The sequence below is a fragment of the Oncorhynchus tshawytscha genome, linkage group LG03, assembly GCF_018296145.1.
Source record: "Oncorhynchus tshawytscha isolate Ot180627B linkage group LG03, Otsh_v2.0, whole genome shotgun sequence".
In the NCBI taxonomy this organism is placed as follows: Eukaryota; Metazoa; Chordata; class Actinopteri; order Salmoniformes; family Salmonidae; genus Oncorhynchus; species Oncorhynchus tshawytscha.
This window is the reverse complement of record NC_056431.1, coordinates 69,847,359-69,982,358: the sequence shown is the minus strand read 5'-3', so window position 1 is coordinate 69,982,358 and position 135,000 is coordinate 69,847,359. Positions and strand designations below refer to the sequence as shown.

General features: G+C 44.2%; 2 protein-coding genes across 2 annotated transcripts; both read left to right on the top strand.

Moving 5' to 3' along the window:
• Positions 1-22,664: 22,664 nt before the first annotated feature.
• LOC112242729 (norrin) lies at positions 22,665-33,604 on the top strand. The gene is made up of 4 exons (XM_024410594.2): positions 22,665-22,838; positions 22,980-23,132; positions 24,585-24,809; positions 32,128-33,604. Exons 3-4 carry the CDS (start codon positions 24,606-24,608, stop codon positions 32,350-32,352), a joined length of 429 nt encoding a protein of 142 aa, XP_024266362.1. The 5' UTR covers positions 22,665-22,838; positions 22,980-23,132; positions 24,585-24,605; the 3' UTR covers positions 32,353-33,604.
• A 22,872-nt stretch (positions 33,605-56,476) lies between these two features.
• On the top strand, positions 56,477-128,251 carry LOC112242720 (monoamine oxidase). Its single transcript, XM_042319945.1, has 15 exons — positions 56,477-56,653; positions 91,005-91,099; positions 91,271-91,408; positions 105,654-105,758; positions 106,852-106,943; positions 107,088-107,229; positions 113,224-113,373; positions 115,056-115,215; positions 120,456-120,552; positions 120,669-120,722; positions 120,879-120,936; positions 123,244-123,341; positions 125,981-126,092; positions 126,196-126,258; positions 126,414-128,251. Exons 1-15 carry the CDS (start codon positions 56,602-56,604, stop codon positions 126,567-126,569), a joined length of 1,572 nt encoding a protein of 523 aa, XP_042175879.1. The 5' UTR covers positions 56,477-56,601; the 3' UTR covers positions 126,570-128,251.
• The last annotated feature ends 6,749 nt before the right edge of the window (positions 128,252-135,000 follow it).

Sequence of the window (135,000 nt, the reverse complement as noted above, 5' to 3'; positions counted from 1 at the left end):
GTGTTTGTGTGTTGTGTGTCTGTGTTTGTGTGTGTGTTTGTGTTTGTATTTGTGTCTGTGTGTGTGTGTGTGTGTGTGTCTGTGTGTCTGTGTGTGTGTGTGTGTTCGCGTGTTTGTGCATGTGTCAGCTAGGCATCCACCATAGCATGGGAAAACACTACAAACTAATCTCTCCCGTTCTTTCTCATTGCCTTTAAAACCCTCTAGACTCTAAGCCCTGTCTAAGACAGGGGAGGGGGAGGGGCAGGTCAGTGTTTTCCCATGCTATGGTGGATGCCTAGCTGACACATGATACCAAGGATCATTTAACTATTTGATTTTTAATAGGTATCAAAAAAATATATGAAAAAAATGATTGGATGAAACATTGAATTTGGCATTACATGGAACAACAGACAATCCGATAGAGAATCTACATTTTCTAAATCATTTTTGTAAGAAGATGAATGTTTGGGATGTCTCATGGTCCGACAAACACGATCTAGCTTTGCCACCTTTCAAATCCAATCCAAATGTATTGGTCACACCGCTCCGACAATGCAGTAATATCTAACAAGTAATATCTAACAATTACACAACATATACCCAAATACACACAAATCTAGTAAAGGAATGGAATTAAGAATATAAAATATATGGACGAGCAATGTCATAGTGGCATAGAATAAGATACAGTAGAATGTTATACAGGTGTGTGCCTTTCCAAATCATGTCCAATCAATTGAATTTACCACCCTGTGGAGATACAGTATACACATATGAGATGGGTAATGCAAGATATGTAGACATTATTAAAGTGACTAGTGTTCCATTTATTGTTCTTGTGGTGGCTATTTAACAGTCTGATGGCCTTGAGATAGAAGCTGTTTTTCAGTCTCTCGGTCCCAGCTTTGATGCACCTGTACTGACCTTGTCTTCTGGATGATAACGGGGTGAACAGGCAGTGGCTCGGGTGGTTGATGTCCTTGATGATCTTTTTGGCCTTCCTGTGACATCGGGTGCTGTAGGTGTCCTGGAGGGCAGGTAGTTTGCCCCCGGTGATGTGTTGGGCAGACCACACCACCCTTCTGGAGAGCCCTGCGGTTGCTGGCGGTGCAGTTGCCGTATCAAACGGTGATACACCCCGACAGGATTCTCTCGATTGTGCATCTGTAAAAGTTTTAGGATTTTAGGTGACAAGCCAAATGTCTTCAGCCTCCTGAGGTTGAAGAGGAGCTGTTGTGCCTTTTTCACCACACTTCACCACACTGTCGGTGTAGGCTCCTGAGTGGCGCAGCGGTCTAAGGCACTGTATCTCAGTGCTAGAGGTGTCACTACAGAAACCCTGGTTTGAATCCAGGCTGGTAGAGGAAGATGTGGATGCAGTGGATACGCAGCTCTAGCTTAAACATTTCCCGCGGGAGCGTGGAAATTGTAGGCTAAGGGTTTAATAAATAAGATCCTCAGCTATTGGAGATTCTACTAAGCTAACATATGGAATTGTTTTAGGATGGTCATACCATGGATCATTTAGCTGTTTGATTTAGAATTTTAGGACCCCTGTAGGTATCCCCCCAAAATATTTTTAAATTGTTTGATAAAATATTGAATTAGGCCTTCTACTTTAGCCCATTGAAACGCATTGAAAAACACGTTCATAAATGGCAAAACAGACAGTAAAAATAAATCATATGGGATAAGGTTTTGAGGTGTGTGTCCTATACAGTATATTTGGAAAGTATTCAGACCCCTTGACTTTTTCCACATTTTGTTAAGTTACAGCCTTATTCTATAATGTATTAAATTGTTTACCTTCCTCACCAATCTACACACAATACCCCATAATGACAAAGCAAAAATGTATTTTAAATAAAAAACTGAAATATCACATTCAGACCCTTTACTCAGTACTTTGTTGAAGCACATTTTCCTCATCAATCTACACACAATAACCCATAATGACAAAGTGAAACAGGTTTTTAGAAAAGTTTGCAAATGTATTAAAAACAGAAATACCTTGCTTACATAAATATTCAAACCCTTTGCTTTGAGACTCAAAATTGAGCTCAGGAACACCCTGTTTCCATTGATCATACTTGAGATGTTTTTACATCTTGATTGGAGTCCAGCTGTGGTAAATTCAATTGATTGGACATGATTTGGAAAGGCACACACCTGTCCGATATTTGACAGTGCATGTCAGAGCAAAAAACCAAGCAATGAGGTCGAAGGAATCGTCTGTAGAGCTCCAAGACAGGATTGTGTCGAGGAACAAATCTGGGGAAAGGTATCAAAACATTTCTGCAGCATTGAAGGTCACCAAGAAACACAGTGACCTCCATCATTCTTAAATGGAAGAAGTTTGGAACCACCAAGACTCTTCTTAGAGCTGGCCACTTGGCCAAACTGAGAAATCGGGTCAGGGAGGTGACCAAGAACCCGATGGTCACTCTGACAGAACTCCAGAGTTCCCCTGTGGAGATGGGAGAACCTTCCAGAAGGACAACCATCTCTGCGGCACTCCACCAATCAGGCTATAGTAGAGTGGCCAGATGAAAGCCACTCCTCATTAAAAGGCACATGACAGCCCGGCTTGGAGTTTGCCAAAAGTCACATAAAGGACTCTCAGACCATGAAAAACAAGATTCTCTGGTCAGATGAAACCAAGATTGAACTCTTTGGCCTGAATGCCAAACGTTACGTCTGGAGGAAACCTGGCACCATCCCTACCGGGAAGCATATTGGTGGCTGCATCATGCTGTGGGGATGTTTTTCAGCAGCAGGGATTGGGAAACTTTTTAAATGTATTTTTTATTTTACCTTTATTTAACTAGGAAAGTCATTTAAGAACAAATTCTTATTTCCAATGCTCTAACCACTAGGCTACCTGCCGCGATTAGTCAAGATTGAGGGCAAGATGAATGTAGTAAAATAGATTATTGTTGAAAACCTGCTCCAGAGTGCTCAGGACCTCAGACTGGGGCAAAGGTTTACCTTCCAACATGACAATGACCCTAAGCACACAGCCAAGACAATGCGTGAATGACTTCGGGACAAGTCTCTGAATGTCCTTGAGTGGCTCAGCCAGAGCCTGGACTTGAACCCGATCGAACATCTCTGGAGAGACCTGAAAATAGCTGTGCAGTGACACTCCCCATCCAACCTGACAGAGCTTGACAGGATCTGCAGAGAGGAATGGGAGAAACTCCCCAAATACAGGTGTGCCAAGCTTGTTGCGTCATACCCAAGAAGACTCAAGGCTGTAATCACTGCCAAAGGTGCTTCAACAAAGTTCAGAGTAAAGTGTCTGAATAGTTATGTAAATGTTTTTTAATTAGATTTTTAAAATAAATGTTTGCTTTGTCATTATGGGTTATTGTGTGTGGATTGATAAGGATAAAAAATATATATATTTTAGAATAAGGCTGTAACGTAACAAAATGTGGAAAAAGTCAAGGGGTCTGAACACTTTCCGAATGCCCTGTATCCAGAGATATAAACGAAATGTATCAGTTTTCTGGACACAGACTTTACCAAATTTTTTGTTGCCACAAAACTACCTCCATACTTTCATTCATTTTTTAAACCGGTACCAGGTTACCTTCAGACAGTCCCATGACACTTGTGGGGAATGTTGAGCAAAACGGAGAACACAATCGTATTGGTGAGAGTCTGACAAACACTACTGTACTGTAACTCGGCCACCTTCCACCGCAGATTCGGAAGGCTGACATAGGCAGATGTGCAGCAGAGTATTTTTAGTTTAAACTGACGGATTTTGATGGGGATTTTTATATATTTTTATTATGCTACTTAGATTGACGTACGGGTGCATCAATACACTCTTAAGGGTTGCCTTAATAAGCTCCTCATTCCCCCCAAAAGTCCCAAAGCCAAAAATAAAGATATGTTTCTGGTGGTTAAGCACTGAGTATACAAAACATTAAGAACACCTGCTCTTTCCATGAAATAGACTGACTAGGTGAATCCAGGTTAACGCTATGATCCCTTATTGATGTCACTTGTTAATTCCACTTCAATCAGTGTAGATAAAGAGGAGGAGACAGGTTAAACAAAGATGTTTTAGCCTTGAGACAATTTACAAATGGATTGTGCATGTGTGCCATTCAGAGGGAGAATGGGCGAGATAAAATATTGAATTGCCTTTGAACGGGGTATGGTTGGGTAAATTACAAACGAGTAAATAGTTTTGCTGTCGGTAGCTAGCTAGCAATATAATCTCTCTTTTAACCGAGGCAGTGTTGTTCAGTACAATTTGGTGATTGATTTGGCCATAACTGGGCTTGCTAGAACCACTACAAGCCAAGCTAGCTGTGTTGTTCGCTATACGTAAAATGTACTGTAGTCTAACATTATAGCTAGCTAACTAGCCTTGCTAGCCTCAGTGTCTCCGTATAAATGTTTTGATGATGATGACGGAGAGTAAAGGAATGACTTTGGCTTGATGACTCAAAGTTAGTCTGAGTCTAGCTAGCTACCGTGTGTCTGTGACGTTTCTCCTATTCTACACCCTGCTGCTACGGTAAGAACACAGACAGTACTCAACCATCTCCCATGAATGTCTTATAGTATTTTTCATCTTTCTCTCACAGACAATATCTCTTGGATACAAATACGTTGATGACTCTCAATAAGAGATGTGAAAGGTCCCATAACAACAAACTCCCCTTGTATTAAAGTGACTCTGAACCCCTCACTGCACCACCCAAACACACCATATGCCAGTATTCCCTTTGTATAACTGTAGTATTTTTTATAAGCATTAGTAGTATATGTTTCTTCTACTGTATATATATCATAAAATGCCATAACTGTTCCTGCATACTGCTGTGTAAACTCACCTCGGTCTCCAGAGCAAATAAACTTTGTCTTGAATACAAGTCATGTCTACTCATTTGCTGTATTGACAGACTAATCTACTGTTTTATTATTAAGATATGTTTACTCGCCAACAAATTCGTTTAAATGATACACCAACTCCCTGCATCGTTTGTATTAGCAGTAAGACTGAAGCTAGTTGATCCAAATACATTTCATGAATATCACAATGAATTGATCATTAAGTTAAAATGAACACTTTCTGATGCATCTGGAATCATTTAGTCACTTGTTGTAGTATAATACAGAATGCCTAATATACTCACCACTGCATTGTGGTAAAGAAATTGCTAACTGTTGTACATACAATATGTATAAAATTGTGTTATCATATTTTTTTACATCAGTCTAACTGAATATGGATGTGTTGGTTGAATGTTTCAGGCAGGTTCCAGAATGTTCTTTAGCTGGTGTGTTGGGGAATGGCAACTGGTTTAGAATAGAATTTAATAAAACTTTATTGTCCATCCAGGATGGACATTTTTCTTTGGCATCACCTTCCATTAAAAGGATCACATACGTACGTACATTCTCACATCATACATATTTAAACACATTTAAAATATCCAAGATGGCGTAGCAGTCAGGCATCTTTGTCTTTGTCTTGTCTCGTCCCATGTGTATATATCTTTTTCTTCGCTGTCTTTTTGATATTTTTCCTAAACTTCAACTTCAAAATACTCTCCTCCAACCCGCCTCACCCAATGTGGTGTGAATCTGTTTATTTTTTACTAAAGTATTTCTATTTACCTCCGAACTGGAATACCTCAACTGAAGCTAGCTAGCTACCAGCTATCAATCAGCTAACCACTGCTAGCGGTCATCAGCTAACCTTTAGCTCAGAAAACTCTCACCAGTTTGTACAACAGCATTTCAAACCAGAGCATACCGGACCTGTTTTTCTCTCCACATCCCCAAATTCCTACCACAAACTCTGAACCTTTTCATCTGGATCATCACAGCTAGCTAACCACAACCCGGGTTGACTACTCCTGGCTATCGTTTCCGTCCCGGAGCTAGCACCAACTAGCCTGGGGCTAGCCCATGCTAGACCCATCTCCTGGCTCACTCCTGGGCTACAATATCCGGACCCCTTCTACTGCCGGTACGGGGCACGGAACCCCACCGATCCTCTATGAATGGAATACCGACATAATCTGCCCGAGGATTCCAACAGGCCCCTCAGGCGCGACGCCCGCTGAAGGCCCATTCCGCTAACCAGCTAGGCCTGCTATCTACCTAGAGCTACTTGGAACACTACTAACTCCACGACTGGTCTATCAACGTCACTGCACGAAGAGGCAAAAACAGACTTACCCCCATCGCGACATCCCCCAAAGGCTAACTTGCTAGCCCCGGTCTACTAACCGCTAGCTTGCCTGCCCCTGTCTGCTAACTGCTAGCTCCTGCTAACTGCTTGCTTGCTAACCCGGTCTGCTAACTGCTAGCTTTTTTAGCCCCGCCCTACTAACTGTTAGCGTGTTAGCATCGGCCTGCTAACTGTCTGAATCGCCGTGTCCCCCAGTCAGCCTAACCACTCACTGGACACATATGTTCACTTGGCTACGCATGCCTCTCTCTAATATTAATATGCCTCGTCCATTACTGTCCAGGTTAGTGACTACTGTCTTATTTCACTGTAGAGCCTCTAGCCCTGCTTAATATGCCTTAACCAACCATGTTGTCCCAACTCCTACATATGCGATGACATCACCTTGTTTAAACGTCTCTAGAGACCAGATCTCTCTCATCATTACTCAATGCCTAGGTTTACCTCCAATGTACTCACATCCTACCTTACCTTTGTCTGTACACTATGCCTTGAAACTATGCTATCGTGCCCAGAAACCTGCTCCTTTTACTCTCTGTTACGAACGTGCTAGACGGCCAGTTCTTATAGCATTTAGCCGTACCCTTATCCTACTTCTCCTCTGTTCCTCAGGTGATGTAGAGGTTAATCCAGGTCCTGCATCCAGGTCCTGCAGTGCCTAGCTCCACTCCCCGGGTGCTCTCATTTGTTGACTTCTGTAACCGTAAAAGCCTTGGTTTCATGCATGTTAACATTAGAAGCCTACTCCCTAAGTTTGTCTTACTCACTGCTTTAGCACACTCTGCTAACCCGTATGTTTTAGCTGTGTCCGAATCCTGGATTAGGAAAACCACCAAAAACCCTGAAATCTCCATCGCTATCTATAACATTTTCCGCCAAGATAGAACTGCCAAAGGGGGCGGTGTTGCAATCTACTGCAAAGATAGTAATACAGAACTCTGCAGGCTATCTAAGTCTGTACCCAAACATTTCGAGCTTCTACTTCTAAAAATTCACCTTTCCAGAAACAAGTCTCTCACTGTTGCTGTTTGATATAGAACTCCTTCTGCCCCCAGCTGTGCCCTCTATACCATATGTGAATTGATTGCCCCCCATCTATCTTCTGAGTTTGTGCTACTAGGTGACCTACTGGGACATGCTTAACAACCCGGCCATCCTACAATCCAAGCTTGATGCCCTCAATCTCACACAACTTATCAATGAACCTACCAGGTACAACTCCAAATCCGTAAACACGGGCACCCTCATAACTCAAAAAAGTTCTGGGACACTGTAAAGTCCATGGAGAGTAAGAGCACCTCCTCCCAGCTGCCCACTGCTCTGAGGCTAGGAAACACTGTCACCACTAATAAATCCACTAAAATTGCAAAAAGCATTTCTCTACGGCTGGCCATGCTTTCCACCTGGCTACCCCTATCCCTGTTAACTGCCCGGCACCCCCTGCAGCAACTTACCCAAGCCCCCACCAATTCTACTTCACCCAAATCCAGATAGCTGATGTTCTGAAAGAGCTGCAAAATCTGGACCCCTACAAATCAGCCGGGCTAGACAATCTGGACCTTCTCTTTCTAAAATTATCTGCCGAAAATTGTTGCAACCCCTATTACTAGCCTGTTCAACCTCTATTTTGTATCATCTGAGACTCCCCAAAGATTGAAAGCTGCCGCGGTCATCTCCCTCTTCAAGGGGGGAGAAACTCTAGCCCCAAACTGCTACAGACCTATATCTATCCTACCCTGTCTTTCAAAAGTCTTTGAAAGTCAAGTTAAAACCTTTTGGGGCTAGGGGGGCACAAGGAGTTCCCTAAAGGGAACACGTCCTCCCATTCAGCTGAAAGAAATATTCTTTAGAAACATTTAACTTTCACACATTAAAACCTCTTAGGGATAGTGAGACGCTAGCATCTCAAGTGGCCAATAGCCTCGGGAAATGCATAGCGCCAAATTCAAATAAAACGCGATAAAACTCAAACTTTCATTAAATCACACATGCAGGGTACTCAATTAAAGCTACACTCGTTGTGAATCCAACATGTCAGATTTTAAACATGCTTTTCGGCGAAAGCATGAGAAGCTATTATCTGATAGCATGCACCCCCCCCCCCCTGAACCACCTGAACGAGTTGTAAACAAAATAATTAGCGTAGTCGGCGCTACACAAAACGCTGAAATAAAATATAAAACATGCATTACTTTTGACGAGCTTCTTTGTTGGCACTCCAATATGTTCCATAAACATCACAATTGGTCCTTTTTTTTCGATTAATTCCGTCCATGTATACCCAAAATGTCCATTTATAAAGCAGGTTTGATCCGGAAAAAAACAGCTTTCCAAAACACAATGTGACTACAAAACATTTCAAAAGTTGCCTATAAACTTTGCCAAAATATTTCAAACTACTTTTGTAATACAACTTTAGGTATTTTTAAATGTTAATAATTGATCAAATTGTAGATGGGGCAAACTGTATTCGATAGAGAAAGTAAACAAAACATGAACCTTTTTCCCTCTTGCGTAACTATCAACAGTGTAACGTTGTTCCAGGAAGTGCCTCTTCTTCGTTTCACCAATGATTAACTTCAACCTAATTCCAAAGACTGGTGACATCCTGTGGAAGTCGTAGGAACTGTAAAATGGGCGCTATCTAATTTCCCTTGGCAAAGACAACTGAGGGAACTCTCAGAGGAAAAAAAAAAGTTTTATTCTGAACAGTTTTTCCTTGGGGTTTTGCCTGCTACATAAGTTCTGTTATAGTCACAGACATGATTGAACCAGTTTTAGAAACTTCAGAGTGTTTTCTATCCACACCTACTAATCATATGAATATAATATATTGCTGGCATGAGTAGCAGGAAGTTGAAATTGTGCACGCTATTTGTCAAAAAGTGGAAATGCTGCCCCCTATCTCTAAGAAGTTTTAACAAGTCCAATACAGCAAATGAAAGATAAACATCTTGTTAATCTATCCATCATGTCCAATTTTTAAAATGTTTTACAGCGAAAACACCACATATATTTATGTTAGATGACCACCAAATTCAAAAACACACAGAGCGATATTTCACAGTCACAAAAGCATAAATATATAGATAAAATGAATCACTAACCTTTGATTATCTCCATCAGATGACACTCATAGGACATCATGTTATACATGTATTGTGTGTTTTGTTCGATAATGTGCATATATATATATATATATATAAAACAATTCAGTTTACATTGGCGCGTTACGTGCAGTAATGTTTTGATTCCAAAACATCTGATGATTTTGCAGAAATACTCACAATAAACATTGATAAAAGATGCAAGTGTTATTCACAGAATTCAAGATAAATGTATCCTTTATGCAACCGCTGTGTCAGATTTTTTTTAAACTTTACGGAAAAAGAATAATCTGAGAACGGTGCTCAGAACCCAAAGAAATAGCCGCCATTTTGGCGTCAACAGAAGCTACAAAAAACACTATAAATATTCACTTACCTTTGAATATCTTCATCAGAAGGCAGTTCCAGGAATCCCAGTTCGACAATAAATGACTGATTTGTTCCATAAAGTTCCAAAAAGCCCATAATTTAGCCACTTGTTGTTAGCTTGTTCAGCCCAGCATTCAATTCTCAAAAAGCACGAGCAATTCCTCCAGACAAAAACTCAAAAAGTTCTGTTACAGGTCGTAGAAACAAGTCAAATGATGTATGCAATCCATATTCAGGATGTTTTAAACATTAATCAGCAATAAGGTTCCAACCGGAGAATTTCATTGTCTGAAGAAAAGCATAGGAACGGTAGGACACTCACTCGTGACCGCGCGTAATGAGACCGAGGCTTTCTACCAGACCACCCACCCAAAGAGCTATTATGAGCCCCTCCTTCATAGTAGAATCATACAACCAGAATATAAAGACGGTGACATATTGTGGAAGCCCTAGGAAGTGCCTTCTCATCCATATCTAAGGTGGACATCCAATGGCACTGTTTTCTATATTGAGTTCTCACTTCCTGTTTGGATTTCTTCTCAGGTTTTTGTCTGCCATATGAGTTCTGTTATACTCACAGACATAATTCAAACAGTTTTAGAAACTTCAGAGTGTTTTCTATCCACCAGTAATAATACTCTGCATATATTCCCATCTGGGAAAGAGTAGGAGGCTGTTTAATCTGGGCACGCCTTTCATCCAAAAGTGAAAATGCTGCCCCCTATCCTCAACAGGTTTTAACAAACAGATTACCGACCATTTGAATCCCACCGTACCTTCTCCGCTATGCAATCTCGTTTCAGAGCTGGTCATGGGTGCACCTCAGCCACGCTCAAGGTCCTAAACGACATTATAACCGCCATCGATAAGAGACACTAGTGTGCAGCCGTATTCATCGACCTGGCCAAGGCTTTCGACTCTGTCAATCATTTTGGTTTCTCAAATGATTGCCTTGCCTGGTTTACCAACTACTTCTCTGATAGAGTTCAGTGTGTCAAATCGGAGGGCCTGTTGTCCGGACCTCTGGCAGTCTCTATGAGCGTGCCACAGGGTTCAATCCTCGGGCCGACTCTCTTCTCTGTATACATAAATGATGTTGCTCTTGCTGCTGGTGATTCTCTGATACACCTCTACGCAGACGACACCGTTCTGTATACTTCTGGCCACTCTTTGGACACTGTGTTAACCAACCTCCAGACGAGCTTCAATGCCATACAACTCTCCTTCCGTGGCCTCCAACTGCTCTAAAACGCAAGTAACACTAAATGCATGCTATTCAACCGATCACTGCCCGCACCTGCTCGCCCGTCCAGCATCACTACTCTGGACGGCTCTGACTTAGAATACGTGGACAACTACAAATACCTAGGTGTCTGGTTAGACTGTAAACTCTCCTTCCAGACTCACATTAAGCATCTCCAATTCAAAATTGAATCTAGAATTGGCTTCCTATATCGCAACAAAGCATCCTTCACTCATGCTGCCAAACATACCCTCGTAAAACTGACCATCCTACCGATCCTCGACTTCGGGTGATGTCGTCTATAAAATTGCCTCCAACACTCTACTCAACAAACTGGATGCAGTCTATTACAGTGCCATCCGTTTTGTCACCAAAGCCCCATACACTACCCACCGTTGTGACCTGTACGCTCTCGTTGGTTGGTCCTCGCTTCATACTCGTCGCCAAACCCACTGGCTACAGGTTATCTACAAGTCTCTGCTAGGTAAAGCCCCACATATCTCAGCTCACTGGTCACCATAGCAGCACCCACTCGTAGCACACGCTCCAGCAGGTATATCTCACTGGTCACCCCCAAAGCCAATTCCTCCTTTGTCCGTCTTTCCTTCCAGTTCTCTGCTGACAATGACTGGAACAAACTGCAAAAATCTCTGAAGCTGGAGACTCATATCTCCCTCACTAGCTTTAAGCACCAGCTGTCAGAGCAGCTCACAGATCACTGCACCTGTACATAGCCCATCTGTAAACAGCCCATCTACCTACCTCATCCCCATTATTTATTTGTCTTGCTCCTTTGCACCCCAGTATCTCTACTTGCACATTCATCTTCTGCACATCTACCATTCCAGTGTTTTAATTGCTATATTGTAATCACTTCGCCACCATGGCCTATTTATTGCCTTAACTCCCTTATCTTACCTCATTTGTACTCACTGTATATAATATTTTTGTTTTCTTTTGTTCTACTGTATTATTGACTATGCTTTGTTTATTCCATGTGTAACTCTGTGTTGTTGTATGTGTCGAACTGCTTTGCTTTATTTTGGCCAGGTCGCAGTTGTAAATGAGAACTTGGGTCTCCACCTGAGGGTGTAGAGGGTGGGAAGGGGGTGGGAAGGGTCTCCAACTGAGGGTGTAGAGGGTGAGAAGACTCTCCAACTGAGGGTATAGAGGGTGGGAAGGGTCTCCAACTGAGGGTGTAGAGGGTGGGAAGGGTCTCCAACAGCTGAGGGTGTAGAGGGTGGGAAGGGTCTCCAACTGAGGGTGTAGAGGGTGGGAAGGGTCTCCAACTGAGGGTGGGAAGGGTCTCCACCTGAGGGTGTAGAGGGTGGGAAGGGTCTCCAACTGAGGCTGTAGAGGGTGAGAAGGGTCTCCACCTGATGGTGTAGAGGGTGGGAAGGGTCTCCAACTGAGGGTGTAGAGGGTGGGAAGGGTCTCCAAATGAGGGTGTAGAGGGTGGGAAGGATCTCCAACGACAGCCAGTGTCTTCTTTTTGGTTGCCTTGTGGAATAGAATGCTCAAATGTGCCTGTGGTCGATCAATTACTTTGCTGGCTGTGTTTACTATTCTGGTCAGTTTACTTTTGCTCCTCATGCTCAGAATACCATACCAGACTGTCATATTGAATGTGAGGATGCTCTCCAACAAGCTGCTGTACACCCTCTCCAGAACATCCTTGCTGACCCCAAACCCCTTCAATTTCCTGATTAAGAACAGCTTAAAAAAATAGTCTGCATTCTATGTAAAACTCAGCTTGTTATCAATTTGTGTCCCTAGGTATGTGAAACACTCAACCACCTCCACTGCATGGTCTTCCAGAGAGCGTGGTTGGGACATTGGTAAGCCACCTTGGTCTATGTTATCTGGATAGGAGAGGATTTGGGGATGAACATGGTTTATTAAAATCAAATCAAATCAAATCAAATTTTATTTGTCACATACACATGGTTAGCAGATGTTAATGCGAGTGTAGCGAAATGCTTGTGCTTCTAGTTCCGACAATGCAGTAATAACGAGCAAGTAATCTAACTAACAATTCCAAAAAAAACTACTGTCATACACAGTGTAAGGGGATAAAGAATATGTACATAAGGATATATGAATGAGTGATGGTACAGAGCAGCATATTAGCAAGCTTTGGCGCTGTGGTGATGTTGCGTTTGGGAGGATGCGACTCTGGCTCCTCCTGGTTCTTTCTACACTCCACAGCCAGGTGGACAAGCCTCTCATGCACTTTATTCACCACCCACTGCTTTGACCTTTTGGAGAAGATTTGTTTGTACTGAAAGTCCCCCTGGAAAGACATGAAGACTGATCCTGAGGATGTGTAAAAAATTAAGACTGATCATGAGGATGTGTAAAACATGAAGACTGATCATCAGGATGTGTAAAACATGAAGACTGATCATGAAGATGTGTAAAACATGAAGACTAATCATGAGGATGTGTAAAACATGAAGACTAATCATGAGGATGTGTAAAACATGAAGACTAATCATGAGGAAGTGTAACCATATACTAAATCAAATCAAATTTTATTTGTCACATACACATGGTTAGCAGATGTTAATGCGAGTGTAGCGAAATGCTTACTAAACCATGTTCATCTGTAAACGAAATAGACTGATATGTGTTTTGTTACTCTCAGAGTCAATAATGGGGCACTGAGATTGGCTGTTAGCAAAGATGTGAAAGGTTTGAGGGGAGCTTGACTTGTAGACAGTCTAGTTGTGTATTGTTGTCTACGAGCGCCGACAGTCATGCTGTTGAGTAGACAAGCACTGCCAACAATAGAGTGAATATGCTAGAAGAGTACACTAACAGCCCCTCTCCTGCATGCCAAAGAACTGTCTGCAGGGGTGTGACAAGTGTGAGGAGCACTTGTCTTAATGACAGTGTAGTGTTTTGGTGATTTTGTTTTCTAAAGAGGGTATTGTGCTTTTATAAATACCTTTGGCTGTCCTGGCTTGTTTCATAGTCAGATGATGTTGAGCTTGAGCTTGTTGCAGGCTGAAATCTTTTATCCAATGTGTCTACAGGCTCTGTACTACAAAAGCTGGTGACACGATCAATGTCATCAGCAACAGGATGTCTGTAGGACTCACAGTAGTTAGTCAAATCAAGTCAAAGTTTATATGTCACATGCACCAAATACAACAGGTGTAGACCTTACAGTGAAATGCTTACTTACTAAACAACAGTGTAATTTGTAAGTAAAAAATGGGTATTAGGTAGATAAGAGTAGACAATAGATAAGTAAAGAAATAAAAAAACAACAGTAAAAAGACAGTGAAAAATAACAGTAGCGAGGTTATATACAGTAGGGAGGCTATAACAGTAGCAAGGCTATATACAGGCACCGGTTAGTCGGGCTAATTAAGATAGTATGTACATGTAGGTATGGTTAAAGTGACTATGCACATATGATAAACAGGGAGTAGCAGCAGGGTAAAAGAGGGAGGGTGGGGCACAATGCAAATAGTGATTACCTGTTCAGGAGTCTTATGGCTTGGTGGTAAAAACTGTTGAGAAGCCTATTGGTCCTAGACTTGGAACTCTGGTACTGCTTGCCATGCGGTAGTAGAGAGAACAGTCTATGACTGGTGTGGCTGGGGTCTTTGACCATTTTTAGGGCCTTCCTCTGACACCGCCTGGTGTAGAGGTCCTGGATGGCAGACAGCTTGGCCCCAGTGATGTACTGGGCCGTACGCACTACCATCTGTAGTGCCAAATCTTTTCAGTTTCCTGAGGGGGAATAGGCTTTGTCGTGCCCTCTTCACAACTGCCTTGGTGTGTTTGGACCATTCTAGTTTGTTGGTGATGTGGACATCGTGGAACTTGAAGCTCTCAACCTGCTCCACTACAGCCCCGTTGATGAGAATGGGGATGTGCTCGGCCCTCTTTTTCTTATAGACCACAATCATCTCCACGTTGAGGGAGAGGTTGTTATCCTGGCACCACACGGCCATGTCTCTGACCTCCTCCCTATATGCTCATCGTTGAAAATGTCAGTGTAGACACTTGCCAGTTGGTCAGCACATGCTCGGAGTACACATCCTGGTAATCAGCCAGAGCATTTAGAAATGGAACTGAAGTTTCAACTGATTGGGTTGCCATGTTGTCGAATGTTGAAAAGTGATACCATTCTATCAGTTTTCCCATTCACATCAAATAGGGAGCTATCCGATCAGCCAACATCAGCATTGCAGAAAACAAGTCAAGCTGAGATAATGTAGCTAACTTTACCTAGATAACTAGCTAGCTAACGAACAACATTTGTTTATCTAAACCAATATCTAGCTAGCTAGCTTTCATAATACGCTGGCTAGAAATTCCAAAGCATATCAATGTAAATAGGCGGCTGCTATCTGGCGATGTGATTTGCAACTTTGCAAGCTAACCTTAGTTTCGTTAGGTTACGCTAGCCAACATTAGCTAGCTAGCAAACTAGTTTACATACACCATAGCCAAATACATTGAAACTCAGTTTTTCACAATTCCTGACATTTAATCCTAGTAAAAATTCCCAATCTTAGGTCAGTTAGGATCACCACTTTATTTTAAGAATGTGAAAAGTCAGAATAATAGTAGAGAGAATTATTTATTTCAGCTTTTTTTTATTTCATCATTCCCAGTGGGTCAGAAGTTTACACACTCAATTAGTATTTGGTAGCATTGCCTTTAAATTGTTTAACTTGTGTCAAACATTTCGGGTAGCCTTCCACAAGCTTCCCACAATAAGTTGGGTGAATTTTGGCCCATTCCTCCTGACAGAGCTGGTGTAACTGAGTCAGGTTTGTAGGCCTCCTTAATCACACAGACTTTTTCCAGTTCTGCCCACAAATTTTCTATGGGATTGAGGTCAGGGCTTTGTGATGGCCACTCCAATACCTTGACTTTGTTGTCCTTAAGCCAGTTTGCCACAACTTTAGAAGTATGCTTGGGGTCAATGCCCATTTGGAAGACCCATTTGCGACCAAGCTTTAACTTCCTGACTGATGTCTTGAGATGTTGCTTCAATATATCCACATCATTTTCCGCCCTCATGAAGCCATCTATTTTGTGATGTACACCAGTCCCTCCTGCAGCAAAGCACCCCCACAACATGATGCTGCCACCCCCGTGCTTCACGGTTGGGATGGTGTTCTTCGGCTTGCAAGCCTCCCCCTTTTCCTCCAAACATTACGTTGGTCATTATGGCCAAACAGTTCTATTTTTCTTTCATCAGACCAAGTACGATCTTTGTCCCCATGTGCAGTTGCAAACTGTAGTCTGGCTTTTTTTGTGGTGGTTTTGGAGCAGTGGCTTCTTCCTTGCTGAGCAGCCTTTCCGTTTATGTCGATTTAGGACTTGTTTTACTGTGGATATAGATACTTTTGTATCTGTTTCCTCCAGCATCTTCACAAGGTCCTTTGTTGTTGTTCATGTATTGATTTGCACTTTTCGCACCAAAGTACGTTCATCTCTAGGAGACAGTACGCGTCTCCTTCCTGAGTGGTATGATGCCTGCGTGGTCCCATGGTGTTTATACTTGCGTACTATTGTTTGTACAGATGAACGTGGTACCTTCAGGCATTTGGAAATTGCTCCCAAGGATGAACCAGACTTGTGGAGGTCTACATTGGTTTTCTGAGGTCTTGGTTTATTTCTTTTGATTGTCCCATGATGTCAAGCAAAGAGGCACTGAGTTTGAAGGTAGGCCTTGAAATACATCCACAGGTACACCTCAAATGAAGTCAATTAGCCTATCAGAAGCTTCTAAAGCCATGACATAATTTTCTGAAATTTTCCAAGCTGTTTAAAGGCACAGTCAACTTAGTGTATGTAAACTTCTGACCCACTGGAATTGTGATACAGTGAATTATAAGTGAAATAATCTGTCTGTAAACAATTGTTGGAAAAATGTCATGCACAAAGTAGATGTCCAAACCGACTTGCCAAAACTATAGTTTGTTAACAAGAAGTTTATGGAGAGGTTGAAAAGCGATTTTTAATGTCTCCAACCTAATTGTATGTAAACTTCCTACTTCAACTGTATCTATATATATTTTTTTACTTATATATTTTTTACTTAACACTTATTTTTCTTAAAACTGTTTTGTTGGTTAAGGACTTGTAGGTAAGTATGACTGACTGACTGACTGACTGACTGACTGACTGACTGACTGACTGACTGACTGACTGACGTTTTTGGTGTACAGTACTTTCCCACAGCTAAAACAAGAGACATGTCTAACTGCTTCTCCTAATCAAATGTTTCTCTAAATGAAAAGTCGCACAGCATAATGACAGCGGTCAGGAAAACGGATCAATCTTGGCAATGCTTAGCAACTCTCTGTGATGGAAATAAAACCCAAGTAGATTCCTTTAATAATTTCAAATGTAAAGTTTAATTCAACATGAATGAGTCAATTGTATCGTATGGGATTGGACTGCCAGTGTAGCTGTTTGGTGTAATATGAAGGGACTGTTACAGTCCAACAGCCAACCATAACACAGATAAATAGCAAGGCCGAAATCCTCAAACTGCCTTGGATTTCAGACCTCCGCAGAAAAATGGAGTGGTAGAAAAGTTCAAACTTGATATCCACCAGAGTTGACATGGGTGATGAAGGGAGACAGGGAGAGAGGGAGACAGGGAGAGAGGGAGTGGGACTGGGAGGCGCTGGATAGAATGGGTGTGTGTGTGTGCCTGTGTGTCTGTGTGTGAGAAGGAGAGCAAGAGAGAGAGCAAAAGGAGAGAGTGTGAGAGAGAAAGTTAGACAGAGAGGGAGAATGGTTTATTACAACAATTGGAGCCATTACAAAGTATCAATAGCAGCGTAGAGGAGATCGGAGGCTCCAGCTGCTCTTTGTGTACCACCAGGGTTCTATGAATCTGAGTCCAGGGCAGGTGTAGGGGAGCTTGGGGAGAGGACCGCAGTTTGCCCCCTACTCCTCTCCGGCCCTCTGCCCTCCTCTCCCCCTCTCCCCAATTAAGGGGGACTCAAACTGACCACACACACACACACACACACACTCTCTCAGACACAAGTGTCCCTCGCTCTAACCACTACTCTCAGTGATTGAGGGTTCCCCTTACACGGGCACACACACAAGACTAATAAAACTAGAAACCTGAAACACGCAACGTACGCTCACACACCAGCCCTTCATACCAGCCCGTCATTGTCCTCATGTTGTTCTGGATGCCTCCAGTCTTCTCTGCTCTAGCTGCCCTGCGAGACCATGTGTTGGTGCCACCAGATCACTGAGCTCATATGAGTGGCAATCACAGACAGACTAAGTAGCATCTGTAGTCACCTTGCACACAGGGATGTCCCCGACTTGAATAGCATAGAGCTGAAGCATAGCAAACAGCTACCCAGTTACAGCAGAGCAGCCTGGCTGGCTGGCTGGCTGGCTGGCTGGCTGGCTGGATGGCTGGCTGGCGGCTTGTCAATGTCATTTATGGTGAATGGCTGTCTGTTAATTGCTTGTGAATTAGTTTTGTCTATAGAGTGGAGTATTGGCTGCTAACAGGTAATGACGCAAACTATTTTATTTAGCTGCATTTCTGTAAAAGGGTGGAGTGAACAAGAGCTGGAAAGCAGATGAAAGCTAGAAAGAGAGAGGTAGAGAAAGAGAGGTAGAGAAAGAGAGGTAGAGAGAGAGAGGTAGAGAAAGAGAGGTAGAGAAAGAGAGGTAGAGAAAGAGAGGTAGAGAAAGAGAGCTAGAGAAAGAGAGGTAGAGAAAGAGAGGTAGAGAAAGAGAGGTAGAGAAAGAGAGGTAGAGAAAGAGAGAGGTAGAGAGGGAGAGAGGTAGAGAAAGAGAGACAGAGAGACAGAGAGACAGAGAGAGAGAGAGAGAGAGAGAGACACAGATACAGATACAGATACAGACGACCTAGTACTAAGGGTTGACACAATGTGAACTTAGGGACATATGTCCATCTGTCCCTTCATTTGTCCGTCTGCCTGTATGTCTCTCTGTCTGTCTGCCTGTATGTCCCTGTGTCTGTCTGTCTGCTTGCATGTCCCTCTGTCTGTCTGCCTGTATGTCCCTCTGCCTGTATGTCTCTCTGTCTGTCTGCCTGTATGTCCCTCTGTCTGTCTGCCTGTATGTCCCTCTGTCTGTCTGCTTGCATGTCCCTCTGTCTGTCTGCCTGTATGTCCCTGTGTCTGTCTGCCTGTATGTCCCTCTGTCTGTTTGCCTGTCTGTCCGTCTGCCTGTATGTCGCCTATGTCTGTCTGTTGGTCTTTCTCCACGTACAAATTAATCCATCTGTCTGTCTGTACTTTAGATTGTGTGTTTTATAGAGCGTGTGTCTTATAGTGTGGGTGTGTGTATATGTGTTAGTGTGTGTGTGTTATAGTGTGTGTGTTACAGTGTGTGTGTGTTATAGTGTGTGTGTATGTGTTAGTGTGTGTGTGTGTGTTATAGTGTGTGTGTTACATTGAGGGTGTGTTACATTGAGGGTGTGTTATAGTGTGTGTGTGTGTGTTATAGTGTGTGTGTATGTGTGTGTGTTATAGTGTGGGTGTGTTATATTGTGTGTGTGTGTTACAGTGTGTGTGTATGTTATAGTGTGTGTGTGTGTGTGTTATAGTATGTGTGTGTTACAGTGTGTGTGTGTTATAGTGTATGTGTGTGTGTTGTGTGTGTGTGTGTGTGTGTGTGTGTGTGTGTGTGTGTGTGTGTGTGTGTTACAGTGTGTGTGTGTTATAGTGTGTGTGTGTTACATTTTGTGCGTGTGTGTGTTATAGTGTGTGTGTGTGTGAGTTAGTGTGTTATAGTGTGTGTGTGTTACAGTGTAAGTGTGTGTGTTGTACTGTGTGTGGGTTATAGTGTGTGTGTGTGTTGTAGTGTGTGTGTGTTATAGTGTGTGTGTTATAGTGTGTGTGCCATTAAGTTGTTGACAGATCCTGTGTCTTATAGTGTGGGTCTGTGTGTATGTGTTAGTGTGTGTGTGAGTGTGAGTGTGAGTGGGAGAGCGGGAGTCAAGAGCACGTGGGTGTGTGATGCATGGGATGACCTGGCAGCCTCTCCAATGTTATTCCCACACTCCCTCTACACACACACACACACACACACAACACACAACGCCGCACACACACACACACACACACACACACACACACACACACACACACACACACACACACACACACACACACACACACACACAGAACTCAGTTATTTTATTACAAAGAGAAGAAACCCAATACAAGCACAAACAACCTCGAGCCAGACTCTTTCTTCTCCTCCAGGAATGACTTTTCATTAAAACAAATTGCTCTCCCAACAAGTTCTCTCATGACTGCTAAGCCACCGCCATCCATACTACATATTTTCATCAGTATTCATGATTTACTTTTTTTCCCTGAGATCTTTTGTTTTTTATTGTTGTCCTGACAAATGGTGTTAAGAGATTGTTGGGCAGTTAGGGGGGGTTGGGAAAGCAGTGTGTGTGTGCATCCGTTTGTGCGTGTCTGTGTGTGTGTGTGAAGGCCGTGGCTCACTGTCTCGAGACCCTCTCAGTGACAGGACTTCAGATCAGGGACCTCTCAGTAACAGGACTTCAGATCAGGGACTGACCCTCTCAGTAACAGGACTCCAGATCAGGGACTGACCCTCTCAGTAACAGGACTCCAGATCAGGGACTGACCCTCTCAGTAACAGGACTCCAGATCAGGGACTGACCCTCTCAGTAACAGGACTCCAGATCAGGGACCTCTCAGTAACAGGACTCCAGATCAGGGAGTTCCCTGTTCCTACAGAGGAAATTATCATTGTGGGACTTTTGACATAATAATGAAGAGTATTGTTGTTATTTTGACATAATGTAGGGTGTTGTTGTTGTTGTTGCTGCACCCTCGACAATCACTGTGATTATTATTATTTGACCCTGCTGGTCATCTATGAGCATTTGAACATCTTGGCCATGTTCTGTTATAATCTCCACCCGGCACAGCCGGAAGAGGACTGGCCACCCCTCATAGCCTGGTTCCTCTCTAGGTTTCTTCATAGGTTTTGGCCTTTCTAGGGAGTTTTTCCTAGCCACCGTGCTTCTACACCTGCATTGCTTGTTGTTGGGGTTTTAGGCTGGGTTTCTGTACGGCACTTCATGACATCAGCTGATGTAAGAAGGGCTTTATAAATACATTTGATTTGATTTAGACATAATGTAGAGTATTGTTGTTGTTTAGACATAATGTAGACTATTGTTTAGCATTTTTCTTCCTTTCCACTCAACTCTGCTAGGGTTTCCTCATTTGTAAAATCACAGAATTGTCACGCCCTGACCTTAGAGAACCATTTATTTCTCTATTTGGTTAGGTCAGGGTGTGACTAGGGTGGGTAGTCTAGTTTTTAATTTTCTATGTTGGCCTGGTATGGTTCCCAATCAGAGGCAGCTGTCTATCGTTGTCTCTGATTGGGGATCATATTTAGGCATCCTTTTCCCACCTGTTGTTTGTGGGATCTTGATTTTGTATTGTTGCTTTGTAGCCCTACAAAGCTGTATGTTTCGTTTGTTACTCTTTCTTGTTTTGTTGCAGTTATCATAAATAAAAATGATTAACCTACCCCACGCTGCATCTTGGTCCGAACATCCTTCCAACAACGAACGTTACAAGAATAAAATATTCATTTAAAACAACCCCCACCCCTCCCTCCTTCCTTCCATTCCTCCTTCCCTCCATCCCTCCCTCCATCCTAGTGTTTTTCTTCGTAATTCCTCCTGTTAGGAATAGAAGTATCAGTTGGCCTGTTAAAATAAATACTGTCTGAGATGTTTAGCTGGCCGGTAACCTGCTGCTACAGGGTTTAGACAGCACAGCAGACATCCCAGTCTATTCTTACTGAGGAGAACCTCTACCTCTCAGACTCCCAGCCTTCACAGGTGTGTTTATCCCACAGCTCCTTTCAATATCACACATACCTGGCTGGCATAGCAACTGGTTTTATCGTTGTCATCGTTTCCATAGTTATCATATTTGCCATAGTTATCATTGTAGTCATTGTTATCATTGTCATCATCATCATCATCCTCATGTCAGAGGAAGGCCCAAAGAATTGTCAAGACTCCAGCCACCCTGATCTCTCTGCTATCGCATGGCAGGCGGTGCCGGAGCACCAAATTTAGTTCCAGGAGGCTCCCAAACAGCTTCTACCCACAAGCCATAAGACTGCTGAACATCTAATCAAATGGCTACCCAGACTATTTACATTGTTCCCCCCTTTACACCGCTGCTACTCTCTGTTGTTACCATCTATACAGTCACTTTAATAACTCTACCTACATGTACATGACTAGAAAGGACGAGAAAGGACTAGAAAGGACTAGAAAGGACTAGAAATTATTAGAAAGGATTAGAAAGGACTAGAAATGACTAGAAAGAACTAGAAAGGACTAGAAAGGACTAGAAAGGACTAGAAATGATTAGAAAGGACTAGAAAGAACTAGAAAGGACTAGAAAGGACTAGAAAGGACTAGAAAGGACTAGAAAGTATTAGAAAGGATTAGAAAGGACTAGAAAGGACTAGAAAGGACTAGAAAGGACTAGAAAGGACTAGAAAGGACTAGAAAGGATTAGAAAGGACTAGAAAGGACTCGAAATGACTAGAAAGGACTAGAAAGGACTAGAAAGGACTAGAAAGTATTAGAAAGGATTAGAAAGGACTAGAAAGGACTAGAAAGGACTAGAACGGATTTGAAAACACAAATAGCTGTGGAATCAATTGAGATCCTACCATTTCCTGCTATGACTTCAATAGCTACTATAACAGTATAAATCACAAACGTTTGGAAACGATGTATCCCTTGTGTGTAGTCCATGAGGAGCCAGAGAAAAACACAAAGGAGCTCTTCTGTAAATGTATTCATTCATACCACTGATTGTCCAGGGATTCTACTCACCTAGTGTCCCAGGTCGGAATCATTCCCTGATTAGAGGGGAATAATATAAACCACACAGTACTTTTCACCTTAATATCTTAGTTTGAGAAAAGGGGCTTCAGAAAATAGAGATGACCCACCTCTCGCCCCGTCTTTCTCTCCCTCTCTTTCCAGATCCAGACCAATAGACAGGAGAGATGGAGAGGTCCAAGAAGAGGCCCAACAGAAGAGCTTACCTCCCCCGCAGCAGTACCCTTGGCCAAGGCTAGGAGCTCCACACCAACACCCACTGTAAACCCTACCGCATTTTCAACTCAAATACTTCTAGTAAGTGGAACTCAAAGTTGATGAAAAGTAATTATTACTTAAAATGTTTATGTGGATCTGACTCAAGCTCACATCAACTCTATTTTTTAAAGTTATGATAACATGGAAATGGAAAGGAAATGTTTTACCCAGCATGCTCTACTGCAGGTATATTTTCGGGGAATTGTTTAATATCTGTGTTTTTGCATGTACATTGAATGATTGATTCATCTTATGCTACACAAAGATAAATAACATACATTTTTGTAAACTAACTTTTTTGCACCCGTTACTGAAATGGTTGTTCCAGTTTAAATGGCTTAGGTCGTCTCCTCAAACAGTTCCTAACCCTGGCAGTCATTATGAATGCAGGTTGCGGGTGAATAACAATGCTAACTGTTTGATAGCAAAGCTCAGAATTCCAATAGGAATGGCACCTCACTTTGCCAGCCAGTATAATGTGACTTGCAGGTGGGGTTGAAAAGTCTGGTAAATGTCCCAGGTATTTCAGAAATCCTGGTTGGCTGATTCCTGAACATTTGTGGAAAGTTAGCAGAATTATGCAACCCTACTTGTAGGCCTGATTTGGCTTGTAAACCATAAGTTTCATATTAGGGTGATGATAGGCCTCAAAATAATGCCTTATAAGCTATGTAAATGTATTGTCATAAAGAGTTTAATGACAACATTGAAAAGGAACTGAAAATGAATGAATTCAACAACCATGTCTCTGTCACTAACAAATACAGTCATCGGGGGTAACCCTACAATTCACTCGAAAAGACAAGTCACACTGGGAAATTATATTGGAGGCTTAACTTAGCTAGGGCGTTTCTCAAAATGTTCAATCTGATACAACTCAAATCTGGACCCCTACAGCAAGGCTGTTGAACTCATTCCATGGGGGGCTTAGTGTCTGCATGGAATGAGTAGTTGTTCCTTTCAATTAAGCCCTAGACAACCAGGTGTGGGGAGTTCCTTTCTAATTAGTGATCTTAATTCATCAATCAGGTACAAGGGAGGAGCAAAAACCAGCAGACACTCGGGCCCAACGTGGAGTGAGTTTGACACGTGTTCTACAGGGTCACAGTGACTCTATCGGTTTGAGTAATGACTACAAAATAATTTTAAGTAACTGTAGGCTACTCAGACATATTAAGTGCAACAGGTTTCCTAAAAAAAATGGAGTGATGACAGCACAATGGGGTTTACACTGCCAATACAGAGAGAGAGGCAGGGAAAGCCTCACTCCATCACGTCAGTAAAGAGAACAAGAAAGAAACCGAAACAGAGAGAGAAAAGTCACTCCCAGTGAGAAGAGATGCAAACAGACAAATAGAGAGGCATAAAAAGGAGTGGACGGGGAGAAAGAAAGAGGGTGTCCCTCTCTCACCCTCTCTGTGTCTCCCTCTGAAATTCCTCCATGCCACTTTGACTTTACCCCCTATTCCCTACACCCATCCCACTTCCCAGTCAGCCCTCCCTGGCACCAGTATGCGGCCCCCAGCCCCCCTTTCTCCCCCCTCAGGGCTGCTGCTGTTGCTGGTCTTCTGCCCCCTAGTGGTGGTAGCGCAGGCCAGCAGCAGTAAGACGGAGAGCGGACACAGCACACACCATGGAGACACAGACCCAGACCGCTGTATGAGGCATCACTTCGTGGAGACCATCACACACTCCATCTACAAGTGCCACTCCAATGTAAGTCAGCTGAATGTGCACACACACACACACACACACACACACACACACACACACTAGAATGTACACACACGCTCTTTCACATGCAGACAATGATACACTAGCAGATACCTAATGATAAAGAAGGTCAGAACTTCCTGTAAATCAAAACAAACACGTATGCAAACACACAGACACACACACACACACACTCACACACACGTGCACGCGCACACACACATACACTGTAAGCCAACCCAGTCTTCCACCCCTAGTCTTCCTGCTAAGAAGCTGTTTAAGATAACAGGGCCAGTCCAGCTGACAAAGGAGCAGGAGTTTTACATGATAAATATCAGAAGAGATCTGCCCCAAACGTCCAAAGCAGACCCCTGGGACTACAGACAGGGAACTCTCTCTAATGAGTCTAGTGAGTAGGTATTTTTCACTCTATGTTTCTCTGTCTGTATGTCCCTCTCTTTCACTGTCTCTCTCTTTCACTCTCTCTGTCTCCGTTTCTCCCTCTCTCTGTCTCTCTCTGTCTCTCTCTCTCCGTTTCTCCCTCTGTCTCGCTCTCTGTCTCTCACGGTCTCTGTGAGTTCCTCAACCCAGCCCAAAATTAAACAAGCCCCCATAGAGAGAGCAGCAAATGTCTGCAGTGTGGCCCACATCCAACACCTCACTCAACAGCAGTGTGACTCACCTAGACCAGACAGAGAGAGAGAGTGAGAGAGATGGGGAAGGCAGAGATAAATAGAGGGGTAGAGATAGAGATGGAGAGAGGGAAGAGAGTGGAGAAAGAGAGAGACAGAAAGAGAGGTGAGAGAGAGAGGTCTAGTAGAAAGAGAGAAAGAAGAAGAGTGGAGAGACTGGAAACGATTGTGGCGAACAGGTGCTGAGTAACCCTAGTAACCCTGGTGTAAGGCACTGCACCTCAGTGCAAGAGGTGTCACTACAGTCCCTGGTTCAAATCCAGGCTGAATCACATCCAGCTGTGATTGGGTGTCCCATAGGTCGGCGCACAATTGGCCCAGCGTCGTCCGGGGTAGGCCGTCATTGTAAATAAGAATTTGTTCTTGACTGACTTACCTAGTTTTAAAAAATGAGGAGAGTTAGTTTCTCCCTCCCTGAGGTGTAATATACGACATGTAGACAGGACAGCACTGGGGATCTGTAGTGATGAGTGACACTGGAGATGTGTAGTCGTGAGTGACAGTTCCTGATGTAAACGAGTTTAAATGAGTGTAAGTGATCCCTCACAGGGGACAGTTAATGGAGGGGGGCTGTCATTCCGTCTTTCTATTCTTCCCTCTCTCTCCCACCATGAGTCCATTTCATACATGCAGGGCCGTAGTTGTGTGTGCGCATTCAAGTGCTTGCAACTGTGTATGTAGGTGTTTGTGTGTCTGTAAGTGGGTAGGTGAGTGCCCAGCTGTTGTCATCCTGCCATGCGGTTCCCAATCTCCAGACCCTTCTCCTCTCTTTCCCTCTCCTTATCTCCCCTCTTCTCTTCCCCCCCCAACACACACTGACACAAAGCCCTCAGCTCCCAACCTCTCTCTGTGAAAATACTAAAACACTTCCTAGCTGATAGCTCATCTTCTAGTCTTCTTAAGGAAGACACATGTTCCTAAAGTGGCTGCCAACTTCCTTGCAGTCATCGCCAACAAGTGTGTGTGTCATATTCCCTGGCCCGAGACAGGCTTTAGCCAAAGGTAGAGAGAGAGTCCGAGAGAGGGCCAGAGAGAGAGAGTCAGAGAGAGAGAGTCAGAGAGAGAGTCAGAGAGAGAGTCAGAGAGAGAGTTGGAAAGAGAGAGGCCAGAGAGAGTCAGAGAGTCAGAGAGAGAGAGTCAGAGAGGGAGTCAGAGAGAGGGTTGGAGAGAGAGAGTCAGAGAGAGAGTCAGAGAGAGAGTCAGAGAGAGAGAGTCAGAGAGAGGGTCAGAGAGAGAGTCAGAGTCAGGGAGAGAGTCAGAGAGAGAGGTCAGAGAGAGAGAGAGTCAGAGAGAGAGTCAGAGAGAGAGAGAGAGAGAGTCAGAGAGAGAGAGAGAGAGAGTCAGAGAGAGAGAGAGTCAGAGAGAGAGTTGGAAAGAGAGAGTCAGAGAGAGAGTCAGAGAGAGGGCCAGAGAGAGAGAGAGTCAGAGAGAGAGAGTCAGAGAGAGAGAGTCAGAGAGAGAGAGTCAGAGAGAGAGAGTCAGAGAGAGAGAGTCAGAGAGAGAGAGAGTCAGAGAGAGAGTTGGAAAGAGAGAGTCAGAGAGAGAGAGTCAGAGAGAGGGCCAGAGAGAGAGAGAGTCAGAGAGAGAGAGTCAGAGAGAGAGAGTCAGAGAGGGAGAGAGTCAGAGAGAGAGTCAGAGAGTCAGAGAGAGAGAGTCAGAGAGAGAGAGTCAGAGAGAGAGAGTCAGAGAGAGAGAGAGTCAGAGAGAGAGAGTCAGAGAGAGAGAGTCAGAGAGAGGGCCAGAGGAGAGAGAGTCAGAGAGAGAGAGAGTCAGAGAGAGAGAGAGTCAGAGAGAGAGAGTCAGAGAGGGAGAGAGTCAGAGAGGGAGAGAGTCAGAGAGGGAGAGAGTCAGAGAGGGAGAGAGTCAGAGAGGGAGAGAGTCAGAGAGAGAGAGTCAGAGAGAGAGAGAGACAGAGAGAGTGTCAAAGAGAGTCAAAGAGAGTCAGAGAGAGAGACAGAGAGGGTCAGGAAGGGAGTCAGTGAGAGAAAGAGTTAGAGAGAGAGAGAGATCTATTACATTGGCTTTGGCAATGTTAACAAATGTTTCCCATGCCAATAAAGCCCCTTGAATTGAATTGAATTGAGAGAGTCAGAGAGAGTCAGAGAGCACATACCTTGGTCTGAACTGTAGATACCTTGGCCTTAACATCAGCGCCACAGGTAACTTCCACAAAGCTGTGAACAATCTGAGAGACAAGGCAAGAAGGGAAAAAAACATCAAATTCAACATACGAATTAGGATCTGGCTATAAAATACTTGAATCAGTTATAGAACCCATTGCCTTTTATGGTTGTGAGGTCTGGGGTCCGCTCACCAACCAATAATTCACAAAATGGAATAAAACACCAAATTGAGACTGCATGCAGAATTCTGCAAAAATATCCTCCGTGTACAACGTAAAACACCAAATAATGCAGAGCAGAATTAGGCTGATACCCACTAATGATCAAAATCCAGAAAAGAGACGTTAAATTCTACAACCACCTAAAAGGAAACAATTCCCAAACCTTCCATAACAAAGCCATCACCTACACCACCTGCTCTGTTCACAAACACAAACACAAACACACCCCACAGAGCCCCAGGACAGCAACACAATTAGACCCAACCAAATCACAAGATAATTACTTGACAAATTGGAAAGAAGTGACAACAAAAAACTACGCAAACTAGAATGCTATTTGGCCCTAAACAGAGAGTACCCAGTGGCAGAATACCTGACCACTGTGACTGACCCTAAACAGAGAGTACCCAGTGGCAGAATATCTGACCACTGTGACTGACCCTAAACAGAGAGTACCCAGTGGCAGAATACCTGTCCACTTTGACTGACCCTAAACAGAGAGTACACAGTAGCAGAATACCTGACCACTGTGACTGACCCAAACTAAAGGAACTCTTTGACTATGTACAGACTCCGTGAGAATAGCCTTGCTATTGAGAGAGGCTGCCGTAGGCAGACATGGCTCTCAAGAGAAGACAGGCTATGTGCACACTGCCCACAAAATGAGGTGGAAACTGAGCTTCACTTCCTAACCTCCTGCCAAATGTATGACCATATTAGAGACACATATTATCCTCAGATTACACAGATCCACAAACAAATCCAATTTTGATAAACTTCCATATCTACTTGGGGAAATACCACAGTGTGTCATCACAGCAGCAAGATTTGTGACCTGTTGCCACAAACAAAGGGCAACCAGTGAAGAACAAACACCATTGTATATACAACCCATATTTATGTTTATTTATTTTCCCTTTTGTACTTTAACTATTTGCACATCGTTACAATCCTGTATATATATATATATATATAATGTGACATTTGAAATGTCTTTATTCTTTTGGAACTTCTGTGAGTCAAATGTTTACTGTATTTTTTTATTGCTTATTTAACTTTAGTTTATATCCCCTGGCCCTAGCTATTGTTAGAGAGGCTCACATCGGTGGCGACACGAGGCTGTTGACAGGGGACATGACACAGGAGTCCACTTACAGTGTGTGTGTGTGTGTGTGTGTGTGTGTGTGTGTGTGTGTGTGCGCGCGCAGTGGTCACATTGCAGGCAGACCATCACCTCTAGATGTGGATCCGCTAGGAACATAGTGAAATAGTCATCCATGTTCTATAGCTAGGAACACAGTGAAACAGGTCATCCATTATGTGTAGCTAGGAACACAGTGAAACAGGTCATCTATGTTTTGTAGCTAGGAACACAGTGAAACAGGTCATCCATGTTTGTGTAGCTAGGAACACAGTGAAATAGTCATCCATGTTCTATAGCTAGGAACACAGTGAAACAGGTCATCCATGTTGTGTAGCTAGGAACACAGTGAAACAGGTCATCCATGTTCTATAGCTAGGAACACAGTGAAACAGGTCATCCATTATGTGTAGCTAGGAACACAGTGAAACAGGTCATCTATGTTCTGTAGCTAGGAACACAGTGAAACAGGTCATCCATGTTTGTGTAGCTAGGAACACAGTGAAACAGGTCATCCATGTTCTGTAGCTAGGAACACAGTGAAACAGGTCATCCATGATGTGTAGCTAGGAACACAGTGAAACAGGTCATCCATGTTGTGTAGCTAGGAACACAGTGAAACAGGTCATCCATGTTTGTGTAGCTAGGAACACAGTGAAACAGGTCATCCATGTTCTGTAGCTAGGAACACAGTGAAACAGGTCATCCATGTTGTGTAGCTAGGAACACAGTGAAACAGGTCATCCATGTTCTGTAGCTAGGAACACAGTGAAACAGGTCATCCATGATGTGTAGCTAGGAACACAGTGACACAGGTCATCCATGTTGTGTAGCTAGGAACACAGTGAAACAGGTCATCCATGTTCTGTAGCTAGGAACAGAGTGAAACAGGTCATCCATGTTGTGTAGCTAGGAACACAGTGAAACAGGTCTTCCATGTTATGTAGCTAGGAACACAGTGAAACAGGTCATCCATGTTCTGTAGCTAGGAACACAGTGAAACAGGTCATCCATGTTGTGTAGCTAGGAACACAGTGAAACAGGTCATCCATGTTATGTAGCTAGGAACACAGTGAAACAGGTCATCCATGTTCTATAGCTAGGAACACAGTGACACAGGTCATCCATGTTGTGTAGCTAGGAACACAGTGAAACAGGTCATCCATGTTCCGTAGCTAGGAACACAGTGAAACAGGTCATCCATGTTGTGTAGCTAGGAACACAGTGAAACAGGTCATCCATGTTGTGTAGCTAGGAACACAGTGAAACAGGTCATCCATGTTGTGTAGCTAGGAACACAGTGAAACAGGTCTTCCATGTTATGTAGCTAGGAACACAGTGACACAGGTCATCCATGTTGTGTCCCTCTGACAGACACACAGTATGGAGCCTGAGCCATTAGAACAACCAACATCACTAATTAGGGCGATGATACCGGGTGTGTCACCGTTGTTATGCTGCAAACTCTAACGGAGCTAACACAAGTCTTCAGGTCTCAGGGGAGGTTACTCATGTGATTTACATGTGAGTGTGTGTGTGTGTGTGTGTGTGTGTGTGTGTGTGTGTGTGTGTGACTAACTCAGAGCTTTCAATGTCAACAATGAGACAGACTAGCCAAACTCCTATTACTGCACATGCCAGGAGACAGATTAAGTCAGACTGCAGGCTCTAGATTACACTAAATCGAATCAAATTAAATGTATTTGTCACATACACATGGTTAGCAGATGTTAATGCGAGTGTAGCGAAATGCTTGTGCTTCTAGTTCCGACAATGCAGTAATAACCAACGAGTAATCTAACCTAACAATTCCAAAACTACCTTATACACACAAGTGTAAGGGGATAAAGAATATGTACATAAAGATATATGAATGAGTGATGGTACAGAACGGCATAGGCAAGATGCAGTAGACGGTATAGAGTACAGTATATACATATGAGATGAGTAATGTAGGGGATGTAGACAAAGTGGCATAGTTTAAAGTGGCTAGTGATACATGTATTACATAAAGATGCAGTAGATGATAGAGTACAGTATATACATATGAGATGAATAATGTAGGGTATGTAAACATTATATTACGTAGCATTGTTTAAACTGGCTAGTGATATATTTTACATCAATATCCATCAATTCCCATTATTAAAGTGGCTGGAGTTGAGTCAGTGTGTTGGCAGCAGCCACTCAATGTTAGTGGTGGCTGTTTAACAGTCTGGTGGCCTTGAGATAGAAGCTGTTTTTCAGTCTCTCGGTCCCAGCTTTGATTCACCTGTACTGACCTCGCCTTCTGGATGATAGCGGGGTGAACAGGCAGTGGCTCGGGTGGTTGTTGTCCTTGTTGATCTTTATGGCCTTCCTGTAGCATCGGGTGGTGTAGGTGTCCTGGAGGGCAGGTAGTTTGCCCCCGGTGATGCGTTGTGCAGACCTCACTACCCTCTGGAGAGCCTTACGGTTGTGGGCGGACCAATTGCCGTACCAGGCGGTGATACAGCCCGACAGGATGCTCTCGATTGTGCATCTGTAGAAGTTTGTGAGTGTTTTTGGTGACAAGCCGAATTTCTTCAGCCTCCTGAGGTTGAAGAGGCGCTGCTGCGCCTTCTTCACGATGCCGTCTGTGTGGGTGGACCAATTCAGTTTGTCTGTATTGTGTACGCCGAGTAACTTAAAACTTACTACCCTCTCCACTACTGTCCCATCGATGTGGATAGGGGGACTAGAGAATGTGGACTAGAGAATACAAAGCCTGACTGGGACAGTGACTATATAGACCACAGCTCTTATATAGACTACAGTATATAGACTACAGCTCTTTGAACAGGTTAACATAACTTTGTTGTTTTCTAAACTCCCTTGAAGTGCTCATGTATGTTTTTTCTCCTCTCCTCTCCCTCTCTCTCTCTCTCTCTCCTCTCTCTCTCTCCTCCCTCTCCCTCTCCCTCTCCTCTCCTCTCCTCTCTCCTCTCCCTCCCTCTCTCTCCATCTCCCTCTCCTCCATCTCTCCCTCTTCTCCTCTCCTCCTCCCTCCCCTCTCCTCTCTCTCCTCTCCTCTTCTCCCTCCTCTCTCCCTCTCCTCTCTCTCTCTCTCCTCTGCTCCTCTCCCTCTGCCCCTCCCTCCTCCTCTCCTCCCTTCTTCCTCTCCAGATGGTGTTGCTAGCTCGGTGCGAGGGCCACTGCAGCCACACGTCCCGCTCCGACCCTCTCATCTCCTTCAGCTCGGTGTTGAAGCAGCCCTTCAAGAGTACCTGTTTCTGCTGCAAGCCCCACACCTCCAAGCTGAAGGCTGTGAGACTCCGCTGCGCCGGAGGGAGCCGCATCACAGCAACCTACCGCTACATCCTCGCCTGCAACTGTGAGGAGTGCAGCTGAGCTGGGAAAAATACTTTTTAAAACTCTAGAACTGTCTCCTTGAGAACGTTTCTGCACCTGCGAGTCGACAGCTGTGAAGAGTGGAATCCTAGAACATGTAAATTAGAAGAACCTGCACCTTTGTAGAACCTATAAGTCCAGGCCCTACCCATGGACCGAGCCAGTGTTTTTGTCCCTGCATGATGATTAAATTACGATGATTTAACTTCCCCTGGCCTTCATTTGCAAGTAGTGGAACCCTTAGTGCCCAATAGAACTCTAGAACCTGAGAGTATAGGCTAGACCCATGGACGAATCTAGAACCGTCATGCCTGTTTGTGATGAGGACTCCAGCGCCCCAACGACTATCTGCCTTTTAGAATGTTGTTCCTAGGGAAGGGAGGGCAGGAGATGTCTGAAACAATAATAATAATGGATTGGACTTATATAGGGCATTTCTACCAACTGAACTACTCCAAGCGCTTTACATAGTAACTCACCTCATACACCACCTGGAGGAATGTACCATTTCATGGTTCTACATGTGTTTCTAGACCTGACTGAGAAGTTAGTCATGAGATCCTTCATTCTTCTTGACTCTTTGTCAAATTGCTTTGTCAATCCTCTAAATATACCACGTATCAGTCTGGACCAAGACTCACCTGAACTCCTCATCCAGTAGCTCAATCCTCAAACTAAGACTCATTAGGAACCCTGTTCCCAAATTCTGTGTGTCTAGAACCAAGAGAACACTCGGCTCCTCAAGGCTCCCAGAAGGAGTTAGTTCTGCTAATCCATCGAGGGTAGATGACATTTCCCAGAATCCTATAGAACACTGTCTTCTCCCTCATGTGTTCAGACCCAGAAACAATTAACTGCTTTTTCGGTTTCAGCCAAACTCTCAACACTCATTACAAGCAACAACAACACATATGCATATGCATACGCTCGTATTCAATCACTCATCACCTCTCTAATTACACACACCGTCTTCCCACTCTCACCACTAATTACATCTATAAATGTATGGTGCCGACGTCATAAAACCCAACAGCACAACATGCATAATTAAAAGCAGAGCAGGCCGTGTATCCTATGAGATACATGTGTAATGTACATGTGTAATGACTGTGCTTAACTACACCTTCCCCCTGTCTCCTAGCCAGGCCATAAACATAACATACTCCACCAGATCTTCACCTACAGTTGAAGTTGGTAGTTTACATACACCTTAGCCAAATACATTTCAACTCAGTTTTTCACAATTCCTGACATTTAATCCTAGTAAAAATTCCCTGTCTTAGTTCAGTTAGGATCACCACTTTATTTTAAGAATGTGAAATGTCAGAATAATAGTAGAGAGAATTATTTATTTCAGCTTTAATTTCTTTCATCACATTCCCAGTGGGTCAGAAGTTTACACACTCAATTAGTATTTGGTAGCATTGTCTTTAAATTGTTTAACTTGGGTCAAATGTTTCAGGTAGCCTTCCACAAGCTTCCCACAATACGTTTGGTGAATTTTGGCCCATTCCTCCAGATAGAGCTGGTTAAACTGAGTCAGGTTTGTAGGCCTCCTTGCTCGCACACGCTTTTTCAGTTCTGCCCACAAATCTTCTATAGGATTGAGGTCAGGGCTTTGTGATGGCCACTCCAATACCTTGACTTTGTTGACCTTAAAGGCACAGTCAACTTAGTGTATGTAATCTTCTGACCAACTGGAATTGTGATACAGTGAATTATAAGTGAAATAATCTGTATGTAAACAATTGTTGGAACAATTACTTGTGTCATGCACAAAGTTGATGTCCAAACCGACTTGCCAAAACTATAGTTTGTTAACAAGAAATGTGTGGAGTGGTTGAAAAACAAGTTTTAATGACTGGAACCTAAGTGTTTGTAAACCTCCGACTTCAACTGTATCTGTGTGAAACATGATGAACCCTGGCAGGCCATATCACCAGCTGATGTACTCTCAGAGAACAGACTCTTACACCATGACTGCTTTGGCCATAGCCCGGAGGACTATAACGCAAAATGCATCAGAGTGCAAAAGTGGAGTTTCCAGAGGGACATTCTGTTGTTGGGGTAGCTACACGCTATGTTTGGGAGATACAGTGATGGGAAACCATTGTGCGCAGTGGCATATGGACTGAAAAATGGTCTGTCAATGCTCTGTGAAACTGATGATTTGGTGGTTGTTATTGTTGAAACTATTAATAGTATTATCGTGCCAGAGTTTATGATTACTGACACATGATTTGCTATCATTAAGTACTTCACTAATTATGTAATTTCAATATTTAGATACTTTGAGAATGGAATCTGTGTGTTACAGCTCGTGCTGCTCACAATTCAAATAATTTTTTTTTGACTTACTCTGGATTTGTGCATGTTACCACTTTAGTGCATTTAAGACAGTCCCAAACCATTGGATTTATCAGGAGTCAGGTACTGTGTCTATCTACCAGAGGAAGGTATGGGGAGAGGGTTCCATTTTAGAATCGAGCAGAATGGTGTTAAGATAATGATGGACTAAACAAAAGACCTCAGAGTCCCACAGAAGTGATGACTGAAGTGCTTCGAAATCCTGTTGAGAAAGAGATCACAAACACACACGCACACGCACACACACACACCTTTGTTCTTAGCTATGGCCTCTAACTGTGTCGTCCTCTAGGAAATCATACAAATTGCTGGTTTGATTTGTTAATGCAGATCATGGCTGACAGCGCGACTGGCTGCTTCACACGTCAACCTAATAAACAGTCCTTTTGTTTCTGCCTGTCTCCTCTCTGTGTGTGTCTTCCTCATCACACACACACACACACACACACACACACACACAGTATTCTAATAACAGAAACAACACCCTCAAATATCAGCTTTAGAATTCATTTCAGTTCCTGGGTCATGTCCAGGTGACACAATAAGGTGCATATAGTATTTTCATAACCTCTCAAATCATCCATATTATAACACAGACCTTTACTTTTCTCAAAAAGAGTGATAATAATACAAATCATCCAAAGGAAATGGTTTGATTACACACAGCCCTAGGTTTCTATATCAAATCAAATGCATTTATCAAATCTAAATTTTAAAAAATCGAATCAAATCTAATAAAATAAAATCTAATCTAATTGTATTTGTCGCACTCACCGAATACAAGAGGTCGAGCTAGATCTTACTGTGAAATTATGACTTACAAGCCCTTAAACAACAATGCAGTTAAGAAGTAATATTAAGAAAATATTTACTGAATAAACTAAAGTAAAAAATAAAAAAGAACACACTAAAATGACATATCAATAAAGAGGCTATATACGGGGGGGTACTGCTAGCAAGTCAATGTGCGGGGTACAGGTGGGTTGAGGTAGTTTGTACATGTAGGTAGGGGTAATAATAAACAGAGAGTAGCAGAAGTGCAAAAACAAAGAGGGGGGGGGCATTTGATTAGTCCAGGTGACCATTTGATTTGTCCAGATGGCCATTTGATTAATTGTTCAGCAGTCTTATGGGTTGCGGGTGGAAGCTGTTAATGAGCCTTTTGCACATAGACTTGGCGCTCCGGTACCACTTGCCGTGCAATAGCAGAAAGAATAGTTTATGACTAGGGTGGCTGGAGTCTTTGTAGCGCCTTAAGGTTGGATCCTAAGCAGTTGCCATAGCAGGCGGTGATGCAATCTGTCACAGCGCTCTCGAAGGTGCAGCTGTAGAACGTTTTGAGGATCTGGGGACCCATGCCAAATCCTTTCAGTCTCCTGAGGGGGAAAAGGTGTTGTCGTACCCTCTTCACGGCTATCTTGGTGTGTTTGGACCATGATAGTTTGTTGGTGATGCGGACACCAAGGAACTTGAAACTCTCGACCCGCTCCACCAGCCCCGTCGATGTTAATGTGGGGCTTGTTTGGCCCTCCTTTTCCTATAGTTCAATGATCAGCTCCTTAGTCTTGCTTACATTGAGAGAGTGGTTGTTGTCCTGGCACCACACTGCCAGGTCTTTGACCTCCTCCCTATAGGCTGTCTCATTGTTGTCGGTGATCAGGCCTGCCACTGTTGTGTCATCAGCAAATTTAATGATGGTGTTGGAGTCGTGCTTGTCCACACAGTCGTGGGTTAACAGGGAGTACGGGAGGGGACTAAGCACGAACCCCAGAGGGGCCCCTGTGTTGAGGATCAGCGTGGCAGATGTGTTGCTACCTACCCTTACCATCTGGGGGCAGCCCCTCAGGAAGTCCAGCATCCAGTTGCAGAGGGAGGTGTTTAGTTCCAGGAACCTTAGCTTAGTGATGAGATTTGTGGGCACTATGGTGTTGACCAATGAGCTATAAGGACGGATGATGACTTCACATCTTTCTGTTCACTGTCTGATGCTCTTTAGAACGGTACAAGACACAACATGATCAGTTTGACCTGTTGCTGCTGGGGAAAGTATGGTTGGAAGGAATATCCTACATTGTTTTAATCATATAGCGCATTTCAGGTCTTTATATTAGACATGAAGATTACCTGTACTAGTGGTGAACCATGCAAGGTAAAAAGTTGATGTGTCGAGAGTTGTGTGTGTATAGATACAGTACACTACACACACTGTTAATGTACACCAAGATTATGTACTGGATACCACACACTGTTAATATAGACCAATATTATGTACTGGACACTACACACTGTTAATATAGACCAACATTATGTACTGGACACTACACACACTGTTATTGTAGACCAACATTATGGACTGGACACCACACACTGTTAATATAGACCAATATTATGTACTGGACACCACATACTGTTAATATAGACCAACATTATGTACTGGACACTACACACACTGTTATTGTAGACCAATATTATGTACTGGACACTACACACTGTTAATATAGACCAATATTATGTACTGGACACTACACACTGTTAATATAGACCAACATTATGTACTGGACACTACACACTGTTAATATAGACCAACATTATGGACTGGACACCACACACTGTTAATATAGACCAATATTATGTATGTACTGTAGACCAACTACTGGACACAACACACTGTTAATATAGACCAACATTATGTACACCACACTGTTATTGTAGACCAATATTATGTACTGGACACTACACACTGTTAATATAGACCAATATTATGTACTGGACACTACACACTGTTAATATAGACCAACATTATGTACTGGACACTACACACTGTTAATATAGACCAACATTATGGACTGGACACCACACACTGTTAATATAGACCAATATTATGTACTGGACACTACACACTTATTGTAGACCAACATTATGTACTGGACACAACACACTGTTAATATAGACCAACATTATGTACTGGACACCACACACTGTTATTGTAGACCAACATTATGTACTGGACACTACACACACTGTTATTGTAGACCAACATTATGTACTGGACACTACACACACTGTTATTGTAGACCAATATTATGTACTGGACACTACACACACTGTTAATGTAGACCAATATTATGTACTGGACACTACACACACTGTTATTGTAGACCAATATTATGTACTGGACACTACACACACTGTTATTGTAGACCAATATTATGTACTGGACACTACACACACTGTTAATGTAGACCAATATTATGTACTGGACACTACACACACTGTTAATGTAGACCAATATTATGTACTGCGAAAGAAAATAAACAAAAACACAGGAACACACACAGTAATATTCAGTCAATAGGAAGATAACAGAGGCACTGCTGAACGTGAGAGAGAAAATGGAGTATGTTGATGTTATTAAACTTGAGCAAAATAACTTAGAGTTATTATTTTTCTCATTTTCTATTGCTCTCCAAAGTCACAGAAGTTAACGTACTATCCTCTTTATCACAGTAAAGCATCAATCCATCCATCACCATCCTTTGTAGTTACTGAAAACATACACTAATCTTAAATTGTATTTCCAGTACACAGTCAACAACAAAAATAAGTTACAATCTGCCTTCTAAAATCAAATTTAGTTATACAACCCAATCCAATCCCTCAGGTTTTTATTTAACTAGGCAAGTCAGTTAATTACAAATTCTTACTTAGAATTACAACCTACCCCAGCCAAACCCAGACGATGCAGGGCCAATTGTGCGCCACCCTATGGGACTCCCAATCACAGCCAGATGTGATAAGATTTTAACCAGGGACTGTAGTGGCAACTCTTACACTGAGATGCAGTGCCTTAGACCACTGCGCCACTTGGGAGCCCATTATAGTTATTATAGGTGTAAAGCTCCTCTAGATTCATTAGGAGGCTTAGATTAGCAATCACCAAACATAACATATTTCTTCCACTTATCTGGTCCTTTCAGATCTGGTAACCCCAAAGCTGTATAGGACTGTGGGTAATTTTTGGATTGGGTACATGAAATGAATCCTGTCCTCCAGAGCCAGGTTTCTCAAACTCGGTCCTGGGGCCACACCTGGGTGCACCTTTTGTTTTTTGCCCTAGCACTACACAGCTGATTAAAATCATCAAAGCTTCATGAGTTGGTTGTTTAAATCAGTGGTGTTGTACTATGGCAAAACCAAAATGTGCACCCAGGACCGAGTTTGGGGAACCCTGCTCCAGGGTAAAAGGTATTGTGTGACATTGTCGCCCTCTGTTGGGCCATTGGAATACACACACCCTGTTAAATAAACTCTACTCTCAATAATTGCCTGCAGTTTGGGCCAACTCCATCCATTCTAAATCCAGTTACTGATAGCTACATTCCATCTCCTCTCTTCTTGCCAATCCATGGCTTCTTTAACCAACATCAACATATACTACCATAGACTGTTCTCTCTGCTTGCTGTGCGGGAGCAGTACCAAGTCTGGAACCAACAGGACCGTGAAAAGCTTTTACCCCCAAGCAATAAGACTGCATAACAAGACCGCTAATTAGCTCATTGAATGGCTACCCGGACTACCTGCGTTGACTCTATGCATTGACTCTATGCACACACACTGGACTCTAACCACGCACTCACACATACTTACACTGACACCCCAACACACACTGCAACCATAGCACAGCACAGTTAAAGTGGCAAATGGACAGTTTCTCTCAGTTCTGGGGAGCTGGTCCACAGTCATGAACATTGACAGTTTGAATCTAACCTGGGATTTTGTAGTCGCTAGCGACGCAAACCAGGGTGCACCGATAGGGACAAACTTCCTAGTAAAATACGGGGTTGTACTTGATTTGAGAAAGAAAAACATGTTGTGTTTTGGGGAAGCAGATTCCGTTGATTTTCAGGGGAGGGGCAGGGGGAGTGTGTAAAGTGGTGATTAATGATGATTAATGACACGATTATTCCCTCCAGAAGTGAAATGTTTATAACTGGTTAAGTTGAGGGGACAGTAAAGAATGACAAAACTGAGGGTGTTGAAATATTTGACAAGAGCAACCTGTTGCTGGCATGTAGCGGTGGCATCTCAGTGAAGGAGAAACTGCCCGTTTGTGTGATGAATGTTACTCCGGAATCACAGTTACTGAGGGAGGGCACTGAACTGTGGGGTTTCTCTATCTGGGAGAAGGGTAATGAAGACACTATCATTGCTAGCCTACAGGATTCTAGCCAGCTGCTGTACTCTCCCATCACAGCAAAGTGGGACGAAGAACAGTTATTGCAAGAGATGGACATACAGTTGAAGTCAGAAGTTTACATACACTTAGATTCGAGTCATTAAAACTAGTTTTTCAACCACTCCACAAATTTCTTGTTAACAAACTATAGTTTTGGCAAGTCAGTTAGGACATCTACTTGTGCATTGACACAAGTAATTTTTCCAACAATTGTTTAGAGACAGATTATTTCACTTATAATTCACTGTATCACAATTCCAGTGGGGCAGAAGTTTACATACACTAAGTTGACAGTGCCTTTAAACAGCTTGGAAAATTCCAGAAAATGATGTCATGGCTTTAGAAGCTTCTGATTGGCTAAATGACATCATTTGAGTCAATTGGAGGTGTACCTGTGAATGTATTTCAAGGCCTACCTTCAGACTCAGCGCCTCTTTGCTTGATCATGGGAAAAATCAAAATAAATCAGCCAAGACCTCAGAAAAGAATTGTAGACCACCACAAGTCTGGTTCATCCTTGGGAGCAATTTCCAAACACCTGAAGGTACCACGTTCATCTGTACAAACAATAGTACACAAGTATAAACACCATGGGACCACACATGTAAAGGCTGTCTTCCTCCTCCTCCGATGAGGAGGAGTAATAAGGATCGGAGGACCAATGCGCAGCGTGGTACGTGTTCATGCTCTTTATTAAAACAAGCGAACACTGAAACAAAACAATAAATGACACGTGAAATAACTAACCGAAACAGTTCCGTGTGGAACACAGACACAGAAAATAAACACCCACCAAACACAAGTGGGAAAAGGTAAGTATGATTCTCAATCAGAGACAACTAACGACACCTGCCTCTGATTGAGAACCATACCAGGCCAAACACAAACACAACATAGAAAACGGAACATAGACAAACCCACCCAACTCACACCCTGACCATACTAAAACAAAGACATAACAAAGGAACTAAGGTCAGAACGTGACAACGCAGAAATCATACTGCTCAGAAAGGAGACGTGTTCTGTCTCCTAGAGATGAACGTACTTTGGTGCGAAAAGTGCAAATCAATCCCAGAACAACAGCAAAGGACCTTGTGAAGATGCTGGAGGAAACAGATACAAAAGTATCTATATCCACAATAAAACGAGTCCTATATCGACATAAACGGAAAGGCTGCTCAGCAAGGAAGAAGCCACTGCTCCAAAACTGCCATAAAAAAGCCAGGCTACGGTTTGAAAATGCACATGGGGACAAAGACCGTACTTTTTGGAGAAATGTCCTATGGTCTGAGGAAACAAAAATAGAACTGTTTGGCCATAATGACCATCGTTATGTTTGGAGGAAAAAGAGGGAGACTTGCAAGCTGAAGAACACCATCCCAACTGCAAAGCACGGGGGTGGCAGCATCGTTTGGTGGGGGTGCTTTGCTGCAGGAGGGACTGGTGCACTTCACAAAATAGATGGCATCATGAGGACGGAAAATGATGTGGATACATTGAAGCAATATCTCAAGACATCAGTCAGAAAGTTAAAGCTTGGTCACAAATGGACAATGACCCCAAGCATACTTCCAAAGTTGGGGCAAAATGGCTTAAGGACAACAAAGTCAAGGCATTGGAGTAGCCATCACAAAGCCCTGACCTCAATCCTATAGACACTTTGTGGGCAGAACTGGAAAAGCGTGTGCGAGCAAGGAGGCCTACAAACCTGACTCAGTTACACCAGCTCTGTCAGGAGGAATAGGCCAAAATTTACCCAACTTATTGTGGGAAGCTTGTGGAAGGCTACCGGAAATGTTTGACCCAAGTTAAACCCAAGTGAAACAATTTAAAGGCAATGCTTCCAAATACTAATTGAGTGTATGTAAACTTCTGACCAACTGGGAATGTGATGAAAGAAATAGAAGGTGAAATAAATCATTCTCTCTACTATTAATCGGACATTTCACATTCTTAAAGTAAAGTGGTGATCCTGACTGACCTAAGACATGGAATTTCTACTCAGATTAAATGTCAGGAATTGTGAAAAACTGAGTTTAAATGTAGTTGGCTAAGGTGTATGTAAACTTCCGACTTCAACTGTAGACTGCAGCTGAGAGCTGTAAAGGAAATGATGGGGAGGTATGTGAGAGTGTGGGTTGCACAAAACTAGTCCATCATAGGATTGACACAGGGGACACCAGGCCTATCAAACAGGCGTTGAGGAGGGTGCCTGTTCATTTGCAAGCAGAGTTTGACAAGCATTTGCAGGACATGTTAGAAAGGGGAGTAGTTAACCCATCCAGCAGTTCACCAGTGGTGTTAGTAAGGAAGAAGGACCGCTCAATAAGGTACTGTGCGGATTACAGAAGGTTAAGCGAGAACACTGTTAATGATGCTTATTCACTTCTTACGATCGACGAGATCTTGGAATTGCTTGCCGGTGCTCAGTGGGAACTGACAAATCAAGATGCACCCAGAGTATCATTGCAAAACTGCGACAAAGAGAGGGCATTTCAAATTCCAGGTCGTGGGGTTTGGTTTGAGAAATTCTCCAAGCAGCTTCCAGCGTCTCATGCACCTGGTTTTGGCTGATTTACAGTGGACAACATGTTTGGTGTATTTAGATGACATCATAGTGTTTGGTCATACATTCCAAGAGCATGTGAAGCGTTTAGACAAGGTTTTCAGCAGATTGGAGCATTTAATTAAGGTTAATTGAGGACTTAATTAAGGTGAAGCCATTTGTTCAGGTCACAGGTGAGCTACCACTGACCCCATGAAAACAGAGAAAGTCAGATCATGGCCTAGCCCCGAGTCACAGACAGAGGCTAGAAGCTTTTTATTCCTGGCGTCATACTACAGGATAGTAATACTAAACATTCATGAAAATACTAGTGTTATACAATGGTTAAAAGATTAACTTCTTGTTAATCCAGCCGCTTTGTCAGATTCAAAAAGGCTTTACAGCGAAAGCATAACATGTGATTATCTGAGGACAGCACCCCGCACACAAAAGCATACAAACATTTTCCAACCAAGCAGAGGAGTCACGAAAGTCAGAAATAGCAATAAAATAAATCACTTACCTTTCAAGATCTTCATCTGGTTGCAATCACAAGGGTCCCAGCTACATAATAAATGGTCCTTTTGTTCGATAAAGTCCTTCTTCATATCCCAAAACTCTGTTTTGTTGGCGCGTTTTGTTCAGTAATCCACTGGCTCAAAGATGGTCAAAACATGGTCAAAACATGCAGACGAATACATCCTAATAGTACTGGTAAAATTTGTCAAAACATGTCAAACGATGTTTATAACTAATCCTCAGGGTGTCAATTATCTAAATAATCAATAATATTTCGACCGGACAATAGCGTATTCAATAGAAAGGAAAAACAACGAAGAGCGCGCACACAGTCACGCGCACAAACCAGTACTGCATGATTCCCCAGTCCCCTGACCAAAAGGTCACATTCTTCTTAATTTTTCAGAAAACAAGCCTGAAACCATGTCTAAAGACTGTTGACATCTAGTAGAAGCCATAGGAACTTTAATCTAGGCCCTAACCATTACATAGTCAATAGGCATTCAATGGAAAACCACTCACATCAAAAAAATCCCACTTCCTGGATGGATTTTCCTCAGATTTTCACATGCCATATCAGTTCTGTTATACTCACAGACATTATTTTAACAGTTTTAGAAATTTCAGAGTGTTTCCTATCCAATACTACAAATATATGCATATCCTAGCTTCTGGGCCTGAGTAACAGGCAGTTTACTTTGGGCATGTCATTCATCCGAATTTCTGAATACTAGGGGCATCACTAAAAAGTTTAACATTTCCGATACTTTTTGCTGGGGAGGACATTTCTACATTCTGAACTGATCACATCTCACTGAGGTGGCTGAGTAACTACCTGAGGGACAGTTGGCTCGAAGGTTAGAGAAACTGGATCAGTTTGACTATGATATCGTCCACAGGCTAGGGACACTGCACAGTAATGCGGATGGTGTGTCACGCCAACACACACAGTCAGAGACACACACAGTCAGAGAGTGTGGACACAGCCGTCTCACAGGAGGCCGCTGTCAGTCTGAAAGCCATCGTAAACAAGCCTCAGGATGTCACTATTGAGCCTGTAGTTGGAGCTCAGACAAGCCAGACAGTACCCAAAAATGCAGCTTTCCTTTTGGAAGCACAGGATAGAGACCCAGTGGTCTCCCAGTTAAAAACATGGAAAAAAGAGGGTAGAGCAGAGCTCCCTGTGGAGTTGCAATTGGAGCCAAAGTTCACGCCTTTCAAACAAGTGTGGGGGGGCTCATAATGAATAATGGAGTGTTATTCCTTAAGAGTCAGAACTATGAGACAGATGACACCATCTGGACAGGGGCTGTATCAGATGAGCTACGAGATACTTACCTTTATCCACAATGATGGAACAGGAGGCCATTTAGTTGTTGAAAAACTCACCAGTAAAATTAGAGCAAGATTTTATTGGCCAGGCTGACAGAGAGCCATAATGCAGTGGTGTAATAGCTGCACTGCAAGTAAGTTACAGGGTCCAGCCCCCAGAGCACCCATGACAAGTTCTGTCACAAGCAGACCTTTTGAGAGGATAGCTGTAGGCTTAATGGGTCTGTTTACAGAGACGGAACGAGGTAATTATGGTAGTGCTAGATGGTAATGGTTATGGTAGTGTTAGTCTGACACTACATTATTACTGCATCATTCCTGGGAGACGAGGCCATACTCCAAACTATTTAATAAAATGATGTTTTTGCTTTCTGTCTCTATTGGATATTCAGTTAGAGAGCGCTTGTCAAGAAGGGTGGTTGGTGTGATGACATCTTTGCACAATCAGTTTCAGGGTTGATGGGAAAAGGCCACCAGTGGTTTGTCCAACATTTGGAAATCCCTGTAGGTCTCTTCCACCTTCAGCACAGACAGACCCGGCAACAGTCCAACCATTCCTTTGTACAACATAGAAACAGGAAGCACAACTGGCACACTGAGCTGAGAGAAGTATGCCATCTGGAAGAGCAATGCAACTGCATTATTGTAAGGAGCAGTGCCTGTTACACATGTGTAATCTACGATGGGGGGAGGACGACAGGGTCAGAATCTCAAAGAACAATCTAAACAGATCCCAGAGATAGAAAAGCATGTGATTAGAGATATTGTTAAAAACATTGATGACAGTATGAAATATGGCCTACTAAACCATCTGCCAAATACAGTATATTTAGGCCTACTAAACCAACTGCCAAATACAGTATATTTAGGCCTACTAAACCAACTGCCAAATACAGTATATTTAGGCCTACTAAACCAACTGCCAAATACAGTATATTTAGGCCTACTAAACCAACTGCCAAATACAGTATATTTAGGCCTACTTAACCAACTGCCAAATACAGTATATTTAGGCCTACTTAACCAACTGCCAAATACAGTATATTTAGGCCTACTTAACCAACTGCCAAATACAGTATATTTAGGCCTACTTAACCAACTGCCAAATACAGTATATTTAGGCCTACTTAACCAACTGCCAAATACAGTATATTTAGGCCTACTTAACCAACTGCCAAATACAGTATATTTAGGCCTACTAAACCAACTGCCAAATACAGTACATTGAGGCCTACTAAACCAACTGCCAAATACAGTACATTGAGGCCTACTAAACCAACTGCCAAATACAGTACATTGAGGCCTACTAAACCAACTGCCAAATACAGTATATTTAACCTACTAAACCAACTGCCAAATACAGTATATTTAGGCCTACTTAACCAACTGCCAAATACAGTATATTTAGGCCTACTTAACCAACTGCCAAATACAGTATATTTAGGCCTACTTAACCAACTGCCAAATACAGTATATTTAGGCCTACTAAACCAACTGCCAAGTACAGTATATTTAGGCCTACTAAACCAACTGCCAAATACAGTATATTTAAGCCTACTAAACCAACTGCCAAATACAGTATATTTAAGCCTACTAAACCAACTGCCAAATACAGTATATTTAGGCCTACTAAACCAACTGCCAAATACAGTATATTTAAGCCTACTAAACCAACTGCCAAATACAGTATATTTAGGCCTACTAAACCAACTGCCAAATACAGTATATTTAAGCCTACTAAACCATCTGCCAAATACAGTATATTTAGGCCTACTTAACCAACTGCCAAATACAGTATATTTAAGTCTACTGTATGTGTTGGTATTTAAGCCTACTGTATGTGTTGGTATTTAAGCCTACTGTATGTGTTGGTATTTAAGCCTACTGTATGTGTTGGTATTTAAGGCTACTGTATGTGTTGGTATTTAAGGCTACTGTATGTGTTGGTATTTAAGCCTACTGTATGTGTTGGTATTTAAGCCTACTGTATGTGTTGGTATTTAAGTCTACTGTATGTGTTGGTATCTAAGCCTACTGTATGTGTTGGTATTTAAGCCTACTGTATGTGTTGGTATTTAAGCCTACTGTATGTGTTGGTATTTAAGCCTACTGTATGTGTTGGTATTTAAGCCTACTGTATGTGTTGGTATTTAAGCCTACTGTATGTGTTGGTATTTAAGACTACAGTATCTGTTCGTATTTAAGCCTACTGTATGTGTTGGTATTTAAGCCTACTGTATGTGTTCGTATTTAAGCCTACTGTATGTGTTCGTATTTAAGCCTACTGTATGTGTTGGTATTTAAGCCTACTGTATGTGTTGGTATTTAAGCCTACTGTATGTGTTGGTATTTAAGCCTACAGTATGTGTTGGTATTTAAGCCTACAGTATGTGTTGGTATTTAAGCCTACAGTATGTGTTCGTATTTAAGCCTACTGTATGTGTTGGTATTTAAGCCTACTGTATGTGTTCGTATTTAAGCCTACTGTATGTGTTCGTATTTAAGCCTACTGTATGTGTTCGTATTTAAGCCTACTGTATGTGTCGGTGTTAAAACATTAAGGGCACAGCATACAAAACATTTTAGACAGTGTATATCTTGTACAGCCAGCAGTTTTTGTAACCTGATGTCTAATTCTAACACTTACCCTCCCTGGCCAATTAGACCCCTAACCTTTGGATCTGCCGGCTGATTGTGCACATCCAACATTTAAACTTTACACTTAAACATCTGAACATAGACTTGTTGCAAAATTTGAACAATCCTATGCTAGCTTTCTCCCTACTCTCAGACTGTGTCGCTTCTTGTTCTTATTTAGTAACCTTGTCCTCGAGAGATTTACACAGTTGTCTAAACGTCACGCCAGAGTAAGCCTACGCGAAACACAGCCCTTATTTTAAGTGTTTCAAAAAATCCTCTATTGGAAAAATGAATGGTAGAAAAAACGAAAGACACTAACTCGTGAAAAATGGTGGTAAAGAATGTAGTGTCATTTTGGAGTCACTTTTACTGTAAATAAGAATAGAATATGTTTCTAATCACTTCTAGATGAATGTGGATGCTACCATGATTACGAATAATCCGAATGAATCATGAATAATGATGAGTGAGAAGTTACATAAATACCCCCCCCCCCAAAAAAAATATGATGTAATTGTAATGGTGAGAGGTTTGTGAGTCTTGGGGGAATGATAGTTGTGCATCTGTAACAAGTCAACCACTGTGACATATCAGAGGTGCTGGTACTCAACTCCTGCCCAAGTCAACCACTGTGACATATCAGAGGTGCTGGTACTCAGCACCTGCCCAAGTCAACCACTGTGACATATCAGAGGTGCTGGTACTCAGCTCCTGCCCAAGTCAACCACTGTGACATATCAAACACAGATATGGGAATGGCATTGGTTAACTATTTGTGTCTGGGTAAACCACCACAAATATACACACACATACACACAAGCTGTTATGGGATTTTTATGAATAATGACTAAATTATGTATACATTTAACTTAGAACTATAAAACTAAACAGAATACTAATCTGTTACTGTATGAATGTATGAATCTTATTATAATCATAATACTGAATATAATGTGTGTAGTTTTAGTCAAGAATTAGAACAAGGACTTTCTGTTCCTTGTTAGAAACGAATGGAGCTATTGTCAGACCGGCCCGAATACTGTGTTCCTTACAGGACATTCTGTCCCTACCCAGGGAGGGGAGAGACCTTGGGCTTGTAGTAGATTATTTAACAGGTGGCAGACAATGTGAGAAGGCTTGTGAACTATATTGCCATTGTATCTGAGAGGAGGAGGGACATTTATGATGAAATGTGAGGTATATAAAACCAATGTAAAAGGTATTATGACCAGAGCTCTTGAGAATAAACACTATTGGCTCATTTTGGTGGCTGGTCTCTATCCATTTTATTTATTTTTTATTTTTTATTTAACCTTTATTTAACCAGGTAGGCAAGTTGAGAACAAGTTCTCATTTACAATTGCGACCTGGCCAAGATAAAGCAAAGCAGTTCGACACATACAACAACACAGAGTTACACATGGAGTAAAACAAACATACAGTCAATAATACAGTAGAAACAAGTTTACAGTGCCTTGCGAAAGTATTCGGCCCCCTTGAACTTTGCGACCTTTTGCCACATTTCAGGCTTCAAACATAAAGATATAAAACTGTATTTTTTTGTGAAGAATCAACAACAAGTGGGACACAATCATGAAGTGGAACGACATTTATTGGATATTTCAAACTTTTTTAACAAATCAAAAACTGAAAAATTGGGCGTGCAAAATTATTCAGCCCCTTTACTTTCAATGCAGCAAACCTTCTCCCGAAGTTCAGTGAGGATCTCTGAATGATCCAATGTTGACCTAAATGACTAATGATGATAAATACAATCCACCTGTGTGTAATCAAGTCTCCGTATAAATGCACCTGCACTGTGATAGTCTCAGAGGTCTGTTAAAAGCGCAGAGAGCATCATGAAGAACAAGGAACACACCAGGCAGGTCCGAGATACTGTTGTGAAGAAGTTTAAAGCCGGATTTGGATACAAAAATATTTCCCAAGCTTTAAACATCCCAAGGAGCACTGTGCAAGCGATAATATTGAAATGGAAGGAGTATCAGACCACTGCAAATCTACCAAGACCTGGCCGTCCCTCTAAACTTTCAGCTCATACAAGGAGAAGACTGATCAGAGATGCAGCCAAGAGGCCCATGATCACTCTGGATGAACTGCAGAGATCTACAGCTGAGGTGGGAGACTCTGTCCATAGGACAACAATCAGTCGTATATTGCACAAATCTGGCCTTTATGGAAGAGTGGCAAGAAGAAAGCCATTTCTTAAAGATATCCATAAAAAGTGTCGTTTAAAGTTTGCCACAAGCCACCTGGGAGACTCACCAAACATGTGGAAGAAGGTGCTCTGGTCAGATGAAACCAAAATTGAACTTTTTGGCAACAATGCAAAACGTTATGTTTGGCGTAAAAGCAACACAGCTCATCACCCTGAACACACCATCCCCACTGTCAAACATGGTGGTGGCAGCATCATGGTTTGGGCCTGCTTTTCTTCAGCAGGGACAGGGAAGATGGTTAAAATTGATGGGAAGATGGATGGAGCCAAATACAGGACCATTCTGGAAGAAAACCTGATGGAGTCTGCAAAAGACCTGAGACTGGGACGGAGATTTGTCTTCCAACAAGACAATGATCCAAAACATAAAGCAAAATCTACAATGGAATGGTTCAAAAATAAACATATCCAGGTGTTAGAATGGCCAAGTCAAAGTCCAGACCTGAATCCAATCGAGAATCTGTGGAAAGAACTGAAAACTGCTGTTCACAAATGCTCTCCATCCAACCTCACTGAGCTCGAGCTGTTTTGCAAGGAGGAATGGGAAAAAAATTTCAGTCTCTCGATGTGCAAAACTGATAGAGACATACCCCAAGCGACTTACAGCTGTAATCGGAGCAAAAGGTGGCGCTACAAAGTATTAACTTAAGGGGGCTGAATAATTTTGCACGCCCAATTTTTCAGTTTTTGATTTGTTAAAAAAGTTTGAAATATCCAATAAATGTCGTTCCACTTCATGATTGTGTCCCATTTGTTGTTGATTCTTCACAAAAAACTACAGTTTTATATCTTTATGTTTGAAGCCTGAAATGTGGCAAAAGGTCGCAAAGTTCAAGGGGGCCGAATACTTTCGCAAGGCACTGTATATACGATGTGAGCAAATGGGAGGTAAAGGCAAAAAAAAGGCCATGGTGGCAAAGTAAATACAATACAGCAAGTAAAACACTAGAATGGTAGATTTGCAGTGGAATAATGTGCAAAGTAGAAATAAAAATAATGGGGTGCAAAGGAGCAAAATAAATAAAATAAAATAAATACAGTAGGGAAAGAGGTAGTTGTTTGGGCTAAATTATAGGTGGGCTATGTACAGGTGCAGTAATCTGTGAGCTGCTCTGACAGCTGGTGCTTAAAGCTAGTGAGGGAGATAAGTGTTTCCAGTTTCAGAGATTTTTGTAGTTCGTTCCAGTCATTGGCAGCAGAGAACTGGAAGGAGAGGCGGCCAAAGAAATAATTGGTTTTGGGGGTGACCAGAGAGATATACCTGCTGGAGCGCGTGCTACAGGTGGGTGATGCTATGGTGACCAGCGAGCTGAGATAAGGGGGGACTTTACCTAGCAGGGTCTTGTAGATGACCTGGAGCCAGTGGGTTTGGCAACGAGTTTAAAACGAGGGCCAGCCAACGAGAGCGTACTGGTCGCAATGGTGGGTAGTATATGGGGCTTTGGTGACAAAATGGATGGCACTGTAATAGACTGCATCCAATTTGTTGAGTAGGGTATTGGAGGCTATTTTGTAAATGACATTGGCGAAGTCGCGGATTGGTAGGATGGTCAGTTTTACAAGGGTATGTTTGGCAGCATGAGTGAAGGATGCTTTGTTGCGAAATAGGAAGCCAATTATAGATTGAACTTTGGATTGGAGATGTTTGATGTGGGTCTGGAAGGAGAGTTTACAGTCTAACCAGACACCAAGGTATTTGTAGTTGTCCACGTATTCTAAGTCAGAGCCGTCCAGAGTAGTGATGTTGGACAGGCGGGCAGGTGCATGCATTTAGTTTTACTTGTATTTAAGAGCAGTTGGAGGCCACGGAAGGAGAGTTGTATGGCATTGAAGCTTGCCTGGAGGGTTGTTTAAAACAGTGTCCAAAGAAGGGCCAGAAGTATACAGAATGGTGTCGTCTGCGTAGAGGTGGATCAGAGACTCACGAGCAGCAAGAGCGACATCATTGATGTATACAGAGAAGAGAGTGGGTCCAAGAATTGAACCCTGTGGCATCCCCATAGAGACTGCCAGAGATTGGACACACTGAACTCTATCAGAGAAGTAGTTGGTGAACCAGGCGAGGCAATCATTTGAGAAACCAAGGCTGTCGAGTCTGCCGATGAGGATGTGGTGATTGACAGAGTCGAAAGCCTTGGCCAGATTAATAAATACGGCTGCACAGTAATGTTTCTTATCGATGGCGGTTAAGATATCGTTTAGGCCCTTGAGCGTGGCTGAAGTGCACCCATGACCAGCTCTGAAACCAGATTGCATAGCAGAGAGGGTATGGTGAGATTCGAAATGGTCGGTAATCTGTTTGTTGACTTGGCTTTCGAAGACCTTAGAAAGGCAGGGTAGGATATATATAGGTCTGTAGCAGTTTGGGTCAAGAGTGTCCCCCCCTTTGAAGAGGGGGATGACCGCAGCTGCTTTCCAATCTTTGGGAATCTCAGACGACACGAAAGAGAGGTTGAATAGGCTAGTAATGAGGGTGGCAACAATTTCGGCAGATCATTTTAGAAAGAAAGGGTCCAGATTGTCTAGCCCGGCTGATTTGTAGAGGTCCAGATTTTGCAGCTCTTTCAGAACATCAGCTGACTGGATTTGGGAGAAGGAGAAATTATGCAAATAAGAACCTTACAAATCCTTAGAAATGGACAGAGTGTTTTAATTTAATTGGTTAGTGAACACATAAGAACTAAATTCATCTGACACATGCTGACCACTTCCAGTGTAGGTTCCCCTTGACCCCCCAGCCCCTCAACCCCCTAAACCCTCTCAACCCCCTCAACCCTCTCAACCCCACTGACCTAGAGAGAGTGGACAGTGATGTACTAGTGTGGAGCTTTACTAGCTTAACTCATATGGGATCCAACTCGGATTATAGGATTAACCACAATATACCCATTATGAATCATATACTACACCCTTCTGGACACCCACTAGGGACACAGATCTCAGTCTACACACTTTCTATATACTACAGTGCTCTATACCGCATACCATTCTCATTGATATCCTCCATATAAGACTAGATTCGTATGGTGGTAAGGCAAGGTCCCCAGACACCTCAAGTAGTTACCACAGTGATCTAGAGTCACTGAAGGGCCAGGGCTAGAGGAATAGGCTCAGTTAGCTGGAGGTTGTTTTGGACCCCCGAGGCGTCATGCTCATCGGGGGCACAGAGGCACGTGCCTCCTCAGATTTGCACAGTTATTTTTTTACAATTGTTTTTTGTTGTTGCTTCTCTGTAATACTACTAGCCACCTAGCAATTTTATGAAGTTGGCTTTAGCTAGCTCTCAGATACTGTGGGTTACCAATCTCCCAACCTCATATCTAGCTACCCAGAAGCCATTTCAGGCTATCAATCAAGTTAGAGTAGTTAGTGTCACGCCCTGGTCAAAGTATTTTGTGTTTATCTTTATGTATTTGGTCAGGCCAGGGTGTGGCATGGGGTTTTTGTAATTGTGGTGTGTTTGTCTTGGGGTTTTGGTGGTGGTATTGGGATTGTAGCTTAGTGGGTTGTCTAGCAAGGTCTATGGCTGTCTGGAGTGGTTCTCAATCAGAGGCAGGTGCTTATCGTTGTCTCTGATTGGGAACCATATTTAGGCAGCCATATTCTTTGAGTTTGTCGTGGGTGATTGTCCTTAGTGTCCTATGTGTACTCTCTGTTAGTGTGCACCAGATAGGCTGTTTCGGTTTCGTTTATTGTTTTGTGTAGTGTTCGTGTTTTCTTTGTTGTATTAAACATGGATCGCAATCGACACGCTGCAGTTTGGTCCGACTCTCCTTCATCACCACTAGAAAACCGTTACAGAATCACCCACCACCAACGGACCAAGCGGCGTGTCAACAGGCAGGAGCAGCCGAAAAAGGAGATGCTCAACAAGGATTTCTGGTCATGGGAGGAGATCTTCGACGGGAGAGGACCCTGGGCTAAACCAGGGGAGTGTAGCCGCCCAAAGGAGCAACAGGAGAAGAGGCAACAGAGGCAGCAGCAGCAGGAGCAGCAGCAGCTACAGTGGGAGAGGTTGCACCACCTGGAGATATGGACATGGGAGGAGGAATTGGACGGTAAAGGACCCTGGAATGAGCCTGGAGATTATTGTCGCCCCAAAGCCGAGCTGGAGGCAGCAAAAGCAGAGAGGCGGCATTATGAGGAGCTAGCACGGCAGAGCGGATGGAAGCCCGAGAGTCAGCCCCAAAAATTTATTGGGGGGGGGCTCACAGGGAGTATGGCTATGCCAGGTAGGAGACCTGCGCAAACTCCCTGTGCTTACCGGGGGGCTGGAGAGACCGGGCAGGCACCGTGTTATGCTGTGGAGCGCACGGTGTCTCCAGTGCGGGTGCACAGCCCGGTTCGGTATATTCCAGCTCCTCGTATCGGCCGGGCTAGAGTGGGCATCGAGCCAGGTAAGGTTGGGCAGGCTCGGTGCTCAAGAGCTCCAGTGCGCCTGCACGGTCCGGTCTATCCAGTACCACACCCCAGCCCTCCGGTAGCAGCTCCCCGCACCAGGCTTCCTGTGCGTGTCCTCGATCCAGTACCACCAGTTCCAGCACCACGCACCAGGCCTTCAGTGTGCCTCGCCTGTTCAGCGCAGCCAGCGCATTTTCTCCTCTCCTGCGCTGCTGGAGTCTCCCGCCTGTTTAGCGCAGCCAGAGCCTTTCTCCTCTACAGCGCTGCCGGAGCCTCCCGCCTGTTCAGCGCAGCCAGAGCCTTCCTCCTCTACAGCGCTGCCGGAGCCTCCCGCCTGTTTAGCGCAGCCAGAGCTGCCAGTCTGCATGAAGCAGCCAGAGCTGTCAGTCTGCATGGAGCTGTCAGTCCGCATGGAGCAGCCAGAGCTGTCAGTCCGCATGGAGCAGCCAGAGCTGTCAGTCTGCATGAAGCAGCCCGAGCTGCCAGTCTGCATGAAGCAGCCAGTCTACATGGAGCAGCCAGAGCTGTCAGTCTGCATGAAGCAGCCAGAGCTGTCAGTCTGCATAGAGCAGCCAGTCTGCATGGAGCTGCCAGTCTGCATGGAACTGCCAGTCTGCATGGAGCTGCCAGTCTGCAAGGAGCTGCCAGTCTGCAAGGAGCTGCCAGTCTGCAAGGAGCTGTCAGTCTGCACGGAGCTGTCAGTCTGCATGGAGCTGTCAGTCTGTAAGGAGCTGCCAGTCTGCAAGGAGCTGCCAGTCAGCACGGAGCCGCCAGTCAGCACGGAGCCGCCAGAGCGGTCAGTCTGTAAGAAGCCGCCAGAGCTGTCAGCCTATATGGAGCAGCTAGTGCCGCCAGTCTGCCCAGCGCCACCAGTCTGCCCAGCACCGCCAGTCTGCCCAGCGTCGTCAGTCTGCCCAGCGCCGCCAGTCTGCCCAGCATCGCCAGTCTGCCCAGCGCCGCCAGTCTGCCCAGCGCCGCCAGTCTGCCCAGCGCCGCCAGTCTGCCCAGCACCGCCAGTCTGCCCAGCACTCTTCCAGATCTGCCAGCGCCGCCAGATCTGCCAGTCAGCCAGACTCTTCCAGATCTGCCAGTCAGCCAGACTCTTCCAGATCTGCCAGTCAACCTGACTCTTCCAGATCTGCCAGTCAACCTGACTCTTCCAGATCTGCCAGTCAACCTGACTCTTCCAGATCTGCCAGTCAACCTGACTCTTCCAGATCTGCCAGTCAGCCAGGATCTGCCAGTCAGCCAGGATCTGCCAGTCAGCCAGGATCTGCTGAAACCACCAGCCAGCCAGGAGCTGGTAGATCTATCGACCTGCCTGAGCTTCCTCTCACTCCTGAGCTTCCTCTCACTCCTGAGCTTCCTCTCACTCCTGAGCTTCCTCTCACTCCCGAGCTTCCCCTTAGTCCCGAGCTGCCTCGGTCCCGAGCTGTCCTTCAGTCCCGATCTGCTCCTCAGTCCAGTGGGGTTCTGGGTGAGGACTACTAGGCCATGGTCGGCGGCGAGGGTGTACTATCCAGGGACGAAGGGAGAGGGGACTAAGACATTAAAGGAGTGGGGTCCACGTCCCGCGCCGGAGCCGCCACCATGGACAGACGCCCACCCGGACCCTCCCTATTGTTTTGAGGTGCGTTCGGGAGTCCGCACCTTAGGGGGGGGGGTTCTGTCACGCCCTGGTCAAAGCTTTTTGTGTTTATCTTTATGTATTTGGTCAGGCCAGGGTGTGGCATGGGGTTGTTGTAATTGTGGTGTGTTTGTCTTGGGGTTTTGGTGGTGGTATTGGGATTGTAGCTTAGTGGGTTGTCTAGCAAGGTCTATGGCTGTCTGGAGTGGTTCTCAATCAGAGGCAGGTGCTTATCGTTGTCTCTGATTGGGAACCATATTTAGGCAGCCATATTCTTTGAGTTTGTCGTGGGTGATTGTCCTTAGTGTCCTATGTGTACTCTCTGTTAGTGTGCACCAGATAGGCTGTTTCGGTTTCGTTTATTGTTTTGTGTAGTGTTCGTGTTTTCTTTGTTGTATTAAACATGGATCGCAATCGACACGCTGCAGTTTGGTCCGACTCTCCTTCATCACCACTAGAAAACCGTTACAGTTAGCTTATGTAACTATCTTAGACGGCATGGCTGCTGGCAAGGTAAGTTGACTTTAGAAAAGCAATAAATAACTAAATGTACTGGATAACATGACTTTCAACATTTTACCCAGATTTCAGCAGAGTTGCAGCGAAACATATTTAGTTTCTTTTAAAAAATAAACTCTAGTCAGGAGTATACAGACAGCTAAAGCGATATGCTTAGATATGCAGAAAAATACACATTTTTGTTTTGTTTACATAGAATTAGACTTTTACTGCAGTGGGCTAAATCAGGGTCACACAGAGGTGATTCTTGATAGTCTAAAACAAATCTAAAACAAATCTACTTTGAAACTAAAGTCTACACCTCACACACATCGGCTTTAAAAAAAAAAAAAAGGCAGCTGTACCATGTCAGATATAGTTGAAATGTATTCAATTTTCAGTTTGCATCCCAATATTACATCACAGAAGATTGAAATATAACAAAACCGTTTGACATAAAAAACACAGGTTTTTCAGTTTAGGCCCCTAAAAGCTTGCACGGGTAGACAGATAGATAGATTGTCTGTCTGTACAATGTCCAAATCATATCATACAGTAAGTAGAAGCCTATTGTTTTATTGGAGGCAATGAGCGGTGTCTTTCTAGGACAAGGAGCAATGATTGTGCCTCTCACCTGTCATATCACCACAGAATCATGCAGAGTAGGCTACAACCCGTAGGCGGAGTCGGCTAAATTGGGCCTGTCTCCGCCGCTTTTAATACAGATGCGATCCTCTGTCCTCGTGGCGTTTAGCACCACCGAGCAAGGCGAGCGAACAGCAGCGCTGGTAGAGAGCGAGAGATAGACAGTGACAGTGTGAGCAAGAGAGAGCGGCATAACAACACCATGACAGCACAGAACACATACGACGTTATAGTTATTGGAGGAGGAATATCAGGTACGTGCAATTTAAAGGAACGCTTCCAAAGATTTTGCTGCATTTAGCAAATAGACTAGTGGAAATATTACAATAGTACGCGAGACAGGGAATTGAAAGCAACTCAGGGTGATATTGCACGAATCTCAGCCACTTCGCTTTATGTAAGTAGCCAACTGTTGCATAGACATATTTTCAACATTGTAGCCGACACGTCTGAAACGAAACGTGCGCTGTTATTGTAATGCAATATAGGCTGCAATAACCATGCTCTGTTTTTGATTCATAGTTGAATAGGCGTTGTGCTAATTATGGACTTTCTGTGCAGTTTCAGTTCATTTGCTTTGCACATAGACAATCTCCTCCGTGATGCTGAATCCCCTGATAAAATGTCGCCTTATAGGAAGGAGTGTTCAAATGCAACATATTGGACCACAATATTATAATATAATATTGCTCTAATATAAACTATATTGCTTACAATACAACAACTGGCTTATCTTTGTACGTGCTATTTTTTGTTGTTTTATGCACATGAACATGAAGTTGGCAAGGGATCATCAACTAGATTCAGTCACGGTCTGATTTGTTCTTGCGAGGATGGTCAGGAAGCTGGAACATAATCCTCTAATCGTTTGTTGACGGCAAATTGACTGCAAGAAGCCCAAACATATATAATATGTGAATAGCGGTTAAGAGCGTTGGGCCAGTAACTGAAAGGTTGCTGGTTAGAATAGCTGAGCCGATTTGATTAAAACAATCCGTCGATATGCGCTAGAGTAAGACATGTAACCCACATTTCTCCTGCAAATCGCTCTGGATAAGAGCGTCAGCTAAAATGTAAATGTAAAACCGAATCAATTAAAAAACTTGTTTACATTTGTAGACGATCACACATACAGTATCCTTATATTATGCGTGGGAATACTTTGGAACAGATTTCACATATTGAAATGCTGGTGTTTTTACAGTCTTAAATCGAACAATAAAAAATAAAAAAATGTGCTCAGAACTTGGGGGGGAAATATAATCGCCCACGGGCTGCCAGTTGGGGAACCTCGCAGTAGGCTATAGGCGGACATTCATCTTGCCGACTAAGGCTGCTGTAATTCTACATATTACAGACACAAACTTCAAAAATCATACCTTACCTTATTCTAATGATCTCACCTCACCTCTCACCTCGTAGGCTATTTGAGGCAGGAGGGGAATAGCCTTGTTATGCAACAGGTGGAACTCATATTTCTCATGTCAGCATTTAACACAACTAGTAGTCACAGTTTGTCTGATATGTCATTCCCTGGGATGTCATTTGAGTTGCTGATTAAGTTTCATCTCATCTGAATCATAAAGCTGTGTCCTGATTTGAAAGTCTGACTATCCCCACATTTTACACACAGCTGAGTTGTGTGGCATTTTTTGTCCGTGTGCAAATTACTGTATGGGGGTAGACTCATACAGGGCTGGACACTTTCATAAGAAATTAAGGGTCCCTGAGAAAATGTTTAAGCGTCTGGTAAAAATAGTGAGAATAGGCTACTGTACAGATCTGTCCTATGACATGTAGTTAGTTCTCTGTGGCTGTGTTTACAGGCAGCCCAATTCTTTTTTTTCACACTAATTTGTCTTTTGACCAATCAGATCAGCTCTGAAAAAGATATGATGTGAAAGATCTTATGTGATTGGTCAAAATACCAATTCATTAAAAAAATCTATTAGAATTGGACTGCCTGTGTAAACTCAGCCTATTGCAGCTTGAGGTTGGGTCTCCTCCCTCATGAAATATGTTGGATTAGAGCGTGTCAAATGTTATTGCCAATGACCGCTCAAGCCATGAACTTTCTAATGACTATCCAGCTCATGTTGTTGTGATGTTGTTTTGTCTAAATTGCAAGTCTTTCTGTTGCTTCAAACATTTTGAGATTCTTTATGTAATGATTAGCGCTATGAAAGTTGAATTTATTATTATTATTATGAAAACAGGGTGGAAAAGAATGCTTATGTTAACAGAAATACTGAATGTCTACATCCTATGGCTGAATCAATGTCTCTAGTCATGTCTGAACTCCAGACAGTATTTGTTTTTGAGACAGGGAATCATTTAGTTGCAAATCATCCATCATAATCTGTTGGGGATCATGTCAGCTTTGGCACTGATCATACAGCCTCCGGTGTTTCCTAATGTCACTCAGTGGGTGTTTTAGATGTAGAAATATAATTTATAGAACGGACATTCCCATTCAAGTTATTTTTTGACGGTTGAACACATTCTATTTCTATAGTTGTAGAAGAGTGGTGAGGTAATAATTAGTAAGCTTACTCTTCTTTCCTGGAGACATCAATAATGATATAATATATGCGATTTAGCAGGCATTTTTATCCTAAGCAACCTACAGTCATGTGTGCATAATCTTTTACGTACACTGCAGTGAAAAAGTATTTAATCCCCTTTCTGATTTTCTCTATTTTTCCATATTTTGGATACGGAATGTTATCAAATCGTCAACCAATACCAAATATTAGAAAAAGGGACCTTTTTTTCTTACTTACAAAGCATGTAGAGGTCTGTAATTTTTATCATAGGTACACTTCAACTGTGAAGTGTTTCTGAATCCAAAAAATCACATTGTATGATTTTTAAGTAATTAATTTGCATTTTATTGCATGATTTAAGTATTTGATCACCTACCAACCAGTAAGAATTCCAGCTCTCACAGACCTGTTAGTTTTTCTTTAAGAAGCCCACCTGTTCTCCACTCATTACCTGTATTAACTGCACCTGTTTGAACTCGTTACCTGTATAAAAGATACCTGTCCACATCCACACACTCAATCAAACAGACTCTAACCTCTCCACAATGGCCAAGACCAGAGAGCTGTGTAAGGACATCAGGGATAAAATTATAGACCTGCACAAGGCTGGAATGGGCTACAGGACAATAGGCAAGCAGCTTGGTGAGAAGGCAACTGTTGGCAAAATTATTAGAAAATTAAAGAAGTTCAAGATGACGGTCAATCACCCTTGCTCTGGGGCTCCATACAAGATCTCACCTCGTGGGGCATCAATGATCATGAGGAAGGTGAGGGATCAGCCCAGAACTACACGGCAGGACCTGGTCAATGACCTGAAGAGAGCTGGGACCACAGTCTCAAAGAAAACCATTAGTAACACACTACGCCGTCATGGATTAAAATCCTGCAGCGCACGCAAGGTCCCCCTGCCAATGACCATCTGGATGATCCAGAGGAGGAATGGGAGAAGGTCATGTGGTCTGATGAGACAAAAATAGAGCTTTTTGGTCTAAACTCCACTCGCTGTGTTTGGAGGAAGAAGAAGGATTAGTACAACCCCAAGAACACCCAACCGTGAAGCATGGAGGTGGAAACATCATTCTTTGGGGATGCTTTTCTGCAAAGGGGACAGGACGACTGCACCGTATTGAGGGGAGGATGGATGGGGCCATGTATCGTGAGATCTATGCCAACAACCTCCTTCCCTCAGTAAGAGCATTGAAGATGGGTCGTGGCTGGGTCTTCCAGCATGACAACGACCCGAAACACACAGCCAGGGCAATTAAGGAGTTACTCCGTAAGAAGCATCTCAAGGTCCTGGAGTCACCTAGCCAGTCTCCAGACCTGAACCCAATAGAAATTCTTTGGAGGGAGCTGAAAGTCCGTATTGCACACCGACTTGCAATGCCGAATACAACAGGTGTAGCTCTTACAGTGAAATGCTGAATACAACAGGTGTAGCTCTTACAGTGAAATGCGTACTTACGAGCCCCAAACCAACATTGCAGTTTAAAAAAATATGGATAAGAATAAGAAATAAAAGTAACAAGTAATTAAAGAGCAGCAGTAAAATAACTATATTGAGACTATATTCAGGGGGGTACCGCTACAGAGTCAATGTGATGGGGCACTGATTAGTTGAGGTAATATGTACATGTAGGTAGAGTTATTAAAGTGACTATGTATAGATGATAACGACAGAGAGTTGCAGTGGTGTAAAAGGTGGGGGTGCAAGTAGTTCAACAATACAGTTTTTTTTTAAAGATAAGAATAAGAAATAAAAGTAACAAGTAATTATAGAGCAGCAGTACAATAACAATAGCCAGGCTAAATACAGGGGAGCGTAGCAGTATTTCTGTAGGGGAGCAGAGCTGCATTTACATGCAATTGTTCTCCAATACAATTTGACCTTATTCTGTCTTTCTGGTACTCCTGTAAGTCTTTAGCCAGAATGTTCTTGCTTAGAGCTTATCCTGTATAAACATTGGTACTGAATGGCTCCTCTTGTTATTGTTCTGGATAAAAGCTTTCACATCGCTGTCTGTCTGACTGTCTTGTCTGTTTGTTGGTCGGTTGATAGGTTGGTCGGTTCCTGTGTTTTAAATTTATTTTTATTTAACCTTTATTTAACCAGGTAGGCTAGTTTAGAACAAGTTTTCATTTACAATTGTGACCTGGCCAAGATAAAGCAAAGCAGTGCGACATATACAACAACACAGAGTTACACATAGAATAAACTAACATACAGTCAATAATACAGTAGAAAAAGTCTATATGCAGTGTGTGCAAATGAGGTAAGATAAGGGAGGTAAGGCAATAAATAGGCCATGGTGGCGAAGTAATTACTATATACCAATTAAACACTGGAGTGATTGATGTTCAGAAGATGAATGTGCAAGTAGAGATACTGGGGTGCAAAGGAGCAAGATAAATAAATAAATAAATACAGTATGGGGATGAGGTAGTTGGATGGGCTATTTACCAATGGGCTATGTACAGGTGCAGTGATATGTGAGCTGCTCTGACAACTGGTGCTTAAAGCTAGTGAGGGAGATATGAGTCTCCAGCTTCAGTGATTTTTGCAGTTCGTTCCAGTCATTGGCAGCAGAGAACTGGAAGGAAAGGCGACCAAAGGAGGAATTGGCTTTGGGGGTGACAGGTGAGGTATACCTGCTGGAGCGCGTGCTACGGATGGGTGCTGCTATGGTGACCAGTGAGCTGAGATAAGGCAGGGCTTTACCTCGCAGAGACTTGTAGATTACCTGGAGCCAGTGGGTTTGGCGACGAGTATGAAGCGAGGGCCAGCCAACATTCACATAATGAACCACATATGTTTTTTTCAGATTCGATATCATCAGTGTGCCATATTACAGGTTACTTTATCAGTTCCAGCTGTTGAATGTTGTATCACAGATGTAATCTTGGCCTGTCTGTGAATTACTATGATTTATGATTGAGAAATGAATTCCATAGAGAGAGTTCCAGAACAGATTTTGAGTTCTGAGGAATAAGCCAGGTTTCCTCACTCCTGTGAGTCTTCCCAAGGATGTTGTTTTTATGGAAGAAATACATATTTCTCAATTACTCCTTTGTGTTTATAAAAGCATGTGACAGACACGCAAGTTGATGTTACTACAAATTTGCACATGATTAGAAGTGTGTTCATCTTTTCTCCTCGCTCTCTCTGCTTCCTTCTCTCTCAATTCCTGTTTCTCCCTCTCTCCTCGCTCTCTCTCTCTGTCACACTAGGTCAAGGTTTAAATTGCTCTATTTATCTGAGCTGTTCCTCTTTTAGAAGGTGATTATGAGGTCCACTTATGACAATCACTGTCTCTAATCAAAGGAGAGAGATTTGGAGGGAGGTGTTCTTATGTACTGAGCAGTGGAGAGCTGTGTTCTTCTGGCTGCAAATGCAATTGTCATCTGCCAGCCTTCACCCAGCCACCAGCCCATTGGTCCCCAGGGGAGCTAGCAACAGCAGCAGCACATTCCCAGAGAACTGTTACTAAACCAATGGCACAGGAGAGGGAAAGGAACAATAGAAGAAGTGGAGAATAATCCTACTGAGCGAGAAAGGGAGGAACTTAGTTTGAGAAAGCAAGGGGGGAAGAGAGGTAAAGAAAAGGGAGATATAGGAAGGGTAACCCACTGAAACCACTTTCTACTATAAGCAAACAAGTTAATAACTTTAGCCTGACCTACCACAGTCGGTTGTCAATCATTCACTATGCATCTCGAAGTAGGAGTGCTGATCTAGGATCAGGTCCTCCTCGTCCATGTAATCTTATAAATTATGATCTAAAAGGCAAAACTGTTCCTAGATCAGCACTTCTACTCTTTATGCTTTATATAGGCCCAGGACTCCAAACAGTACCAGAAGATTTTACTGGCTAGCTTCGACTGGGCCGTTGACAAAGGGCCAGAAGTTTCTAGAAAGTGGCTGGATTCCACTTCTGCTGAACCTTTCCCCTGGAACGTTGGTGTTAAAGTTAAGTAGGTATGTAATTGCATCACGCTTAATGGAAATCCTGGGTCAAGACACAGATGTTTCCAAAGGCCTCCAGTTTGCCTTTTGTATTGATGTTAGTGGAGGCAGAGAGCCCTGGGATCAGTGTACTGTGTCACATGGATAAATGTGTTGTAGTGCTGTACTGTTTATACAATGCATTTGGAACAAATGTTCAGGAGCTTCAGGGCCTAAAGCAATGAAGGTTGGGGAGAGGTAGTGCGTGTCTGTGTGTTCATGCATCAATTTTGTGTGTGCTCCATTTGTGTGTCTTGATTCCTTGTCGGTCTTGCTTAAGAGCATTGGTATTTAGGAATCTGGAAGAAAGCCAGGGAAAACAATCCCACCAGCACGCACGCACGCACGCACACACACACACACACACACAATCTCTCTCTAACTTTCTCCTAAGAACTGGGCTGGGCTTAGTGGCCTGTAGCTGCCATGCAGCCAATGGTTATAATTAGGGATGGATATAAAGCTAGCCCGAGGCTAGTACTTTTGAGACTGGGCTAGTAGAACATTTTCCCAACTAGCCTGACAGGCCAGTAAAATGTGGTTCTTTTCAAACATCGCATGACACATCATTTGGACTTGAATGTTAACCGGGCTAGTATAAATCTGCTTTAACTTCCGGCGCCGACAGAGATGGCCGCCTCGCTTCGCGTTCCTAGGAAACTATGCAGTTTTTTGTTTTTTTTACGTGTTATTTCTTACACTAGTACCCCAGGTCATCTTAGGTTTCATTACATACAGCCGAGAAGAGCTACTGAATATAAGATCAGCGTCAACTCACCATCAGTACGACCAAGAATATGTTTTTCGCGACGCGGATCCTGTGTTCTGCCTTACAACCAGGACAACGGAGTGGATTACATGCAGCGACCCAAAAAAACGACTCAGAAAAAGAGTGAAACGAAGCGGTCTTCTGGTCAGACTCCGGAGACGGGCACATCGTGCACCACTCCCTAGCATTCTTCTTGCCAATGTCCAGTCTCTTGACAACAAGGTTGATGAAATCCGAGCAAGGGTAGCATTCCAGAGGGACATCAGAGAGACTGTTACGTTCTATGCTTCACGGAAACATGGCTAACTGGAGAGACTCTATCCGAAGCGGTGCAGCCAGCGGGTTTCTCCACGCATTGCGCCGACAGAAACAAACATCTTTCTGGTAAGAAGAGGGGCGGGGCGTATGCCTCATGGCCAACGTGACATGGTGTGATGAAAGAAACATACAGGAACTCAAATCCTTCTGTTCACCTGATTTAGAATTCCTCACAATCAAATGTAGACCGCATTATCTACCAAGAGAATTCTCTTCGATTATAATCACAGACGTATATATCCCCCAAGCAGACACATCGATGGCTCTGAACGAACTTTATTTAACTCTCTGCAAACTGGAAACGATTTATCCGGAGGCTGCATTCATTGTAGCTGGGGATTTTAACAAGGCTAATCTGAAAACAAGACTCCCTAAATTTTATCAGCATATCGATTGCGCAACCAGGGGTGGAAAGACCCTGGATCATTGTTACTCTAACTTCCGCGACGCATATAAGGCCCTGCCCCGCCCCCTTTCGGAAAAGCTGACCACGACTCCATTTTGTTGATCCCTGCCTACAGACAGAAACTAAAACAAGAAGCTCCCACGCTGAGGTCTGTCCAACACTGGTCCAAACCAAGCTTACTCCACACTCCAAGACTGCTTCCATCACGTGGACTGGGAGATGTTTCGTATTGCGTCAGACAACAACATTGACGAATACGCTGATACGGTGTGCGAGTTCATTAGAACGTGCGTTGAAGATGTCTTTCCCATAGCAACGATTAAAACATTCCCTAACCAGAAACCGTGGATTGATGGCAGCATTCGTGTGAAACTGAAGGCACGAACCACTGCTTTTAATCAGGGCAAGGTGTCTGGTAACATGACTGAATACAAACAGTGCAGCTATTCCCTCCGCAAGGCTATCAAACAAGCTAAGCGCCAGTACAGAGACAAAGTAGAATCTCAATTCAATTCAGACACGAGGCATGTGGCAGGGTCTACAGTCAATCACGGACTACAGGAAGAAACCCAGCCCAGTCACGGACCAGGATGTCTTGCTCCCAGGCAGACTAAATAACTTTTTGCCCGCTTTGAGGACAATACAGTGCCACTGACACGGCCTGCAATGAAAACATGCGGTCTCTCCTTCACTGCAGCCGAAGTGAGTAAGACATTTAAACGTGTTAACCCTCGCAAGGCTGCAGGCCCAGACGGCATCCCCAGCCGCGCCCTCAGAGCATGCGCAGACCAGCTGGCCGGTGTGTTTACGGACATATTCAATCAATCCCTATACCAGTCTGCTGTTCCCACATGCTTCAAGAGGGCCACCATTGTTCCTGTTCCCAAGAAAGCTAAGGTAACTGAGCTAAACGACTACCGCCCCGTAGCACTCACATCCGTCATCATGAAGTGCTTTGAGAGACTAGTCAAGGACCATATCACCTCCACCCTACCTGACACCCTAGACCCACTGCAATTTGCTTACCGCCCAAATAGGTCCACAGACGATGCAATCTCAACCACACTGCACACTGCCCTAACCCATCTGGACAAGAGGAATACCTATGTGAGAATGCTGTTCATCGACTACAGCTCGGCATTCAACACCATAGTACCCTCCAAGCTCGTCATCAAGCTCGAGACCCTGGGTCTCGACCCCGCCCTATGCAACTGGGTACTGGACTTCCTGACAGGCCGCCCCCAGGTGGTGAGGGTAGGCAACAACATCTCCTCCCCGCTGATCCTCAACACTGGGGCCCCACAAGGGTGCGTTCTGAGCCCTCTCCTGTACTCCCTGTTCACCCACGACTGCGTGGCCACGCACACCTCCAACTCAATCATCAAGTTTGCGGACGACACAACAGTGGTAGGCTTGATTACCAACAACGACGAGACGGCCTACAGGGAGGAGGTGAGGGCCCTCGGAGTGTGGTGTCAGGAAAATAACCTCACACTCAACGTCAACAAAACTAAGGAGATGATTGTGGACTTCAGGAAACAGCAGAGGGAACACCCCCCATCCACATCGATGGAACAGTAGTGGAGAGGGTAGCAAGTTTTAAGTTCCTCGGCATACACATCACAGACAAACTGAATTGGTCCACTCACACAGACAGCATCGTGAGGAAGGCGCAGCAGCGCCTCTTCAACCTCAGGAGGCTGAAGAAATTTGGCTTGTCACCAAAAGCACTCACAAACTTCTACAAATGCACAATCGAGAGCATCCTGGCGGGCTGTATCACCGCCTGGTATGGCAACTGCACCGCCCTCAACCGTAAGGCTCTCCAGAGGGTAGTGAGGTCTGCACAACGCATCACCGGGGGCAAACTACCTGCCCTCCAGGACACCACACCACCCGATGCTACAGGAAGGCCATAAAGATCATCAAGGACATCAACCACCCGAACCACTGCCTGTTCACCCCGCTGTCATCCAGAAGGCGAGGTCAGTACAGGTGCATCAAAGCTGGGACCGAGAGACTGAAAAACAGCTTCTATCTCAAGGCCATCAGACTGTTAAACAGCCACCACTAACATTGAGTGGCTACTGCCAACACACTGTCAATGACACTGACTCTACTCCAGCCACTTTAATAATGGGAATTGATGGGAAATGATGTAAATATATCACTAGCCACTTTAAACAATGCTACCTTATATAATGTTACTTACCCTACATTATTCATCTCATATGCATACGTAGATACTGTACTCTATATCATCGACTGCATCCTTATGTAATACATGTATCACTAGCCACTTTAACTATGCCACTTGGTTTACATACTCATCTCATATGTATATACTGTACTCAATATCATCTACTGTATCTTGCCTATGCTGCTCTGTACCATCACTCATTCATATATCCTTATGTACATATTCTTTATCCCCTTACACTGTGTATAAGACAGTAGTTTTTTGTAATTGTTAGTTAGATTACTTGTTCGTTATTACTGCATTGTCGGAACTAGAAGCACAAGCATTTCGCTACACTCGCATTAACATCTGCTAACCATGTGTATGTGACAAATAAAATTTGATTTGATTTATAAATCTACTAGCCCTGCTGGCCAGTGCCCAAAACCCTTTAATTCAGTTCAACCTCTCTTTCATATCGTCTGAGATCTCCAAAGATTGGAAAGCTGCCACGATCATCCCCCTCTTCAAAGGGGGAGACACTCTAGAATCAAATCAAATGTATTCATATAGCCCTTACATCAGCTGATATCTCAAAGTGCTGTACAGAAACCCAGCCTAAAACACAACAGTAATCAATGCAGGTGTAGAAACACAAACTGCTACAGACCTATATCTATCCTACCCTGCCTTTCTAAGGTCTTCGAAAGCCAAGTTAACAAAAAGATCACCAACTATTTCAAATCCCACCATACCTTCCTTCACTATGCAATCTGATTTCAGAGCTGGTCATGTGTGCACCTCAGCCACGCTCAAGGTCCAAAACGATATCATAACCACAATCGATGAGAGACAATACTGTGCAGCCGTATTCATTGACCTGGCCAAGGCTTTCGACTCTGTCAATCACCACATCCTCATCGGCAGACTCAACAGCCTTGGTTTCTCAAATGATTGCCTCGCCTGGTTCACCAACTACTTCTCAGACAGTTCAGTGTGTCAAATCGGAGGGCCTGTTGTCCGGACCTCTGGCAGTCTCTATGGGGGTGCCACAGGGTTCAATTCTCGGGCCGACTCTTTTCTCTGTATACATCAATGTCACTCTTGCTGCTGGTGATTCTCTGATCCACCTCTACGCAGACGACACCATTTTGTATACTTCTGACCCTTCTTTGGACACTGTGTTAACTAACCTCCAGACGAGCTTCAATGTCATTACAACTCTCGTTCCGTGGTCTCCAACTGCTTTTAAATGCAAGTAAAACTAAATGCATGCTCTTCAACTGATCGCTGCCCACCTGTCCAGCTTTACTACTCTGGATGGTTCTGACTTAGAATATATGGACTACAAATACCTAGGTGTCTGGTTAGACTGTAAACTCTCGTTCCAGACTCACATGAAGCATCTCCAATCCAAAATTAAATCTAGAATCAGCTTCCTATTTCACAACAAAGCATCCTTCACTCATGCTGCCAAACATACCCTCGTACAACTGACTATCCTACCGATCCTTGACTTCGGTGATGTCATTTACAAAATGGCCTCCAATACCCTACTCAACAAATTGGATGTAGTCTATCACAGTGCCATCTGTTTTGTCACCGAAGCCCCATATACTACCCACCACTGCGACCTGTATGCGCTCGTTGGCTGGCCCTCGCTTCATATTCGTCGCCAAACCCACTAGCTCCAGGTCATCTAAGTCTTTGCTAGGTAAAGCCCCGCCTTATCGCAGCTCACTGGTCACCATAGCAGCACACATTCGTAGCACGCGCTCCAGCAGGTATCTCACTGGTCACCACCAAAGCCAATTCCTAATTTGGCTGCCTTTCCTTCCAGTTCTCTGCTGCCAATGACTGGAACGAACTGCAAAAATCACTGAAGCTGGAGACTCATATCTCCCTCATTAGCTTTAAGCACCACAGATCACTGCACCTGTTCATTGCCCATTGGTAAATAGCCCATCCAACTACCTCATCCCCCATACTGTTATTCATTTTATTTAATTTTCTCCTTTGCACCCCAGTATCTCTACTTGCACACTCTTCTGCACATCTATCACTCCAGTGTTTAATTGCTGTATTCTAATTATTTCACCACTATGGCCTATTTATTGCCTTAACTCACCTCATTTCTATTGTATTATTGACTGCATGTTTGTTTATTCCATGTGTAACTCTGTTTGTGTCGCAGTGCTTTACTTTATCTTGGCCAAGTCGCATTTGTAAATGAGAACTTGTTCTCAACTAGCCTTACCTGGTTAAATAAAGGTGAAATAAAATATATAATAATAATAATAACAAATTCCATCCATGGCTAACCTCTCTAAAGAGGACACTGTGTGACTGGCCCTAAACAGAGAGTACACAGTGGCAGAATACCTGACCACGGTGACTGGCCCTAAACAGAGAGTACACAGTGGCAGAATACCTGACCACTGTGACTGACCCTAAACAGAGAGTACACAGTGGCAGAATACCTGACCACGGTGACTGATCCAAACTTAAAGAAAGCTTTGACTATGTACAGACTCAGTGAGATTAGCCTTGCTATTGAGAATGGCTGCCGTAGGCAGACCTGGCTCTCAAGAAAAGACAGGCTATGTGCACACTGCCCACAAAATGAGATGGAAACTGAGCTTCACTTCCTAACCTCCTGCCAAATGTAGGACCATATTAGAGACACATATTTTCCTCAGATTACACAGACCCACAAATAATTTGAAAACAAACCCAATTTTGATAAACTCCCATATCTACTATGTGAAATACCACAGTGTGCCATCACAGCATCAAGATTTGTGACAATATTTGTCACAATAAAAAGTGAAGAACAAACACAATTGTAAATACATATGTTTATTTATTTACCTTTTTGTTCTGTACTCTACCTTTTTGCACATCGTTACAACACTGTAGATAAACATAATATGACATTTGAAATGTCTTTATTCTTTTGGAACATTTGTGAGTTTAATGTTTACTGTTATTTATTTTTTGTTTATTTCTCTTTTGTTTGCCAAAACAAGTGAAACAGACAATGTAAACATATGTATTCCATGCCAATAAATCCGTTAAATTGAAATTGAATTGGAGGTAGGGGGAGGTGGAGAGGGAGGGGAGCTGAGTGTAACATGTTTAGGGAGGACAGTTTTCATGGACCAGAAGCTTTATTCACCCAGGAATAATCAGCTACAGACTAGAGACAGATGTATTCTCCCAATCAGTCAGATGAACAAACATACAGTATTTCAAACATAATGTATTCCAACCCATAGCTGCCATTGTGTCTAGGGTGAGAGAGACATCTATAGTCTGATTCATCTATAGCAGGTAAATATAAACACGCACACACACTACCGAGATATCTAATGATAAAAGTGAGTTGATTGCTTTTTTTTCTTGTTTGCTCAGCTGGAGAGACAGAGGGGGTAATCTCAGGCTTCTGTCTGTCTCTCTCACTCTCTGTGTGTGTGTGTGTTTTATTGTAATTGGGCAAACAGAAAGGGAATATAGATGAGGGTGGCTGAGGGAATTTTAGAAACACTTCAAATAAGGTCTGTGTTTCGTGTAGGCTTTTGATAACCATGTAAATGTCACTCGGACAAGGTGACTTTTATCAATATATTCGGCTATTATGACATCATAGAGCCTCTGACTCTGCAGATCTCTGATTTATGCAAATCTCAGATAATCTCAGATAATCTCAATCGTTTCGTTCTGGACATAACCACCATTTGTTTTTGTTCCGTTCCATTGTTCCGACCAGCAAAATAAAGTCCTGAACTAGTTCTCACCCTCAAAAGTACCGGTTCTTATTGTTCTTTTGTGTTTTTATTTCATTTAGCTCATTAGATAACTTCCTCAATTAGTGCGGATAGAGCAACTTGCTATGGAGCGGACAAGCTAGATGCGACGGACCTTTTGCAGGTGGGGAAAGAGGGTGGAGGAGGAGGCTCATCTTGTGATGACATGCGTTATCTCAATTACACCCACATCATTATACCTACGGAGGAGCGGCCTCTATGGAGGAACTTTGCATTTCTTTGAACTTATGAGAGTTGGCTGGACCAGAGCAAGCTAGGTAACAAGCTTGTGTGTGCAGAGCGGTAGCAGAATTAGAAACATGTCTTCCCTTTTTGTAGTTAATACATCCAATGTGAAACATGATAACGATAGTATCCCTAACTAGCATTGTAAAAGTAAATTAATTCTTGACTAATAAAAAAAGTATCTTTCCCTATCTTCTGAATGGGGTTTGCAACGTTATGGGGGGTAGCCTACACATGTGCACACACTGGCAAATATTTCCTGCCAGACTCTTACTGAAATAAGTCTGAGTCACAGAGTGGCAGGCAGACTGACTGAAATAAGTTTCTGAGTGAAAGAGTGAGGGCTTTGAATAGGGGCTTTGTTGCATTTTGTTGTGGGACTCGATTTTTTTTTTTCTTTTTTTCCCAAAGCTACTTAGCACCTAGACTCAGGGCATACAATAATAGAGCTGAAGAACTCAACATAGAGCACGCCAATCTTTCTGTAGATGGTTATTAGTTCTCTGATGGACTCACAGGCAGCATAATCAAAAGCTATTATTAATGCTGTGTTAGTGTAGCTAGTTCTACTCTCTCTCTACCCTGCAGAAATGACCAGTCTAACATGCTATTTCACATCTCTCCTCCCTATAATTGCTTTTCGATACGGCCACTTTGTTTGTTAGATCTGAAATGGCAATCACTGTCTGAGCCCCGAAAACATGAGACGGAAAATGTGATTGCCGCATCTTGTAAATGTCTCCCTTCTGCAGATCGATGTATAGTGTTTTTAGGGCCTAGGGACAGTGACAGAAGGTACTCTTGGATTTTTGTTTTGTGTTGCTGTTCTGTTTAGGTAGAGCAGGGAAAGAACGTTCCACGTTGTCAGAGGCAGAACTGTTTCATCTCATTGTTTTGAGACGTCTGAGTTTCACACGCACACACAAACACAGGAAGGAAGGAAGGAAGGAAGGAAGTAGTTAGGGGAAGAGAGGGGTGGGAGAAAGAGAAAGCAGAGTAAAAAGATGGATCAAAGTTGAGCATAGAGGGATATTTGAGGTGAGTGATTATGTGTCTGCTCTGATTGGGTTAGACAGTGGTCAAATCTAGTACCAGGCTAGAGTCTCATCTATTACAGGTAGATTACTAGGGATAATTTACGATCATAGTTGGGCTCCTGGTCCTGTGCTCAAACAGCATCTCAGAGTAAGAGTACTGATCTAGGATCAGGTTCCCCCTGTCCATAACATATTATTCAATATGATCTGAAAGACAAAACGGATCCTATTGTCTATCAGCACTCTAAGACTTTGTGAATACGGGTCCTGGCCTTGTTTGGCCCCTGAGATGACCATGGGGCCTGAATGTGTCTACTTTCAACAATCTTAAACACTATAATAAATTCCTTATCGATGCAACAACTTGGGACTGTCATGACAGCTTGTAAGCTATTGAACAAAATACACTCCTAGTGTTTTGTGCTGTGTATTATTAGTCTATTATAGCATTGTACCTATGTAGTAAGATGAGCTGCTTATGTCACCCCTACTAAGGAGGACCGGCTGTAAGCTGGTTTTGGTCCTCTGAATAGTAGAGGCAAGGCAATCGGACAACAATGAAAACATTTACCTCTGCCAACACACACACACACACACACACAAGTGGCTCCATCTCTACATTTACTGTTGTCATGGTAACGAGGCTGTCCTCACAATCTTGTTGCCCAGTAATAAGCACTGTGTGTACTGAAACTGGTAGAAGCCAGATGAGCATATGTTTGTGTGTTGCGGACGATGTTTTGTAACCCAAGATCTTTCATGTTTAAACGCTGAGATGACGGTGCACTCCTGTGGTTTAGTTCCTTGGGTGTGCACATGTGTGCATAGGTGTTGGTGCTGTGTATGTGCGTGTGACTGTGTATTTATCATACAAACTCTGTAGTTTCATCTGTAGCATTTCTTAATATAATTCAGTTCCTTTGGCTTTGATGCCTCTGCGATCTGACAGGGGTGTCAGTGGCCTGACTGTGAACACTTTGAAAGCCTCTGGGTTGGGGTCAGTGATAAAGTAGTCTACAGTACTACTGCCAAGAGGTGAGCTATAGGTGTACCTACCGTAGGAGTCCCCTCGAAGCCTACCATTGACTATGTACATGCCCAGCGTGCGACAGAGCTGCAGGAGTTGTTGGTTATGTTGTTGTAGTTGTGCCTAGGGGGGCATATGGGGGAGGGAATGCTGTCACCTTCAGGCAGGTGTTTGTCCCCCTGTGTGCTGAGGGTGTTAGGTTCTTGTCCAGGCATTTAGGTCGCCACAGACTAGTACATGTCCCTGGGCCTGGAAATGATTGGTTTCCCCCTCCAGGGTGGAGAAGCTGTCTTCATTAAAGTGGGGGGGATATAGGTAGCACACAGGAGGACATTTTTCTGTCATGAAGTGGCCCTTTCTGGGTGTAGATCGTGGCTCCTCCCCCTCTCTTTCACTCTCTCCTACACCCAGGTTTTGTTATCTCAGGTCATAAATTCCTGGTGGAGACTCTCACCCCATGGTCATGCAGAAAGAGTGGGAGAGAGCACAGAGAATAAAGAACTTCACTTGGCCAAACTCCTAAATCCCCAAAATGGGAGATTAAACACTATTGCTACTTTTGAGAATGTGGGAATAGTCATTGGACACTTAAGGGACAGTTGTGACGAGCGTGTTTTCATTTGGTGATCTCATGACGTACAGAAAACACACATAACTGTATCTCTTAAAGTGTACATTTCCCAGCTGTCAGGTTTACATGTAAATAATGTGAAAAGTATGTGATTAAACATGAAACTATTTGTGAAAATATGTAATGTGATATTAACCTTCTAAATGAGAGTATGGATTCTGTCAATTATATAAATATTCTAGCATCTTGTCCTGACAAAATATCCCGTTTACTACGGGAACGTTTTTTTCCCAAAAATGAAAATACTGCCCCCTAGTCACAAGGTAGAACTACAACTCTACCAAAAGACTATTCCATGTGGAACATTGGCTACACAGCTGCAATTGGTTAAACTCTGAGACTATTGATCCCTACAGAATAAGAGGAAAATCTTAGACACTAATTACTAGTCTGTAGCTAGAAATTATGTAAAGTTAGGATGAGAATACAGACATCCGCAGAAACATCTATTCTATGAGAACATTTCCAAAGGGTACTCTGAAGTATCCATTCTAACAACCACAAAAGACTTTGATCTTAGGGGAAACACAACCAGAGAGACACTGATGAACTCTCCAGCAGACGGACCGGATTCCAACAGAGAAGACGACATCCAGGCGTAAATATGATTGGAAATGTATTTTTGAATGAGTTGCCATTCAGGGGCAAAGGATTAGCATTTCAATTAATATAGTTATAGACTGTGTGTGATGAATCCATTTGTCTTTCCCGCTCTCAGTCCACAGCCCATTCCTTTTGTCTACCAAGCCGTCATATCAGCTTAGCCCACTAGGGACTTTCCTATCATTGTTAGTAACCAGTATCTACTGTTTGTTTGATATATTTCTGTGATTATTTAGTTAGTTAGTAAATAAATAATGAAGCCAATTTGTATATTGCTGATTCATAATTTATGCCAGGGTTCGTGCAGATAACCAAGAATTCTATGACGTTCAGATGAAACCGATAGAAGGTAAAGAATAATTAATGATTGACTGCTATTAATATAAAAGATCTTCAGATCTTTTACAGAGTGGATTCGGGAGATAGCCGCTCTATATAAGCTCATACTTCTGTGGTGGTCCGGATTCCTAATGAGTAGTTATTGCCTGATTCATTTAATCAAATAATGAACGTTAGGTCATCTATTTGAAAATAGCACGTCATCTCATTTAACCATACTAGGGACATGACATTTCTCTGTTAAGATCATTTCCTTTTTGAATTTCTAGCCAAATGTAAAATGAGAAGGGGAAAAAATATTTGATTCTGCAGAGCAACACTGTTACCTGGCTCAGAGACGTGTCACCCTGTCTGTCCACACACACACACACACACACACACATTTAACACACCACACCCAGTAGGGAGTGGAGAGAGTGACGGTGCACTCACAGACCACAGACCATATCTATGGCACGAACAAAACAGGATTCACACCAAAAAGAGTTTCCCCATGTCAGTCACTGTCTGCAGCTATGACAACAGATGTACAGTGGCAAGAAAAAGTATGTGAACACTTTGGAATTATCTGGATTTCTGCATGAATTGGTCTTAAAATTACATCTTACAACAGACAAACACAGTCTACTTAAATTAATAACAAACAATTTGTTGTATTTTTCTTTGTCTATATTGAACACATTATTTAAACATTCACAGTGTAGGTTGGAAAATGTATGTGAACCCCCTAGGCTAATGACTTCTCCAAATGTTATTTTACCTTTATTTAACTAGGCAAGTCAGTAGGGAAGAACAAATTCTTATTTTCAATGACTGCCTAGGAACAGTTAACGTTTTAAGTGGTCTGAACTCTAAATCTCAACACGAGGTAGAGACTATAAACTTACCTCCCGGACAATCGCTGGTACAGCTGATTAGCTGTCTTAAGTAAAGTATCTTTGAAAGTGATATTAAGTGGGACCATTCTACTACTCTGTTCAAACCATCATATTACGTTACTCTCATCACCCCACTGGGAACCATCGGCACGGCTGGCTAGCCTATCTTCAAAGAAGCATCTTCCAGTGCGAATGGAGGGAGAAACTCTGTAGTTCTGTTCAAGACTACACGACAAGTCACCGGATACTGGACAACTGCAGAGGAGAACAACAGAAGACTTGTTGGAACCTTTTTGGACAATCAGAGCCTAACAAGCGTGCCGCAAAAAGGCCCAACCCCCTTTCCAAGTTGGCCCGATTCCGAGAGAGATACACGGTGAACCAATGCATTTCATCCATGATTTCTTACTCCAAGCGGGCGGTAGGTTCGTGTGCAAAATATAGGATTACTGTATGTGAGAGTAGTTTAAGTGTACCAATGCTAAGTGTTTCTGTCCATCTCTCTCTCTCTCTCTTGCCCTCCATGTCTTTTTTAACAAGCAGCCATATTGTTGTCAGTCCGCTAGGGACCTGTTTTTAACGTATTAAGTGTGTATGTTACCATTTAAGTAGCTTGTAAATATATAATTAAACCAATTTGTGTAGTACTGAACCATATGGCACCCGAGGGGATGGCTGACGTTTTACGTGATCCTAGCCAATTGTGCTATTTTTTATTTTATTTTTTGCGTTTAACTTATTTTTTTACTTATTTTGTCCATAATGTTGCTTCTACTGTCACTTATGACTGAAAATCAATTCTGGACATCAGAACAGTGATTACTCACCTCAAACTGGAAGAAGCTTTTTCCTTTTAATGAGACCGAAGCGAAGTACATACTCCTTTCTCGGGAACAGGCCCAAATCCCTATCATTTGCATGAAGAAAAAAGACGGAGAAAAAGGGTGCGGAGGTCGGGCTGCCTTTTGAGAATTCGTAGGAGATCAAATTAACTCCCAACTCCTCCCTCTAAATACAACCCATATTTATGTTTATTTATTTTCCCCTTTGTACTTTTAACTATTTGCTCATAATATTACATTTGAAATGTTTTTCTTTACTTTTTTGAGTATAATGTTTACTGTAATTTTTGAAATAGTTTATTTAACTTTTGTTTGTCACGTTCTGACCTTTTTATTTCCTTTGTTTTGTCATTATTTAATATGGTCAGGGCGTGAGTTGGGGTGGGCAGTCTGTTTGTTTTTCTATGATTTGGGGATTTCTATGTTTCGGCCTAGTATGGTTCTCAATCAGAGGTAGGTGTCATTAGTTGTCTCTGATTGAGAATCATACTTAGGTAGCCTGGGTTTCACTGTTTGTTTGTGGGTGTTTGTTTCCGTGTCTGTGTTTTTCACCACACGGTGCTGTTTTGGGTTTCGTTCGTTCCACATTTATTGTTTTTGTATTTCAGTTGTGTTCATGTGTAGTATTTCTTATTAAAAGAACCATGGACACTTATATTGCATATTGGTCCTCCGATCCTTCTCGCCTCTCCTCTTCGGAAGAAGAGGAGGAAGTCCCTTACATTGTTCTTTATCTATTTCACTTGCTTTGGCAATGTAAACATATGTTTCCCATGCCAATAAAGCCCTTAAATTGAAATGTTATTGAGAGAGAGCAAGAGAGAGAGAAACAGGAATTGAGAAGGAAGCAGAGACCTTCATTCTCCCAGAGAAGTCATTATCTTCTAGCATTTTATTAAAAAACTCACTGACCTTTTCCTCAATGGTAGTAATCCCTTTAGGGCCATTCTCCATGCTTCACCCGGCCATTCTCCATCGTCCACCCAGCCATATTCTCTGTGGTTCACCCAGCCATATTCTCCATGCCTTACTCCATAGTGGAGAGTAAACAACCCAGCACCACTCCACGTTCTACTGCAAACACTATCCCTATAACCCTATCCTGTATCAATACTTCAAAATAGTCTCTTTTGTACCTTTTTATACAGTATTCACTGCATTGTATACTGAACAACAATTTAAAAAGCAACAATTTCAATGATTTTATTGAGTTACAGTTCATATACTGAAATCAGTCAATTGAAATAAATTCATTGGGCCTAATCTATGGATTTCACATGACTGGGCAGGGGCAAAGTCATGAGTGGGCCTGGAAGGCTATAGGCCCACCCCCTGGGGGGCCAGGCCTGCCAATTTAGAATGAGTTTTCCCCCACAAAATGTTTTATTGCAGACAGAAATACTCCTCAGTTTCATCAGCTGTCCAGGTGGCTGGTCTCACACAATCCAGCTCGTGAAGAAGCCGGATGTGGAGGTCCTGGGCTGGCATGGTTACATGCGGTCTGCGGTTGTGAGGCATGTTGGACATACTGACAAATTCTCTAAAACGATGTTGAAGGCTGCTTATAGTAGAGAAATGAACATTACATTCCTGCAGTCAGCATGCCACATTCCTGCTCCCTCAACTTGAGACATCTGTGGCATTGTGTTGTGTGACAAAACTGCACATTTTAAAGTGGCCTTTTAATGTCCCCAGCACAAGGTGCACCTGTGTAATGATCATGCTGTTTAATCAGCTTCTTGATATGTCTCTACTTCCAAGAGAAATGGAAAACACCCATTGAATGTAAAAGGCTCTTTCAGAGAATGTACCTCTCGCTCTCTCAATTCAATTCAATTCAATTTGCTTCATTGGCATGACGTAACAATGTACATATTGCCAAAGCTTATTTTGGATATTTACAATATTAAAAAAATGAGAATCAAAATTGTCAACAGGACAACAGTAACAACAATAACCAAGGGTCAAAATAACCATACATTCAACAATAACAATAAGCATACAGTAGAGTACATGTGCTGATTGATTGGTCTGTCAGACACTGTCCCTCAACTTATGGCAGGCAGCAATGTAGTGCGCTGCCAACCCACAGCTCTCTGCGTCCTCCCCCAACAGGACGGGTAGCCTACTCTCATCAGAGGTCTTTGAAACCTTGAATAAGGGTTTCAAATCTGGGGAAATTACACTAATTGTTTTATATTTTTGACATTTTGTCAGGAAATGCAGCTCCGTCTCAGGTTCTGCTGTTGTGCAGTGGTTGCACAACCTTTCCTCTACAGGGAGCCAGGTTTTCCTGTGTCTGCCCTTCTCAATGGCAAGGCTGTGCTCACTCAGCCTCTACTTTGTCAAGGTTTTTCTAAGGTTTTGATCAGTAACCATGGTCAAATATTTAGCCACGGTGTACTGTCGATTTAGGGCCAGATAGCACTGCATTTTGCTTTGTGTTTGTGCTTCCCAATAAGTAATGTAATTTTGTTTTGATGTGTTGTAATTTGGTTTATTCTGATTCATTGGATGTTCTGGTCCTGAGTCTTCTGTGTGTTAGTAGAACAGGTTTGTGAACTCAGCCCCAGGACCAGTTGGCTGAGGGGACTCTTTTCTTTGCTCAGCTCTTGGCATTGCAGGGCTTGGTAGTGATATGAGAGGGGGTCACTGTATTTTAGATGTTTCCAAAACTGAATGGCTCTTTAAGTTTTTATTCTTAGTGGATATTGGCCTAATTCTGCCCTACATGCTTTGTTTGTAGTGTTCCTCTGAACGTGTAGGAGAATCTTACAGATCTCTGCATGCAGGGTTTCAATGGGGTGTTTATGAAATTTTTATGAAATCTTGTTTTGCAAGTGGACCCCACACCTCGCTGCCATAAAGTGCAATTGGTTCAATGACATATTCAATTAGTTTTAGCCACATTTTAATAGGTATTTCAATTTGAATTAGCTTTTTAATGGCGTAGAATGCCCTGCGTAATTTCCCTCTCAGTTCATTCACTTCCCCATTAAGGTGTCCAGTTGAGCTTATTTTTAAACCTAAGTAGTTGTCGTGTGTGCAGTACTCTATACATTTTGTACCAATTGAAAACTTGTGTCACGTGACTAGGGTGGGCATTCTAGTTTCTTTATTTCTATGTTTTGGCCGGGTATGGTTCTCAATCAGGGACAGCTGTCTATCATTGTCTCTGATTGGGAATCATACTTAGGCAGCCTTTTTCCCACCTGTGTTTTGTGGGTAGTTAATTTCTGTTTTCTGTATAGTTTATGCACCTGACAGAACTGTTTCGGTATTCCCTGTTTTGTGATGTGTTTTGTGATCAAATAAAATCATGAACGCTTACCCCGCTGCGCTTTGGTCCGATCCTCATTACAACGAGAGCCGTGACATTTGGTCTAATTCCCTGAGATCTGGATCTTCTCTGGAAAATCATTATTTTAGTATTTTTGGGGTTTAATGCCAGGGCCCACATCTGGCAGTACTGCTCTAGCAGGTCCAGGCTCTGCTGTAGGCCATGTGCTGTGGGTGACAGCAGGCATAGGTTATCTGCGAAGAGTAGGCATTTAACTGAATGCCTACTCCACTGAACTGTGGAGACTAACACCAGGGGCTGAGGATTTTTCTAGAATAGTGGCCAATTCGTTGATGTAAATTTTGAAGAGTGCAGGGCTCAGATTGCAACCCTGACGAAGGCCCCGCCCCTGGTTAAAGAATTCTGTTATTTTCTAGCTAATTTTAATGCTGCACGTATTGCTAGTATACATTGATTTAATTATGTCATGTTTTACCCCCTACACCACTTTCAATAACTTTGTAGAACAGTCCTGTATGCCAAATTGAATCAAATGCTTTTTGGAAGTCAATAAGTATTTGGTATTATTTTGGTGGACATGTTTATCTCTCAGGGTGTGTAGGGTGTCAATATGATCAGTTGTACAATGTTTTGGTATTAATACAATTTGGCTTTTACTCAAGACATTGTGCTTATTAAGGAAGTTTGGAACTCATACATTTATAATACTACAGAAAACCTTCCCCCGGTTACTGTTCACTCCAATGCCTCTGTAATTCTTAGGGTCAAATTTGTCTCCTACACTCAGGATCAAATTAAACAGTTTTAATATAGCCAATTGAAATGTTTGCACTAGTGAGTTTGAGCATCTCATTTAGGATGCCATCAGGTCCGCATGCTTGTTTTACATTTGATGGCCTGAAGTTTCGTATAGAGCTCCTGGTCAGTAATTGGGGAGTCCAATGGATTTTGATTGTCCTTTATAGCTTTTTCCAATCCATTCAACTTCTCATGAATTTGGTGTTCTGCGTTTGCGACAATTTGAACGGTGTTGTAGAGTGTATTAAAATGGGTTGTCCATATGTCACCATTTTGTATCGCTAATTCCTCTTGTTTCGATTATATTTTTTTCTTCCAATTTTGCCAGAAGTTGTTTGTTTATGGACTCTTCAATTAGTGTCAGCTGCTTGCTGTTGTACTGTTTTTTTTGGTTCTGAGTGTACGTTTATAGAGTTTTAAAGTCTCACAGTTATGAAGACATAATTCTCTGTGCTTTTGTTGCATAGTGTTCTACGTTTTTTCCTTATAATTTTACAATCTGCATCAAACCAGTTGTCGTCTGTGATCTTTAAAAAAAAAAGTTTGATCAATTTCAATTGTGCTTCTTTTGCCATTTGCCTGAATATATAGTTGATGTTTTTTTACTGCTAGATTGATGCCTTCTTTACTGTGAGTGAATGTGGTATCCAGAAAGTTATCTAAGAGTGTTTGGATATTTTGGTTCCAGGTTGCTTTCTGGTATTCTTCTGTGCTGTTTTGGGCCCATCTGTATGCATTTCTGATGTTGTACAGCTTACTGGGCTGTGAATGTGTGGTTGTTTCTATGTCTTTTCTTTTGAGGAACAACGTAATTTGGCTCTGATCAAACAGAGGTGTTACTCGCTTGACAGTGAATGACTTGAGAGAGAAGGGGTCCATGTCTGTTTTCATATAGTCTACTGTGGCCAAGAGATGAGCAGCAGGTGAATCTCCCCAAAGAGTCCCCCCCGTAACCTACCATTGACAAAGTACAGACCCAGGCTTCTACAGAGCTGCAAATGATTATCTCTCTCTGTCTCTCGCTGTCTCTGTGTGTGTGTGTGTGTGTGTGTGTGTGTGTGTGAGAGAATATGGCATCAGGCTCATTTCATGTCTATTACACAATCATTGTTGTTTGTCCAATTCAGACAAATGACCTCTCTCCAAATGGAACTGAGCAACAAAGAAATCCTTTGATGTTAGGAAGGATTCAATATTACACCCCCCCCCCTGCAAAATGTTGTTTATCAAAGCAATACTCAGAGTGAAGTTCTTATTTTTCCAGAGTGCTGTTGGCATAAACAACAAAGTGAAACGGTCAGAGCTTGTTTTTGTTTTGAACAATTGAGTTTGTCTGACCTTTGGATAGAGAACACCTAATAGCATCAATTGAGCTTGTCTGACCTTTGGATAGAGAACACCTAATAGCATCAATTGAGCTTGTCTGACCTTTGGATAGAGAACACCTAATAGCATCAATTGAGCTTGTCTGACCTTTAGATAGAGAACACCTAATAGCATCAATTGAGCTTGTCTGACCTTTGGATAGAGAACACCTAATAGCATCAATTGAGCTTGTCTGACCTTTGGATAGAGAACACCTAATAGCATCAATTGAGCTTGTCTGACCTTTGGATAGAGAACACCTAATAGCATCAATTGAGCTTGTCTGACCTTTGGATAGAGAACACCTAACAGCATCAATTGAGCTTGTCTGACCTTTAGATAGAGAACACCTAATAGCATCAATTGACTTAACATAAATAGTACTCCCCAGAGTGGTGTGTGTGTGTGTGTGTGTGTAGAAGCTTGGTTAAAGTATACTTAAACCCTGGTAGCTTTCCAGACTTAAGTGTGCTCTGGAGAGATTGAGGGATACATGTATGGAGGGATGGAGAGGGATGGGGGCCATAAAAACATTTAGACAGATGTGAGCACCTGTTGAGAGATTGAGGGATACATGTATGGAGGGATGGAGAGGGATGGGGGCCATAAAAACATTTAGACAGATGTGAGCACCTGTTGAGAGATTGCAACATGGACTGTAAAGAGGAATACAGTATGTATTTCTTTATCAAGTCCATCTCTCTCTCTCTCATTTTGTCCCTCTGTCTCTTGCGTACTTTCTATCTCTTTCTCTCTGGGACATTGCTGCCTGTGCGTCTTCTGTCTGAATGACCGCTTGACTGACAAAGGACAGAGAATCCACTGTGTATGTGTATGTATGTGTGTGTGTGTGTGTAATGTGTGTGTGTGTGTGTGTGTACGTGTGCCATTGTGACCTTGCCTAGCTTCAACTGTAATTACACGTGTGAAATGTGATGTCTTATTGAATCACGCTATAGACAGAGATGGCCTTAGGGTCACTATGGTAACTGAAGGAATATAATGCACTCACACTGCAATGACAAACTGGTCTGAAGTCAATGCAACAGGCAGCCATTGGCTAAGTGAGCCTGCTGGAGGGACAGTGGACACCCATGCTGGAGACCCTAGTATCAACTAATCTGTCCACAACAATATTGAAAGGCCGGAAACAAGACCGCCAGATTATGATTGGGAGTAGTCTGACTGTTGAGCAGCAGAGGAAAACCAGACTAGTCTTATCTGTGGAGAAAGAATGTTGTCTTAAATTACACCCTATTACCCATGTAGGGAACTACGATTCCTCAGATGTGTGTATGTGTGTGTGTGTTGAGGGTGTGGAAGTCTTGTGCTCTTTCCTATTCTGCTTTCTATACTCGCATGATATTGAGGTGAGCAGGTGGTCACTGAGTACAGAGGTCAAGAGGTCAGGGGTTGCATATACAGTATAGGGGCTTATGTGGCTCAAGAGAGAGAGATGACCTATCGCCACTGTGTTATCCTCAATGAGGGCGAATGAGTTTACGTCCACCATTGTTCCTGTACACAAGAATGCAAAGGTAACTAAACTAAATGACTATCACCCCATAGCACTCACTTCTGTCATCATAAAGTGCTTCGAGAGGCTAGTTAAGGATCATATCACCTCTAGCTTACCTGACACCTTAGTCCGACTTTAATGTGCTTACCGTCCTGGACTTCCTGAAGGGTTAAAGGTAGGAAACAACACCTCCACTTTACTGATCCTCAACACAGGGGCCCAGCAAGGGTGCATGCTCAGCCCCCTCCTGTACCCCCTGTTCACCGATGACTGCGTGGCCACGCACGCCTCCAACTCAATCAAGTTTGCAGATGACACAACAGTAGTTGGCCTGATTACCAACAATAATGAGCCTATAGGGAGGAGGTGAGGGCCCTGGGAGTGTGGTGTCAGGAAATTAAACTCACTCAACGTCAATACCCGGGCCCCTTCTACTGCCGGTACGGGGCACGGAACCCCGCCGATTATTCACGACTCTACTACGACTTATTCTACTCGAGGGGGTACTCAACTGGCCTCTACATCGTGACCACCCCTGAATGCCCATCCGCAAGCCGCATCCTGCTAGCTGCTAGCTGTCTAGAGCATATTGGACTGTTATCTGTATAGATCCATTGGGCAATTTCTTGGGCCACTATACCTATTTTGCCAATTGGACTTGGACCCCTCTGCTACTCGGAACCCTACTAATCCATCACGACTGGTCTATTGACGTCACCAACGCGGAGGCTAAAACAGACTACTCCGTCGAGACATCCCTCTAAGGCCCTTCTGCTAGCTTGCTAGCCCCAGTCTGCTAGCTTGCTAGCCCCAGTCTGCTAGCTTGTAGCCCCGGCCTGCTAGCTGTCTGAATCGCCGTGTCTCCAGCCAGCCCAACCACTCACTGGACCCCCATTGATCACCCGGCTATGCATGCCTCTCCCTTATATCAATATGCCTTGTCCATTACTGTCCTGGTTAGTGATTATTGTCTTATTTCACTGTAAAGCTTCTAGCCCTGCTCAATATTCCATAACCTACCATATAGTTCCACCTCCGACATAAGCGGTGACATCACCTGGCTTAAATGTTTCTAGAGACAATATCTCTCTCATCATTACTCAATGCCTCCAATGTACTCCTGCCATACCTCTGTCTGTACATTACGCCTTGAATCTATTCTCTCACACCCTGCAACCTGCTCCTTTTACACTCTGCTCTGAACGCACTAAAAGACCGGTCCTGTTAGCCTTTAGCCGTACCCTCATCCTACTCCTCCTCTGTTCCTGATGTAGCGGTTCATTCAGGCCCTGCAGTGCCTAGCTCCACTCCTACTCCCCAGGTGCTCTCACTTGTTGAGTTATGTAACCGTAAAAGCTCATGCATGTTAACATTAGAAGCCTCCTCCCTAAGTTTGTTTTATTCACTGCTTTAGCACCCTCTGCCAACCCGGATGTCCTAGCCGTGTCTGAGTCCTGGCTTAGGAAGTCCACCAAAAACCCTGAAATTTCCATCACTAACTATAACATTTTCCCGACAAGATTGAACTGCCAAAGGGGGCGGTGTTGCAATCTACTGCAGAGAACCTACAGAGTTCTATTTTACTATCCAGGTCTGTACCCAAACAAATCAAACTTCTAAAAATACATTTTCCAGAAACAAGTCTCTCACTGTTAACGCTTGCTATAGACTACCCTCTGCCCCCAACTGTGCCCTGGACACCATATGTGAATTGATTGCCCCCCATCTTTCTTCAGAGCTCGTGCTGCTAGGTGACCTTAACTGTGACATGCTTACCACCCGGCCATCCTACAATCTAAGCTTGATGCCCTCAATCTCACACAAATTATCAATGAACCCACCAGGTACAACCCCAAATCCGTAAACACGGGCACCCTCATAGATATCATCCTAACCATCTTGCCCTGCAAATACACCTCTGCTGTTTTCAACCAAGATCTCAGCGATCACTGCCTCATTGCCTGCATCCATAATGGGTCTGCGGTCAAACGACCACCCCTCATCTCTGTCAAATGCCCTCTAAAACACTTCAGCGAACAGGCCTTTCTAATCGGCCTGGCCTGGGTATCCTGGAAGGATATTGACCTCATCCCGTTAGTAGAGGATGCCTGGTTATTCTTTAAAAGTGCCTTCCTCAACATCTTAAATAAGCATGCCCCATTCATTTTTTTTTACCAGGAACAGATATAGCCCTTGGTTCACTTCAGACCTGACTGCCCTTGACCAGCACAAAAACATCCTGTGGCATTCTGCATTAGCATTGAACAGCCCCCTTGATATGCAACTTTTCAGGGAAGTTCGGAACAAGTATACACAGGCAGTTAGGAAAGCTAAGGCTAGCTTTTTCAAACAGAAATTTGCATCCTGTAGTACTAACTCAAATGTTCTGGGACACTGTAAAGTTCATGGAGAATAAGAGCACCTCTTCCCAGCTACCCACTGCACTGAGGCTTGGAAACACTTAGCACCGATAAATCCACATAAATTGAGAAATTTAATAAGCATTTTTCTACGGCTGGCCATGCTTTCCCCCTGGCTACCCCTATCCCTGTTAACAGCCCTGCGCTCCCCACAGCAACTCGCCCAAACCTCCCCCACTTCTCCTTCCCCAAAATCCAGATAGCTGATGTTCTGAAAGAGCTGCAAAATCTGGACCCCTATAAATCAGCCGGGCTAGACAATCTGGACCCTATCTTTCTAAAATTATCTGCCAAAATTGTTGCAACCCCTATTGCTAGCCTGTTCAACCTCAAACTCGTATTGTCTGAGATTCCCATAGATTGGAAAGCTGCCACGGTCACATCCCCCTCATCAAAGGCGGAGACACTCTAGACCCAAACTGCTACAGACCTATATCTATTCTACCCTGCCTTTCTAAGGTCTTTGAAAGCCAAGTTAACAAACAGATTACCAACCATTTCGAATCTCACCATACCTTCTCCGGTATGCAATCTGGTTTCAGAGCTGGTCATGGGTGCACCTCAGCCACGCTCAAGGTCCTAAACGATATCATAACCGCCATCGATAAGAGACATTACTGTGCAGGCGTATTCATCGACGTGGCCAAGGCTTTCGACTCTGTCAATCACAACATTCTTATTGGCAGACTCAACAGCCTTGGTTCTCAAAGGATTGCCTCGCCTGGTTCACCAACTACTTCTCCGATAGAGGTCAGTATGTCAAATCGGAGGTTCTGTTGTCCGGACCTCTGGCAGTCTCTATGGGGGTGCCACAGGGTTCAATTCCCGGGACGACTCTCTTCTCTGTATACATCAATGATGTCGCTCTCGCTGCTGAGGATTCTTTTATCCACCTCTACACAGATGACACCATTCTGTATACCTCTGGCCCTTCTTTGGACACTGTGTTAACAAACCTCCAGATGAGCATCAATGCCATACAACTCTCCTTCCGTGGCCTCCAACTGCTCTTAAATGCAAGTAAAACCAAATGCATGCTCTTCAACCGATCGCTACCCACACCTGCCCACCCGTCCAGCATCACTACTCTGGACGGTTCTGACATAGGTATTTTTAGTTGTCCACATATTCTGTGTCTGGTTAGACTGTAAACTCATGCCAGACTCACGTTAAACATCTCCAAACCAAAATTAAATCTAGAATCGGCTTCCTATTTCGCGAACAACATACCCTCATAAAATTGGCCATCCTACCGATTCTCCACTTCGGCGATGTCATTTACAAAATAGCCTGCAACACTCTACTCAACAAATTGAATGCAGTCTATCACAGTGCCATCCGTTTTGTCACCAAAGCCCCATATACTACCCCCCATTGCGACCTGTATGCCCCTCTTTGGCTGGCTCTCGATTCACACTTGTCGCCAAACCCACTGGCTCCAGGTTTGAGTTTGAGTTTATTTTTATTTTTACAGGGACAGTGCACATTAATCAACGTTTCAGTAAAAGTGCCGGTTTTAGCCAGCCGGCTAATTTTCAACCGCAGTCCCTGGGCAGGTTATTAAAAACAATTACAATATAGACAATAGAACAAGCAAGACATAGCAACATAGGACAAGCAAGACATAGCATACAGACAGAGCAACATAGGACAAGCAAGACGTAGCATACAGACAGAGCAACAGAACAAAAAGCAGCAAGACAAAATTCATAAAAGCAACAAAGTGTTTCCACACCTCACAAGTTACAGACAACATGGAGAGCGGCAACACACAGCTAGGGACCATGTTCACAAATCTGATTGACCTTTAGCCATGTCTTCAAGCATTTTGTGAAAGTGTGATATGTGGTGCAGTTGTGTGTCTGATGGCAGTGTATTCCAGACTTGGGAAGCTCTCACAGAGAATGCAGATTTACTAAAAGTGCTTTTCCTTAGGGGAACTATACAGTCACCTCTCATGGCAGGCCTTGTGGATCTGCTGCCATATGTCTGGGTTTTCTGTTTAACAAAAATATTGAGTGGAGGGGGAGCCAGGCCATTAAGGGTCTTGAATACAAGACATGCGTCGGTGTATTGCACAAGATTTTCCCAACTCAAGAGCTCATGCTTTCTAAGGATGTGACAATGATGGCTATTGGGCTTCCTATCAAGCACTTTGAGAGCCTGTTTGTAGACAGACTGAATAGGTTTTAATGTTGTACAGCAAGCTTGGGCCCAACTAGTCAAGCAGTATGTTAAGTGGGGGAGTATCATAGATTTGAAGTACAGTTTTGCTACCTCTGTAGTCAAACAATTTCGTATAAATCGGAAATTAGCTAGGTTGAATTTGGTTATTTGAATTACCTTTTTCACATGCTTTTTAAAAGAGAGGTTGGAATCAAGTATGATGCCAAGGTACTTAAAATCGGATACCACCTGGAGCTTCTCCCCTGACACAGACATCTGGCTCAGTAGTATCTGTTGCCCTCTTTGTGAAGAACATGCAGTTTTTTTCACATTGAGATGCAGACACGAGTCACTGAGCCACTTTGTAACCTGGACCATTACAGTAGTGAGTTCTTGTGCAGCTTGTTGTTTGCTCTTTGCATGCACATATATCTCTGTATCATCTGCATACATTTGAACTTCAGACCCAGTACAGACAGAAGGCAGATCATTAATGTACAGGCTGAACAGGAGAGGCCCCAGTATTGACCCTTGGGGCACGCCCACATCATAGCTACGAGTGGGCGACAGCTCATTGTTCACTCTGACACACTGAGTTCTGCCTTCAAGGTATGATTTCATCCATCTCAAGGCATCAGGGGAAAAGTTGAACTTGGACAATTTTGTGATGAGAATCTCATGGTTAACAGTATCAAAAGCCTTCCTTAGGTCCAGAAACACAGCCCCAACAGCACCCCCTTTGTCCATCTTGGACTTCACATTTTCAGAAGAAAGCAGTTGGCCATTTCTGTGGAGTGTTTCGCTCTGAAGCCAAACTGCATGGAGTGTAATGTGAAGGGGCTGTTGTTGAGGTGGGCAATCAGTTGTTCTGTTACACACTTTTCAACAACCTTTGACACCACAGGTAGTATACTAATGGGCCTGTAGTTACTCACGTTAGCAGGGTCGCCTGATTTAAAGATGGCCGTTATTATGGCCAAGGTCATCTACAAGTCTCTGCTAAAGCCCCGCCTCATCTCAGCTCACTGGTCACCATAGCAGCACCCACTCGTAGCAAGCATTCCAGCAGGTAGATCTCACTGGTCACCCCCAAAGCCAATTCTTCCTTTGGCCACCTCTCCTTCCAGTTCTCTGCTGCCAATGACTGGAACGAACTGCAAAATTCTCTGAAGCTGGAGACTCATACCTCCCTCACTAGCTTTAAGCACCAACTGCCAGAGCAGCTCACCGATAACTGCACCTGTACATAGCTCATCTGTAAATAGCCCATCCAATCTAACTCATCCCCATACTGTATTTATTTATTTAACTTGCTCCTTTGCACCCTAGTATCTCTACTTGCACATTCATGTTCTGCACATCCTACCATTCAAATGTTTAATTGCTATATTATAATTACTTCGCCACCATGGCCTATTTATTGCCTTTTCTCCCTTATTCTACCTCATTTGCACATGCTGAATAAATATTTTTCTACTGCATTATTGATTGTATGTTTGTTTATTCCATGTGTAATTCTGTGTTGTTGTATGTGTCGCACTGCTTTGCTTTATCTTGGCCAGGTCGCAGTTGTAAATGAGAACTTGTTCTGAACTAGCCTACCTGGTTAAATAAAGGTGAAATTAATTAATTAAAACAAAACAAAGGAGCTGATCGTGGACTTCAGGAAACGGAGGAGGAAACGCCTCTATCCACATCGACTGGATCACAGTGGAGAAGGTAGAAAGCTTCAAGTTCTGCAGAGTACACGTGACTGACGATCTGAAATGGTCCACCCACACAGACAGTGGTGAAGAAGGTGCAACAGCGCCTCTTCGATCTCAGGAGACTGAAGAAATTTGGCTTGGCCCCTAAAACCCTCACAAACTTCTACAGTTGAGCGCATCTGTCGGGCTGTTTCACCATCTAGTACGGCAACTACACCGCCTGCAACTGCAGGGCTCTCCAGAGAATGGTGCAGTCTGCCCAACGCATCACCAGGGTCAAACTACCTGCCCTCCAGGACACCTACAGCACCCGATGTCACAGGAAGGCCAACAAAAATCATCAAGGACATCAACCACCCGCGCTACGGCCTGTTCACCCCGCTATCATCCAGAAGGCGAGGTCAGTACAAGTTTATCGAAGCTGGGGCTGAGAGACTGAAAAACAGCTTCTATCTCAAGGCCATCACTGTTAAATAGCCATCACTAGCCGGCTTCCACCCCGTTACCTAACCCTGCACCTTAGAGTCTGCTGCCCTAGACTTTGGAATCCCTGGCCACTTTAATAATGGAACACTAGCCACTTTAATAATTTTTTAAATAATGTTTACATACTGCTTTACTCATCTCATCTGTGTGTGTATATACTGTACTTGTATATACTGTACTGTACTTGTGTATATACTGTATTTTACTCAATGCCTCTCTGACATTGCTCAATATAATATTTATATATTTCTTAATTCCATTCTTTACTAGATTTGTATTGTTGTGAATTGTTAAATACTACTGCACTGTTGGAGCTAGGAACACAAGTATTTCGCTACACCCGCAATAACATCTGCTAAATACATGTGACCAATAATGATTTGATTTTGATTTGATTTAAAATTCCTAAATTATGACCATTCTCCTTGATTCTTAGCAATGTTGTACTACTATTTTTACTGACTTGGCCAAAGCTTCTGATACGGTAGACCATTCCATTCTTGTGGGCCGGCTAAGGAGTATTGGTGTCACTGAGGGGTCTTTTGCCTGGTTTCACATTTGAAATGTCTTTATTCCTTTGGAACTTCTGGGAGTGTAATGTTTACTGTTAATTTTTGTATTGTTTATTTAACTTTTGTTTATTTATTTCACTTGCTTTGACAATGTTAACCAATGTTTCCTTTGCCAATATAGCCTTTAAATTGAAATGTATCAGTGTTCCTCCACTGGGCCAAGGAGCTGTACCTCTAGCCTACTGCTTTCTCACAGACTCATACTGTATCACAACCTGCCATATTACATGGTTCTCCTCTCCTGATCTACACAACAGAACAAAGCACAGGGAGGTTGATAGGGGGAAGGGATGAGAGGGGGGAAGGGATGAGGGGGAAGGGATGAGAGGGGGAAGGGATGAGAGGGGGAAGGGATGAGAGGGGGAAGGGATGAGGGGGGAAGGGATGAGAGGGGGGAAGGGATGAGAGGGGGGAAGGGATGAGAGGGGGAAGGTAAACAGATGTGAAAAGTGGGGATAGTTTATATACAAAATATTTATCATATATTCAGCATCATGTCTCTCTCTCGCTCTATCTAGAGGGGATCGTTGGATAGTTTATGTACAAAATGTTTCATATAATCAGCATGTTTACACTTACCTCTCCTCCTCTCTCTCTCTCTGTCTGTTTCTCGCTCTCTCTGGCCGTCTGTCTCTTTCTCAGGGCTGAGTGCAGCTAAGCTGTTGAAGGAGAAAGGGCTGAGTCCTGTGGTTCTGGAAGCTAGAGACCGGGTTGGTGGACGGACCTTCACCGTACAGGTAAGACCTATGTCAGACCAAAGGCCAGTCAATGTGTAATCCCTATAAGAATCAGCTTTACATGTTCATAGCGAAAACATTTTTAAGCAACTGATTTGGTTATAGATTCAAACACAATTGATCTATGGGATTAGGATTGTGCACTCTCTCTCTCTCTCCCCCCCTCCGCAGAATGAGCAGACTAAGTATGTTGACCTGGGCGGGGCCTACGTCGGGCCTACTCAGAATCGTATCCTCCGATTGGCTAAAGAGTGTGGAGTCAAGACCTACAAAGTCAACGAGGAGGAGAGACTGGTGCATTATGTAAAGGTGTGTGTGCCTGTTTGCTGAAAACCAGTGTAGGACCAGTATTAGCCACATCTGTCCCTCAAAAACAGTGGCAATTGTTATCCAGGGAGGCCTGAACAGACAGATCCATCATAGATCCATTGGTTTCTCTGAAACACTGTGGCCGCAGGGCTTTGCTTCGGCCAGTATTGACCACTTCCATTAGATAACAGAACTTCCTGCTCTGGCCATCTCACACTCTAATGCACAGGAAATGCATGTCTCTCTTTCAGTCATGACTATGTTTTGAAAGAGCAGAATACTAAATCAAATGTTATTTGTCACATGCACCGAAAACAACGGGTGTAGACATTAACATGAAATGCTTGCTTACGAGCCCTTCCCAACAATGCAGAGTAAAAAATGAATGAAGCTATATACAGACAGCACCTAGGGCAATTACGGGGACCATTTTACTGCCACACAAGCGGTTACGAGTCATGAAGGCAGTCAAATTCCAAATGACTGTTTAGTCACGGTAATTAGATTTCTCCAAGATCTGATGCTGCTGCTGTTCATTAGTAGCGTACCAAACTTGCTACCTGCCTGGGGAAGTGGTTCTTCCTTTAAAAGTTGCGGCGTACTGCAGCACAACTTGCGAGGTGCTGCAGAATATATATATTTATATATATAAAAATGCACCTTTATAATAAAAGCATTATATGCCTAATTGCATTTCGGTCACTTGATAGTGTTTTTTTCTGCTAATGGAAGATTCAAGCTTACAGCCTATTACCATGTGGACATTGCTGTGCTTATAATGTGAAGAAATAGCCTAATAGGTTATCAACATTTTAAGCTAAACATTCTGTTCTGTTGCATCAGCCACATTGCATAAAACATTGTTTTTATGCTCGGGGTTGTATTTATTTGGGATCTATCGCATCCCACAACTGTCCCAGACTCTTTTGAATATTTATTTCTCACACAGAATAGGTGGACTTTTGTACTATGGGGGATAGTAGATTGACATAGGCTAGTGGTTCATTAGGTCGACTCATCTTATTGGCTGACAAGAAGTAAATGTGGACAGTTCATCCAATATCTTCAATATGCACCTCGGAGTTGCATTAGAACGCATTCAGTTGCGTCCCCAATGTGTCTGTCTTCACTTGAAGCCTTTTAGAAAGACCTGATCACGTGACCGGAGAGCCATGTGAGTGAGAGGACTTCCAATTGCACCACACACTCAGGGAGAAGGGCACATCGCAGCACTCCGGGCCGCAAAAGGCATGCTTTTTTTTTAGGATGCATTACGGCCAAAAAGGGGATGCTGCCGTGAAATTCAAGGCATTATCACGTGCTTGTCGAATTGTGAATGAGAGACTATTTGATTGTAAACAGCCTGCACAAAAACTAAGCAGAGCTTATGCCTTTTAAGCGACTTTTAACAAATCATCATTAGAGTCGCATCATGCAGCCTTACAATGTATTAAAAATCTAAACATATAGCCCGACGTTTGTAGAACAACTAAAGTTACATTAATTAACTCTAAAATTAAGCATTTGCTAACCGCTCAATACAGAGGATGATATTCTTCTCTTCTGAAATGGACAATTTTCTTCATTTCATGCATCTTTAGACTTGTCTAAAACACAAATGGATTTATTATGAAGGTGTAAGCTATATTACATGGATTTATTAGACTTTTTAAAATGACTTGTATGCTATATGTGGAAGCCAGGAGATGGGTTAATTGTTAAATAACAGTCAATTAGCGTGAGACCGACCGACTGTCACAGCCCTAGGAGCACTAGTACCAGATCACTAGTACCAGAACCCTAGACTAGGTATCCCTTTTTCCCCTTACCCCTTAGCCTCAACCACAACCCTAACCTCTACTCCACATAGTTGCTCATAAGTTCTGATGACAATATGGTCATTTCCAGCATGGCCATCTAGTGACCATCCACCCGTGTGCCCAGCCTCTCTGGAGCATTAGCAGTGAGCATTAGCAGTGAGCGTTAGCGACTGGAGATGCTAATCTCTGCCTGAAGGAGTTTTCTAATGTGGTTTCTCCTCCCCAGAGTGGCCTGGAGAGAGGGAGGAAAGAGAGAACAGAGAGAGAAAAAAGAAAGCCCTGCAGCCACCCCCCTTTCTCTTTCTTTCTCCCCACTCTCTCTCCTTTCTTTCTCTCCCCCCTCCATCTGTCCCCCTCCCTCTCTATCCTCTCTCTCCAATATATCCCTCATATTATTACACTAGTAGCAGCATTATTCTTAACACACAGTATTGTCTACTTCCATATTAGATTGGTCCCTCTGGCTTCAGCCTTATACCCAGGTTAACCTACTCCCTCCACTGTAAATCAGTGGGCTCTCTGAACTGGTTTCTACTGTATGGGGCTGATCTCAATACCCTTCCTGTGAGATGGGGCATGTTGAGGGAGGATGTTGGCAAACGCTGAAACCATAAAAACATGGACTTTGGAGTCATTCACTATCAATCACACACACATGAGCAGACATGCGCACGTAGGCCTATGTACACACACTAGTGCGACCCCCCCCTCCTCCACACACACACACAGCAGTAAAGTAGAATGCAGCAGAGTGGTCATGTGGATGATGTCACAGGGTTCCGTGGGTTTTCTCGTGGAAGAGCCCTCTGGCACATGACATCATTCAACCCTGCTCAACTAGGCATGCCCAGAACCACCCCTACATCTCAATAGTTTGCTTCTTTCCTCATCTCCTTCCTTTTGTTATAAGGAAATGTATTTCATTAGTCTTGTACTGTATAATATTTGTGTATTTATTATGGCAATTGAACCAGAGAAGTGTGTTTAGGGACAGTGGCCTGGTCCCAGGCTACATAGATCTGGGACCAAGCTATGACATGTGTACTGCTGTTAAATAACAGTATGCCTAGCTTCAGTGGACTCAGATCTCAACCCTAACCCTAGCTTTATCTCTACATCCCTGTTCAACCTTAACCCTAGCTTTATCTCCCTGTTCAATCCTAACCCTAGCTTTCTCTCCGTTCAACCTTAACCCTAGCTTTCTCTCCGTTCAACCTTAACCCTAGCTTTAAATCCGTTCAACCCTAACCCTAGCTTTATCTCCCTGTTCAACCTTAACCCTAGCTTTATCTCCCTGTTCAATCCTAACCCTAGGTTTCTCTCCCTGTTCAATCCTAACCCTAGGTTTCTCTCCCTGTTCAATCCTAACCCTAGCTTCATCTCCCTGTTCAATCCTAACCCTAGCTTCATCTCCCTGTTCAATCCTAACCCTAGCTTCATCTCCCTGTTCAATCCTAACCCTAGCTTCATCTCCCTGTTCAATCCTAACCCTAGCTTCATCTCCCTGTTCAATCCTAACCCTAGCTTCATCTCCCTGTTCAATCCTAACCCTAGCTTCATCTCCCTGTTCAATCCTAACCCTAGCTTCATCTCCCTGTTCAATCCTAACCCTAGCTTCATCTCCCTGTTCAATCCTAACCCTAGCTTTATCTCCCTGTTCAATCCTAACCCTAGCTTTATCTCCCTGTTCAATCCTAACCCTAGCTTTATCTTAGAGCACTTGGCAGTCCAGTTCTGTGAGCTTGTAAGGTTTACCACTTCGCGGCTGAGCCGTTAGTCCTAGACATTTTCACTTCACAATAAAAGCACTTAGAGTTGACCGGGACGAACTGACTTGTTGGAAAGCTGGCATCCTATGACGTTGTCACGTTTGAAAGTCACTGAGCTGTTCAGTAAGGCCATTTTACTGCCAATGTTTGTCTATGGAGATTGCATGGCTGTGTGCTTGATTTTAATTACCTGTCAGCAACAGGTGTGGCTGAAATAGCCGAGTCCACTAATTTGAAGGGGCGTCCACATACTTTTGTATCTATAGTGTACCTCCCTCCATCACAGTAAACCTACACATGTAAATATGGTATTGGAACAAAATAATATATATATTTCCTGTGTATATAGTATGCTTACTTCCTTTATTTCGTATTTCCTATTCTTAGGTGTGTTTTTAGGTTAAAAGTTTGGTTTTTATATAATATATTATATATTACATTATTGATTATTGCATTGTTGGGGTTTGACTTTGAGTTTGCAAGAAAGTCATTTCACTCTACTTGTGCATAATGTAATAAAACCTTTGAAACTTCTTCTCTTTCCCTCTCTCTCCTTCCCTCTCTCCCTCTCTCCCTCCTTCTCTCGCACTCTCTCCTTCTCTTGCGCTCTCCTTCTCTCTGGCTCTCAATCTATCTAATTTGTTCTTAATGCTTTTCTGGCAGACAACCTGTTTCTTTGTAAAATCATGTCACTTCATTAATCCCATCAGTGACAGAGAGAGCGCTAAATATACCTTAGCCGCTAATGCTAGGTCAATGCCAGCTGCCCACTGTCATTAGCCTATGCATTGTCCAAACGCACAGCTAACATCTGTTAGCTAGCGATTACAACATCTTTCATCTAATTTCTCATATGTGATGTCTTGGGAAAGGACACGTGTTACAGAGAAAACAGGCATGGTTGTGTATAAAGGAAGAGTTTCATTCCAAAACTCTAGGGTTTGGGTTGTGTACATGTGTACTTCCGGCGCCGACAGAGATGGCCGCCTCGCTTCGCGTTCCTAGGAAACTATGCAGTTTTTTGTTTTTTTACGTGTTATTTCTTACACTAGTACCCCAGGTCATCTTAGGTTTCTTTACATACAGCCGAGAAGAACTACTGAATATAAGATCAGCGTCAACTCACCATCAGTACGACCAAGAATATGTTTTTCGCGATGCGGATCCTGTGTTCTGCCTTACAACCAGTGTAACCGAGTGGATCACATGCAGCGACCAAAAAAAAAACGACTCAGAAAAAGAGGGAAACGAAGCGGTCTTCTGGTCAGACTCCGGAGACGGGCACATCGTGCACCACTCCCTAGCATTCTTCTTGCCAATGTCCAGTCTCTTGACAACAAGGTTGATGAAATCCGAGCAAGGGTAGCATTCCAGAGGGACATCAGAGACTGTAACGTTCTCTGCTTCACGGAAACATGGCTCACTGGAGAGACGCAATCCGAAGCGGTGCAGCCAGCGGGTTTCTCCACGCATCGCGCCGACAGAAACAAACATCTTTCTGGTAAGAAGAGGGGCGGGGCGTATGTCTTATGGCCAACGTGACATGGTGTGATGAAAGAAACATACAGGAACTCAAATCCTTCTGTTCACCTGATTTAGAATTCCTCACAATCAAATGTAGACCGCATTATCTACCAAGAGAATTCTCTTCGATTATAATCACAGCCGTATATATCCCCCCAAGCAGACACATCGATGGCTCTGAACGAACTTTATTTAACTCTCTGCAAACCGGAAACGATTTATCCGGAGGCTGCATTCATTGTAGCTGGGGATTTTAACAAGGCTAATCTGAAAACAAGACTCCCTAAATTTTATCAGCATATCGATTGCGCAACCAGGGGTGGAAAGACCCTGGATCATTGTTACTCTAACTTCCGCGACGCATATAAGGCCCTGCCCCGCCCCCTTTCGGAAAAGCTGACCACGACTCCATTTTGTTGATCCCTGCCTACAGACAGAAACTAAAACAAGAAGCTCCCACGCTGAGGTCTGTCCAACGCTGGTCCGACCAAGCTGACTCCACACTCCAAGACTGCTTCCATCACGTGGACTGGGAGATGTTTTGTATTGTGTCAGACAACAACATTGACGAATACGCTGATACGGTGTGCGAGTTCATTAGAACGTGCGTTGAAGATGTCGTTCCCATAGCAACGATTAAAACATTCCCTAACCAGAAACCGTGGATTGATGGCAGCATTCGTGTGAAACTGAAGGCACGAACCACTGCTTTTAATCAGGGCAAGGTGTCTGGTAACATGACTGAATACAAACAGTGCAGCTATTCCCTCCGCAAGGCTATCAAACAAGCTAAGCGCCAGTACAGAGACAAAGTAGAATCTCAATTCAACGGCTCAGACACAAGAGGTATGTGGCAGGGTCTACAGTCAATCACGGACTACAGGAAGAAACCCAGCCCAGTCACGGACCAGGATGTCTTGCTCCCAGGCAGACTAAATAACTTTTTGCCCGCTTTGAGGACAATACAGTGCCACTGACACGGCCTGCAACGGAAACATGCGGTCTCTCCTTCACTGCAGCCGAAGTGAGTAAGACATTTAAACGTGTTAACCCTCGCAAGGCTGCAGGCCCAGACGGCATCCCCAGCCGCGCCCTCAGAGCATGCGCAGACCAGCTGGCCGGTGTGTTTACGGACATATTCAATCAATCCCTATACCAGTCTGCTGTTCCCACATGCTTCAAGAGGGCCACCATTGTTCCTGTTCCCAAGAAAGCTAAGGTAACTGAGCTAAACGACTACCGCCCGTAGCACTCACATCCGTCATCATGAAGTGCTTTGAGAGACTAGTCAAGGACCATATCACCTCCACCCTACCTGACACCCTTGACCCACTCCAATTTGCTTACCGCCCAAATAGGTCCACAGACGATGCAATCTCAACCACACTGCACACTGCCCTAACCCATCTGGACAAGAGGAATACCTATGTGAGAATGCTGTTCATCGACTACAGCTCGGCATTCAACACCATAGTACCCTCCAAGCTCGTCATCAAGCTCGAGACCCTGGGTCTCGACCCCGCCCTGTGCAACTGGGTACTGGACTTCCTGACGGGCCGCCCCCAGGTGGTGAGGGTAGGCAACAACATCTCCTCCCCGCTGATCCTCAACACTGGGGCCCCACAAGGGTGCGTTCTGAGCCCTCTCCTGTACTCCCTGTTCACCCACGACTGCGTGGCCATGCACGCCTCCAACTCAATCATCAAGTTTGCGGACGACACAACAGTGGTAGGCTTGATTACCAACAACGACGAGACGGCCTACAGGGAGGAGGTGAGGGCCCTCGGAGTGTGGTGTCAGGAAAATAACCTCACACTCAACGTCAACAAAACTAAGGAGATGATTGTGGACTTCAGGAAACAGCAGAGGGAACACCCCCATCCACATCGATGGAACAGTAGTGGAGAGGGTAGCAAGTTTTAAGTTCCTCGGCATACACATCACAGACAAACTGAATTGGTCCACTCACACAGACAGCATCGTGAGGAAGGCGCAGCAGCGCCTCTTCAACCTCAGGAGGCTGAAGAAATTCGGCTTGTCACCAAAAGCACTCACAAACTTCTACAGATGCACAATCGAGAGCATCCTGGCGGGCTGTATCACCGCCTGGTATGGCAACTGCACCGCCCTCAACCGTAAGGCTCTCCAGAGGGTAGTGAGGTCTGCACAACGCATCACCGGGGGCAAACTACCTGCCCTCCAGGACACCTACACCACCCGATGCTACAGGAAGGCCATAAAGATCATCAAGGACATCAACCACCCGAGCCACTGCCTGTTCACCCCGCTGTCATCCAGAAGGCGAGGTCAGTACAGGTGCATCAAAGCTGGGACCGAGAGACTGAAAAACAGCTTCTATCTCAAGGCCATCAGACTGTTAAACAGCCACCACTAACATTGAGTGGCTACTGCCAACACACTGTCAATGACACTGACTCTACTCCAGCCACTTTAATCATGGGAATTGATGGGAAATGATGTAAATATATCACTAGCCACTTTAAACAATGCTACCTTATATAATGTTACTTACCCTACATTGTTCATCTCATATGCATACGTTGATACTGTACTCTATATCATCGACTGCATCCTTATGCAATACATGTATCACTAGCCACTTTAACTATGCCACTTGGTTTACATACTTATCTCATATGTATATACTGTACTCGATATCATCTACTGTATCTTGCCTATGCTGCTCTGTACCATCACTCATTCATATATCCTTATGTACATATTCTTTATCCCCTTATACTGTGTATAAGACAGTAGTTTTTTTGGAATTGTTAGTTAGATTACTTGTTCGTTATTACTGCATTGTCGGAACTAGAAGCACAAGCATTTCGCTACACTTGCATTAACATCTGCTAACCATGTGTATGTGACAAATAAAATTTGATTTGATTTGAACAGGGATGTGGAGATAAAGCTAGGGTTGAACAGGGATGTGGACATGAAGCTAGGGTTAGAGTTGAACAGGGATGTGGACATGAAGCTAGGGTTTGGGTTGAACAGGGATGTGGACATGAAGCTAGGGTTTGGGTTGAACAGGGATGTGGACATGAAGCTAGGGTTTGGGTTGAACAGGGATGTGGACATGAAGCTAGGGTTTGGGTTGAACAGGGATGTGGACATGAAGCTAGGGTTTGGGTTGAACAGGGATGTGGACATGAAGCTAGGGTTTGGGTTGAACAGGGATGTGGACATGAAGCTAGGGTTTGGGTTGAACAGGGATGTGGACATGAAGCTAGGGTTTGGGTTGAACAGGGATGTGGACATGAAGCTAGGGTTTGGGTTGAACAGGGATGTGGACATGAAGCTAGGGTTTGGGTTGAACAGGGATGTGGACATGAAGCTAGGGTTTGGGTTGAACAGGGATGTGGACATGAAGCTAGGGTTTGGGTTGAACAGGGATGTGGACATGAAGCTAGGGTTTGGGTTGAACAGGGATGTGGACATGAAGCTAGGGTTTGGGTTGAACAGGGATGTGGACATGAAGCTAGGGTTTGGGTTGAACAGGGATGTGGACATGAAGCTAGGGTTTGGGTTGAACAGGGATGTGGACATGAAGCTAGGGTTTGGGTTGAACAGGGATGTGGACATGAAGCTAGGGTTTGGGTTGAACAGGGATGTGGACATGAAGCTAGGGTTTGGGTTGAACAGGGATGTGGACATGAAGCTAGGGTTTGGGTTGAACAGGGATGTGGACATGAAGCTAGGGTTTGGGTTGAACAGGGATGTGGACATGAAGCTAGGGTTTGGGTTGAACAGGGATGTGGACATGAAGCTAGGGGGTTGAACAGGGATGTGGACATGAAGCTAGGGTTTGGGTTGAACAGGGATGTGGACATGAAGCTAGGGTTTGGGTTGAACAGGGATGTGGACATGAAGCTAGGGTTTGGGTTGAACAGGGATGTGGACATGAATTAGGGTTGAACAGGGATGCAGAGTTAAAGCTAGGGTTTGGGTTGAACAGGGATGCAGAGTTAAAGCTAGGGTTTGGGTTGAACAGGGATGCAGAGTTAAAGCTAGGGTTTGGGTTGAACAGGGATGCAGAGTTAAAGCTAGGGTTTGGGTTGAACAGGGATGCAGAGTTAAAGCTAGGGTTTGGGTTGAACAGGGATGCAGAGTTAAAGCTAGGGTTTGGGTTGAACAGGGATGCAGAGTTAAAGCTAGGGTTTGGGTTGAACAGGGATGCAGAGTTAAAGCTAGGGTTTGGGTTGAACAGGGATGCAGAGTTAAAGCTAGGGTTTGGGTTGAACAGGGATGCAGAGTTAAAGCTAGGGTTTGGGTTGAACAGGGATGCAGAGTTAAAGCTAGGGTTTGGGTTGAACAGGGATGCAGAGTTAAAGCTAGGGTTTGGGTTGAACAGGGATGTGGACATGAAGCTATGGTTAGGGATGAACAGGGATGTGGACATGAAGCTATGGTTAGGGATGAACAGGGATGTGGAAATGAATTAGGGTTGAACAGGGATGCAGAGATAAAGCTAGGGTTTGGGTTGACCAGGGAGTGTGCATAGATACAGTGCAAAGATTTAAATATAAGGTCAGTAAAGATACAAGGTTAACTCAGTACGTATTACTACAGTGCATTCGCAAAGTATTCAGACATTTTCCATATTTTGTTACGTTAGCCTTATTCAAAAATGGATAAAATATTGTTTTCCCCTCATCAATCGACACACAATACCCCATAATGACAAAGCAAAAACAGGTTTGTAGAAATGTTTCAAATGTATTAAAAATAACATCTGAAATATCAAGCTTGAATCACCTGTATTTGGGGAGTTTCTCCCAGTCTTCTTTGTAGATCCTCTCATCTCTGTCAGGTTGGATTGGGAGCGTCGCTGCACGGCTATTTTCAGATCTCCAGCGATGTTTTATCGGGTTCAAGTCCGGGCTCTGGCTGGGCTACTCAAGGACATTCAGAGACTTGTCCCAAAGCCACTCCTGTGTTGTCTTGGCTGTGAGCTTAGGGTCATTGTCCTGTTGGAAGGTGAATCTTCACCCCATCTGAGGTCCTGAGCACTCTGGAGCAGGTTTTCATCAAGGATCTCTCTGTACTTTGCTCCGTTCATCTTTCCCTCGATGCTGACTAGTCTCCCAGTCCCTGCCGCTGAAAAACATCCCCACAGCATGATACTGCCACCACCGTGCTTCACCGTAGGTATGGTGCCAGGTTTCCTACAGACGTGACGCTTGGCATTCAGGCCAAAGAATTCAATCTTGGTTTCAGACCACAGAATCTTGTTTCTTATAGTATGAGAGTCCTTTAGGTGCCTTTTGGCAAACTCCAAGCAGGCTGTCATGTGCCTTTTACTAAAGAGTGGCTTCCATCTGGCCACTCTACCATAAAGGCCTGATTGATGGAGTGCTGCAGAGATGGTTGTCCTTCTGGAAGGTTCTCCCATCTCCACAGAGGTACTTTGGAGATCTGTCAGACCATCAGGTTCTTGGTCACCTCCCTGACCAAGGCCTTTCTCGCCCGATTGCTCAGTTTGGCCGTGCGGCCAACTCTAGGCAGAGTCTTGATGGTTCCAAACTTCTACCATTTAAGAATGATGGAGGCCATTGTGTTCTTGGGGACCGTCAATGCTGCAGACATTTTTTGGTACCCTTCCCCAGCTCTACGGAAGGTTTCTTCGACCCCGTGGCTTGGTTTTTGCTATGACATTCACGGTCAACTGTGGGACCTTAAATAAACAGGTGTGTGCCTTTCCAAATCATGTCCAATCAATTGAATTTACTACAGGTGGACTCCAATCAAGTTGTAGAAACCTCTCAGGGATGATCAACGGAAACAGGATGCACCTGAGCTGAATTTTTGAGTCTCATAGCAGTCTCATAGCATGTCTAAACCTGTTTTCACTTTGTCATTACTGTGTGTAGATTGATGAGGATTTTTTAACTCCATTTTAAAATAAGGCTGGAACATAACAAAATGTGGAAAAAGTCAAGGGGTCTTTCTGAATGCACTTTGACCCTGTTGGCTCGGGGGTTTGAACTTGCAACCTCCTGGTTATTAGTCCAATGCTCTAACCACTAGGCTACCTGGGTCAAACACTTCAGACATTGATCAAGGCTTTATAGCACAACCATGGACACTACACCACACTGTACTACACTCCACTCCACTAAACTACACTCCGCTACACTCCACGAAACTTCACTAAACTACACTATATTACACTCTATTACACTGCACATTAGCCAGAATTAGCCAATCAAGGTCCAGCCATCCAGCTGCTTGCCAACCCATTGTGTAATTAGGGATAGCGTCCACACTAGCTGCTAATCAGCTTTACTACTAGCGAGTGCTAATACTAATCCAAAAGGCCAATCCTGGTTCCTCATATCAGCAAACTACTGCCTTACACTGTCTATCAGCTGCCTGCTGCAACCTCAGCAGTGCTTTGGTTAATGCCTGAGGAATCGCTATCAGAAATTGAGAAAGAGGCCACCCACTGGGCACAGATGTCATTTCAACATCTAGTTTTGATTTACATTTGGTTGACTTGTCAACTATCGTGAATTCAACACGATATCAAGAAAACATGTAATTTGATTTATGGTTAAAAGTTGGGTAGAAAAAGTAAAACATTTCCTTACGTTGATGACTTTGCTAATCCAATGAGTTTTTTCCAAGTTGATTCAACAACGTCATCACATCAACATTTTTGTTGAAATGATGTGGAAACATTGTTGATTTAATAAGTTTTTTCCCAGTGGGCAGTAATTATTAAATTCATTTGCGGAACTTTTTGAAGTACAGTTGCTAATTAGCTAATGATAAATCGCTATCAGATATTGAGAAACAGTGAACGGCTTTGATGTCATGCCCGTTATTTCATCATCATTTTCAGTGTAGTCATGGTGACCTGTATTCATTGGACTAATAAAAGAGTTCCTAACACACTTTACAGCTGCCGCACCTGCTTACAGCTGCCGCACCTGCTTACAGCTGCCGCACCTGTTTACAGCTGTCGCACCTGTTTATAGCTGTCGCACCTGTTTATAGCTGTCGCACCTGTTTATAGCTGTCGCACCTGTTTATAGCTGTCGCACCTGTTTATAGCTGTCGCACCTGTTTATAGCCGTCGCACCTGTTTATAGCTGTCGCACCTGTTTATAGCCGTCGCACCTGTTTATAGCCGTCGCACCTGTTTATAGCCGTCGCACCTGTTTACAGCCGTCGCACCTGTTTACAGCCGTCGCACCTGTTTACAGCCGTCGCACCTGTTTACAGCACCTGTCGCACCGCACCTGTTTACAGCCGTCGCACCTGTTTACAGCCGTCGCACCTGTTTACAGCCGTCGCACCTGTTTACAGCCGTCGCACCTGTTTACAGCGCACCGTCGCACCTGTTTACAGCCGTCGCACCTGTTTATAGCCGTCGCACCTGTTTATAGCCGTCGCACCTGTTTATAGCCGTCGCACCTGTTTATAGCCGTCGCACCGGTTTTAAAAGTATACTTTAACATAACACAATGTACTGTACTGCATACATTATTAAGGCAGCCCTCTGCACCTCCTTGATCCAGAGGGGTTGGGTAGAATGCGGAAGACATATTTTGGTTGAATGCATTCAGTTGACTGACTAGGCATCCTCTTTCCCTTCCCTTGTGGTTTCTATTCTATGTGGTTTCACTTCCTGCTCTGTAGCAAATTCACAACAGATGCTGTGATATATCCTCCTCCTCCTCTTTTCCCCATTTCCATGGCAACAGACCTGTTGCTCTCTCCACAGCGCTGGGCAATGCATTTTCAGACGCTCTCTCTCCCCCTGTATTTCATGCATGCGTGTGTGTGTGTGTGACACATCTGTCATCCAGGGTATGAAATAACCGCTGTCAGGGCCTTCAGACCGACCCATTTAACTGTCAACCTTTGTGCTTTTACACAAGTTATGTAAGAGTAACACACACACACACAAACTATCCCCCAGTGCACTTGCAGTTAACTGAACTGATATGGTTTCCCCAGCCTTTTTTCTAAAGCCACACGCCCCCTTGGAAATAAAGCACAGATAAGGTATTCAATCTGTATCACTGAGGCGTGATAGAAATGTAAAGGTCATTTCAGAATGAGCCGACACAGGCAGCGTTCACCATGAATGCAGTCTGCGCTAAGGCGGGAACATTGTCTTTAAATTTCAATCACGCCATAACGCTGAACTCCTACGATACGGATTGAATAGAACCTTTGACACCTCCCACTACCCGTGACCACATTCATAACCCTGTAGGGGTTGAGAAATAGTGTGAGATTGAGAGTGTGAGAATCTTATCTGCCTTGCTGAATGTGCAATCAGTTGCTATCTTTCATCTGTGGGGGACCATTACGCAAGCAGGCGTATGGTTATCATCGTCCTTGGGATCTAGCTGCAGTAACCAGCAGGTAGCCTAGTAGTTAGGGCGTTGGACTAGTAACCAGCAGGTAGCCTAGTAGTTAGGGCGTTGGACTAGTAACCAGCAGGTAGCCTAGGAGTTAGGGCGTTGGACTAGTAACCAGCAGGTAGCCTAGGAGTTAGGGCGTTGGACTAGTAACCAGCAGGTAGCCTAGGAGTTAGGGAGTTGGACTAGTAACCAGCAGGTAGCCTAGGAGTTAGGGCGTTGGACTAGTAACCAGCAGGTAGCCTAGGAGTTAGGGCGTTGGACTAGTAACCAGCAGGTAGCCTAGGAGTTAGGGCGTTGGACTAGTAACCAGCAGGTAGCCTAGTAGTTAGGGCGTTGGACTAGTAACCAGCAGGTAGCCTAGTAGTTAGGGCGTTGGACTAGTAACCAGCAGGTAGCCTAGTAGTTAGGGCGTTGGACTAGTAGCTGACAAAGTAAAAATCTGTCGTTCTGCCCCAGAACAAGGCAGTACCCACTGTTCCTAGGCCATCATTGAAAGTAAGAATGTGTTCTTAACTGACTTGCCTGGTTAAATAAAGATACAATGAAAACAATGTGTAAATGTAAGGGACATGGAACCATTCACTCTGACTTCTTCCCTGTGAAGAGAGAGATCTCTCCTGCAGCTGCTTGATTAAATATTGTTATATTATACAATTAAATAGTCTCTGCCTTAATCTTTGAATTAAATTTGACACAACATTGTGTTGTCCCATGTTGTGTCGTACAGGGGAAGTCCTACCCATTCAAAGGCTCCTTCCCCCCCATGTGGAACCCATTCGCTCTGATGGACTACAACAACCTGTGGAGGAAGATGGATGAGATGGGCAGTGAGGTAAACACACCCATCATCTCTCTTTCTCTTCTTTCTTCCTTTCTTTTCTTTCTTTCTTTCTTTTAGGTGGTTCTAGAATTGAACTGCTATTTATTGGCCTAATTCTGCGCTGCATGTATTATTTGGTGTTTTACATTGTACACTGAGGATATTTTTGCTAAATTCCTCATGCAGTCTCAATTGGGTGTTTGTCCCATTTTGGGAATTCTTGATTGGTGAGCGGACCCCAGACCTCACAACCATAGAGGGCAATGGATTATAACTGATGCAAATATTTTTTAGCCAGATCCTAATTGGTATGTCACATTTGATGTTCCTTTTGATGGACATAGAAGGCCCTTCTTGCCTTGTCTCTCAGATCATTCACAGCTTTGTGGAAGTTACCTGTGGCGCTGATGTTTAGGTCGAGGTATGTACTGTTTGTTTTGTTTGCTCTAGATGGAATTTGTATTTGTGGTCCTGGGAACTGGACCTTTTTTGGAACACCGTTATTATATTTGTTTTACTGAGATTTACTGTCAGGGCCAAGGTCTGGCCGAATCTGTGCGGAAGATCTAGGTGCTACTGTAGGCCCTTCTTGGTTGTGGACAGAAGCACCAGATCATCAGCAAACAGTAGATATATGACTTCAGATTCAAGTAGGGTGAGGCCTGGTGCTGCAGACTGTTCTAGTGCCCTCGCCAATTTGTTGATATATATGTTGAAGAGGGTGGGGCTTAAGCTGCATCCCTGTCTCACCTCCCAGACCATTTTTAACCGCACACTTGTTGCCAATTTTAACCGCACACTTGTTATTTGTGAACATGGACTTTATAATGTATGTTTTTCCCCCAACACCACTTTCCATCAATTTGTATAGCAGACCCTCATGCCAAATTGAGTCTAAAGCTTTTTTGAAATCAACAAGGCATGGGAAGACTTTGCCTTTGGTTTTTTAGTTTGGTTTGTTTCTCTCTCTCTCGTAACACATTGAGCATCTTTATCTCTCTCTAAGCCGGGCAGCCACCCCCTCCACAACCCCTAGTCCAATCTCAAACCAACCCCTAATTCTGAGAACTTATTGATGCTCCCACCCTTGTACTATGTGTTCTAGATTCCCAGAGAGGCTCCATGGAAGGCTCCCCATGCTGAGGAGTGGGACAAGATGACCATGAAGCAGCTCTTTGATAAGATCTGCTGGACCAGGTGCTGTACTACACTCATTTTACAATACACTCAGGACCATTCAACTCAATGCAGCATGTTTTAGTAATGTACAATTTTGTAATTGAGTTCTTGTGTGTGTGTGTGTGTGTGTGTGTGTGTCTGTGCAACTCCCTCTCCCCACAGTTCTGCGAGGCGGTTCGCCACTCTGTTTGTGAACGTGAATGTGACCTCTGAACCCCACGAGGTGTCTGCCCTGTGGTTCCTCTGGTACGTCAAGCAGTGTGGAGGGACCATGAGGATCTTCTCCACCACCAACGGAGGACAGGTACTGTACACACTTTGCTGGCTGACTGGCTGGCTGCCTGGCTAGCTGTCTCTGTCTGTATTTCTGGCTGACTGATGGACTTTCTGTCTTCCTGCCTGCCTGTCTGTCTGGCTGTCTCTCTAACTCTGGGGAATGGCTCTTTCATATCCATACGGGGTCCTAGCATGTCTCTCTGAATATGTGTATGTGCATGGCAATCATAATGAGGACAGGATTGCGATGAAATAAGGTAAACCCTATTTTTTGCTTTGGTTCTAGGTTTACTGAGCTGACCCAAGAGCCATTTCAACTAAACTCAGTAAACTCTCCTCCATGTTAGCACAAACCATTCCTCAACGATTACATTCTCATTTGGATCCTACTTAGATTGGAACCATTAAACCTCTGGTATGTCCTTCAACCCTCCAAAGTAGCATTTTCAGTTCCCTGCTCCTTCATTCAGGAACATAATCCCTCTATATGGCTGGCCCTGGTCATTCCCTGCTCCCCCATTTAGGAACATAATCCCTCCCTCCACATGGCTGTTCCTGGGCGTTCCCTGCTCCTTCATTTAGGACCATAATCCCTCCCTCCACATGACTGTTCCTGCTCCTTCATTTAGGAACATAATCCCTCCCTCCACATGACTGTTCCTGCTCCTTCATTTAGGAACATAATCCCTCCCTCCATGTGACTGTTCCTGCTCCTTCATTTAGGAACATAATCCCTCCCTCCACATGACTGTTCCTGCTCCTTCATTCAGGAACATAATCCCTCCCTCCACATGACTGTTCCTGCTCCTTCATTTAGGAACATAATCCCTCCCTCCACATGGCTGTTCCTGTTCCTGCTCCTTCATTTAGGACCATAATCCCTCCCTCCACATGACTGTTCCTGCTCCTTCATTTAGGAACATAATCCCTCCACATGACTGTTCCTGCTCCTTCATTTAGGAACATAATCCCTCCATGTGGCTGTTCCTGCTCCTTCATTTAGGAACATAATCCCTCCCTCCACATGACTGTTCCTGCTCCTTCATTCAGGAACATAATCCCTCCCTCCACATGACTGTTCCTGCTCCTTCATTTAGGACCATAATCCCTCCACATGACTGTTCCTGCTCCTTCATTCAGGAACATAATCCCTCCCTCCACATGACTGTTCCTGCTCCTTCATTCAGGAACATAATCCCTCCCTCCACATGACTGTTCCTGCTCCTTCATTTAGGACCATAATCCCTCCCTCCACATGACTGTTCCTGCTCCTTCATTTAGGAACATAATCCCTCCAATGTGGCTGTTCCTGCTCCTTCATTTAGGAACATAATCCCTCCCTCCACATGACTGTTCCTGCTCCTTCATTCAGGAACATAATCCCTCCCTCCACATGACTGTTCCTGCTCCTTCATTTAGGAACATAATCCCTCCCTCCACATGACTGTTCCTGCTCCTTCATTCAGGAACATAAACCCTCCCTCCACATGACTGTTCCTGCTCCTTCATTCAGGAACATAATCCCTCCCTCCACATGACTGTTCCTGCTCCTTCATTTAGGACATAATCCCTCCCTCCACATGACTGTTCCTGCTCCTTCATTTAGGAACATAATCCCTCCATGTGGCTGTTCCTGCTCCTTCATTTAGGAACATAATCCCTCCCTCCACATGACTGTTCCTGCTCCTTCATTCAGGAACATAATCCCTCCCTCCACGTGACTGTTCCTGCTCCTTCATTTAGGAACATAATCCCTCCCTCCACATGACTGTTCCTGCTCCTTCATTTAGGAACATAATCCCTCCCTCCACATGACTGTTCCTGCTCTTTCATTCAGGAACATAATTCCACGTGACTGTTCCTGCTCCTTCATTCAGGAACATAATCCCTCCCTCCACATGGCTGTTCAGTGTGATTTCTCTGCTCCATCATTTAGAGGCATAGTCCCTCCCCCCATATGGCTGTCCCTGGTCATTCCCTGCTCCCCCATTTAGGAACATAATCCCTCCCTCCACGTGGCTGTTCCTGCTCCCCCATTTAGGAACATAATCCCTCCCTCCACATGGCTGTTCCTGCTCCTTCATTTAGGAACATAATCCCTCCCTCCACATGGCTGTTCCTGCTCCCCCATTTAGGAACATAATCCCTCCCTCCACGTGGCTGTTCCTGCTCCTTCATTTAGGAACATAATCCCTCCCTCCATGTGGCTGGTCATTGTCATTCCCAAATACTTCATTTAGGAACATAATCCCTCCATCCACATGGCTGTTCCAGGGTGTTCCTTCCTCCTTCATTTAGAGGCATAATCCCTCCCTCCACATGGCTGTTATTCTGATCCCAGGGAGACACCATTCCTCTTGTTTACTTTGGGATGGCCCCATTGCCTAGGTGACGGAGGATTGTGACACATTGGGGTAATTAGAGGATGTTGTTGTGAGCTCACCCACTTTCATTTCCTGTTTGGTCTGCCTGTTTTCTGGCTCCGGAGTTGACAGAAGCTCCAGTTCTGTGTTCAACATCTGAGTCCAGACTCGCTATATTTAATGTATTGATTCAGTGTGGTAGAGCAATAGAAGGTAGAGCAATAGAAGGTAGAGCAATAGAAGGTAGAGCAATAGAAGGTAGAGCTATAGAAAAGCATGTGAGCGCTAAAGTTAGCTCTCAAGAGTGTGCTTCCCCCTTTTGAAGTCGATTTTAATGCATGCTATGCATAGCGTAGTTGCATATGAGGTTGCACTGCATATACAGTAGGGTCTGAAAGTATTGAAAGTTTTTCGCACGGCAGGTTTTATTTTTTATTTCACCTCGATTTAACCAGGTAGGCTAGTTGAGAACGTGTTCTCATTTACAACAGCGACCTGGCCAAGATAATGCAAAGCAGTTTGACACATACAACAACACAGAGTTACACATGGAACAACCAAGCCTACAGTCAATAACACAATAGAAAAAAGAAAGTCTATATACAGTGTGTGCAAATGGCATGAGGAGGTAAGGCAATAAATAGGCCATAGTAGCGAAGTAATTACAATTTAGCAAATTAACAGTGGAGTGATAGATGTGCAGATGATGATGTGCAAGTAGAAATACTGGTGTGCAGAAAAGTACATAAAAACAATATGGGGATGAGGTAGGTAGATTGGGTGGGCTTTTTACAAATGGACTATGTTCAGCTGCAGCGATCGGTTAGCTGCTCAGATAGCTGATGTTTAAAGTTAGTAAGGGAAATATAAGTCTCCAGCATCAGTGATTTTTGCAATTCGTTCCAGTCATTGGCAGCAGCGAACTGGAAGGAAAGGCGGCCAAATGAGGTGTTGGCTTTGGGAATGACCCGTGAGATATACCTACTGGAGCGCTTGCTAGGTATTCTAGTGGTTAAAGCGTTGGACTAGTAACTGAAGGTTGCTGGATCAAATCCCAGAGCTGACAAGGTAAAAATCTGTCATTCTGCCCCTGTTCCCCGGTAGACCGTCAATTGTAAATAAGAATTTGTTCTTAACTGACAAGCCTAGTTAAATAAAGGTTAAAAAAAAATTGACACCATTGATAAAGATGAGCACAAATTATGTATAAAATAAACAATTCAAATACTGAGCTATATTGCATGCTCAAAACATTTGGAAAATATATTATTTTATACTCATGAAATTGCTCAGAGAAAGAGATTTTGTTTAACAAGTAAACCAATTTTTCTCAAAAAGTAGGGGGCAAAATGATTGACACCCTGTTTTCAATACCTTACCTTGCGAGGATAATGGCACTGAGCCTTTTTCTGAGCCTGAGAGGGACATTAGACCATTCCTCCATATAGAATCCTTCCAGATCCTTGATATCCTTAGTCTGCGCTTATTGACTCTTCTTGATTTTGTGGCCAATTGTGGATTTTGATGTATGCTTGGGGTTATTTTGCTGGAAGAGCCACTTGCAGCCAAGTTTCAGCCTCCTGGCAGAGGCAACCAGATTTTGGGCTAAAATGTCCTTAACAAGGGCCCAAGGACCAGTGGAAGCAAAATAACATAAACAATCCACCACCATATTTTACAGTAGATATTGGGTTATTTTCTGCTCATACATTCTCATTTCGACACAAAACACACCACTGGTGTCCGTGGCCAAAGAGCTCTCTTTTCATGTCATCCAACAAATGTAAATGCCTGGAGTTTGCTAAACAGCATTGGCACTTGGATTGGAACCGGTGCTTTGGTCGGATGACATGAAAATAGAGCTCTATGACCAAACTCCCGGGGCATAGGCATTGGCTTAATCTAGCAACACCTTTCCCCTAACCCACCCCATACACTAGCACACCACAAGCACAGAGCCACGTCTCACAGTCGTGTGATTCCCTAAAATGAAATGATGACAAATACTTTACTCAGTAGGTCACTCCCACTTTGGCCAGCTTTGAGTTGTTGATATACCAGGCTTATATTCGCTGTGCACAATAACCTGGGACGAGGTTATATCCTCACCTCTTTGCTTACATATCATGAGTAACCTAATTAATTGCTCGCACAACTTAGAATGCTCTAAAGTAAACAGGTTGTTTTCCATCTTTCTGCGCCTCAGATCGCACAGGAAACAGAATTCTCAGAGGCATCAACTCATGACAATCCAACCATAAACTGGCTCAAGATGCTGAATTTCACACTGTACCGGATAACCTGACAAAGTAGCAGATGTTTAAATGTTCACATTGTTATACTGAAAGTTGTATCAGTTTCATATCAACTAAAGTCTGTAATGATGCATGTTTATGGAATTCAGAATGACTATATCATCTTGAGACTTGACCTTTGAGCCATTATGTCTTTGAGCCATTATGTCTTTGAGCCATTAGGTCTTTGAGCCATTAGGTCTTTGAGCCATTAGGTCTTTGAGCCATTAGGTCTTTGAGCCATTATGACTTTGAGCCATTATGACTTTGAGCCATTATGACTTTGAGCCATTAGGTCTTTGAGCCATTAGGTCTTTGAGCTGTTAGGGTTTTTTAGCTACAGCTTTTGACACCAAACTGTAGGAGGAAATGCCCTGCTATTCATGTTGTATTATGTCCTTCCATCTGAGATGTAACTTGCTCTCGCTTCTTGCATATTGAATGTAAATGCATGTACCCAGAAGAATTCTGTATTAAATGTGTTACTTCGGCCACAATATGGCCTCGAGTCTCCTCCCTCTCCAGCCAAGTCAATTTATCAGAAATGACGGGTCTACAAAGTTAACTGAGGAAAGTTTACACTAACCAGGACCAAGCTTTGTTTACATTGTAATGTGGCCTTGCCAAGACCCACGCTCACTTTCCAATACACCCCTCTGCCTGACTGGTTCCAGTCTAATCTACCCCTCTGCCTGACTGGTTCCAGTCCAATCCACCCCCCTGCCTGACTGGTTCCAGTCCAATCCACCCCCTCTACCTGATTGGTTCTAAAACACCTCCTGCGTGTTGTTCTACTGAAGTATCCTAAAGCCAGCCTAGATTAAAAAAGGGCCACTGCCCAAATGTACAACTACTGTTCACCTCCGATGCATCAATCAACTGTCCCAGGGGGCTGGCTGTCTTAGAATGAGTTTGAGGTATTTTTGTGGAGGCAGAAGAAGGACCAGAATAGCTAGTTTATGTCTCATAGGGTGTACATCTGGCACTGATGCAAAAAGTTTCACACACTCGTAGAGAATACTAAATCTTACACTGTCAAAATCTTGTCAAAAGTAATGCACTACACTGATGATGAATAGAGTATAATTTGGTGTTTATCCTAGCATTACAACTTTATTGTCCACTGTGACATAAATGTGTCTTCTGCTGTCTTGTGTTTTTCCCAACACCCTGGAAATCACACAGATGAGAGACTAGAAGCAGCACAGGGTCAGCCACAGATGAGAGACTAGAAGCAGCACAGGGTCAGCCACAGATGAGACTAGAAGCAGCACAGGGTCAGCCACAGAGTAGCACCCTCCTGGAACAGGTCTTATTAGCCTGTATCTGATTGATATGACTGATGATTCTGTATTTGCATTTCAGGAGAGGAAGTTTTTGGGAGGTTCCAGCCAGATCAGTGAGTGTATGGCCAAAGAGCTGGGTGAGCGGGTCAAGATGGAGTCTCCTGTCTACAAGATTGACCAGACAGGGGACATGGTCGAGGTCGAGACGCTCAACAAGGAAACATACAAGGTGAGTGAGAGAGCAACCATCTCCAATCCATCAACATAATTACAATCTCGTCAGAGCACATTCCACTGAGTAGGAGCCTACTGATTTCAGGTTGTGCCTATGCTGCCATCTAGAGCTTGTTTGTTCATAATACGTGGCACCTCATGATGTAGCCCATGTTTTGACTAATGTACATTTGCATTCTAGAACACCAGGAACATTCTAGGAATCATTCATTCAACCATACAACTCACTGAGCTTACAAAGCCCCTTAGACATTCATGTTTGCCTGTCAGTAAATTCCTATAGCTTTTGACAGTGTGTGTGTTTGTGTGTGTGTTCGTGTGTGTTCAAATCAAATTTTATTTGTCACATACACATGGTTAGCAGATGTTAATGCAAGTGTAGCGAAATGCTTGTGCTTCTAGTTCCGACAATGCAATAATAACCAACGAGTAATCTAACCTAACAATTTCACAACAACTACCTTATACACACAAGTGTAAAGGAATGAAGAATATGTACATAAAAATATATGAATGAGTGATGGTACAGGACGGCATAGGCAAGTTGCAGTAGATGGTATAGAGTACAGTATATACATATGAGATGAGTAATGTAAGGTATGTAAACATAAAAGTGGCATTGTTTAAAGTGGCTAGTGATACATTTATTACATCAATTTTTACATTATTAAAGTGGCTGGTGTTGAGTCAGTATGTTGGCAGCAGCCACTCAATGTTAGTGGCCTTGAGTTAGTGGCCTCAACAGTCTGATGGCCTTGAGATAGAAGCTGTTTTTCAGTCTCCCGGTCCCTGCTTTGATGCACCTGTACTGACCTCGTCTCCTGGATGATAGCGGGGTGAACAGGTAGTGGCTCGGGTGGTTGTTGTCCTTGATGATCTTTATGGCCTTCCTGTGACATCGGGTGGTGTAGGTGTCCTGGAGGGCAGGTAGTTTGCCCCCGGTGATGCGTTGTGCAGACCTCACTACCCTCTGGAGAGCCTTACGGTTGTGGGCGGAGCAGTTGCCGTACCAGGCGGTGATACAGCCCGACAGGATGCTCTCGATTGTGAATCTGTAAAAGTTTGTGTGCTTTTGGTGACAAGCCAAATTTCTTCAGCCTCTTGAGGTTGAAGAGGCGCTGCAGCGCCTTCTTCACCACGCTGTCTGTGTGGGTGGACCAATTCAGTTTGTCCATCATGTGTACGCCGAGGAACTTAAAACTTACTACCCTCTCCACTACTGTCCCGTCGATGTGGATAGGGGTGTGCTCCCTCTGCTGTTTCCTGAAGTCCACGATCATCTCCTTTGTTTTGTTGACGTTGAGTGTGAGGTTATTTTCCTGTTTGTGTGTGTGTGTGTGTGTGTGTGTGTGTGTGTGCATGCGCGTGCGCGTGCACATATGTGTAAGCCAGATGGATTGTTGTCAGTAAGCTGGTCTTCATCTCTCTGTCCAGGCGACATCCTCTCCCCCAGATAAAACCAATTAAGCAGTAGCATAGAGCTGCTTAGCCACCGGGGTGGACTGGAGATGTACACACTACCCACTGGACACAGACCTCAATTCAACTCCCATTCCACATTGGTTCAGTGTAATTTCATTGAAATGACGTGGAAACAATGTCGATTCATACAGTGTTTGCCTATTGGGTAGACACTACACACTACACAGGCCTCAACTCGTGTTTTGTTTCTCCCAGGCCAAGTATGTGATTGTGGCAACCCCTCCTGGTCTGAACTTGAAGATGCACTTCAACCCCGAGCTGCCCCCTCTCAGAAACCAGCTGATCCACAGGGTCCCCATGGGCTCTGTCATCAAATGTATTGTCTACTACAGAGAGAACTTCTGGAGGAAGAAAGGTAACGAGGAGGGAGGAAGAAAGGTAACGAGGGAGGGAGGAAGAAAGGTAACGAGGGAGGGAGGAAGAAAGGTAACGAGGGAGAGGGAGGGAAAGGTAACGAGGGAGGGAGGAAGAAAGGTAACGAGGGAGGGAGGGAGAAGAAAGGTAACGAGGGAGGGAGGGAGGAGGTAACGAGGGGAGGGAGGGAGGAAGAAAGGTAACGAGGGAGGGAGGGAGGAAGAAAGGTAACGAGGGAGGGAGGGAGGTAAGGAGGGAGGCGAGGGAGGGAGGGAGGGAGGTAACGAGGGAGGAGGGAGGGAGGTAACGAGGGAGGGAGGGAGGGAGGGAGGGAGGGAGGGAGGGAGGTAACGAGGGAGGGAGGGAGGGAAAGGTAACGAGGGAGGGAGGGAGGGAGGTAACGAGGGAGGGAGGGAGGGAAGGTAACGAGGGAGGGAGGGAGGAAGGAACGAGGTAACGAGGGAGGGAGGTAAAGAAAGGTAACGAGGGAGGGAGGGAGGGAGGTAACGAGGAGGGAGGGAGGGAGGTAACGAGGGAGGGGAGGGAGGGAGGTAACGAGGAGGGAGGGAGGGAGGTAACGAGGGAGGGAGGGAGGGAGGTAACGAGGGAGGGAGGGAGGGAGGGAGGTAACGAGGGAGGGAGGTAGGTAACGAGGAGGGAGGGAGGAAGGAGGTAACGAGGGAGGGAGGGAGGAAAGGTAACGAGGGAGGGAGGAGGGAAAGGTAACGAGGAGGGAGGGAAGAAAGGGAGGGAGGGAGGGAGGGAGGTAACGAGGGAGGGGAGGGAGGTAACGAGGGAGGGAGGGAGGAGGTAACGAGGGAGGGAGGGAGGGAGGTAACGAGGGGAGAGGTAAGGGAGGGAGGGAGGGAGGGAGGTAACGAGGGAGGGAGGGAGGGAAGGGAGGTAAGGGAGGGAGGGAGGGAGGGAGGAGGGAGGGAGGGAGGTAACGAGGGAGGGAGGGAGGGAGGAGGGAGGGAGGGAGGTAACGAGGGAGGGAGGGAGGGAGGAAGAGGGAGGTAACGAGGAGGGAGGGAGGGAGGAAGAAAGGGAGGGAGGGAGGGAGGGAGGGAGGTAACGAGGGAGGGAGGGAGGGAGGTAACGAGGGAGGGAGGGAGGGAGGTAACGAGGGAGGGAGGGAGGGAGGTAACGAGGGAGGGAGGGAGGGAGGTAACGAGGGAGGGGAGGGAGGGAGGTAACGAGGGAGGGAGGGAGGGAGGAACGAGGGAGGAGGGAGGGAGGGAGGTAACGAGGGAGGGAGGTAACGAGGGAGGGAGGGAGGGAGGTAACGAGGGAGGGAGGGAGGGAGGAGGTAACGAGGAGGGAGGTACGAGGGAGGTAACGAGGAGGAGGGAGGGAGGTAAAGAGGGAGGGAGGTAACGAGGAGGGGAGGGAGGGAGGTAACGAGGGAGGGAGGTAACGAGGGAGGTAACGAGGGGAGGGAGGGAGGTAACGAGGGAGGGAGGTAGGGAGGTAACGAGGGAGGGAGGGAGGGAGGAACGAGGGAGGGAGGTAACGAGGGAGGGAACGAGGGAGGGAGGGAGGTAACGAGGGAGGGAGGGAGGGAGGTAACGAGGAGGGAGGGAGGAACGAGGTAACGAGGGAGGGAGGGAGGTAACGAGGAGGAGGGAGGTAACGAGGGAGGGAGGGACGAGGGAGGGAGGTAACGAGGTAGAGAGGGAGGTAACGAGGGAGGTAGGGAGGAGGGAGGGAGGTAACGAGGGAGGGAGGGAGGAGGGAGGTAACGAGGGAGGTAACGAGGGAGGGAGGAGGTAACGAGGGAGGTAACGAGGGAGGGAGGTAGGTAACGAGGGAGGGAGGGAGGGAGGGAGGGAGGGAACGAGGGAGGGAGGGAACGAGGGAGGGAGGGGGAACGAGGGAGGGAGGAGGGAGGGAACGAGGGGAGGGAGGGAGGGAGGTAACGAGGGAGGGAGGGAGGTAACGAGGGAGGGAGGTAGGTAACGAGGGAGGGGAGGGAGGAACGAGGGAGGGAGGGGGAGGGAGGGAGGGAGGGAGGGAGGAACGAGGGAGGGAGGGAGGTAGGTAACGAGGGAGGGAGGGAGGGAGGTAACGAGGGAGGGAGGTAACGAGGGAGGGGGAGGTAAGGAGGGAGGGAGGGAGGAGGGAGGGAGGGAGGTAACGAGGGAGGGAGGGAGGTAAAGGAGGGAGGGAGGTAACGAGGGAGGGAGGGAGGGAGGTAGGGGGAGGGGAGGGAGGGAGGTAACGAGGGGGGAGGGAGGTAACGAGGGAGGGAGGGGAGGGAGGGAGGTAACGAGGGAGGGAGGGAGGGGTAACGAGGGAGGGAGGGAACGAGGGAGGGAGGGAGGTAAAGAGGGAGGGAGGGAGGTAAAGAGGGAGGGAGGGAGGTAAAGAGGGAGGGAGGGAGGGAGGTAACGAGGGAGGTAAGGAGGGAGGGAGGTAACGAGGGGGAGGGAGGGAGGGAGAAAGGTAGGGAGGGAGGGAGGTAACGAGGGAGGGAGGGAGGTAACGAGGAGGGAGGGAGGGAGGGAGGAAGAGGTAACGAGGGAGGGAGGGAGGGAGGGAGGAAGAGGGAGGGGGAGGAGGGAGGGAGGGAGGAGGTAACGAGGTAACGAGGGAGGGAGGTAACGAGGGAGGGAGGTAACGAGGGAAGGGAGGGAGGGAGGTAACGAGGTAACGAGGGAGGGAGGGAGGAAGAGGTAACGAGGAGAGGGGAGGGAGGAAGAGGTAAGGTAGGGAGGGAGGGAGGTAACGAGGTAACGAGGGAGGTAACGAGGGAGGGAGGTAACGAGGTAACGAGGGAGGGAGGGAGGTAACGAGGGAGGGAGGGAGGTAACGAGGGAGGGAGGGAGGGAGGTAACGAGGGAGGGAGGGAGGGAGGGAGGGGAGGAGGGAGGGAGGGAGGGAGGTAACGAGGGAGGGAGGGAGGGAGGGAGGGAGGTAACGAGGGAGGGAGGGAGGGAGGTAACGAGGGAGGGAGGGAGGGAGGTAACGAGGGAGGGAGGGAGGGAGGGAGGTAACGAGGAGGGAGGGGAGGGAGGGAGGGGGAGGTAACGAGGGAGGGAGGGAGGGAGGAACGAGGGAGGGAGGGAGGGAGGGGAGGGAGGTAAGGGAGGGAGGGAGGGAGGGAGGGAGGTAACGAGGGAGGGAGGTAACGAGGTAACGAGGGAGGGAGGGGTAACGAGGTAGGGAGGGAGGGAGGTAACGAGGGAGGGAGGTAACGAGGGAGGGAGGTAACGAGGGAGGGAGGTAACGAGGGAGGGAGGGAGGTAACGAGGTAACGAGGGAGGGAGGTAACGAGGGAGGGAGGGAGGGAGGTAACGAGGGGGGAGGGAGGGAGGTAACGAGGGAGGGAGGGAGGTAACGAGGGAGGTAACGAGGGGGAGGGAGGGAGGGAGGTAGGGAGGGAGGGAGGGAGGGAGGGGGGTAACGAGGGGAGGGAGGGAGGTAACGAGGGAGGGAGGGAGGTAACGAGGGAGGGAGGGAGGGAGGTAACGAGGGAGGGAGGGAGGGAGGTAACGAGGGGAACGAGGGAGGTAACGAGGAGGGAGGGAGGGAGGTAACGAGGGGAGGGGGAGGTAACGAGGGAGGGAGGAGGGAGGTAACGAGGGAGGGAGGGAGGTAACGAGGGAGGGAGGGAGGGAGGTAACGAGGGAGGGAGGGAGGGAGGTAACGAGGGAGGGAGGGAGGGAGGGAGGGAGGGAGGGAGGTAACGAGGAGGGAGGGAGGGAGGGAGGGAGGGAGGGAACGAGGGAGGGAGGTAAGAGGGGGTAACGAGGAGGTAACGAGGGAGGGAGGTAACGAGGGAGGAGGGAGGGAGGTAACGAGGAAGGGAAGTAACGAGGGAGGGAGGTAAACGAGGGTAAACGAGGGAGGGAGGGAAGTAACGAGGGAGGGAGGGAGGTAACGAGGTAACGAGGGAGGGAGGTAACGAGGTAAGGAGGTAACGAGGGGAGGTAACGAGGTAACGAGGGAGGGAGGTAACGAGGTAACGAGGTAACGAGGGAGGGAGGTAACGAGGAGGGAGGGAGGTAACGAGGTAACGAGGGAGGGAGGTAACGAGGGAGGGGAGGGAGGTAACGAGGAGGGAGGGAGGTAACGAGGGAGGGAGGGAGGGAGGTAACGAGGGAGGGAGGGAGGGAGGTAACGAGGGAGGGAGGGAGGGAGGTAACGAGGGAGGGAGGGAGGTAACGAGGAGGAGGTAACGAGGGAGGTAACGAGGGGGAGGGAGGGAGGTAACGAGGGAGGGAGGTAACGAGGGGAGGGAGGGAGGGAGGTAACGAGGGAGGGAGGGAGGTAACGAGGGAGGGAGGGAGGGAGGAGGTAACGAGGGAGGGAGGGAGGTAACGAGGGAGGGAGGGAGGGAGGTAACGAGGGAGGGAGGGAGGTAACGAGGGAGGGAGGGAGGGAGGTAACGAGGGAGGGAGGGAGGTAACGAGGGAGGGAGGGAGGTAACGAGGAGGTAACGAGGGGAGGTAACGAGGGAGGGAGGGAGGTAACGAGGGAGGGAGGGTAACGAGGGAGGGAGGTAACGAGGGAGGGAGGGAGGGAGGTAACGAGGGGAGGGAGGTAACGAGGAGGGAGGGAGGGAGGTAACGAGGGAGGGAGGGAGGGAGGTAACGAGGGAGGGAGGGAGGTAACGAGGGGAGGGAGGGAGGTAAAGAGAGGAGGGAGGGAGGTAAAGAGGGAGGGAGGGAGGTAAAGAGGGAGGGAGGGAGGAGGAGGGAGGGAGGGAGGTAACGAGGGAGGGAGGGAGGTAACGAGGGAGGGAGGGAGGTAACGAGGAGGGAGGGAGGGAGGGAGGGAGGGAGGGAGGTAACGAGGGAGGGAGGTAACGAGGAGGAGGGAGGGAGGTAACGAGGGAGGGAGGGAGGTAACGAGGGAGGGAGGAGGTAACGAGGGAGGGAGGGAGGGAGGTAACGAGGGAGGGAGGGAGGTAACGAGGGAGGGGGAGGTAACGAGGGAGGGAGGGAGGTAACGAGGGAGGGAGGGAGGTAACGAGGGAGGGAGGGAGGGAGGGAGGGAGGGAGGGAGGGAGGGAGGTAACGAGGGAGGAGGGAGGGAGGGAGGTAACGAGGGAGGGAGGTAACGAGGGAGGGAGGGAGGTAACGAGGGAGGGAGGGTCCATGGGCTCTCATCAAATGCATGGTCTACTATGGAGTGAACTTCAGTGATAATCTCCTCTTCTCTTCATTCCTGATCCTCTTTCTCCTCTCTTCCTGTCCTCCTCCTCTCCTTTATCCTTCTCCTTTATCTCCCTCTCAGGGTACTGTGGCACTATGGTGATCGAGGAGGAAGAGGCCCCCATTGGCTTGACTCTGGATGACACAAAGCCCGATGGGACTGTGCCCGCCATTATGGGGTAAACACATAACTTTAGTTTCCTGTATCCCAACATGATTACCCATAGAGAATGAGAAACTGTGGTTTACTTAGTGGTATTACTGTAACTTTATTTCTCCTGTTCCTATGCCTTAGCTTCATCCTGGCCCGCAAGTGCAGGAAGCTATGTGGACTGACGAAAGAGGAGAGGTAACATCTGTCTGGCTGTTTCTCATGTTTAGTCCCTACAGTGTGTTTTGCATCACTTCCTCATGTGTATACTATGCTAGTACGCATGTGTATCAGCATTAAGAGTTTAACCCTATCCCTTCCTTAACCCTTAAAGATGGTTGTTGCCCCCTGTAGGAAGAAGAGGATCTGTGAGATCTACTCCAGAGTGCTGGGCTCAGAGGAGGCTCTGCATGTGAGTGGAACCACTACTGCTGCCACTACTACTGCTACTACCGCTATTACTAATACTGCTGCTGCCACTACTGCTACTACCGGTATTACTAATACTGCTGCTGCCACTACTGCTACTACTAATACTACTACTGCTGCTACTACCACTGCTACTACTGCTACTACTGCTGCTACTACTGCTTCTACTACTGCTACTGCTACTGCTGCTACTACTAATACTGCTGCTACTACTACTACTGATACTGATTCTGCTGCTACTACTACTGCTGCTACTACTAATACTGCTGCTAATACTACTACTGCTGCTACTACTGCTGCTACTGCTTCTGCTGCTACTACTGCCTCTGCTACTGCTGCTACTGCTTCTGCTGCTACTACTGCCTCTGCTGCTACTACTACTACTACTGCTACTACTATTGCTGCTGCTACTACTACTGCCTACTCAGATACTACTGCTGCCACTGCTGGTGATCTGCTGCCATTACTGCCTCTGCTACTACTACTACTACTGCCTACGCTACATTGCTGGGCTAAACCACTAGAGAATGAGAAACTGTGGTTTACTTAGTGGTATTACTGTAACTTTATTTCTCCTGCTGCTGCGCAAGTGCAGGAAGCTACTGGACTTCGAAAGAGGAGACTACTGCATGTTTCTAGTGTGTTTTACTTCCTCATCACTATCAGCCCACTGCTGCCACTGCTCTGCTGCTACTACTACTACTGCCCCTGCTACAGCACTACTACTACTACTGCTACTACTATTGCTGCCACCTACTTGCTGAAGAGGACTGAGATCTACCACCACTGCCTCTACTACTACTACTGCTACTACTATTGCTGCTACTACTATTGCTGCTGCTACTACTACTACTGCTGCTACTACTGCTGCTACTACTGCTGCTACTACTCCTGCTACTACTGCTGCTACTACTGCTACTACTATTGCTGCTGCTACTACTACTGCTGCTACTACTGCTTCTACTACTGCTGCCACTGCTACTGCTTCTGCTGCTGCTACTACTGCCTCTGCTACTACTACTACTACTACTACTGCTACTACTATTGCTGCTGCTACTACTACTACTGCTGCTACTACTGCTGCTACTACTGCTTCTACTACTGCTGCTACTGCTGCTACTGCTGCTGCTGCTACTGCTGCTACTGCTTTTTCTGCTTCTGCTACTGCTACTGCTTCTGCTGCTATTACTGCTGCTATTACTGATTCTGCTGCTATTACTGCTACTGCTGCTATTACTACTACTGTTACTGCTATTACTGCTGTTACTGCTGTTACTGCTGTTACTGCTGTTACTACTGCTAATGCTGCTGCTACTACTACTGCTACTACTGCTATTACTGCTGCTGCTATTACTGCTGTTACTGCTGTTACTACTGCTAATGCTGCTGCTACTACTGCTGCTATTACTGCTGTTACTACTGCTAATGCTGCTGCTACTGCTCTACTACTGCTATTAGTACTACTAGTACTGCTACGCTCTTAGCACCTTTTTTTCTATCTAGAACCTAAAAGGGTTCTTTGGCTGTCCCCATAGGATAACCCTTTATGGTTTTACATAGAACTCGAAAGGGTTCTACATGGATCCAAAAGGGTTCTCCTATGGGAATACCCAAAGAACTCATTTGGAACCCTTTTCTAACAGTGTAATACCACCACTACTGCTTAGAACTGGAAAGCTTAATTGAAACACCCCTGTTCTGCTAAAAAGCCAAAGGATGGGACTGGAGAAATATAACCACTCTCAAAGAACTGACCATCCATTATACAGTTTCAACCACGTTTTGTGGCTATACAGTGTTTGCTTACATTTACATTGTCTACAAACATTTGAGTAAAACAACCCCCAGCCCGATACGAGTACCAACCCCCAGCCCGATACGAGTACCAACCCCAGCCCGATCTACATGGAGTACCAACCCCCAGCCCCGATAACCAGCCCCCAGCCCGAACGAGTACCAACCCTTTACGAGTACCAGTGTAATACCAGCCCCCAGCTCCGATACGAGTACCAGCCCCGATCGAGTACCAACCCCAGCCCTGTTCTGAGTACCAGCCAAAGGATGGGACTGGAGAAATATACCCCCCACCCCGAAAGAACCAACCCCATCCATTATACAGTACCAACCCCAGCCCCGATACAGTACCAACCCCAGCCCATTTACAGTACCAACCCCAGCCCCGTAAAGTACCAACCCCCAGCCCCGATACGAGTACCAACCCCCAGCCCCGATACGAGTACCAACCCCCAGCCCCGATACGAGTACTAACCCCCAGCCCTCTCTGTCCCAGCCTGTGCACTATGAGGAGAAGAACTGGTGTGAGGAGGAGTATTCTGGCGGCTGCTACACTGCTTACTTCCCCCCTGGTATACTCACCCAGTACGGCAAGTAAGTAACAGACACACCCAGGCACACACACACACACACACACAGTGAATCATATGTTGATGATGTAAAGAATATTTGCTGGTCTGTGGTGTGTAATGAGGAGCAACCAGATGCTGCACTTGACGCATTTATGTAACTACTTATTCCAGTTACTAATTTATTTTATTTTATTTCACCTTTATATACTTTTTATTTCACTAATAAGCACGCACCCATTAAGAAAATGACTGTAAAAACTGTTAAATCCCCTTGGATTGATGAAGAATTTAAACATTTTATGGTTGAGGCCAAAGGTATGGCAATTTAGTTTTACCTTTTATTTAACTAGGCAAGTCAGTTAAGAACAAATTCTTATGTTCAATGAAGTCCAAGTAACAGTGGGTTAACTGCCTTGTTCAGGGGCAGAATGACAGATTTGTTTATTTTGTCAGCTTGGGACTTGAACTTGCAATCTTTTGGTTACTAGTTACTAACCACTAGGCTACCTGCCACCCCAAGTCTGGCAGCCCAACTGAATGGCGAATGTACGGCAAATTAAGAAATCATGTGACTAAACTAAATAAAAATAAACTACACTGTGTAACAAAGATAAATTATATAAAGAATGATAGTAAAAAGCTTTGGGGCACCTTAAATGAACATTTTGGGGGAAAAGCCAACTCGGCTCCTTCAGAATCAGGTGGCTCATTCATCAAAAGTCCACTGTTATTGCAAACTACTTTAATGACCTTTTCATTGGCAAGATAAGCAAACTTAGGGATGACATGCCAGCAACAAACGCTGACACTACACATCTAAGTGTATTGGATCAAATTATGAAAGACAAGAATTGTACTTTTGAATTACGTAAAGTCAGCGTGGAAGAGGTGAAAAAATGATTGTCTATCAACAATGAAAAGCCACCAGGGTCTGACAATATAGATGGAAAATTACTGAGGATAATAGCAGACGATATTGCCACTCCTATTTGCCACATCTTCAATTTAGGCCTACTAGAGAGCATGTGCCCTCAGGCCTGGAGGGAAGCTAAAGTCATTCCGCTACCCAAGAATAGTAAAGCCCCCTTTACTGGCTCAAATAGCTGATCTGTCAGCCTGTTACCAACCCTTAGTAAACTTCTGGAAAAAATGTTTGACCAGATACAATGCTATTTTACAGTAAACAAATTGACAGCAGAATTTCAGCCAGCATGTAGAGAAGGACACTCAACAAGCACAGCACTTACATTGACTGATGATTGGCTGAGAGAAATTTATGATAAAATGATTGTGGGGGCTGTCTTGTTAGACTTCAGTGCAGCTTTTGACATTATTGATCATAGTCTACTGCTGTAAAAACGTATGTGTTATGGCTTTACACCCCCTGCTAAAACATATGTGTTATGGCTTTACACCCCCTGCTATAATGTGGATAAAGAGTTACTTGTCAAATAGAACACAGAGGGTGTTCTTTAATGGAAGCCTCTCAAATATAATCCAGTTAGAATCAGGGTAGCTGTTTAGGCCCCTTGCTTTAAAAACAAATTCTAACGACATGTCACTGACTTTGAGTAAAGCCAGAGTTTCTATGTATGCGTATGACTCAACACTGTACACATCCGCTACCACAGTGACTGAAATGACTGCAATACTCAACAAAGAGCTGCAGTTAGTTTCAGAGTGGGTGGCAATGAATAAGTTAGCCCTAAATATATTTAAAACTAAAAGTATTGTATTTGGAACAAAACACCCACTAAACCCTAAACCTCAACTAAATCTTGTAATAAATAATGTGGAAATTGAGCAAGTTGAGATGACTAAACTGCTTTGAGTAACACTAGATTGTAAACTGTCATGGTCAAAACATATTGATGCAGTAGTAGCTAAGAAGGGGAGAAGTCTGTCTATAATAAAGAAATGCTCTGTCTTCTTAACAACACTATCAACCAGGCAGGTCCTACAGGCTCTAGTTTCTACCTTCTTAACAGCACTATCAACAAGGCAGGTCCTACAGGTCCTAGCTTCTACCTTCTTAACAGCACTATCAACAAGGCAGGTCCTACAGGCTCTAGTTTCTACCTTCTTAACAGCACTATCAACAAGGCAGGTCCTACAGGCCCTAGTTTTGTCGCACCTTGACTACTGTTCAGTCGTGTGGGCAGCTGCCAAAAAAAATGACTTAGGAAAATTGCAATTGGCTCAGAACAGGGAAGCACGGCTGGCCCTTGGATGTACACAGAGATATGAATAATATGCATGTCAATCTCTCCTGGCTGAAAGTGGAGGAGAGATTGACTTCATCACTACTTTTATTTATGTTGAATGCACAGAGCTGTCTGTCTAAACTACTGGCACACAGCTCGGATACCCATGCATACCCCACAAGACATGCCACAAGAGGTCCCCAAGTCACAGTCCCCAAGTCCAGAACAGACTACGGGAGGCACACAGTACTAGATAGAGCCATGACTACATGGAACTCTATTCCACATCAAGTAACTGACGCAAGCAGTAAAATTAGATTTAAAAAAACAGATAGAAAAAACATCTTATGGAACAAGCAGCTAATGGGGATTCATAATAAATACAAATACACACTGTGTGACCTTATCTAACCTTTATATCTCTCCTTCTCCCTCCTCTCCTTCCCCCTCTGTGTAGGGTTCTCAGGGAGCCAGTAGGCAGACTGTACTTTGCAGGAACAGAGACAGCTACCGAGTGGAGTGGCTACATGGAAGGGGCTGTTCAGGCAGGGGAGAGGGCCGCCAGAGAGGTGAGAGCCTTCATCATCATCATCATACATGTATTTATTTCATATACTCCCCTCCCTCTTGTGTATTGTTTTAGTATTATACATTAGTTCATTGTTGTTCCAGGTCATGTATGAAATGGGCAGGATTCCACAGAGTCAGATCTGGCAAACAGAGCCTGAGTCAGTGGTAAGGATTCAATGCGACCCAAAACAATGGATACTTAAGTAACATACCAAACTCATTTGGGTTAAAATGTAAAGTATCTAAAGGACATTATAGAAAGTAGACCTAACTTAGTGCTCCCCTAACTCTCTCCCCCATCTCCTCTCTCGCTCTAACAGGAAGTCCCAGCACTCCCGTTTGTCACCACCTTCTGGGAGCGAAACCTTCCATCTGTGGGCGGGTTCATCAACTTCTTGGGCGTAGCCTCCGTCCTGTCTGTTGCCACTGCAGTAGGCATGTTGGCCTATCAGAAGGGGCTTCTCACCCGGAGCTAAACCTAAACCCCTCCCATCCACCTCCTCTCCTGCATCTCCAGAGGGCAATTCTCTGACGGCACACTATTCCCTTTACAATGCACTTCTTTTGACCACAGCTAGAGTAGTGCTCCACTTTTGACCACATAGAGTTCTGGTCTAAAGTAATGCACTTTATAGGAAACAGGTTGCCATGTGAGACGTTGCCACTCTGTGTCATAGGCCTTGGTAAAGACTGTTCAGCTCTGTCATTCACTACTGTACCGTCCATTGTTCTAAAAACCTCCATCCTCCACAGTGTCCCAACACAGGATCTATCAAGACCAGCTCACAATAATATTGTCTGTTCTGCTAAGATTGCTCTTTGATACCTGAGATGGGAGATGAGAGAGAATCCCTAGCCAAAAATAAGTCTGTGATTCAGACTCTCAAACCAATGAAGGATGACAACTAAATCAGAGTTATTGAAACAGTAGCTTTCCCAATGAAGTTATCATTCACAAATCTGCATTGACTGTTTGAGAATGTGTGTGTTAATTACCTCTGCTGATTTTAGGTGCTGACTAATCTGATCTATAATGTCATAGAACCTGTAAAACCAGCTCTAAGATTAAGTTTAGTAACAGTTTAGCAATGGCATAATATTGTCAGAATAGCTGTGTTATTAATGCATCAGAATCCTACATCCAGAGGTGTTTCTGTTACGTTGCTCTCAACAGACATAGTATTCCTTGTAAAGAGAATGGAAACCTTTTTTATGTATTTTCAGGATTAGATTTAATTCATTGTTGTAATTTAATCTCCTATGCGTATATTTGAAATATTATGCATTTGATTTTTTCCCATGAGCCTCGATCCTCGACGATAGTCATGAATTGTATTTTGAAGATGTCCATTTTATTGTCTGGGACCATTTTTAAGATTACCGAACAACAACAAAAAAACTAAGAATATTACTACAGTAATACAACAATATGATTATTCTCATCTATGATTTCAGTAGGTAGATCTCCATCCATTATTTCACACAACCTTTGTGCACATGTGTGTAATTATGGACAGACTTCATTTGTAACCTTTCTATTTAAATGCTCTCATTGATACATATTGATTGATCATAGAAATATTTACAGCAGTATTTATTTAGCCGCCTACCCGTTAACCAGCTAAATAAACACTGCCTATATTTAAACTTATCGTCTTGATTCTCCCATGTATTTCTGCTGAAGCCAGAGCATACCCTATGGAAGAGGCACATCATTTACCAGAAAGTAGCCTTGTAGTTTTAGAATTTTTGTAGACTTTTTGAATGGTCTTCAATGGGCAAAAATGTAAGGCAATAGTCTTCAAGCTAAATACTTCGTAAATGTGGAAGTAAATTCATCCACAAAAACAAATATAATTTTATACACATCTTAAATGATCGCTTAAATTTTTTAATGATGTAATCATCAAGCCCATTGAAAAGATTAGGGGACATCACCTCGAAGTAAAGCAGGAGGTGTGGATACTTTCAGAGGGTATTAAGCTTGCTTCTAACTACAGCTAATTTGCCCATGATACTGAATAAGTCCAGTTTCACAGTATTTTCAGCAGATATTCCTCTCTTCGCCTAACAAATATGTATGAAACAGATTTCTATACAATAATAAAGATCCCTCTAAAAAAAAAAAAAAATAAGACAACAGTGGAAGAAAATAAAATGTGAGTGAAATAACATCAATATCTAGATCTATAGATGAACAGAATTACTGCTCTGAGTAGATAAGAGAATCAACCTGTAAGATAATCCGTTCTGAAGCATACTGTACGGTCGGTCTTACATTGAGTGGTGGAACATTGTGTTGTTGTCCCTAAAGACATGTGCGTACGTCGTGAGTGTAGTCCATCTTGCCTTAATATAAGTTGTGGTGTTTTGACATTTTTCAAGTGCCTGTGTGACTCACACTCATTTCCCATCCCCCCTTCCGCTGTACCCCCCTGTCTGGTTCATTTGGCATTAACTAGAGCTCATTGGCCACTTTTGGATTGAGTGCTCATTCTGATATGTCTTAATTTCTTGTTCTTAATTTTTTTTACATTTGTGTATTGTTACTGTTTTGCTAGATATTGCGGCACTGTTGGAGCTAGAAACATAAGCTTCATGCTGCACCTGCGATAACATCTGCAAAAAAGTGTACGTGACCAATAAAATGTGATTTGATTTTGACACCTTCTTAGGCCATTTACTGAGCTCTGTTTCCGGCAGGCGAGCGTCTGAGGCTGAACAAACAATCATGCTAACATCCATGATGCTACAGTTAGCTTTCTGGCACCAGTTGTGTATGTGTGAATCTTAAAATGGCCGACTGTGAACTGTGTAAATCCGCCCATACATCTCTAGCTAAACTATCTATATGTTCTGAAATGTTGTTATTGCTGTACTCCTCAGATATGCTATCTATCCCTTAGCTTAGCTTACATCCTACCTTGACACTAAACTTGAACCCCTACCCCCAGGCTCCAAGCATTTCTTCTTTTTGCATTTGATTCACCTCAAAGTAACTTTTGCTCAGAGGCCTGGTTGTAACCAGAATCAGATGAGTAGGGATTGGACCATGATGTCAAGAAAGATCTTCATTCTCAAAGAAGTATAGTAGAAGAACAGTCTGTTTGTTCTGATGGAAAACTAGTGAACGGAACTACAGGAACCAACTGGAAACTGCTGCTCCCTGGTGTCCTGGATGACATCACCAGTGTCCTGGTTCCCTGTGTGACATCATCAGTGTCCTGGTTCTCTGTGTGACATCATCAGTGTCCTGGTTCCCTGTGTGACATCATCAGCGTCTAATCCCTCTGTGAGACTGCTTCTAGGCCTGACACTGTCTGTTCTATTCCGTCCCTCTCTCAATGGCTGACTGTGTGTGAAATGTCATACCTTCTAATCGGCTAATTGCATTCTTTGATGTCTTTATATGATTCCTCTACAAAGATGGTGATAAAAACATTGACTTTACCTCCTACTGGTCTCTCTCTGGGTCATTTGTCTAGTGTGTGTGTGTGTGTGTGTGTGTGTGTGTGGACGTGTTTAACTATACTGGGGACCAGAAGTCCCCACAAGAATAGTACATGAACAAACACTTGACCAACTGGGGACATTTTTGTTAGGTCAAATGCTATTTCTAGGATTAAGCTTAGAATTAGTGTCAGGGTTAGAATTAGGTTTAGGAGCTAGGGCTAGTTTTAGGGTTGAGTTTAGGGGTTAGGATGAAATAGAATTTTGAATGGAACTGAATTGTGTGTCCCCACAAGGTTAGTTTTACAAGACTGTGTGTGTGTGTATATTTATTTTTTCTCCAAGCATCTTGGCTCCGATCCATGGATGTTCAAGTCGATGTCACTGACATGAGTTTCTGCCCTTTTCTCTACCTCACCTGGAAGATTCATATAATCTTAACAGATTAATTAAATTATGACAACACTCACAGCTGAAATATCCCGTAGTGAGATATGGTCTAATAAGAAGATAGTTGATGCGGTTGTTTATACTTCCACATGGTGAGATATGGCCTAATAGGAAGATAGTTGATGTGATAACTGAGACGGTATAGATATGGTCTGGTTATGTACATATACAGTACCAGTCAAAAGTTTGGACATACCTACTCATTCAAGGGTTTTTCTTTATTTTTACTATTTTCTACATTGTGGAATAATAATGAAGACCTCAAAACTATGAAATAACACATGGATTCATGTACTAACCCAAAAAGTGTTAAACAAATATATAGAAAACAAAATATATTTTAGATTCTTCAGCTTTGCACACTCTTGGCATTCTCTCAACCAGCTTCACCTGGAATGCTTTTCCAACAGTCTTGAAGGAGTTTCCACATATGCTGAGCACTCGTTGGCTGCTTTTCCTTCAATCTGCGCTACAACTCATCCCAAACCATCTCAATTGGGTTGAGGTCAGGTGATTGTGTTGGCCAGGTCATCTGATGCAGCACTTCATCACTCTCCTTCTTAGGTGTGTTTTGTGTCATTGTCCTGTTGAAAAACAAATGATTGTCACACTAAGCGCAAACCAGATGGGATGGCGTATAGTTGCAGAATGCTGTGGTACCCATTCTGGTTAAGGGTGCCTTGAATTCAAAATAAATCACGGACAGTGTCACCAACAAAGCACCCCCAAGCCATCACACCTCCTCCTCCATGCTTCACGGTGGGAACCACACATGCAGAGACCATCTGTTCACCAACTCTGCGTCTCACAAAGACACTTAAATTGGAACCAAAAATCTCAAATTTGGACTCATCAGACCAAAGGACAGATTTCTAACAGTCTAATGTCCATTGCTCGTGTTTTTTGGCCCAAGCAAGTCTCTTCTTATTATTGGTGTCCTTTAGTAGTGGTTTATTTTCAGCAATTCGACCATGAAGGCCTGATTTATGAAGGCCAAGAGGGACTTGCCTAGTTAAATAAAGGTTCAATTAAAAATTCACACAGTCTCCTCTGAACAGTTGATGTTGAGATGAGTCTTATGAACTCTGTGAAGCATTTATCTGGGCTGCAATTTCTGAGCCTGGTAACTCTAATGAACGTATACTCTGCAGCAGAGGTAACTCTGGGTCTTCCTTTCCTGTGCTGGTCCTCATGATAGCCAGTTTCATCATAGCGCTTGATGGTTTTTGCGACTGCACTTGAAAACATTGTCTAAGTTCTTGAAATGTTCTGCATTGACTGACCTTCATGTCTTAAAGTAATGATGGACTGTCGTTTCTCTTTGCTTATATGAGCTGTTCTTGCCATAATATAGATTTGGTATTTTACCAAATAGAGCTATCTTCTATACATCACCCCTACCTTGTCACAACACAACTGATTGGCTTAAACGCATTAAGAAGGAAAGAAATTCCACAAATGAACTTCTAACAAGACACACCTGTTAATTGAAATGCATTCCAGGTGACTACCTCATGAAGCTGGTTGAGAGAATGTCAAGAGTGTGCAATAATGTCATCAAGGCAAAGGGTGTCTACTTTGAAGAATCTCAAATATTATATGCATTTTGATTTGTTTAACACTTTTTTGGTTGTTACATGATTCCATAAGTGTCATTTCATAGTTTTGATGTCTTCATTATTCTACAATGTAGGAAATAATAAAAATAAAGAAAAACCCTTGAATGAGTAGATGTGTCCAAACCTATGACTGGTACTGTGTCACATTTATATCAATGTAAATAGACCTAATAATTATAATGTAATTAGAAACAAATATATATACACATAAAATATAAATTCATTATATAAATTGTAATAAATATTTACATAAGTAAATCATTTTCTATCTTTTCTGAGGTTCCACCATGTTAGTTGCATGTTCCACCCTGTTATGTATATATGCCTATATATGAAATTTGGAGGCTATGTTAGTGATCAAGATCCAGCTAGCATAATGGTGAACACTTGAAGAGAATTTAATCTTTTCTGTCAAACATATTTTGATATTATAAACTGTTATAACATGTTCATCTAATTTAGTCTAACATGTTGAAAATGTACGATTCAGAAGTACTGACTAACATCCTGAAACATGAAAATATAGATAAAACAGAGTGTTGATACAGAGTTAGCGTTACGCTGTTGTTTTCCCGCCCAAATAATGATTGACACTTCCTGAATGTGATGTCATTGTGGGAAGGGGCTGTTTTTTGAAGGGGTATTACTACAAACTAACAGCGTGGAGAGTGAAATCAGGGACACACAGAAAATCTTAAATACAGTAACAATAAATGCAATTATATTTTTTTGTCAGATATTTTAAGTAGCACTATAAAATCATTCATAAATATATTGATTATTTAATTATTTAATGGCTTATATTTCTCATAGAAGTCAATGAATAGCATCTGGGGACAACACCTACATCCACTGAAAACAAAATGGTCAAAATGCATCAAATTCTCATTGAGATCCACATTTTACACAAAGAAAAGGTGCTATTTCCTGGGGACAGAAAAGGCACATCATAACTGGAATGACCCTACGACCACTTGGCTACATAGCTGATGCCTGCTGGACTGGTCATTAATCACGGTACTCCAATTTGTTTATTTTGTTTATCTGCCAGCCCCAGCCTTGAACTCAGGCCCTGTGTGTAGTTAACTGACCCTCTCTGCCCCATTCATCACCATTTTACCTGTTGTTGCAGTCTTAGCTGATTAACTGTTGTCTTACCAGTTGTTGTCTTAGCAAGCTCTCCCAATCAACACCTGTGTTTACTTTATGCCTCGCTTTTTGTCTCTCTCTAATGTCAATATGCCTTGTATACTGTTGTTTAGGATAGTTATCATTGTTTTAGTTCACTGCAAAGCCCCTAGTCCCACTCATCATGCCTCAGATACCTCCTTTGTCCCACCTCCCACACATGCGGTGACCTCACTCAGCATAACTAGTGCGTCCAGAGATGCAACCTCTTTTATCGTCACTCAATGCCTGGGTTTATCTCCACTGTACCCACACCCTACCATTCCCCTGTCTGTACATTATGCCCTGAATCTATCCTACCACGCCCAGAAATATGCTCCTTATATTCTCTGTCCCCAACGCACAAGACAACCAGTTTATCTCCACTGTACCCACACCCTACCATACCCCTGTCTGTACATTATGCCCTGAATATATCCTACCACACCCAAAAATCTGCTCCTTATATTCTCTGTCCCCAACGCATAAGACAACCAGTTTTGACACCCTTTAGCCGTACCCTCAACCTACTCCTCCTCTGTTCCTCGGGTGATGTGGAGGTTAACCCAGGCCCTGCGTGTCCCCAGGTGCTCTCATTTGTTGACTTCTGTAACCGTAAAACCCTTGGTTACATGCATGTTAACATCAGAAGCCTCCTCCATAAGTTTGTTTTAATCACCACTTTAGCACACTCAACCCTGATGTCCTTGCCATGTCTGAATCCTGGCTTAGGAAGGCCAAATATTCATTTTCACCAAAGCCCCATATACCACCCGCCACTGCGACCTGTATGCTCTCGTCGGCTGGCCCTTGCTTCATATTCGTTGCCAAACCCACTGGCTCCAGGTCATCTATAAGTCTTGCTAGGTAAAGCTCCACCATATCTCAGCTCACTGGTCACCATAACAACACCCACCTGTAGCACGCGCTCCAGCAGGTTTATCTCACTGGTCATCACCAAAGCCAACTCCTCCATTGACCGCCTTTCCTTCCAGTTTTCTGCTTCCAATGACTGGAACGAATTGCAAAAATCCCTGAAGCTGGAGACTCATATCTCCCTCACTAACTTTAAGCATCAGCTATCTGAGAAGCTTACAGATCTCTGCAGCTGTACACACCCATCTGTAAATAGCCCATCCAATCTACCTACCTCATCCCTATATTGTTTTTATTTACTTTTTTGCTCTTTTGCACACCAGTATTTCTACTTGCACATCATCATCTGCACATCTATCACTCCAGTGTTAATTTGCTAAGTTGTAATTACTTTGCTACTATGGCCTACTTATTGCCTTACCTCCTCACGCCATTTGTACACACTGTATATAGACTTTTTCTATTGTGTTATTGATTGTATGTTTGTTTATTCCATGTGGAACTCTGTGTTGTTGTTTGTGTCTCACTGCTTTGCTTTATCTTGGCCTAACTGGCCTACCTGGTTAAATAAAGGTGAAATAAAATAAATAAATAAATCAAAAATAGTAGTAGTAGTAGGGGTTTATTTTGACTAAAATGGAAGTTATATATAAGTTTGAGTATCAGATGGAGTGTGTTAAGTTCATTTGAAGTAATCCATCTATTCTGAAGCTCACCATTGTAAATACAAATGAACAATTAGCACTTACTTAGCACATACTGTTGGCAACATTAGAATCACCATGGTTACAGTAAAGCCAGTAGGGGTCCAGGAGCACAGTGAGTTCGTGATGAAAGGACTGAAAAACAAAGGAATGAAAGAGATGTGGAAGAGACAGAAAAGAGGAATGTTTAAGCACACCCAAACACACCATACACACCACACATACTGTAACAAACGTACATGCAGGCACGCACACACATACACACACCTAAAGAGTTTGGTTGATTTACAGAAAGTTCTCACCATAACCGAAGCAGGAGATTGCATTTAAGTGAGATGAAAGTAGATCGACTTGTTTCCCTATCTAAAGCTAGCACATCAGCCCCCTCCTGGAGTTTAGAGGTTATAGTCTAGGAAGAGAGGGTTAGGAGGAAGAAAGGGTTAGGAGGAAGAGAGGGTTAGCCAGAGGAGAGGGTTAGGTGGAAGAGAGGGTTAGTAGGAAGAGAGGGTTAGGAGGAAGAGAGGGTTAGGATGAGGAGAAGGTGAGCTGGATGAAAGGGTGAGCTTGAAGAAAGGGTTAGCAGGAGGAGAAGGTGAGCAGGAAGATAAGGGTGAGCAGGATGAAAGGGTGAGCTTGAAGAA

Excerpts from the sequence above, each read along its gene's own strand:
- LOC112242729 (XM_024410594.2), top strand. The coding sequence starts at position 24,606 with ATGCGGCCCCCAGCCCCCCTTTCTCCCCCCTCAGGGCTGCTGCTGTTG. Across the intron at positions 24,810-32,127 it reads TCTACAAGTGCCACTCCAAT|ATGGTGTTGCTAGCTCGGTG; the intron begins GTAAGTCAGCTG and ends CTTCCTCTCCAG.
- LOC112242720 (XM_042319945.1), top strand. The coding sequence starts at position 56,602 with ATGACAGCACAGAACACATACGACGTTATAGTTATTGGAGGAGGAATA. Across the intron at positions 56,654-91,004 it reads TATTGGAGGAGGAATATCAG|GGCTGAGTGCAGCTAAGCTG; the intron begins GTACGTGCAATT and ends TCTCTTTCTCAG. Across the intron at positions 106,944-107,087 it reads GATAAGATCTGCTGGACCAG|TTCTGCGAGGCGGTTCGCCA; the intron begins GTGCTGTACTAC and ends CTCTCCCCACAG.